The sequence below is a fragment of the Tasmannia lanceolata genome, unplaced genomic scaffold, assembly GCF_043159265.1.
Source record: "Tasmannia lanceolata isolate RefF3 unplaced genomic scaffold, GAP_Taslan_0.1 ptg000003l, whole genome shotgun sequence".
Lineage (NCBI taxonomy): Eukaryota > Viridiplantae > Streptophyta > Magnoliopsida > Canellales > Winteraceae > Tasmannia > Tasmannia lanceolata.
Window position 1 is genome coordinate 46,552,605 of NW_027518680.1, and position 144,179 is coordinate 46,696,783.

Below are 144,179 nucleotides of genomic sequence, written 5' to 3' on the forward strand. Positions count from 1 at the left end.
GTTTGTGAACAGGTTTCTCATTCTCTGAGTCCATTTGTGAATGGTCTCATGTCCTCTTTGAGCCCGTTTGTGAACGGTGCCTCTTTTCTCGAGGCCATTTGTGAATGGTCTCATCTTCTCCTTGAGCCCGTTTGCGGACGGTACCTCATTTTCCAAAAATAAAAAAAATTTATCAAATCCAAATCCTTAATTAAAAAATAAAAATAAAAATCCATTCCTACGTCAAATTCAAGTTCATAAAAAAATCCCTAAATTCTTCGAGCCCGTTTGTGAACGGTGCCTCATTTCTCGAGTCCATTTGTGAATGGTCTCGTCTTCTCTTCGAACCCGTTTGTGAACAGGTGTCTCATTCTCTGAGTCCATTTGTGAATGGTCTCATCTTCTCCTTGAGCCCGTTTGTGAACGGTGCCTCATTTTCTGAGTCCATTTGTGAATGGTCTCGTGTCCTCTTTGAGCCCGTTTGTGAACGGTGCCTCATTTCTCGAGTCCATTTGTGAATGGTCTTGTCTTCTCCTTGAGCCCGTTTGTGAACGGTGCCTCATTTCTCGAATCCATTTGTGAATGGTCTTGTCTTCTCCTTGAGCCCGTTTGTGAACGGTGCCTCATTTCTCGAATCCATTTGTGAATGGTCTCGTCTTCTCCTTGAGCCCGTTTGTGAACGGTGCCTCATTTCTCGAGTCCATTTGTGAATGGTCTCGTCTTCTCCTTGAGCCTGTTTGTGAATGGTGCCTCATTTCTCGAGTCCATTTGTGAATGGTCTTGTCTTATCCTTGAGCCCGTTTGTGAATGGTGCCTCTTTTCTCGAATCCATTTGTGAATGGTATCGTCCTCCTTGAGCCCGTTTGTGAACGGTGCCTCATTTCTCGAGTCCATTTGTGAATGGTCTTGTCTTCTCCTTGAGCCCGTTTGTGAACGGTGCCTCTTTTCTCGAATCCATTTGTGAATGGTATCTTCCTCCTTGAGCCCGTTTGTGAACGGTGCCTCTTTTCTCGAGTCCATTTGTGAATGGTTTTCTATCCTCCTTGAGGCTGTTTGTGAACGGTGCCTCATTATCCAAGTCCATTTGGGAATGCTTCTTATCCTCGTTGAACCCGCTTGTGAGCGGCGTCTCATCTCCTTCTAAAAACTGTTTGAGAGCGATCTTTGTCCTTTCCCTTCAGAATCCATTCGAAAATGATATCTCATTCTCTAATTGCCCGTTTGTGAACGGCGCCGCATCGAGTTTTTATTATTATTCAAGTTCTAGGGTTTCATCTAAGGTTTTGCATTATGTTAAGGTGCGTTGTGTCTAGAGAGTCCTTTGTCGATTAAAACTACGCAAAATGGTTCTGTCATTTTTAACTTTGGTATTCAATGACTACGTCATCTCTACCAAAGAGGGGCATCTGTAGACACCCCATTTTGTTTTGTTTTAATCAACAAATAAATTAGTGTGTTAAATCCATGTGAGAACCCCCTCTATCATTGATTTATATGTTTTAGGTCATTAATATCTTGATCTGACTTTACGGATCATCAATCGGGACAAAATAAGCTAGGGTCACTTCATAGCCCGGACCCTGATTCCATTCCGAGACCCGATTTCCGTAAATCGTTAGATCAATGGCAGATCATGACCTGGGTCTAACCATCCAAAACCACCTAACCTCTCCTCTCATCCTAACCATTCAAACCTCACCTAACCTCACCTAACCTCTCCTCCCATCATAACCATCCAAACCTCACCTAACCTCACCTAACCTCACCTAACATCACCTAACCTCACCTAACCTTACCTAACCTCACCTAACCTCACCTAACCTCCTATCCCATTCTCTTATAAATACCCTCTCATCTCACCAAAGAGAAGGAGGAAAAAAAAGAAAAGAGGAGAGAACCCCTCTCTTAGAAAATTCAAGCCCTCTCTCTAGACCAAATCCCTCTTCTCCATAAGTTTGCATGGAATATCGTCTACAAAAAGGTATGCCTTTTGGAATTTTATTTTCTTTTCTATATTTGTAGGATTGAGTGTTGTTTTGCGTATATTTTGGTTGATGTCATGTTTAATTTCGTACTAGTTTGGCCTTGGTCATGTTCTCACTTATGCTAAATATAATTAATGTGATAGGGTCATTAGAACCTATTTGTGATGGGATTTTGAAATCATTGGCTTGTTAGGGAATTTAGATTTCTTTTGGGAAAACAATTCATTAAAAATTTTGAACATTTACAAGAAAGAAAACTTGAATTTTACGTGAATTATCAAAACCCATTTAATTTGGCTTACAAAATCTCCATCTTTCAATTGATAACAACAGCCCCCACTCCAATTTGATAACAACAGCCCCCACTCAATCTCAAGAACCCAATATCCATACCCCACCTTGCCAAGTAGATAAAAACAACCCCTTTTTCAAACATCCCATTTGAATCTAATCTCAGGCCCATTCAAGCCATTTTTCATATTCACCGTCTTTTAATCACTAAAAAAAATAAGAACTATCAAAAGAAAACATGGGGGTGCCAATATCATTCCCGTCATAGTGCTAGCTGTTAGACTTTAAACAGATTTTTCGACCTCTAAACAACAGAATCGTGGGAAATGGTTAACTACAAAGTCGTAGATATTTTCGTGCCGTTTCCAACGAGTATTCGTGCTAGATCAGACGGCGAGTGGTTAAAAAGTTAAGTCCAAAATGGTTGCGGCACACCTTTAGGCATTTCCAGTTTAATGTTGCTGTCCTTTTGTTTGCAACACAAATTCGAACCTCTAAATCACAGATTTACAAACAATGGAGAACTAAAAAGTTGTAGCCCTATAAAAGATCTTTCCAACGCATGTTCGTACGTTGAATTTGGCCAAGCGGTTAAAGAGTTACGACAGTTTTAGTGGGCTGCATTTGTTAGATCTTTTAATGGTCAATGGTTTGTCGAATTTGTGCAATTGTCAAAACTTGGTTGTGTTAACGTCATTTTCCAAACCAAAATCGAAAGACATTAATCTAAAGTACATCCAACCTAAAATTAACAAAACTAAAATTCACCCATTTAAAATCCACTGATAAAAATCCGTTAAAAGCCATTAACCAAAAGACCACTAAAAATTTCAAGTGAAACTAAAACCTTCTAAATAAACAACTTTAAAAGCTACCAAACACACTAAATACCTTCAGATAATAAAAGCTTCAAGAAAACTCTAAAAGTTTCCACAAGCCCAAAAGAATTCGAGATTTCCAAGAGCCGGTGGATTCAAAATTCCTTTAGGAACCCTTAGAGCCCAATTTAGGAACACCGGTGTCGTGTCGTGTCCTAAGTTTTAGGGAGTCTTAGGTTTTAGGGAGTCCTAGAGTTAGGAGTCCAGCCTCATCATGGACGTTTGCTATGTATAGCAACCGTGCCATAGGTCTAGTTACACTAGTCACCCAATCTTTCCCTAGGACAAGCCTAGTAAACTAGGATGTAGGCAAACCTGCATTAGTCTAAGGGACCATTTGCATTTAGATGAGAATCATATAGCATCTTAGATGAAATCTTAAGATAATAAAATCCTCAACTTGAATTAAATAACTTCTCCTAAAACTGTTGAAACAGTCAATCCCGTCTAGGTCGGTGTCCTAGTTGAGTTAGGCATAAGTAGCTTAGCTTAGGTGCACCGAACTACGTCGACTCTGATCCCAGTGAGGCTTGGGTACGTAGGCAGCTTGGATGTCTGATGGCATACCACCCGCGAGTCGGCACCACAACAAATTGTGGTGTTTTGTATATTAATTTTCTTGTAAATACTTAATCAAATCACTTAGGACTTTCCATGAAATTAGAATTCTAGGAGAACTTTCACTTAGATTGAATCCAGACAAATTAATAAATCAAGATACACATTTAGGATTCTCATTGAAATTAGATCATAGGATGCATGTCACTTAGTTCGCACATTAACATAGAGTTGAATGAGCCATTTAAAATAAATTTAAAAGAGTTAGCTTTTGGAATCGAAGACCGATTATCGGGCAGGAATGGTGCATGTGGCGGATAACTCCCCATACCTTCCATTCTCGTAACCAGGTAGCGAGTCTAGATTTCTGGTTAATTTCGGGTCCTAGATCCCACATCTAGGTGGCGACTCTGTCAGTCTCTTTCGTGTGGAATTCGGATTGCCTTAGTGATCCCAAGTTCACATGAAAGACGAATTCAAATCAATAATTAAATGCACACGCCAATCGCGTGGGTACGGGAGACCAAGAGAGAGAGCGCGGCGGCTCGCGCCCCACACCCCTCTCGCGGGATCAGGGTACCACAGTATGTAATTTATAGTTTTGGTTTATTTTCTCCCTAAGAGATTCAAATCTCTTAAGAATAAAGATAATAGTGTAATCATAGTGATTAAATCAATCCTTGTGTTCTTCGATTAAAGAATCATTGATTAAGGTGGAGGAGAATTGATTTTCCCTCAAAGGTCTTCGTGCTCTTTCATGTTAGATCCCTTTATCGATGAAAGAACTCGATAAATAACTTGTTATAGTATGTAAAAAAAAACAGTGGAAAATCGCGTTTCAGAGAAAATTGGGGTCCGCGCATGGGGCGGACGTCCGTCTGAACCTATTCGGGATAACTGAGAGTTTCCCTGACTTCCGAAAAATTCCCAGACGTCCGACATCACAATTCTTCCCCCGGCAGCTTAAACTTCGGAAATTCATAATTTATTCGTTTCTTGTCCGTTTTCAATGCTCTTGTACTCTATGGATATGCCGAAAATGATGAAATTTTTAGAAATACTAAAAGAACCCTAGGACTGTTTATTTTGAGGGCACGGATCTGCCCCAAGGGACTTAGATATTAGTCCAAAGTATTAATTACGGGTTAATATGGACCGTAGGGGATACTACACAGTGATCGAAGAGTTACTTCGAGGGAGACAATTCAAACAAGTACCACAAGTGAGTAGACTTGTTATACCACATTTATTCTATATAACGAATATGATTTCTTATGCAAAGTTATACATGTTTATGATTGTTATTGATTGTGTTGGTGTACACGAGGGTCAATAGTCATGGTATGGTACTAACTCCTGGTGCGGATTTACCATATGCACTTATGTCTGCCGGTTAGACTTGATAGTCATGGTGTGCTATTGACTCCTGGTGCGGATCTACCATACACACGTATGTGCCAGTCTTGACTTGATAGTTGTAGTTCTTGCATTAGGACATGATGTTGTCCAAGTAAGGATGCAACGGTTAATGTCCGTTGGACAGGTGTTTTGCATGATTACTAGTGTATGGTACAGTTTCTAGGCCGTCGAAGTAATGGTCACGGATCAAGCCGCAGTATCACTTGTCAAGGTATTACGAGGGTGAAATCCCATACGCGATCGTTGGGATTCGGCTTCCTACCAGTTAGTAGGCAGGTTCTGTTGGCTACATAGTCTAGTAGTAGTAGTCTCACTACACTAGGCATCAGGCGAAGCTGCAGTTACAGTTAAAGTTACAGTTACAGTTATGCATAGTTATGCCAGTTATATAGTTTGCTAGCTAGATTGATATGCCAGTTACAGTTTTACATATATTGCCAATTATTTTATTTGTTTAATTGGTATTATGTTATTAAGAGTAGATATGTTTATTTCACTCGGCATTAGCTCATTCCACGCATTCTATGTTACAGGTGATGGACAGTAGGGTGCATGATTCACGAGTTTGGGAGTGAGCAAGGGCAATAGTTTAGGATTTATTATTTTAATATTTCATACAGTAGCATTAGTTGCAATAAACATTGAGATATTTAATTTGGTTTTTCTGATGTAGTCCATTGGACAAGATATTTAATTTCCGCACAGATAACTCTGATGATGAATTAATAAATTAGTTTTGCGTAGTAGCTCTGTTTATTGCATAGTTCCAGTGTGAATGCCTTACATATTCATTGTTTGATGGATATGTGGCACTGTTATGTGCCTAGACCAGAAACTCGGTTTGGGGCATGACACAATGGTTCCCACCTTGGCAAACTTCTATGTTTTGATGATTCCAAACACAAGTTGATTTGTGTTGTATTTCTAATGTGTTTGATGTTGAAGTGCATGTGTTGGAGATTCAAGTAATCAAACACAAAAGTCAAGGGCATTGCATGGATCGTGGCATGAACCAAATGGAGAAGATCATTTGAAGCCAAAGGAAGATGAAGGCTTGGAGGATTTCATGAAGACCTTGTGAATCCAAAAGAATGGAAGAGATGATCCATTGTGACAATGAAGACTTGAAGAGATGAAGACATTGAAGAAATCAAGTGTTTGTCAAGTCTTAGAATGTAAAAGCCCAATCCTTAGCAAGTACCTATGAGAGGACCAAGGAGCACTTAACAAGATTTAAACATACTCTATTAGGGTCCTAAAATATGATAAATATCTTGGGACAAGCCTTAGAGAACACACCCAAAAGATAGACATCATTGGCACTTGATTAGTAGTTCATTTAGTGACCACATACCTTAATTTGAAAATAACTGGTTCTAAACATTTTCAAATATTTTTAAAAATATTTTTAACAGAACGATCTCATTGTTTCCATTCAAATATAGTATAAGAACGTCAAAATCCAATAAGAAACGAGGGAGATATAAATTTTACAAAACTGGGCTGAAAAAATATTTTTTGCTGAAATTCCAGCAGGCCTTCTGCGGGCTTCCGGCCCACCGCTGTCGACCGCCGCGTGTGCATTGGAAATAGCCGTTGGGGCTCAACGGCTGGTTCTAAAACTTGTCCAGAATTACAATTTTGCCCCTGTAAGGACTAGTTTTGACCCTAGGCTATATATATGTGTTTCCTAACCCTTCAAACTAGTTTTTCACACACCAAAACTTTGTTGGAACATATCTAAGTGTGAGGAAACCTCCTTGAGCTTCTTGTAAGCTATTTGTAAAGATTGAGCATAGGACTTAACTTTGTACATCGTTGAAGAGAGAAAATTTGTGTGAGCTTGAGTGCTTCATCCACCCTTGAAGAGGGTTTTATATTTTCATTTTCTTTGATCATACATTTTATTCGGCAAGTACGAAGGGATGCGTAGCCCTCCCAAGAGCAAGTGTAAGAGACGCGGAGCTTTCTCTGGTTCATGGCTAGTCTTGCGAGGCGGAGCCGAACTAAGCTGTAATTGGGTTGATTCCCCGCCATTAAGAAAATCCATAGTGAAGCCATCAACGGATTGTGTTGGTGGAGTGGAGTAGGTCCGGGGTTGGGACCGAACCACTTAAAAATCTCGGTGCACTCTCATTTTACCCTTGCTCTTTATTTTGTGTGCATGTATGCTTAATTGCTTTTACCATTTAATTTAGCTACCGCATTTGTTTGTTTGGCAAATTTTTTCATTTACCCAATTCACCCCCCTCTTGGGCTGCCACCCAGGGTTTTCAAAATCTCAACCTCGTACCTTACTTGTGCAGAAAACTGTAAATTGCAGAAAGTAAAGAGCAAGTCGGAGGAATTTATGCCACAAGGTATCGGCCGTATAAGAACGACTCTTGTGACGTCTCAACCTCGTACCTTACCTGTGCAGAAAACTATAAAGTGCTGGAATTAGTAAAAGGCATATAGAGAGGCTTGACACCACGAATGATGAAACCCACCCTATAAGTTTCGTAAATACACAACAGAAAGTAAATATGGTTAACCTGATTGATATTGTAAGTTGCTTGCAGCAGAGCCTGATTTCGTAACTTACTCACGACACAGATTAACTTAAATTAGATGACATAAGGGCAGATAAAGAAGCTTGACATCATGGATGATAAAACCCACCGTATCCGTTTTGTAAATGAAAATTGTAAATAGCTGAAAGTAGTAAAGGGGCAGGTAGAGGGGCTTGACATCACGGATGATGAAATTGGGCAGCGTAAAATAAATAAATTATATCTTACCAGTGAGAATTGGGCAACGTAACTACGCTTGTTTGAGAGTGGCCTTCGAGGCTGCGGAGAAATCGGTGGCGTAACGGCGCTGTATTGCCGAATCGCCTTTGAGTTTGTCGAGATTTCGGCAGAACAACGGCGCTACTATTGAAAAGTAGCGCGTGGTTCTACGAAATTCGGCAGAACAACGGCGCAAAAAGAGGATGTCGCTCCGAACCTTCGGAATTTCAGCGGAGTACCGACATCCAGTGAGAGCTACCTAGTGTTTCTCTACTTTCACTCTTCTAAAAAGCAAGGTAACTAGGGTTTTTCTAAATTTCGGTAGGGGTTTGGGGCTTCAGTAATACTCCAAGCAGGGTTGTATGCCTCACCTTGGAAATACACCCAAGCAAGGTTGTAGAACCAATCACACAGGGGGGAGAGAAAACCAAAAGAGGAGAGAGAGAGAGAGAGAGAGAGGAATGAAAGGGGGAGAGGAGAAGGAATGTGAAAACCGTTACCCCTCCCCTCTATTTATAGAGTTTGGGAGGGAGATAATTTGAGATATTTTGAGGGGTGATGTCATGGATGACATCATCGAGGGTATTTTGGTCATTTTTGCCATGGTGAGTCACCCTGATGATGTCATCGGTGACATCATGGATGATGTCATGGATAACATCATCAAGGGTATTTTGGTAATTTTGCAGGAGTTTTAATCCTTTTGTGCTTTTTCGAAAAATGTGATTTTTTGTCTTTTCTCAGAAAACTTCGGCGGTCCATAACTTCCCCGTTTGGACTCCAAATCACGTGCGGTTAGATCCGTTGAATTCCTTGTTACAAGGAGATTCCAATGAGTCTAATATTGCAACATTTTTAGATAACGTGCTTTTGCGTAAAAAACCGTATGTTTCTTGACTTTATCGATTGAAATGCTGAGCGACAACGGGTTTACTGGTTCTTGCCGAAAAAGGTGGGTGCTGTGTAAAACAGGCTTTTCGGTTGCCAAAAAAAGGTGGGTGTTGTGTAAAACAGGCATTTTTGGAAATCCTACAAATACACTAAAGATAGATTGAGAGAAACACAACTGGTGCTCTGGGACTCGTCATAAGGTTCTTCCTCGCGACACCTATCACTAATACAGCCTTGACAAAATTGGGTGTCTACAGCAAATTGCCTCTAAGATACAATGAAACTGTAAGCCCAATGGTTCTCACCTAGGCAATCTTCTATGTTTTGATGATTCCAAACACAAGTTGAAATGTGTTGTATTTCTAACGTGTTTGATGTTTAAGTGCATGTACTGAAGATTCAAACATTTCAAACACTTAGATCAAGGAAAACGGCATGGATCGAGGCTTGTACATCCTTGAACACCATTTGAAGCCAAAGGATGATGAAGGCTTGGAGCATTCAAGGAGAGATCTTGAAGAGCCAAAGAAATGGAGGTGATCCATGCAAGAGTTCAAGACTTGAAGATGTACTTCAAAAGTAGAAGATTTGAAGGCTTAAGTCTTGTGTTAGATTGTACATCTAATCCCTATTAGGTACCCCACCTTGAGGCATAATGAAGTCACCTGACCCTAATTGGAATAACAATCCCATCTATGTGTAATTTGGAAGCCCTTGAAGCCCAAAAATTATCAGCATAAAAAATCATGAAAATCTGCTGATTTAGGCTTCTCGGAACTCCGAGAATATTCCCTCGGAGCTCCGAGATTTGGTCCAGTAGCATTCTTCCAAATTCTGTTTGTATTCCCGGAACTCCGAGAAAAATTCTCGGAACTTCGAGAATTTCTCGGAACTCCAAGAAAATCTCTCGGAACTCCGAGACCACTATGTCGGGAACAAATTTACGACCGTTGGAAAAATTCACAGAATTACAACTATGCCCCTGTAACGGTCATATTTGGGTTTTCTCTATATATATGTGTTCTCTATGCCTTAGAACATATCTCTCTCATTCCTAAACATGTTCTAAACATATTATAGAGTGGTAATTACCCTTGTGCCTCAATTTGGGATATCTAAAGGGATTAGACCTAGGCTTGAATTTGTACATCATTTCAAGAGTGGATTTTGTGTGAGCTTGAGAGCTATCTACCCTAGAAGAGGGAAGTTGTATTTTTCTATTTTTCCTTCATTGTATTTGGGCGAGTGTTCGGAGAAGCAGAGCCCTCTCTCCGTGGTGAGGATTGTTTCCAAGGTTAAAGCGATTGTAATCGGCACCGATCTTCGCCGTGGTTAAGAAGATCAAATAGTGAAGCCATCAACGGGTTTGGTTGGTGGAGTGGAGTAGGCCTTGTGTGTTTGAGGACCGAACCACTTTAAATCTCGGGTGCACTCCTTCTTGTCTCTTGCTTTATATTTGCATTGCACTTAGAATTTAACTCACTTGCTTAAATTGTTTTATCTCTTAATCCTTCATTGGAGAGTTTAAATTTTTTAGGTTAAAATTTCAAAAGGTAAATATTATTTGTATCAACCTAATCTCCTTTTAGGTTGCCAATTGGGCCCACCCTTGGAATTTCACTACCTTGTAGGAAGATCCTACAAATGTTTGATGACGCTTTACACAAGCGGAATCAAACCCAAAAAGCCTTTTAAAGAACTTAAAGCTTTAGATAAATCACTAAAACTGTTTCTGCGGAAAACAGTCTTTAGTGCACTGTTTTATGAAAAAATTATCTTGAAAACAAGAGATTAAGAGATTGCTAGAGAGATAAAAATACAGCAATAACTATTTTTCTGTATTTGAAAAGACATATTTATGCACTTTTTATAGAGTACTTGATGTCTTTTCATTGAGAGAAAAATTCCTTCATGACATCCCTTGGATTGATTTGAATAATGGCTATTCAATCGCAACTCTTTATGATTTAAGTGTTTTGGATCATCTACAAAGTGTCACTTGTATTTGAAAATCATCCATGACGGTTGGGAAGTAAAAGACATGGAAAAAGTTTGAAAACGGAAGTGAAAAGCCTTGTCAATTTTCGCCCAACGGATAGATTTTCGAACAACTGCGGTCGACCGGCCATACCTTTCTGAAAATTGTTTATGTTTCCAGTAACCAATCCGCGGTCATGGTCGACCGGCCCTGTTTGAAAATTGTTTTTCTATTTTAAAAATAACTTATGAAAATTCTTTTAATTTCTAATATTATTTTGAAAATCTCTAACAATTACATCAAAAGACATGTGGATTTTCTATCTGGCTTCATTGCATGTGTGAGATGAATCCGTTCTTACCCCCTGCACTTCAATTTAAAAGTTGATGGGTGCAACACTAGTAATGCACCTTGAAGCAAATCCTGCCCATTTTCTCATCAGTTTTCACCATCCCCACTCCCCTGTTTTTTTCCAAACACATTCAAGACCAAAATTCACGTCATTAGTAAAAAAATCTGAAATGGACATCTGTCAAATGCGGTAGGACTGTATCACAAATTAAAATCATGATCATTGATTGATTTAGATTTTTTTTGTCGGAAATAGATACAACCGTCATCTTAGCCACACACACACACCAACAACTACAATGCTCCGATAATTATTTTTTTTCTATCTTGCATCCACAAGGTAAGCACCAGATCAACGGCTCTGATCACGACCCGTGTGGAAAGTTTTCACTAATGGCAAATTAATGGATATTTTGGGTCCTTGTCTGCAAAGGAGTAAGTTTCTTAATTTCATCAGTCCAGAGAGAAAGGCAAGTTGATAGGTAGGCATGACCATCAGTCATAGGCATAATATGCCAGAGCCAAGTAGATATAGGACAAAAGGATTTTTTATAAGAAAGCACCCCCTATACCCTCTAAATTATAAGAAAAGTCCCCTTAAATTTTTTTGAAATTATAATTAAGCCACTCTTTTTTACGTAATATTTAAAACACCTTTATCTTTAATAAATAACCTGTATTTTCACTAGCAAAATGGCCCCAGCAACACTTTTTGCATATTGACTGCATTACTAATTAGTGTCCATATAGGGGCCATGCATGCAAGAAAAAGTACAGTGGCCCCTACTTTGGATTATCTAAATTATTCTTCTTTTTTTTTTTTGTCTTGGATGTAGTTAGGTTCATCAGGCACAAGTGGGGCCTAATAAGTATGAGTGTAAGGGTGTTTTCTTTTTAGCATTTTACATGTTTATTATTTCATTAAAAATAGTGATTTTTCTAATAATAAAATTTATACTCGAACTAATATGTATATTAGAATAATGATTCGAGGGGTCTAATTCAAATCTTTAAAGTGTTTTTCATTTAAGAAAGTATTTTTATTTTCAAATATTAGAAAAATACATAATAAATATCTAAAAATCATTTTCTCATTTTTATAACTTTTTATTGTTTAATGTTTTATGTTTAGCATTCTTATTATGAAAATATGGTAATTAAAGAAGAGCTCAAAACATAGCCAAGAAGGTTGGCTTTTTAAAAACGCTCCCTGGCAGTTGACACAGGTTTGTCTTTCGATAGGTTTCTTCTTAATTACATAAAAAGCAGGTGTTCAGTTAAAATTCCAAAGTTTACATATTCTCCCCCATTTCTTCCCCTGGAACAGGCCCTTGTAGTGTAAAAGAGTACCCATAAATACACTAAAGAGGACCCAAAAAAATAATAATACACTAAAGAGGGGCTGTCCCAGGGAAGAAAAGGCGGAAAATATATCAGTTCCACATAAAATGATCTGTGTATAAAAACTCCAAAACGTCTAACAACATACAGATACACATAGATTTGGTGTAGTGTATTATATTTACATCTACCATAGATTTGGTGTAGTGTACTATATTTATACCTACCATTCCTTATAGAGAATGACAGAAGAAGAAAAGTGAGTTATATAGCCCAGATAAACAAGAGGGAGAAGAATAGTAGAGGCTTCATCTCTCTCTCTCTCTCTCTCTCTCTCTCTCGTCTGTGTCTCTCTTCCTCTTTCTTTTCTCTGATGGGTTGTGAAATTATGAGGGGTTTGGTGGTGGTAATATCAGTTTATATGGTGGTGGTGATATCAAATAGCAATGGATGGAGATGTGAAGCTCAAGTTCATCATGTGGTGGGGGAGGACAGGGGGTGGGACCCATCTTCCAATGTCGGAGAATGGTCGGCCGGCAAGATTTTCAGGGTTGGAGATAAGCTTTGTGAGTTCTTTTTCTTCTTCTTCTTCCATCCACTTTCTTTTTTTTTTGGCTTTTGCTTTTGCTTTTATTTTCTGGGATAAAGATAAAGTTGCACATATCAAGACAACTTGGTGAGACAAATAGGTGAGAATATAAACTCCCATTTGTTTTGGAATATGATACCCACACTCCCCTCATTGATAATGGCACTCTTTACCTAGAATCGTTCCAATCGAACAGTCCAAGATCAAACAACTTGAATGTGCACCATGATGATTTAACCCACGAAATTTAGGGAGTGCCCATTAGGACTGTCAATCGGGATGGGCAAGCTCGAAGCCCGCCCGTTAAAAGCCCGCCCATAATTAAAATGAGAACAAGCCAAACCAAGCTTGGTCAAAAGTTGAAGCCCGAACTCTAATTTGAGCTGAGCTTGATCAAGGGTTGTCCAGCCCGTTATAGGCCCAGGCCCGATAATATATTTACTATATAATTTTTTAAGATTTTTAATGCCCTTAAAAATCAGTAGATATTAATTAAATAGATTACTTAAACATTAATATCCTATAGGCTATAGTTCGACATTAAATAGGTTTTTTTTTTCTTTATTTTGCCCCTCTTTAGCCCACTTAATATGATGATCCAAACCGTTGAAGTATACAAATTAGGCCCCCTTCAGCCCACTCCATATGAACGGTTTGGATCATCATATCCTATAAGCTATAGTTCGACCTCAGATTTATTAAATGAATAAGACAAAATCTGGCAAAAAATCAATCGGTGTAGCTTTTCTCACATGCCAAAGCCAACAAGTTTAATGGCTTTCTATGAAATTGGCTTTTCAATGCTTGCCTTAGCCTTTTCTCGTGCAGAAAATAAGAGGTGATGGGCAAGCCTGAACTCGGCCCGAAGCCCGTTGTAGAGTTTGGGCTGAATTTGGGCAAGGAAATTTTCTAATTTAGTCAGGCCCGAACTCAGCCCGAAGCCCGTTGTATAGACATGGGCTGAGCTTGAGCACCTCAGGCTCGCCCAAGCTCGGCCCGACTGACAGTCCTAGTGCCAATAAGTTTCTTATATGCTTCGCATAATAATGACTCTCATAGCCTCATTCCTCTTTGGAGATTTGCTAGGGACCATTGCAGAAGGCATTTCGAGGCTGGGCTGTTGCATGTGAGAGCAGGGCTTAGATTTTGTATTATACATTTAATTCATCTGAGGTGGATGTGCAAGAGTCCAGCCGCGAAATGCCTTCTGCGATGGTCCCTAGCAAAGGCCTCCTCTTTTTTTCTTATTTTTAATCCGGTGAGCTAGTGTGGAGCCCAAATAAATACAGTGGGACCCACATAAATTGATGATCTACACCATTTTTTTTTGGTACTCACGTGATCTGATTTGATAGGATAGGCTGCCTGCAGAAATAGTTGACTTTAATAGATAGGATTTTTTTATTTTTTTTATGGGTAAGCTAGGGTTAGGCAGAACCCCGACCAGATATATTAATAGAAGGAAAAGATATACATGAGAAACGAAAAGCAACCCTTCCAGAACTTGGAAAGGAGAACAAACAACAAAGGAAGCACATACACGCTCCAAAAGAAGACCAAAACAGACAAACAACAAAACAAAACCAAACCAAACAGCAACAAAAAAAGATAACTCTCTGAAAGAGGAGCTGAATCCTTTCAACCAACCACCAATACATAGTCATATGCTCCTTCCAAAGGGCAGCTTGTGAGGGATCCCACACGTAGGAGGAGATAGGAAAGCTAGAAGGGCCGGTTTGCTTTTTTTCCTATGAACCCTTTGGCACGAGTCATGATCCGGGTTCTGGGCATTTCCTTCCTGAACAACTTGATGACTACACTCCCCAATGGTGTGGGGATCAGAGACCATATGATCTAGAGCAGCAAATCGGTTAGCATGGATTGGGACAATAGGACTAGAGGTTTTGGGTTTTTTGCTTTTTCCAACCAAATTTATATTTTTCTTATGACCATGGACAGATTTAGAATTGCTATATCCATCAACTTGAACTTTTGGGACATCCTTTGCTATTTGCTTGGGTTTCCAAACTTGTTTTAGAGGCAAATTAGAAGTTCTCGGAGATTCTGAAAAATAATTGCATTTGTCGGTTCCATGACTAAAATCTCTACAATTTTTACGGGCCGAAGGCTTCCAATCATATTCCACCGGTTGGATGTGTATCCCCATAGGAGTTTCTATCTTGATGGAATCCAAGAGGATTTTGTCCACATACACCATGGGGTCATAGGATATGCCCTCACAATGGGGTCATAGGATGATCCTAACCTTTGTTGTAGATATTTTTAAGGGGGAAATGATCTATAGGTGGGTGGCCCAAATCGCTTTTATGGTGGTTCCCATCCTCACGTGAGACTCACATTGATTAAGGAAGTGATATATTCGCCCCAATTATTTTACTTGGGACAGCGCCCCTCTAATGTATTTATGAGGGTTCCCATCCTCACGTGAGACTCACATTGATTAGGTAAGTATTATATTCACCCTTTTTTTATTACTTGGGACAGCCCCATCTAGCGTATTTATAATTGTTTTTTACACTAGATAGGTGAATATACCATTTCCCTTAATTTAAATTTCATGTAATAGGGCACGGTTTATTGGATGGCTAAAATAAATCTGATTTTTGATACGCATGAATATAATAGGCACGTTTGGCTACCATGAATTGCTTTTTCCTGGAAAATTAGTTTAGCCAACACCGATGGAGGCTGGGAGAGGGAAAGATACGAGAGGATGTGAGTAAGGAGGGGTAAGAAAAAGCTTGAAAACAAGGAAACAAAAAACTCTAAGCAAAATGTGATCTACTTTTTCGTGGTTTTTTAGTCACTTCTCACCCTCTCTACTCATTTGCACCCTCTTAAGTCTCTCCCACCACACGAACTACCCCTCTCTCACCACTTTGGAGAAACCAATTTATTAGGGGTGGACATGGTTCGGTTCGGTTCGGTTTTGGGGTATACCCAGAACCGAACCATATATAATCGGTTCCCTGAAATTGGAACCGAACCAGAACCATATAAGTTTGGAACCGAACCGAACCAGAACCATATATAATCGGTTCGGTTCGGTTCGGTTCTGGGTTTACCCGATCTTCATCAAATCAACGGAATTTCTTCACAATAGTTGTTTGAATGTTTGGTTTTCTTTTCTTGAGATAGAATAATTTTTTGTTTCCAGCTTGTCATCATCATTATGGGAAAAGCAGAGCACAAAAGTCTCTAATGAAATGATGAATATGACTTTGTGGGGGCGTTATACAAACTACTCTCATAATATTTTACTATTTTTAAAAGCCTTTCACTTTCTTCTTACACTTACAAAAACTTTCAAGTTAATATTAAAAACAAAAAGGATTCCCACATCTTCTTTCCTGCCATTAAAATATTAAGGCTTGTTTGGTGAGATTAAAAATATTTGGGCAAGTGCTGAGATTAAAAAACTTGTTTTCCAGTCTGACTAAGGGTTTTAAGGTGGGTCGGTTCTTGGTTCGGTTCTCGGTTCCGGGATCCAAACCCAGAACCGAACCGAATTTCCATCGGTTCCAGGTTATTAGAACCGGAACCGAACCATATAACTATGGAACCGAACCGAACCGAACCATATGTGCCGGTTCGGTTCGGTTCCTCGGTTCGAACCGGAACCATGTCCACCCCTACAATTTATCATGAGAAATAATTCATGGTTGCCAAACATGGCCGATATTTTCACTGCATTTCAACCCTCTATTTTTTTTTCTTTTTTTCTTGATAATGGCCGCCCGTGAAGTCCCATGCAGGGGTACGTCAAACATACCGCCCTTGATATTTGATCCAACAGCAGCCCGCTTACACAGATACGAAAAAAAGGCACTGCATCTAGATGACATGAAAAGAGATAGCAGGTGCTATTTTTATCTCAGTAAACTAAACAAATCTCTCAGAAGGTATTGAAAAACATAATCCTTTTGACAATCTATGCATGTTATCCCTCAATCTCTTTAGCATTTCCTTTCCTCTGGTTGATACTCAGTTATGATCTCAGAAGGTTTCCTCTTCTTTGTTATTTCTGAATTTTGATGAAAAGATCGTTACATTTTGGACAGTAAAAACAAGAACAGATTTGCAAAGTAACTGTGAAATATTTTGATCAATCTGTAAGCTCAGAATTCTAACAATCGGCTCTCAATTTGCTTATATTTTTATCATAAGCTGTAATCAAAAAAATTCTTGTCATCCAAACAGGGCTATGAGCATCACATTTCCTCCACTTGATGCTCAATTATGATATGAGAAGAGACTGTTTCCTCCTGCTTTAATTCTACTGAATTTCAGTGAAAAGATCATTAGTAAAAACAGGAACTTAACTGTGACATTTTGATCAATCTGTAATCTCTGAAATCTAACAATCAGCTCTCAATTTGCTAATATTTTTATCATAATCTGCGGTATTGGTGACGCAGGGTTCACATATTCGGCCGCCCTGGAGAGCATCGTAGAGTTAAAGAGCAGAGAAGAGTTCGAGTCTTGTGACATTAGCAACCCACTAAGAATGTACACAGACGGGTTAGACAGGGTTTTCCTGGACGTGGTGAGTACTCGATATTTTGCGAGTGCCAAGGTCGAAAACTGTAAGAATGGCCTGAAACTATATGTCAATGTGCTGCCACAGGGAGCCGATGATAGGGCAAGCATGGCAAAACTGGAGAACCCTGTTGTTGTTCAGGCCGTGGCCACCGGGCCCAGTATGCCCTCTGGCTCCGCACGTCTTCAAGGAGTTTCATCTATGATATGGCTTGGGTTGGCTCTACTATGCGTGGTTGGATTCTGAAGGGTTTGAGGAGGGCTGTAGGATAATTTGCCTTTCAGACTTTTTGTTTGTGTTTTCAGTTCTCTCTATCCTATGCTGAGATTTGGGTTGTTTTATGTACAACTCATTTGAATTTTTCAACTCTAAGTATGATTTTGTTTGTTTAAGCAACGTTGGATGATGCAGGACTCGGATCTATTCCCCCAAGGTTTAAGATATGACTAGGGAGTAGGGTGCAACTTGGGTCGGCCTCAACCCCAACCCTACGGGTTTAATCCGGATTTCACTCGGGTTGGGTTGGTGTTTCCTCGGGTTGGGTTGGGATGGGTTATGGTTTGGAAAAGCCAACCCAATTTAATTTCAGGTTGGGTTAGGGTTGAGGCCTTGGCAACCCGACCTTAGTCCTCTAATTTAATCTTGATTTTCTTTGGGTTATTGTATTTTTCTATTTGGCCCTATGTTAACCCGAACCCAACCCAATGACTCAACCAGACCTAATTTTGGGTTAAATGCGTTGGGATAGGGTTGAGAGATTTAAAGGCAGGTTGGGTTGGGGTTGACCATCCTCAACCCGAGGCTCGAGTAGGGTTGGGTTGTGGTTGAGGGAACGCTATCTATCTCGGGTTGGGTTAGGGTTTACCTCAACCCAATCCAACCCGAGTTGCACCCCTACTAGGGAGAGTCAACACAGCAACTCAGGCGAATCAAGATATTTGTAAAATAATATTCAATAAATAAGAAAAAAGTAAAACATGTTTAAATTATTTATAAGCATGATAAAGTTTAGCGAATTTAATGTTATCTACAAGAATAAATTGCTTGAGTTCTGACTTTCAAATTAAAGGGAAAACAACTGTAGCAGTCCTTTAAAGACCATGGTTTAAATTTTTGGTTTCGATAACCGTTTCGGACCCCACTGAAAACTGAAATTTCAGAGCGAAATCCAAAATTTCAGTCAGAAATTTGGTAATTTGGTTCGAAATTCAGGACCGAAATTCCGAAATTTCGGCCAAAATTTTGAAACACTTTTTTTTTTAAATAAATAATGCCTTTTAATCGAAATTTCGGACCGAAATTACCGACAACCACTTAAATGGGAAAACATAGTGAAGAGCATGATCTGATCTGAATAAAAAGAAAAAAGAAAAGCATCACATCATGGGAAGAAATGACGGAAAGAAAAAACAAAATATCATACAAATAAAAGAAGAAGAATACCAAAATACAAAAGAATAAGAACACAAAAAATAGGAAAACGCATAGTAGGCAAGAAGGAAAAAAGTAGAGAAAAGAAAAGAATGGTCTACACGCTTGCTGGTTTATCTTCCTGGAGTTGGCCAGAGAAGAGCGACCCTTTGCAGAGAAGATTTGGGTAGTTTAATGTATCAACTCAATTGAATTAGTCAACTTTAAGCCTGATTATGTTTGTTTAAGCAAGGTTGGAAAACTTGGAACCCAGACTCGACTCCGCCAAAGTCAACCCAGGGACTTGGGTGAGTCAAGATAATTCTAAAAACAATTTAATCAATATGAAAAACTAAAAAAGTTATAATTAACTCATTGAAAATTATTTATAAATATACAAATAAGAAAATGATGAGTGAATTTAATATGTGCACAGGCATAACTTTAAAGTTCTAACTTCTAAATTATAAAATTTGTAACTGAGAATTTCAAAAAAAATTGTCACTACCAACAACCCCTTTAAAAACTCAGCTTGGATGCACACACTTGCTGAGAGAGAGAGAGAGAGAGAGAGAGAGAGAGAGAGAGAGAGGGGCGGGGGGTCGGGTCGGGTTGAGCTTTTGCTAGAAAATGAATTGGAATAAACCTGAAACTGACCCGATTTTATGTTAATAGCTCAACCCAAATTCCCAATAATTGACTGCACCGCTACGAAAAAAAAGAACGAAAATGAACGAGAGAACGAGCTAAAAAAAGCGAGCCACACATCGAGAGAGAGGAAGGAGCTAAAATTGAGTCGTATATGCATAAGTGGAAGAGAAAGAAGAATATGACAAAAAAATAAAAAACAAAGCACCACGTGGTGAAAGAGTTTATGGAAGAAAAGGGGGCCAAAAAAGAGAAAAGAAACACCCAAGTATCACATGAAAAAAAACACAGAGAGGAGAAAAGGGACACAAGACTAGGAATAAAGATTTTAGGAAATAAGAAGAAAACAAAAGCTTCGGGCAGAGAGAGAATACAGAGGAATGATAGACCCAAGGGCACCCTTGCATAAAGGGCCGGAAAAGGGCCCGTGATTGGATCCACATCATTTTCGGTAACATTTAAAATCGGTTGACAACGTAAAATCAGTTACCACTTAATGACGTAAATCCAATCAAGGGCCCTTCTCCGGATCTTTATACAAGGGGGCCCTTGGCTCTATCAATCCTCAATAATAAAAGAAAATAAAAGAGATTGGTCACAGACATCACCACCACAAATATCCTCAATCAAGTGTTTAAAACAAAATATGAAACCAATCTTGACTCTTGAATGTCAGCAACTCAGCAAGCTACGAGTCGCTAAGAGCTCAAACAAACTTCTTCCAGTCAGACTACTTTTATATAAAACAGACTACTTTTATATAAAACAGTCTTCTCGTATTTTGACTCTGTTTTATGTAAGAACTGAGTTGATTCACCATATCGTGGTCTGATTTTGTGTGTTTGTGGTACGGAGTAGGCCTATAAGCCATATATGATTCCTCATTGCATAAACTTCAAAAATCGAGCAAAATAAACAAGGTCATTCAGAAAATCAATTCAGCAGCCAGGACTGAGTGTAGACGAACAATTCATTTTCTAGAAAGTAGCTAAGTGCAAGGATTGACATGAGATACTAAAATCATAACAGATTCCCATCCATCTATGATATATAACATAAACGAGTAGTCCAAGCCAACACTCCTTGGGTCACTTGACTTTCTCTACAGTAAGATCATAACTCCAATCCATCAACAAAGTAAAACACAAGTGACCCAAGCTGACATACATGAGGTCGCTTGATTATACCTTCAGTATAATTTAATTGAGACAATCACTTCACTTACAATACAATAACTTTAAAAAGCCTCAACATGCTGCAACAGCCATAACAGAATCATAACAAGGTATAACTTTGTTCTTAGTTTTGGTTCCATAACAAAGTATGGTGTAAAAGTACAGTGCATGAGACAGTCAAGATAGATATTGGTCTTTGTTTGGTTCATAGGTGACACAAAAGATTGAACAATAATCGCAGATGTGTACACGGTTTCTCAAGCATCAAGATGCTTCGAGGGATTTTCGGATTTCAATGACATGATTATGTAATTTTAGCCCAAGAAACGGGTAGAGTACAAGAAAGCTTACATATGAGGTCAACTTATTTGTCTCTCAGCACGATGTAACTGGGTCCATTTGTTTTCTGTATTTTAGATATTCTCTTCAGAATATCGGCGAAAGCCGTCTTATCCTGCAACATTGAATCTTCAGAGTTAAAACCAAGAACACCTTTGGGAAAAGACTTTTAGCATGCATATTAAAAATAGAGCTGCCAGGAAGACAAACCCTGGTCAGGGATGTTCCCAACAACCCTCCTATTGAACCACATGTACAAACAAATAAAAATAATAATTTTTTCCATGAAAGAAATATCCCTGTTAAAAGACAAGCATGCCCTTATTTTCTTACATATGGCAATAATAGGAATGATTAGGATAACTGTGACCTGAGTATGTCTTGATATCATTTTCCTAGTAAAAAAGGGCATCTTTTCAAAAAAAAACAAAAAACAAACTACCATATATGAATTCTCAAAATCAAAGAAAAGCATAGTTGTTGTTGGAGAAGAACCAAAATGAGAGAATAGAATGAGTTAGGGTCTCTCCCCTTCACTCAAGTATATATATAAGATGGGAAAGAGGAAAAGAATACTATGCCCTTATGGCATACATACATAGAAACACACATAGATATCCAACACCCCCCCTCAAGCTGGAATGTATATATTACACATTCCTAGCTTGTTACAAATATCAATAAATTTAGCTTTGCTCAATGGTTTGGTGAAGGTGTCCGCTAGTTGGTCGGCCGATCGAGTGAAAATAGTGCGTAAGACGCCTTGCTGGATCCTGTGTCTAATGAAGTGGCAGTCCACCTCAATATGCTTGGTGCGCTTATGAAACGCAGGATTGTTCGCAATATAGCTAGCCGCCTTGTTGTCACAATACAACTCTACAGGAGAAGATGGAGGAAACCCAATCTCAGATAGTAGAGCACGTAGCCAAATGAGCTCACTACAAGTGTGAGACATAGCCCTGTATTCTGCTTCAGCACTTGACTTAGATACAATATTTTGTTTCTTGCTACGCCATGACACAATGTTTCCCCCAACAAAGGTGCAATATCCAGTAGTGGATCGTCTGTCAGTCGGAGAGCCAGCCCAAACAGCATCACAAAAGGCCTCTATCTTCTTGTGACTATGTTTCTTCAAAAGTAGCCCTTCCCTGGAGCACTTTTCAAGTAACGAAAGATATGCACTACAGCTGCCCAGTGAGAGGTACGAGGGTCACTCATGAATTGGCTGACGACTCCTACAGCATAGGAAATATCAGGACAAGTGACAGTAAGATATATGAGCTTTCCAACAAGTCTCCTATATCTGTCAGGATCCTCTAATAAGTCTCCCTCTTCTGGAATGAGCTTTTTATTTGGTTCCATGGGAGTACTAGCAGGTTTGATCCCCAAGGATCTGGTCTCATCCAGAAGGTCCAACACATATTTTCGCTGAGATAGGGAAACATTTGTACCAGAGTACAATACCACAATCCCTAAGAAGTATTTAAGGCGACCAAGATCCTTCGTAGAGAACTGCTTCTGAAGAAAACTCTTCAATAGTTGAATGCCACAAGAGTCACTCCCTGTAATGATAATGTCATCTACATAGACTATGAGAATGACATATCCAGCATCAGATTTGAGGTTAAAGATAGAGTGGTCCACCTCACATTGCTTCATACCATATCCTATGAGAGAATCACTAACTTGCCAAACCAAGCACGAAGGGATTGTTTGAAGCCATAAAGGGACTTGTGAAGATGGCAGACAGAGGTGGTCAACTCCCCCTGAGCAACATACCCTGGAGGTTGCTCCATATACACCTCCTCAACCAAAGTCCCATGGACAAAAGCATTTTTGACATCAAGTTGGTGAAGAGGCCACCCATAGTTGACTGCCAATGAGATAAGGACATGCACAGAGGGTATTTTCGCAACAGGGGAAAACGTGTCAGTGTAATCAATCCCATAAGTCTGAGTGTATCCTTTAGCAACCAAGCGCACTTTGAGGCGCTCAACTGTGCCGTCAGGAAGATATTTGATGGCATAGATCCATCGGCATCCAACTGGGTGAACTCCAGGAGGAGGGGGAACAAGAGCCCAAGCCTGATTCGCCTGAAGGACGCTCATCTTATCGTCCATAGCAGCCCGCCAGCCAGGGTGTGCCAGTGCTTCCTGCAAAGACTTAGGCAAGGAGACAGAAGACAACGAAGCTACAAAGCCACGAAATGAATGTGAGAAACAGTCATAAGAGACAAAAGACGATAGAGGGTGAGTAGTAGTACGTGAGTGTGTACGAGATGCAATGGGAGAATCTAGTGAAGGGCCAGAAGGCGGCAATACCTGTGAAGTAGGTGCTGTGATCTCTAGTTGGGACGAGATTGGCGCAGGCAGAGCTGGAGACAGCTGAGGACGGGATCTGCACTGGTAGATCCTAACGGGGCCGGGAACCTGCGGAGGAGGAGGTGGAGAAAGATGGACAGCAGGTGGGAGGCGGCAATGGAGGAGGTAGAAGAAGAAGGAGAAAGAGAGAGGGGGCAACCAGGGGGCGCGCAGGGGGGCAAGAGGAAGAAGAAGGGGCAGTAGTGGGGTGCGGGGGGGGCAACCAGGGGGGCAACCAGGGGGCGCGCAGTGGGATGCAGGGGGGCAACCAGGGGGGGCGAGACGAGGAAGGAGAAGGAAAAGAAGAAGAAGAAGAAGAAGAAGAAGAAAAAAAAGATAGAAGAGGGAAGAAGAATGAGAAATGAGTTTAGATCATAGGGTTGGGTGGAGAGAGTGGAGAAGAAGAAGAAGGAGAAAAATCTCCAATTTGGTCCTTAGGGCACAAAAACCCTAAGGCTTTGATACCATGTTGGAGAAGAACCATAATGAGAGAATAGAATGAGTTAGGGTCTCTCCCCTTCACTCGAGTATATATATAAGATGGAAAAGAGGAAAAGACTACCATGCCCTCATGGCATACATACATAGAAACACACATAAATATCCAACAGTTGTTAATATCAAATAGAGCTCATATGAAGAAACTAGGTTGGACCACTCTGGCACCAGAAATATCTCAAACGCAGTCCATCTGGCTGCCCCTAGGTTTCTAAAGGATTCTGATATCATGCTTAGAAGACTAGAAGACTCATCTTTACAAGACTTCTGTTTAGATTCTTCATTCATTGGTATTTTTTCTCCATCTTTCACAAAAGAATGGGTTTTTATTTCCCATATGAATTGCATCCTAATTATATCTCCATGGTCTCCCGAGCAATATGCCGCACGCAACTATTGGAATTACATCAAATAAGACTCCCTCTTTATAGTTGGGTTCACTTGAAAACTAAACGAAGCAACGAGTAGTAACAAAAGCCTCCCCTCCCTTCACAAACTATAGTATCTTGTACGGTTGATGGTGTTTTTGGAATTTACCCACCATCGCCCTTGAAACCATGATTCCAGTGGATCCTTAATCTATGATAAAAGGCTACTAATATTGGCGCTACCATGTTTTGATAATTACACAAACTCATCTTGTATTTCATTATTTAAACAGTTGTCAAAGGCCATTACATTTCCCAAAAAGCTCTCAGCAGCCAATTAAAAAAGAAAAGACAAGCTGAATTTGTGCAATTATCAAAACATGGTAGTGCCAATATCAGTAGCCTGATAAAGTATGGAACTTTCCTCCTGAGGTACACCTTGTTCAAAAGATATTAGATTCAGGTCTTATGCTCGAACAAATAAATTCTCATCAAAATTTTGTCCTTGGTCTTAATCATCAATCTTAAACTCAACCTTACATCCCAAAGCCCCGTATTGATGAGAGTTGGTGTGACGTCAGTGTGTTCTGCATCATTCAAGTCCCCATCAACATCATCTTTATCCTCCAATTTCCCTCAAAGTGGTGAATCAAAAACTGACGTGAGCCAATCAAGCATTTGCAACACCCTTAGAATTTGTTCCAACTAATCAATCCTTTTATAATGAGAAATTGCCTAATGGGGTGACGTCACGAATCCCCGAACGATATCCAAGATCGAACTAACTCTAATGCCAATTTGATGCAAGTAAACTACTATGAATCCATCAAAGGTATAAAGTTCGACAGAAGAAATACTACAGTGGATTACAGTGCGAATTTGATGCTGAAGATATACTGCTTGGGCTGGGAAATCACTTTGAGCAGATATCTCTGAAACTCCTTCCGGCGAGAAATCTTCCAACGAGAAATCTTAGTACATTCAATCTTTCTTTCTTTTTTGAATTGTAAATTCTTACATTCAATCTTCTGGAAAGAAACCTCTTCTTCCGGCAAGATTTCCTTCTCTTTTTCTTCTTTGTAAGCCATCCAGAAACCTTATTTGGTAAGAAACCCTATTTGGCGAGATTTCCTTCCCTTCTTCGTAAGCCATCTGATGCTTCTGTTTTGCTGTCATTTTTGAACCCCAGCCCTAAATTCCCCCCTCAAAACCCTAAACACCCCAAAAGCCTTTTCTTCACAAAATCCTCTCCACCGTGATAAGAGACCATAAACAGCCCAAACATCTTTTCTTCTCAAAACCCCTTTTATTCTCTCTCTCTCTCTCTCTCAAACCTTTTTCCTAATATATATATATATATATATATATATATATATATATATATATATGAGGAAATGGTTTCTGCGCTCGAGCACAGAGAAACTTATCTGCGCTCGAGCACAGAAACAGGGTGGGGCCACATTTTGGTTGGGATCCAAAGCATTCATTTGATGGGCCCTTTCATGGGTAGGGTGTCCACCAAAAATCAGCTCCATTGGATCACCTTAGGGTGTCCATTTGTGGGGCCAAAAATGGACAGATTTGTGTGTGTGTCCACAAATCTGTCCATTTTTGGCCCCACAAATGGACACCCATTGGTGATCCAATGGAGCTGATTTTTGGTAGGCCCCCCATCCATGATGGGGCCTTCTAAATGAATGCTTTGGATCACCCCCCCCCCCCCCCCCCCCCGCTAATGGCCCCACCCCCCTGTTTCTATGCTCGAGCGCAGATAAGCTTATCTGCGCTCGAGCGCAGAAACCCTTCTCTCTCTCTCTCTCTCTCTCTCTCTCTCTCTCTCTCTCTCTCTGGGAAGGAAGTGGCAGATTGAACAAATGTAAATCTGCTTAAACCGGTCTTATTGGAAGGATTAAGAGCACTGACTGGAGGATGGAGGAAATATGGGCTTGGGCTCAATGGTTTTCGAAGCTCCCTCATTTGCCAGAAACATTCAAGCTTTAGTCACAATGAAATTTTGTTTGGAGTTGGCGGAGAATTCGGGGAAGATCTGAATCTCACGGCTGTATAAGCCAGTCATCGTTGTGAAGCCTACCCATTTGAGCATGGTGGAAAACATGTCATGGAAAATGATACTCTGGAACCCGTGGTGCTGGATAATCCGCCTGGTGAGATTGCTCTGTAAGACCCTAAAAAGAATTCGGTTTCATGGAAAAAGAATACTCCATCACCGTTGGATGAGTTGGAATTCCAATCGGGCGGTCCATCCTTATCTAAGTATTCCCAGTGGGTAAGGGAGAAAGTAAGAAAAGAAAAAGCCCCTGCAGTCGATTACATGGACAGGATGCGTGAGGATGATTGGACCGTTCATTCAAAATTTTCAATTCCGCGGGATCAGGTGGAATCTTCAAAACGGTACGCTGGAAGAAAAGTGGTATAACATGTGGCCATATGGAAGATGATGCGTCCGAACCAACTTATGTCTGTTGTTTAAATAGACGGCAACTTTCTCTCTCCTGATCGTATTAAAAGATTGCGTAAATTGAAGTTCTCTACTTACAGCCGTCGGTTACAAAATGTAGATAATGCAAAGAGTGTTAATCGAAGACGGTTTGGGCGCTAAACTCCTTAAGCAGGCGGATTTGATCTCAACGGACAAGATTAATCCGGATAAAAATCCGGATTACAAGCTAATCCATGAGGTCCTCTGGCATAGAGCGGTTAACGATGCCATCTATGTAAAAGGTCGTAAATCTTTTGCTAGTGCTATACGGAAAGATCCCTCTATATCTCCACCATCTTATACCAGGAAGGAGGGAGGAGGTAATCCAGGAATTTCTCTCTTAAATGGAAGAAGACATGTACAAATCCAATGGCTATTGATGGAGATGATGGGCAGACAGTAAATAAGATTCACGATGGAATACGATTTATGGAAGGGGGAATCAAACCGAAATACCAAAGGAAATCACTCATATCCGTCTTTTGTACATTTCTCATTATATATAAATACATCAGTGAGGGGGAGACTCCCTAACTCACAATTTCTTTCTCTCATTCTCTTCCTCAACATGGTATTAGAGCCCTTGGGTTTTGATTCCCTAGGGACCTCCATAGCAGCCCCTCACCCTCCCTTTTTTTTCTCCCTACTCCTCTAATCCTAACCCTAACCCTAACCCTAACCAAACATCCCCGCCCCCCACCCTCTTCCTTTCCCTTCCCTTCTCCTCCTCTTCCTCCCACTGCCCCTCTTCCCTTTCCCCTAACTCCTCCACTCTCTGCTACAGTAACCTGCCTCCCCTCCCCGCTACAATAACCCGCTACAGTACCGCTAAAGTACCCTAAAAAAACCATTTCTATACCCTAGAAATTTGCTCCCGCGGCCTCACTTTCTCTGTCTTTCTTCTCCTAATGGCTTAAATCTCATTTACCTACTTTCGTCTTCTTTTTGCGGCTCCGATCTTATATCCCTAGATCTGTGTGTCTTCATCATGTCAGCAAGGGTTTCTTTCATGCCCTATTTATCATTTGTCTCTCTTCGGAGCCGCGATCTCCATTATTGATTTCTCTGCTCTCCGCCTCGGCATCGTTTCTTCTCGTCAGTTGATTATCTCTTTGATTATTTACTCATGGATAGCCCCGTTATTGAGGATCCCTCTCTCGGACGGCCCCTGTGGGTACTGTTCCTACGGCTCGCTCATCCTCCTCCTCTTGTAACCCTCTGTCTTCTTCAATGGATGGTTCTTTTCCTCCCATGACCACAGTCAGGCTTGATGGTTCCAATTACCTGAATTGGAAAGTGGGTGTGGAGACCTATATCATTGCTAAGGGAAAGATTTCTATTCTTCGTCGTGACACCCCTCCTTTTAGTGATCCCACTTCTGATAAGTGGAAGCAGGATGATGCCCTTATCCGTACTCTCCTCTGGCAGAGTATGTCCCCTGAGATTTCCGGGACCATGATACACCTTCCCACTGCTCGCGAGATTTGGGATCATACTGCTACTACCTTCTCCGGGAAAGGCAACCTCTCTCGAATATGTTCCACATATTCTCAGTGGATGAACCTTCGCCGCAGAGACACTCCTCTCTCGACCTACTACAGTCAGTTTGTTTCCCATTGCCAGCAGTTAGATGTTCTTAACTTCTTATGCCACTTACCACTGATTTGACTACGATCGCGCAGCAGCGTGATCAAATATGTGTCGTTCAATTTCTCGAGACTTTGGGTCCTGAGTACATGCATCTCCGTCAGCAGATATTTGGATCTGGCACGATGCCCACTCTTCAGGAGGTTTACTTGCGTGCCCAGTAGTGTACTCTTCTTGGTGACTATGTGTCAGCTCCTTCGGTTGATATTACTGCCACTGCTGGCGTAGGTGATCGTGCTACTCGGGGTAGAGGCACCTTTGGTCGTGGCCGTGACTCTGGCCGTGGTGGTCGTGGTGGCCGACTGCGTCCATATTGCTTGCATTGTCGTCGTGAGGGACAGTATATGGAGACTTGCTATGTTTTGCACCCTGAGCTTCATCCTTCCTCTGAGGCTCATTTTGGCCGCTCCGCACACCTCGCTGCACCAGATTCTTCTGAGCCCTCTTCTGCTTCTGTTCCGTCCAGCACTAGGCCTCAGGCTGATGGTGTTTTTATGTCTCGTGCTGACTATTATGAGTTACAACGTCAGGTCTACCAGCCATCCTCTGACTGCGACTTTTGCTCAGCCAGGTAGCTCCCCTGCATCTCTTCTTACTAGCTCCAACTTCTGGATCATTGATTTTGGAGCCTCCAATCATATGACAGGTACTTCTTCCACACTTTGTTCCTTTCGTCCACTTTACATAGCTCCAGCGACGCATATCAGTGGCACTGCTGCCTTGGACATCCCAGCCTTGATCATTAACAACGGACCTCTATAGTTTCTTCTTCTGTTAGCCCCTTTACGTGCGAGGCCTGTGAAATTGAGAAACATCAGAGGGTGTCCTTCCCGTCTAGGCCTGTTAGTCCGGCCTCGCACCTTTTTTATTTACTGCATTCCGATGTATGGGGTCCCGTGGGGACTACCTCTATTTTTTGACATCGTTATTTTGTCAGTTTTATTGATGATCATTCACGTATGTGTCGGCTTTATTTACTGAAAGATCGCTCATAAGTATTCTCTGTTTTTCGTTCTTTTCATTCAGAAATTACTAACCAATTTAATTGCACTCTCAAATGCCTTCATACTGATTATGCAAGGGAATATTTCTCAAAGTCCAATGGTTTTGAGGAATTTCTTTCCACTCATGGTATACTATATCAATCTTCTTGTGCTCACACATCTCAACAGAATGGTGTCGTTGAACGGAAAATGCGATCATTATTGGATGGAACTCGCACTCTTCTCTTCCAATTTAATTGCACCCTTTAGGTATATAAGAATCTGAATTACTGCATTCCAGTGTGAGGTGTGTGGGGAGCTCATGTACTGACTAACCGCCCCTACAGCATAAGATATATCTGGAAGAGTGACTGTAAGGTATATGAGCTTACCCCTATACCTGCCAGGGTCTGCCAACGGATCTCCTTCCTCTGGAATTAGCTTTACATTGGGATCCATAGGTGCAGATATAGATTTTACTCCAAGGTTTCTTGTTTCTTCCAGTAAGTCCAACACATACTTCCTCTGTGATAGAGATATCCCATGAGAGGAATATGCCACATCTATCCCAAGAAAGTATCTGAGGTGGCCCAAGTCCTTTTTAGCAAATTCTTTTTGTAAGAAAGTCTTCAACCTCTGTATTCCCCCTGAGTTGCTACCTGTAATGATGACGTCGTCAACATACACAATCAACAGAATGCACCCTGCAAAAGACTGATGACTGAACACTGAATGGTCTACTACACACTGTCTAAGTCCAAAGCGCATAACGGCCTCACTGAATCTCCCAAACCATGCTCGTGGAGATTGTTTCAAGCCATAAAGTGATTTCTTAAGGCGGCAAACAGAGGAGGACATCTCTCCCTGAGCAGCATACCCTGGAGGCTGCTCCATATAAACTTCCTCATTGAGGTCGCCATGTAAGAAAGCATTCTTGGCATCTAACTGATGTAGTGTCCAACCATTATTAACTGCCATGGAGAATATAACTCGCACTGAAGGAATCTTCGCAACTGGGGAGAACGTCTCATGGTAGTCAACCCCAAAGGTTTGAGTATAACCCTTAACAACCAGACGGGCCTTCAACCTTTCAACTGTCCCATCAGGTAAATACTTGATGGAGAACACCCAACGACAGCCTACCGGTCGAACACCAGGAGGAAGAGGAACAAGATCCCACATCTGGTTTGAATGGAGTGCACCCATTTCTAGATTCATAACAGCGCGCCAGCCTGGATGTTAGAGAGCCTCCTTTAATGATTGTGGTAACACAACAGAAGACAAGGACGACACAAAGGCTTGGAAAGTAATAGTCAGACGATCATAAGAAACGAAGTGAGAAATAGGATGTGCTGTAGAATGAGAACGAGTGCGAGATGCAATAGGAGAGTCGGAAGTAATGACAGAAGAGGGTAAAGAAGATACCTGAGTAGGCAAGTCAGGGACCTCGACAGATGAAGGCGATGGTTCGAGTGAAGGAGGTGGAGGTTCATCTTTTTGCAGACGCCGCCGATAGTGTTTGGTAACAGGTGATGGAGCCACTTGTATGGAAGACGATGGTGGCGGAACATCCAGAATAGGAGGCTGGGAGTGTATTTGAACCAAGTCAGGAAGTAAAGGAAGAGATAATGGTGCCTCAGGTTCCAAGGGGCTGGAAATAGGGGCAAATGAAGGACTAAAGAATGCCTCAGACTCAAATAAAGTAACATCAGCTGACACAAACCATCGAAGTAGTCGAGGACTATAACAACGGTAGCCTTTTTTAGTTCTAGAGTAACCAAGAAAGACACGTCGTTCTGACCTAGAATCGAGTTTGTCCAGACCAGGACCTAGATGATGGACGAAGCAGACACACCCACAGACCCGAGGGGTGAGAGGGAACGGATCCTGCTGAGGGTATAATACCTGAAAGGGAGAGGATCCACGAAGGACAGAAGATGGAAGGCGATTCGCAAGGAAACATGAGTTAAGACCGCCTCCCTTCAAAATGACTTAGGAACTCAAATATGAAACATGATAGTGCGAGTAACTTCAAGTAAATACCGTAATTTCCTTTCAACTACACCATTCTGCTGTGACGTGGAGGCACAGGAGGATTGGTGAAGAATCCCATTAGATGAAAGATAATCCTGAAACCCATTCGTGACCGAGAAAAATTCCCGAGCATTATCAGTACGAAGACATTTAATATTGCAATTAAACTGATTCTTTATTTCAACATTGAAATTTTGAAAAGCAGTGAAGACCTGAGAGCGATCTTTCAAAAAATACACTCATGTCAGACGCGAATAGTCATCAATAAAAACTATAAAATACCTAAATCCATTATTTGGCACGACCCTAGAGGGTCCCCATACATCTGAATGAACTAAAAGAAAAGGACTATCAACTCGACTAACGACTCAGGAAGGAAAGGACACCCGGCGGTGCTTTCCCAGTTCACAAGACTCGCACTGGAACGAAGAGACAGAAGCAGGAACAAAGGAAGTCTACTGAAGCCGCTTAAGAGAAGGGTGAACAAGCCGGCAGTGCCACTAATAGGCGTCAACAGAGCTATGCAAAACAATAGGAGAAGGGCTGCAGTCAAGGCGATAAAGTCCATCCACCTCGCGTCCCGATCCAATCATCTTCCCAGTCGAAAGATCCTGAAACAGGCAATAAGAGGGATAAAATGACATGGAGCACTGAAGATTTTTCGTTAATTTACTGACAGAAAGTAAACTAAACAGAGATTTAGGGACACACAGAGAGGGGGGGCTGGAGAGGGGGAACGAGGGGAGGGGGGGCTGGAGAGGGGGGACTAGAGGGGAGAGTGCTGGAGGGGTACGACGAGGGGGGGAGGTTGGAGGAGGAGGGCCGTTAGGGGGGTTGGGTTAGGGTTAGGGAGAGAGATAGAGGTGAGGGAGAGAGATTAGGGTTAGGGTTAGGGTTTGGGGATGGAGAAGATGGAGGCTGAAGGTAATCCCTAGGGATCAAAAACCCTAGGGCTTTGATACCATGTTAAGAGAAAGATTAAGAGAAGGGAAAAGTGAGTTAGAGAGAATGACTCTCCCTCACTAAAGTATTTATATAAGTAGAGGATGTACAATGACGATAATACCCTAATGCAATATACTTATTCTAACAAAGTAAATAAGGGAGTATCCCCCCCCCCCCCCATTCAGATCTATTAAAAATAGTTTCAAGACCCAAATCTAAAAGCATAAAAAGTCGAACTTTCTAGTTCTAGTACAAAATTCGAAAAAAATGGGTAGGGACAAAATCTTAACTTCCACAACTTCCAAACAATGGGGTATTTTTCTAATTTTAAAAATTCTTGAATTCAATAATGTCCAAACATTATTAGATCCCAAAAGTCTGGTAAAAAAATCTCATAATTTATCTCTAAAAAAATTTCATCTTGCCAGGCAGTAGTCAACACACTAAAGATTTTCCTTTAAGTAAATGTTGGATCTTTTACATATTTTGTTCATTTAATTGTTTCTTATATTTTTCTAACCATTTCTGTTTTTTTGGATTTTTTTCATATTTTTAACTATTAAAAATTATTTCCTTCGTCGTAGCGAAATGAAAAGTTTCGAACGAAACGCCGAATGAAACGGACGAAACACCGAAACGTTACGTTTCGGTCGCCAAAACAAAATGAAATTTATAACTTAGGTGTGCACTTTTGGTTAGTCGGCCATAAGGAAGCATATCCAGACAGTGGACTTTCTTAAGAAAATGAAGATGATCATTATTGACCATTGCGCACTTTGTTTTGAATCGGGAGAAACTGCGGATCATCTAGTCATTCATTGTAAAGTGGTTAGGAAGATTTGGTGTAAAGTGGCCAGAAGATTCGGTATTATGTGGGTCTTTCCTTCTAATCTCAAGCATCCTTTGCTAGAATGGGCACGAGCGCCTTGGAAAGGCAAAGGTAGAGTCCTATGGAAGGCATGTTTTCTTGCAATTATATGCGTTATTTGGAAGGAAAGAAATACATGGGTTTTTAAAGGGACGGCCAAAACTACGCAACATCTTTATATGAAGGTGATAGCCTTGATGATTTCTTGGGTTAAAGCTCTTCCTAGTTTTCAATTCATTTTATCATACTTGGGAAAGGTAGAGGGAAGTTTGTAATAGTACGAACATCAAACAAAAAGATTGTTCAAAGTTGGAATCCCCCCTGCCCTGGTTATGTGAAATTAAACTTTGATGGCTCTAGTTTGGGGAATCCAGCCGGCTGGCGTAGGGGGTGTCCTAAGAAATGATAAAGGTGAGGTTGTGTGGGCTTATGCAGGCCCCCAGGTATAGCGGACGCTACGAAAGCAGAGGTCAAAGCAATGCACCAAGGCATAAGACTCTTGCATAGGGATGGCCTTAATAAAGTTTTCGTGGAAGGGGACTCATTGAATGTTATTCGTTGGCTCAGTGAGACCAAAAAACACCCTCAGAGATTTGATCGTCTTTTCGACGAGATGCTTGATTGGAAGAGAGACCATGTAGTTGTGTTTCATCATGTGCGTCTATCAGCAAACGAGATGGTGGATGGCTTGGCGAGACTTGGTGTTTCTAAGGAGTCTTTAGCTCTCTTTGACTCACATCCCCCTTAAGTTGTTTTTTTATTCTATGTGTTTTCCTATTTTTCTTATCCCTTGTATTGACCTTCTCGGTCCTCTTTGCTTTTAATGAAATCGGACTATCATTTTCACAAAAAAAAGGTGGGGGGAGAAAGGGCTTGCTTTAAGCTAAGCTAATGATTGGTGGGTTAAAAAGTTTCAAAACGAAGATAGCTTTTTGGAATATCAGGGGATTGGGTACTAATAGTAAGAAAATGATGTTAAAGATTTAAATCAAAGTAGGGGACTGGATTTAGTTGTCATTATTGAATCTAAGGTGACGGGGGAGAGTCTCCCATTACTGACGTATGGGGTAGACAAAACAGGCAATGGGCTTCAAAAGATGTGAGGGGGTCAGCCGGAGGGATAATTGTAATATGGAAGTAGAATTACCTCATCACGGAGAAATTGCTGTCAAAGAGTATTCTATTTCTATTCTTTTTCTTTCCAGAACCTGGAATTGTCGTTGGAAACTGACGATGGTGTATGGGCCAGTTAGAGCAAGAGAGCAAAATGCTCTTTGGGCTGAACTAAAGGAGATAAGGGAGAAATAGAACGGACCTGGGATCTTGGGTGGAGACATCAAAACTATCAGATTTCCTCATGAGAAGAGCAGAGCTAGTAGGATAACTACAAGTATGAGAAATCTGTCCAATCTTATTCAAGATTGTGAACTAAATGATATGCCTCTGGAGGGTGCAAAATTTACATGGTCAAATAATCAGGATAACTTGGTTCTAAGCAGATTCGATTGGATTCTTATGTCTAAGGACTGGGAGGAAACATTTCCTCTCATTTGTCAGAGAGTTCTTCCGTGCTCTATTTCTGATCACAGCCCGATTCTCTTAAAATTGAAGGATTTTATAGTGGAATGAGACCCTTCAAATTTGATCTCGCTCTATGTGAAACTCAGGGCTTCGAGGGAAAGATCAAAAAATGGTGGAATGAAAGTCACGAGGTTGGATGGAATAGTTTTACTTTCTGCAAGAAATTAATAACGATTACGAAGAAAATCAAGGAATGGCAAAAGAGGGAGAAAGAAAGGAAGAAATCTAGAAAAGAAGAGTTATTGTTGGCACCAAGTCACTTGGATAGGAAGGAAGAATTGGCACCCCTTGTGGAGGAAGATAGATTGGAAAGATTGGAATTGAAAGCAGAATATGAAGAGATATTAAGGACAGAGGAAATTAGTTGGCGGTAAAAGTCTAGAGCCATATGACTTAAAGAAGGTGATAAAAACTCCAAATGTGTCTCGATCTAGAGCCAGGGAAAACCGTGAAGGTCGCCGGTGGCAGTGAAAGGCCGTGGAGTGCCAGACTTGGAGCCGTGGATGGCTAGAGGGGAGGAATGGCCGGAGCTAGGCTCAAGAAGGCCGGATTTAATGGTGAAATGACCAGATCTAGTTAGGGATGATGGAGAAAGTGGGTGGGGGAGTCGTTGGAGGCTGTGGAAGGGGCCGATGTAAGAAAAAGGGTGTTCTGATTCAGGGGAAAAGGAGGAGGTTGGATATGGAGGTGAGGGAGGTTGTGGATAGCGGCAATGAACCTTGTAGGGTTAAGGTTTGAAGGAGGAGGTGGGGAGTTTTAGGGTTGTTAGGGTCAGGATTGATTGAGGAAGGAGGTGGGGAGTATTATAGTCTTTAGGGTTAGGGCTTGGAGTATACTTTTGGATGGGATGATTTTTGGGTTATTGGAAGTAGGTTTTGGAGCGGATGGTGGAAGGATTTGATATACTTTTAATGGGGAGCCGTCGGTGTTGGGTGGTGGTTTGAGGTGGAGGCCACCGGAGATTGGATGATGATGTTGGGTGGTTGGCTATCATGCACGGTTAGGGGCGCACAATAGCTCTGGGCCTTCGAGCGGGATATTTGAAAATCGAATTTGCAGCGGATTGTAGTGGAGAAATCGGTGTGACGTGGCAGGTCACGATCTTGACTTGGGGGGTCCCACAAATATGGCACTTTTTGTTGGATTCAATTCATTTGAAGCTATTGGGTAATGTAAGGGGTAATGGGTTTTTCTTTTGGGCCAAGGAGAATGCTCCTGGGCAATTCATACTATGTAAATCTAGTGGGACTACCGGTCCCATTGTAATTTTGCTGGTATGAATATATTTGTCAATTTTTAAAAAAAAAACTCCAAATTCTTTCATAGAATGGCTAATGCTAAAAGGAAGATTAATGCAATCAATTGCATCATGGATAGTGAGACTTTGGTAGAAGACAAGGATTGTATCAAAGAACTTATGATCCGCTTATTTTCCTAACCATATTCAAAAGAATATGAATGGGGGCCAAAGCTTGAAGGGCTTAATTTCAACAATGATTTCTACCGAACAAATGGAGGCTTTGGAAAGGAGCACTTCAGAAGAAGTTGAAAGTGCATAACAATCCATGAAGAAAGATAAGGCACCGGGACCCGATGGTTTCCCTATGGCATTCTACTAAAGGTATTGGGGTATCATTAAGAACGATGTGATGGCTTTCTTCCATAAATTCCATGAAAGAGGTAAGATAAACAAAGAGGCTAATATTACGTTCATCACTATCATTACCAAGAAAGATGGTGCCATTGAGCTTAAAGATTTCAGACCTACTAGCCTAGTACATAGCTTGTATAAACTATTAGCTAAAGTACTGGCATGAAGATTCAAAGGAATTATGGCAAACATCATTTCTAAATTCCAAGGGGCTTTTGTTAATGATCGGCAAATTATGGATGGGATACTCATTGCTACTGAAGTTCTAGACACATTGAAGCAGGAAGGGGGTAAAGGTATCACAGTCAAAATTGATCTGGAGAAAGCATATGATCATGTGGATTGGAAGGTTCTAGAGTTCACCCAAGAAAAGATGGGTTTGGCTCTAAATGGAGAAGATGGGTGTCAATGTGTATCTCATCATCGCCATTTTCTATTCTCTTTAATGGCTCTCCTATTGGATCCTTTGGAAGTTCCCGGGGTTTGAGGCAGCGTGATCCTTTATCTCCATATTTATTCATCATGGTTGTGGAAGCTATAAGCCTACTCGTATCTAAAGCAGAGAACAGGAGGTCTCCATGTGTCTCTCACCTTCAATTTGCTGATGATACTTTAATCTTCATTGAGGAAGGTGGACCAGACCTTACGAATCCTAAGAGGGTTTTTAGGTGGTTTGAGACTACATCTGGCCTAAAGATAAATTTCTCCAAAAGTGCAATTGCCGGTATAAATTTTGAACCACAAACGGTGAAGAAACATTTGAGTTGTAGGGAGGAAACTCTACCTATAACCTATCTTGGTCTCCCTTTAGGCTATGGTATCCCCAATGCCATCCAATGGGATCCAGTTGTGAAAAGAATTGAGAGAAAGTTGGCTACTTGGAAGAATAAAAACCTCTTGGTTGGCAGAAGAATCACCCTAATCAAGGCAGCTTTATCACATGTCGGTATATTTTATGTGTCTCTATAAAGTATCGGTTAAAGTGGCAATGAGAATTGAAAAGTTGCAAAGGAAGCAAAATGAGCAGAAGACTAACACATCTAATGAATTGGAAGATACGCAAATTGAAGACGCTTAGGGGTTTTGGGAATGGAAAAAGCCATCTTCGAAATGAAGCCCTGCTTAGCAAATGGTTATGGAGATTTGGTATTGAAAAGGAGGCATTCCGGCACAACAACATTGGTGATAAATATGGGCGAGGGTGGGGGGGATTGGGATGTTAGGAATCTAGTTATAGGCAACGGTTCAGGTGAAGTCCATTTGTAAGTGTCCAATTTGACCCTCTTGTTAGATTTGGTGTGGGGGTGGGGGATGAAGTACGTTTTTTGGTGGATCTTTGGGCTGGAGAATCCTGCTTGTGCCATGCATTCCCGAATATATTTCCTCTAGGAAATAATATTGAGTCTAGAATTAGTGATTATTTGGTGAGGAGTGAGATTATTGGGAAAGGTTTTGGGGATATTAGACTTAGAAGAAATCCCAAAGATGAGGAAATTGATAGTTTCGCTTCCTTGCTCTCCTAAATTCTTGTTATTGCTCCCCCTTTGAGTCTAAACGTAGAGTGTGGACCCCCGACACCTAAGGTGCTTTCTCTGTTAAATCTTTTTTCTACAGGTTGAATGATGGACTTACGGAAACCTCAAGCCGAGCAAGAATATGGAAATCCTTGGCACCCGCAAGGGTTGTGGATTTTGCATGGACTGTTGTTCATAGAAGCACAAACACATGTGATCACATCAAGAAAAGAAAATTCTAAGTAGCAAGTTGCTGTGTGTTAGAGGTATCCTATCTTCCATGGTAGAGAAGAGAAGATGAAGGGAGAGAGAAGAGATAATCTCCTCCCACACGATTAATAATATTTATATAAGAGAGAATAGGGTCGACCCCAACTAGTTTGGGACAAAGGCTTAGTTGAGTTGAGTACATAAGAGAGAATAGGGTTACATATGAATTGACCAGAATGACTCCACACTTGGTGGAGTCCAATACACCCTCTCAACACTCCCCCTCAAGCTGGAGTGTAGATATCATACATCCCCAGCTTGTTACACAAGTCACTCAATCTCGTTCTACTTAAGGGTTTCGTAAACATATCTGCTACCTGATCATTGGATCTAGTAAACACCCTGCGAATCTCCCCTTTTTTTAATTCTATGATGAATAAAGAGGCAGTCCACCTCTATGTGTTTAGTCCTCTCATGGAAGACTGGATTCTATGCTATATGAATGGCAGACTTGTTATCACAGTGGAGTGAAGCAGGAGATGAGCAGGGAAGCCCAATCTCTGACATAAACGACCTCAACCAGATCAACTCACACCCTGCATAGGCCATTGCCCTATACTCTGCCTCTGCACTTCATCTAGATGCAGCACAATGTTTCTTACTCTTCCAAGACACTAAATTGCCTCCAACAAAGGTACAGTAGCCAGTAGTCGATCTCTTATCTGCAGGACATCATGCCCGGTCTGCATCTGAATATCCCTCGATCCTCATATGCTTGTTTTTCCTGAAGATCAATCCTTTACTAGGAGCTTTCTTTGGGTATCTTACAATCTGAGTGACTGCTGACTAGTATGATGTCTGTGGTGTACTCATGAACTGGCTACACCAACGGCATAGGATATGTCGGGAAGCGTGGCAGTGAGATAGATCAACTTCCCAACTAAACGTCTGTATCTACCCGGGTCCTCCAGAAGTTCCCCTTCATCAAGAGAAAGCTTAACGTTGGGATCCATAGGCGTCTCAGCCAGCTTAGCACCCGGTAGACCTGTCTCCTCCAGTATATCCACGCATATTTTCTTTGTGACAGAGACAGCCCTTCACATGTGTAGGCTACCTATATCCCTAAGAAGTATCTGAGGCGACCAAGGTCCTTGGTGTTGAACTCTTTCTGAAGGACATCCTTCAGCCTCTGTATACCTGCACTATCACTCCCAGTAATAATGATGTCATCAAAGTAGACAACCAGAAGACCCGACCATCCTTAGACTGAGAGCTAAATACGGAATGGCCCGAGTCATGCCAAACCTCACAACTGCTTCATGGAATCTCCCAAACCAGGCACGGGGAGATTGCTTAAGGCCATACAACGCCATGTTCAACTTTCAGACAGCATTCTTCATCTCCCCCTGACCAACATACCCAGGAGGTTGCTCCATATAAACCTCCTCCTGCACATCACAATGCAGGAATGCATTTTTTGACATTTAACTGATAGAGTGTCCATGACATATTAACAGCAAGGGAGATAAGAACACTGACTGGCGGGATTTTTGAAACAAGAGAGAACGTGTATGTGTAATCAATTCCATAGGTTTGTATGTATATTTTTGCTACCAATCTCGCCTTCAGTCTCTCCACTGTATCATCTAGTAAATATTTCACTGTGAACACCGACTTACAACCCACTACCTGAGCCCCATGAGGAAGGGAAACCAACTGCCATGTATGATTAGTCTGCAAAGCCCTCATCTCAAGATCCATAGCTGCTCTCCAACCAGGATGTGTTAAAGCCTCTGCTACTGAACAAGGTATAGAGACAAGGGAAACAGATGACAAAAAGGAACTAAAAGTAGACTACATGCGAGCATAAGAAACCACGTTAGAAATAGAGTGCAGTGTAGAACGAGAACGCGTACGAGATGACACAAGAGCATCATCAGGCATAGTCAATGGAACAATTACCTCGAGAGCAGCAGGTGGATCAATAGGCTGTGGAGCCAGTGGTTCACATGATGGGCCGTCTGCACATGTGGGTAATGCAGCCTGTCGAGGACGATAGGAATAAGTTTTCAGCTCGGGCAATGAAGAGGATACAGGAGGAACAAGAGTAGGTAGCGGAAGTGGAAGTACAAATAAGGATGATGTAGAAGACGTCGTAAAGTAGGGTGTGTCCTCGAAAAAAGTGACATCGGCAGTGGCATAAACACGATGAAGTTGTGGACTATAGTACCTATAGCCTTTCTGAGTACAAGAATAGCCAATGAAGACACACTTGATGGCATGTGGAGCAAGCTTATCGAGGCTAGGTGCTAGGTTATGAACGAAATATGTACAACCAAACACTCTAGTAAGCAAAGGAAAGGGATTCCCTGACGGATGTAAAATGGAAAATGGTGACCTATTTTGGAGAACAGAGGGTACACGGTTCGCCAGAAAACATGAAGTAAGAATAGCGTCAGCCCAGTATGTCTTTAGAACATGCGTCTGGAATAAGAGAGTGCGCATCATATCAACCAAATATCTAAGCTTTCTCTCGGCAACACCATTTTGCTAAGAAGTATGGGCACAGGATGACTGATGTAAAATCCCATGACTGGAGAGAAACTGCTGAAATCCACTAGAAGCAAAAAAATATTCACGTGCATTATCTATTTGCAAACATTTTATGGAACAAGAATACTGTGTAGAAATCTCAGCATAAAAGGAACAAAACACATTAAAAACTTCTGAACGATCTTCTATTACATATAACCAAGTCAATCGTGAATAATCGCCCACAAATACAATAAAGTAACGATGTCTAAATAACGAAGAAGTTCTGCAAAGATCCCAAATATCAGAATGAACAAGCTCAAACGGACTAGACACATAACTGACTGACCTAGATGGAAAGGAAACACGACGGTGTTTTCCATACTGACAAGACTCACACTGAAAAGAACTAATAGGGCTAGACACAATGAAGGAATGCTGAAGGCGATCCGCTGGAGGATGACCAGGGCGACAGTGCCACATGAATGAATCAACAGAAGCACGCAAGGCCGAGAATGAAGGTGCACTGTCAAAGTAGTAGAGGCCTCTTGCATCATGTCCTGAACCAATCCTCCTCCCAGTCGCAAGATCCTGAAAGACACAATAGGATGGAAAAAATGTTACAGAACATCGTAGATGGCGAGTAATTTGACTAACTGAAAGTAAACTGCAAGGAAAACTGGGAAGACATAGTATAGAGGAAAGAGAGAAATAGGGTCCAAGTGATGTGTCCCCTGTACCAGAAATAGGACACATCATTCCATTTGCCAGGGTGATAGTAAGTACTAGCAAAATGAGGTGCAAAGAAACTAAGAAGGCTGTTGTGACCCATCACTTGATGAGGCGCCAAAAGCAATAAGCCAAGAGCCGGAACGACTGAGAGAGCAGGATGGGGCGCTACCTTCCTTAGTAACAGTGGCAATAACTGGTTGTCCCTGATCCTGTGAGCCTAAAAGGGCCTCATATGCAATGCGTGAAATAACGGGCATGTCCGAAGGAGTAGGCTGCGAATGGAAGTCATTAGAGATAGGAGTCACTCCAGAAACATGATGAGCAGCACGTGAGGGTCGCAGCTCTGGATGTAAATCATAGCAAAAGTCTACAGTATGACCCTCATAGCCACAATGTGTACAATATCGTGATCCACGGCCGCCAAATCCACGGCCTCCCGCTTAATCTCTACCACCACGTCCACGACGGCCACGACCACAGCCACCACGTGTACCATGACCTGAACCAGTATGCACTGCAAGAGCGAAATGCTCGATTGAGGAATCATAAGGAACATCTATCCTCATAGCACGCTGACCACAAGAGAATGTCTCTATGAGGGACGGTAAAGATTCCTGCCCTATAATCTGCTGGTGAATCCGTAAAAAATCACCTCCCAATCCATCGAGGAACTGAACAACCCTCAAGTCACTTTTCTGCTTGGCCAACATGGCAGGGTATGTAGAGCAGGGCTGGAATGTGTCAAGTTGCTCACAAAGGTGAACAAACTCAGAATAGTAATCAAATATAGCACGATCACCACGCTCCAGACGTCGTCGAGTCGAGTAAGTGTCACATATTCGCGTCAGATTAATTTCACCTGAATACAGAGTTTTAGCATGATCCCAGATTTCTTTGGTCGTGTCAAAGAACATCATGTGTTTGGCAATCTGTGGCCCCATGCTATGAAAGAGGAGTCTGAATGTGTGCATCCTCCTGGTGCCACTTAACATGATTGTTACTTTCTGATGACGGAGGAGCCGACGTAAGATAAGTAGTCTTCCCTTGCGTCTTCCCTTGCGCTCTTAGGTAAATCTGAACAAACCGAGACCATGCAGAATTGTTCTTGCCATTCAGCTAGACAGAAGTCATCAGAACTACATGAAGGGTCGTAGAAGATCCAAATGTCACAATAGAAGAGGTAGGGGTCGTCATACCGAATCTCCACAAATACTCTGAATACCACGAGGAGGATAAAAACACCAGTCACCACAAACCACACAATCAGTAATGAGGGAGGCATTAACGATCCTCAGCAAAAGGCAAACAACCAAGAACTACTGATTAGTAGCCCCCTCCAACACCACCAACATACAACCAACAAACAAACACCACGAAAACTGAATCACCACACTAACCAAACAACCATCAAATCATATGAAAACCATCAACAAAACCACAAAATCCAACAAGGGGTGGAAAACCATCAGCCAGCACCACATCCACTACGAATGTGAGTCAACAACCACCAAATCGAAGCAGTACAGACACTGACAACTGCTGTCCGGCACATCAGCAAATGATTCCGAGCAAAAATTTCACACAAAGGCACCACTAAGAAGTGAGAAGTGCCAAACATCATCCCGGAACCCACAACAGAATAAAATATCAGAAAAGATGGGTATTTAGCACATCAATAGGGAAGATTAGGGACTGATGAGAATGGAGACGAGTAAAAAGTAAGGAAAGAAAGTATGTATGGAGGAAACAACAATGAAAATAGGGTGATGTAGAGTGCGGCTAGGGTTAGCGCAGGGTACGGCTTGGCTAGTGGGTGGAAAACCCAAAAAAATGAGAATTGGAGGATGCGGCTAGGTTTTCTTGTAGAAAACCCAAAAAACAAGGTGAGAGGGTGTGTTGCGACTAGGGGTTTGGGGAGAAAAACCCAAAAAGAATTGAGAATGGTAGGGGCTGCTAGGGTTAGGGTTTGTGAGATGGAACAAAGAAGAAAAAAGATGAAAAGGATTAAGGTTTTAATCTACCTTTGTTCTTGATGAGGAATCTTCTAACTAGTCGCTCTGATACCATGTTAGAGGTATCCTATCTTCCATGGTAGTGAAGAGATGATAAGAGAAGAGAAGATGTGAAGTGAGAGAGAAGAGATAATCTCCTCCCACACGATTAATAATATTTATATAAGAGAGAATAGGGTTACATATGAAATGACCAGAATGACCCCACACTTGGTGGGGTCCAATACGCCCACTCTCTACCTTGTAGAAGGGAGGAGGAATCTCTGGATCACCTATTATTGCATTGTCCCTTTTCCTATAGACTTAGGATGGACGCGATAAAACCTTTTGGTGTGGCATGGGTATTTCACAAGAGCATCAAGGTCTTAATCCATTGGGTTGGCAGACCTTTTGGCAAAACGGGGCAAATCTATGTGGAAAGTAATTCCTTATGTTCTAATATGGAATATTTGGAACAAGCGAAATAACCAAATATTTGAAGGGAAGGAGAAGAGTCGGCATCACATTGCTCTTGATGTCAAACTTACCCTTACTGCATGGACGAGAGGAAAGGTGGCACTCTTGTATAGTGTTGGGGAAATTCTTAGGAACCGGCATGCGGTGTTATGGGCAAAGAAAAGTAAGGAGAAGATCTCTCATGTAAGCCCATGGGTTTCCATGGGTTAATCATTCACCTTAGATGCTAGCAAACCAAATTGATTAGCATTTATGGACTGATGTGTTGCTTTGAGGTATTATGTTGTATACAGGAATTTCATGTCATAATCGCCATTACACAACTTTTCACAACACATGGCTTGTGGATCAAGGAGCAAAGGAACCAAAAGCTTGCACCTACAGTGAAGACATCCTCATTTGAAGATGTTCAAATCAAAAAGCTCATCATGAAGATTTCACAAGTTCCCAACAAGTGTCAAGAAGGAGCTTGGAGTTGAGCATGCCATGGTGACACCTCATGTACCGCAACATGCATTGAAGATTGAAGGACAAGTCACAAGAGCCAAACAAGGTCAAGAAGTTCACTCACAAGCAGAAGAAGTCAAAGAAAGTGCAAAAGAGCGAATACATTCCAAGAAAACTCAACGGTATCATTTTAGAATGTATTTAGAGTCCTCTTGATTTTATGTTTAAATGCACTTTCAAAAGGTTTTCAAATGGTTTTCATACTTAACTTTTTACATCTTTGAAAACCATACACACACCCTAAAATGTGTTTGAAAACTTAGGACTTAAGCTCAAGACCATGGCCTAAAAGCCCCTGATTTTTAAAGTTAAAAATGGAACTTCACACAGGGCCGGTCGACCGGGCTTTTCCGGGCGACCACGAGATGGAACCTGAAAGTCCAGAACATCTCGAAATTTATCGGGTCAGTCGACCGAGACAATCCGGTCGACCGCGGATTGATTTTTTGGAAATCCAGAAAACATCCAGATTGGGCTTGGCAGACGACCGCAATGGCTCGGTCGACCGCGGATAGGTTTTTGAGCCGAATTTTTAAGCTAACAGGTTAGCCTCGCCGGACAACCGTCATGGGGCCGGTCGACCGCGACGGTAAGAAATTTGAAAATATAAAAGGGGGCCCGATAAGGGAGGGCGACCGCGGTGGCTCGGTCAACCGCGACAGTCGGGCAAACTAGCAGTTGGGGCATTTTCTGCTTGACTTTTTCAAGCAAGTTATTTACAGTTTTACCCCAAACGGTCATATTTTCAAATACACTATATATACATCATTAAAACCTATCTTTACAAGCTTTTGAAAATTTTGAGAAAGATCAAATCCCATTTCTCTTTAAGCTTCAACATTTTATTTCAAAAGCTAAAAACCTCTTTGATCTTCCATTTCTACATCTTATCAAGAGGCACTCCATAGGGCTTTACGTTTGTATTTTCTTGGAGTGATTGTGAGCTTATAAAGTTGTAATCCGCCTATTAAGAGGCATCAAAGTTTTTATTTTTTATCTTTGTTCTTCATAAGGGTCTTCTCTTCGGCCCGGTAAGAATTGTGAAGATGAGGGTCTTCTCGGGCGTTAACAAAGGTGAAGACGAGGGCTTTCACTTCGGCCCGTTAAGAATTGAGAAGGCATGGTGAGGGTCTCTGATTCGGCCCGTTAAGAAAGGAGAATCATGTAAGAGGGTGTGTCCCGTAAGAGGGTGTGTCCCCTCTCAAGGCTTCGTGCAGAAAGGGTTTGTTGCCTTTGGAGATGGAGGAGTCGGGTGTACGGCTTCATCATTTTTACTGAAGATCCCAAGGAGGAAAACTTGGAAGAGTGGAGTAGGTCTTGTGATAGACTGAACCACTATAAATCTTGTGCCTTGTCGATGCTTTCTTTCTCTCCCTCTCTCTTGCACGTGTGGTGATTGGTAATTTCTAACCCTAACTTGTTTATGCTTTTAATGAAATAAGGGTTAGTAAATGCACTTGATTTAAATGTATAAACCCTAATTGCATTATAATATATATTTGAACAAGGGTTAGTAAATGTGCATGATTAGAATGTCTAAACCGTAGCTTTGATCAATATGCTTAAAATTTTGATGGTAGCTCTTGGAGGCTTGATTTGTGACGCTAATGGTGTAATTTTTATGTTTTTCGCGGTCCGACTGGTTTTTGTGATGCTAATAAAGCCGAGCCTTACTCTTTCGTCTTAGATGGTTCGCGAAGCACAATTTGGGCCCGCTCATTATTGAAGGTGATACATCAAATTTGTTAAGAGTAAGGGACCATGGAAGCTTGAAAATACAATTTCTAAGAGCTGGGACTTGGTGGACCCTCAAATTCAACATATGAGAAGATCCAAAGCATGGGGGGGCCACATTTTTTGGGGGATCCAAAGCATTCATTTGGAAGGCCCTTCCATGGATAGGGTGTGTACCAAAAATCAGTGTCTGTCCATTTTCCCCTCCAACTTTGATTGGGTTAGGATGATCCTATAGGGCTGATTTTTGGTACACACCCTATCCATGGAAGGGCCTTCCAAATGAATGCTTTGGATCCCCCAAACAATGAACCAATAGGGCTGATTTTTATACCCATGCACAGATAGCTTATCTATGCAGCTGCACATACTTTATTTTCTCATATATATATATATATATAACTTGTCAGAGAATCGAACAATCACCGAAGCAATCTAATAGATCTTCACAAATATTGCTGGAGAGGGACAAAACAGCGCCAGATTTGATAAAAAAAACTAATCAAAGCAAAACCCAAAAACCAAAAAGGAAATTTCAAAACTAATTATAACCCTCCTAGGAAGTACAAAACAACTTCATATCATTTTGTTATAATTTTAATATCTTTATTTTGTTGTGATTTTAATATCTTTTATGAATGAATAAGAGTTTTTTCTCTTCTTTCTTTGGATGTGATGCTCAGCTTAAGGCTTAAAAACAATTCATCAACCTATCTGCAATTACATATATCCAAAGAGTTCTTATGCTAGGCATTGGCATCTCTTGTATTTGGTCCGTGATAACAAGAGAGTATCTAAATTGATGTCAGTTATCACTTTGATTTTCCAAACGTGAGAAGTCAAAACTAAATCTTGATCCATGCACCATAAGAATCAATTGAGTTATTTAATAAGAAATGCTACGAAAAGATTAATTTGAGCTTCTGTTACACAATGAATATCAGAATATGAATACAGATTTACTAATCATGTGCTTTCAGGGAGTTCACAAGTCACTAATGTGGTTTAGATTCTTCGTTCTGTCTTTCGCTATTATATTTTTCATTTGTATCTACACCAAGAAGTTATCAATGGACATTTAGTCTTTGGTAAAGAAAGTAACAGCCACATATGCTATCAAAAAGCAATGAACATAACCAGGTTTTGTGTATCTTTACATTGAGTCGCACAATTTCACAGATATTACAACAAAATTATTTCAACAAAAGAATCCGTCCACACAGATATTAACTCCATCTATTCATAGTAATAAGACAGTATTCATAAGTGGCAAAGGTGAAATACAGATTTAAAAGGGCGATTACTGATTACTACTTCCCCAAAGTGATATCAGTGTCCTTATTATGTTGCTTTAAAATAAGAACAGGAAACTATAACTTATATTATTAGCAGCCTTATTAGAGATGGAGCAAATAGATAAAAGCATACCTCAGGTGCTTTTAGCCTCGCCTTAAATTTTGCAACCAGGTCTTGCGTTGTCACAGGAGCCATTTGCGACAGCACAGCCCTAATCTCATCTTCCGTGACAGGTGCTGCAGACGAAGTTGACCCAGGTCTTGATGTACCTTTTGAAGGTACACTTTTGGAAGCGTTAGCAGTCTCATCTTTAACAGATGAAGTCCTTGAGTCCTGATCCCAAAGTGTATGGTGTGTATTCCAGCAGAAATAAAAACATTAGCACTGAATGTGGCTTTGCATGATAAGCCAAACCAAAAAGAATCATCTATGGACATTGTTAAACTACCAATTACTCCAAAAGCTTCAACTGTTGGAGTTGGCATTATTTAATCTTTTATACTTTAACACTCCCCCTCACGTGTGACCTCTCTTTTTAGGGTTGACCTACACGTGGCACATGTGGCCCCTCTTTTTGGTTGGCCATTAGATGTGGATTTTTAATATCAAGGAGTTTTGAGAGTTGGCGTTATTTAATCTTTTATACTTTCACACTCCTGCCCCTCAGGTTGGCCCACACGTGCCACATGTGGTCCAACTTTTTGGTTGACCATTAGATGTGGAATTTTAATATCAAGGAGTTTTGAAGTCAAGACCATTGCTCAGATACCATGGTAAACTACCAATCACCCCAAAAGCTTTAGCTGTTGGAGTTGGCGTTATTTAATCTTTTATACTTTAATAGACATGAAATTACAAAGGAAAAATTGAATCCTAAGTATTTATCCAAGAAAAAAGTAATCACGATGTCCAAGAGTCAACGACGTACATTATCAGTTTTCACCTTTTTAGCAGGTGCACTGTTAGCAGTTTTTACATCATCAACACCATGCTTTCTCTTAGTTTTCGCCGTCTTGGATTGAGATGGAGTTCCCCGAGAAGAACCGGGAGGTACTGTTTTAGAGGGACTGCTGTCAGTAGGTTCATCTTTCAGTGCATCGTTTCGTTTTGGAGCCAGTACAGGTGACAGTCCAACATCATCATCCATCTGCACAAACCAAACAAAGAGCAATGTAAGACAGAGGAACATATATATATTAGGAAATGGTTTGTGTCGCTCAGATAAGCTATCTGAGCATGGATTTTAAAACAAGGGTGCGCCCACATTTTGGGGGTGATCCTAAGCATTCATTTGGAAGGCCCCATCATGGATGGGGTGTGTACCAAAAATAAGCTCCATTGGATCATCTTAGGGTGTCCATTTGTGGAGGGAAAAATGGACAGATACTGTTTGTCCACAAATCTGCCCATTTCTTCCCTCCACAAATGGAAGGGTTAGGATGATCCAATGGAGCTGATTTTTGGTACACAACCCATCCATGATGGGGCCTTCCAAATGAATGCTTAGGATCACCCCTCACCCCCAAAATGTGGGCCCACCCTTGTTTTAAAAATCCATGTTCAGATAAGCTATTTGAGCAGCTGCTCACAAACCATATATTGAGCTTGAGCTCAGATACCATTTATATATATATATATATATATATATATATATATATATATATATATATATATATATATATATATATATATATATATATATATATTTGAGAATAGAGTTCCTAAGGTGTCACCTCATATAGCTTATATGAGGTGGCGCTTAAAAACATAAGGGGCCCACTTTGTTTGGATGATCCAAAGCATTCATTTGTTACGCCCTCACATAGATAGGGTGTGCCCAAAAAATCAACTTCATAGGATCATCCTAACCCTTCCATATGTGGAGGTTGAAATGGATGGGTATAAACCTCCATAAATCTGCCCATTTTTAACCTCCATAAATGAAGGGGTTAGGATGATCCTATGGACCTGATTTTTTGTAGGCACCATATCCATCTAAGAGCCTTTCAAATGAGTGGTTTGGATCACCCCAAAAATGTGGGCCCTTTATGTTTTGTGAGCGCCACCTCATATAAGCTATATGAGGTGACACCTTAGGAACTCTATTCTCTCTCTCTCTCTCTCTCTCTCTCTCTATGTGTATATATATATATATATATATATATATATATATATATATATATATATATCAGAAATTCACATGAAACTAAGCAATATAGATGATTTCCAGATTCTGTCTTAAATTAGCGTGGAAATTTTCCAACCATGGTTTTAAATTTAGGCCAAAATCGGAAATTTTAGCAGAAATATTTCGGTTTTGGCCAAGGCCGAAACGAAATTCACAAAGAATCGGAATTTTACAAGATTTCACCCAAAATTTTAAAAAATTGCACCGAAATTTTAGATTCTAAAATTTTGGTGGAAATTTTATGAAAACCGAAATATTATCTTTTTTTTACACAATTTCGGCCGAAATTCCGGCCGATGGTTGTGACTGAAAATGACATTTAAATCCTTGTTTCCAACTGGGAATGCATAGGGCTGCAACTCGGGTCGGGCGGGTCGGGTTTTGGAGAACCCAACCCTATCCGAGAAATATCTCGGGTCGGGTCGGGTTTTTTCACGTTGACGCAATTTTTTAAGGAAAATTCTTGTTTGGCAAGACAACTCAACTCATAGAAGCAGAAATTACACTTGAATCAAACAATGATGTAATTACACTCACATTACACTTGAATCAAACAATGTTGTAATCAAACAATGTTGTAATTACAATTAAACAACGCTGAATCAAACACTTGAATCAACTCAACTCATAGAAGCAGAAATTACACTCACATACAATAACAGTGGGTGCGTAGGTTTTCACTTTTAACTTTTAACTAACAATAGAAAAAAATGTACATACTTATGTAACTCGGGTCAGGTCGGGTCGGGCCCCTTCAAACTCGGCTCGACCCGAGATTCATGCGGGCTTTTGAATGCTCAACCCGGCTCGACCCGAAATCCATGAAACCTGAACCCAACCCAGGCTATTTTCGGGTCGGGTCGATGCGGGTCGGGTAAAACCCGGCTCGAGTTGCAGCCCTAGGAATGCATATAACTAAGCTGATAACTTGGACACTTAAAATTCCAAAATCTGCGGTAGTTGAGAAGTGACCATTCTGATCCAAGGTGGGATATGTGCATGCTTTATTGTATGTGTCGACATTTTAACATTCCCTGAATATAGACATTAATCATTGCAAAGCAAGAAACATTAATAACACATATTATAGTTTCTATAGTGCAAGGTAAAAACAATGCACATAAAGACATGTGTGTATAGGCTTCAAGGGACGTTCCATGGTTGCTCTTAATAAAAGATGGTAAACAATTGTAGATAGGCGGCAAAAGAAATTACATCGTCATCGTCATCATCCTCTTCAGCATCCGATTCATTTAGGCCAGCAGCTCGGCCAAGCAGCTTTTTCAACTCTTTGCCAGATGTACTCAGCCCTCCCCCCTCCTCTTCGTTACCTTCTTCCTCGTCCTCTTCATCCTGCAAGCATGAGAAAACTGCGTGACTCCACACATAACGCCCAGCAATTGTATTGGTACGAGTTAAAGGTGCCCCAACTATTCAATACTAAGCTATGTCACAAATATCTAGGATATTTTCAAAATATCGCGCTTTTATCGCGACATTTTGATAAAACAACAAAATCCCGAAATAATCCTGATATTTTAAAAATATAGCAACATTTTTCATTTTTATTATAAAATATCGCAATAATATCATGATATTATCCCGATATTTTATGGTATTTTTATTATATTTTTCTTAAATTTTATATTTTTATATTTTTTTATATAATTTTATTTTTATCGTCTTTCCCGATATAAACCCAAAAATAATAAAAAATAATTAATATATCCCGAGATTTTCCCTTACCGAGAAATTCCCAAGAACAATATCTGTGACAGAGATACTAAGATACAAGCAATCTTCATGATCATGTAAGAAAATCAGGAATTTCTGTGTGAACCCAAGACAGAAAGAGAAGCAAAAGTAAAATGCATATATCATCTTTAGTATGAAATAGAAAAGCATGAGAAAAATTAGTGCAAAATTCTTGCTTAATTCTACTGAATGAGGGAAAATATGAATATTTCCACCGTAACTGTACAGTGAATTCCAAACCCTAATTGGCGAAAATAAAGGATACTATTTCCCAAAAATAAGATAGGTGAAACCAGCACAGTAACAGCCCCATTTGGCATGTTCCTTGCTCATGTAATTGCTGTCAATGTATAGAATTGCATGCTGAGCTTGAATCCTCATGACCACAATATTCTTTTCTTGACCTAAGCCGATCATGCAAAAGAATGCATCATTCACCACTGGCAAGAAAACATAATCGACATGATTTGTTTGGTAAAGCTAATAAATGCACCTATTAGCATCTTATTTACTATTAGCATCTTATTTACTATTAGCATCTTATTTATTTTTGCATTACCCTAACGAAGTTGTGATACCTATTAATATTTTTTCTCTCGATCCTTTTTTCAATATGAATAAAAAAGATAAAATTACAAAAGGGGCAATATTTATTCTTTTTTCTCATAGCATTCCAACAATTTTCTTCCATTGCTTATGTTACACTACAGGTATCAGCAACCCATAATCTCTGTTGAACTAAGATCCTAGCTTTACAACCACATCTTAAATCCTAATGAAAACAACCACTAGTGGACCACAAATAAATAGACAGGTTCTTCCAAGCAATGTACAATACCAAAAAGCACACAGCACTAATATCAAGGGAACAATTTTGCACTTCAGAGACATCTCCCGAGCGCAACACAAAAATAATGACAGTAAATTGGAAAACAAATTCGTAGCTAGTGACCCTAACATAGGAATCTAAACAAAACTAAGACCAAGGTAGCATGTATCTAAACGGACAATAAAGAAGCATTTTTATTTCCTAATTCTTTTTTTTTTAAAGACAAAAGGAAAGCATTATCTATGTGGTAGCATTATCTATGTGGTCAAAAAATGCTTAAAAAAAAAAAAAAAGAAGTCACTTTTACTTATTGGGCCCCACTTAGGGCATGTACTGAATTGCTAGCATTTCCCAAAGTTAAATCTTAAAATTTTATAATTTGCAAATGTTTCTATACGTTTCCATGATTTTACAAGATTTCCGCCAAAACTTCCAACCTAAACAGATATTTAAAACCCTGTTATGGCGGAACATGAATGTTAGGGCCCAAATCCTAAATGTCTGCAGGTTAACAAAAAATGATTGGAATACGAAATCTTAAATTCATGTAGATGTCTTAAAAATAAACTCAATAGATATTCACAAATCGGTATCTCTGAAAGTAGCATGTTACAAAGTTTTATCTAATCAACCTGCTTGATTTCTGGAGGAGCTGGTATCTCTGGGCCCAAATCTTCCCGTTCCTCGGGGTCATTACCGACAGCTTCATCGTCATCAGTGAAAATTTCTTCATGCTCCCAGTCATCACCTAGGAAGGCCAGCACGACAAGAAATCAGAAACTGGGTGCTTGGCTAAAGACGAAACCATAAAATTCATCATATATCCACAAGTAGTGTCTTTCCTATTCCAAAAAGAGAGAGAGAGAGAGAGAGAGAGAGAGAGAGAGCTACCACTAGAATAGTAATTCCTTGACGTTGAACCGTCAATAAAATAGATAGCAAGTAGAAGTGGTGATCCAAATATAGCCAGCAACATGAGTTCAAAGACACAGTACACCCTTGAAATCCATGCAAAAGGCAAACTTAGGGGATAAAAACAAAGTTTGAAAGTTACTAAGGAGCCTTTACAACAAGATGTCTGCTAGCAAGCCAAGGAGCTGGTAGTAACCAAGTCACACAAAAGTAGGCTCACGAGAGACCAGACCACACAAATCAACAACCAACTTGAGGATGAGAAAAAGAAAATTGATGCTAAGCATTAATGCAAGAAATTCTGTTAATGGGACTTACAATTTGACAAACAGAAACTTTGGAGCATATTGCATAAAAAATACACCATCTGAGAGTTTAAATGTGATTATCAAAGCTTAGTGAGTCCCGTTATTAGTTAAATTTTGAAACAGAACCTAATCTCCCACGAGTGATAGCCATCCTACAGGTGTTTTTCATATTCTTAACATGGTATGATTATGATCCGAGTGAAGCCTGTTCATAGTTTACTTTTGTAATTTTCAAGCTATGATCAAGTTAAAAATAAGGCATTCAGTCTAGGAGTGGAAGAGAAGGTTAACAAGAAAGAAAGCTCAATATAAAGATTGGTTGAACCTTAAGAAAATAGGCAGATGTGCACAAAAAATTGAGGAAGTCAAAAGGCTAGAAAGTGTTCATGTAAATAATATTGAAGAATATGTCATATGCTTTTATATTTGATAACGGTTGTGTTCATAGAAACTTATAAATCTCCACTGATACAACAAGAACTGCATACGAAAAGAAAATTATTGAATTAGAAGTGATCAGGGTTGAGCAGCTCTTGATAAGAGGAAGAGGAACAAAGGAGAGAGAGCAATACTTTGAGTTGAAAATCCATGTTACTAGGACATAAAGTAAGTTACTCAAATGAGAATGACAGGGATCAGCCTTCAATTAAAACAGAAAAGTGGCTAAATCTGATAGTCGAGCCCTTTAGGAGTGACTTAGGGATTTCTTTTAATTGTAGGAGTATGGTTGTCATTTATTTTTGTAAGGGAATATGTTTAATATTGGGTCTTTTTATTTTTATTGTAATTGGATGAGCTTTTAGCAATTCCAGTAATTAGTGTCCTAATTCCATACGAATAGAATAGTGTTTTAATTTGTAGGTGTTTTAGTTGTTGTTTCAAGTAGGAAGTTTGTTTTCTTCTCGTAAGTTATATGGGTTTGGCCCGTAAACACAAGAATGAATTGATGAATAATATTTTCGAGAGCAGTCTTTTTATTTTTACTGTAATTGATGAGCTTTTAGCAATTCGAGTAATTAGTGTCCTAAGTCCATACGAATAGAATAGTGTTTTAATTTGTAGGTGTTAGTTGTTGTTTCAAGTAGGAAGTTTGTTTTCTTCTCGTAAGTTATATGGGTTTGGCCCGTAAACACAAGAATGAATTGATGAATAATATTTTCAAGAGCTTTTGAAGCCCTTCTATTTTCCACGTGGATTCATGGTATACCCCCTCTACGTAGATTCTAGAAATCAAAGGTGGATTGCTTTGAAATATGGAGCATATCCTCTAGGTAGAACTTAGAGATCAAGGTTGGATTCCTTTGATAATGTTGTGGTCTTTTCTAGGTGGATTCCTAGATACTATTGGTGGATTCCTTTGCTAACCTTTATCCCTCAACCCTTATAATTCATTTGAAATTCCCTTTTTCCATCTGAATTTCGGTTTTCCTTTTCCCTTTTCTTTTGCCATTATCGTTGGTTATTCTCAAATCTTGATTTCTTGATATTTAATCATGGCGTCTTTATTTCAAATCTTGATTCTTGATTATTGTTTCTTAATTCTGGAATCTGGAATACATCATATAATTGTGTTTCTTAAATCTAAAACCATTTTCTTGAATCTAAAATATGAGATTGACACCCCAGAACTTAATTCGTCCCCTTTGACTTTTCCTGCATCAGTGAATCAAAAATAATATTTACAAGAGGACACCATTCAATTCTGATACGAAGAAAGGACTTCACATAAATGCATGTAAATTGTAAAGAAAAGTATTTGAACAAACCCCAAATGTTACAACAAGAAAAGATTAAATAGGCATATAAAGGTACATAAATGACAGGCATATTCACCCTTTTCAACGTCGTCATCATCCAAATCATGATCGCCTCCCCTTGGACCTTCTTCATCATCATCACCTTCTTTCTTCGCGAGTCCCAACCTATTTTTCCTTGACAACTCCTCTTCCTCATCTTCCTCCCCCCTATCCGAGAGAGCCGTGTCTTCATCATCATCATCATTTCCTCTCCTATGGGAACCTCCACCACCCCCACTATTTCCCTCAGTCCTTTCAACCTCACCAAAAGCTGCAGCTCCATTATTTGCAGCCTTCATCATCCATCTTTCATACCCATCTGCAGTCTTCTTCCTATTCCTCATCTTCTCCTCAGCTTCCTCTAATGTAAGTTGTTTATATTGAGCCACTTTATTAAAGTTGTACCTGTGAATCAAACAACCATGCCCACATATAGTTATAAGAAATAGATTTTTATCTATGATTTGTGGACACAGACATGAGTGTCGCGTGTCAACACTAAGACGGAGTGTCGGACACGACAAAACCCCAAAATTTAGAAACGGGGACACGGCTAAAACAGAAAGTATATATAATCATAATTTGTCGGTTCGGATTTGTGTGTCGAGTTTCGACAAGGATATGAGTTGTCTGATATGACAACTAAAAATCTAGAAATGGTGACAGGTGCATACGCATAAAGTTATTGATTATTACACAAATACATGTCCACACACCCATGTTAACTCTAACACTCCTAACAATACATTTAAAAATGTCCGAAAGGAGTGTGGACATGCATGTCGTGTCAGACACAGCAGGACACGTGTGTCAACATTAAACTCAAAATGTCGGCTAAACCATAGATTTTTATTGGTTCCTCAACTACAATAACAATGAGGAGTTTCAAATTCAAGTACTGTCATGTCATAGTGACTGAAACATAAATTAGTAGAGGATTCTACCAAAATTCAAGAACGTAACAAAACGGAAATGCAGTTTTGGCAACCACTATCTTTGAAGAAACTACTTATCAGAGCAGGTGCCAGGAAAGATAGTACAGCAGCATCAGAAGAAAAAAGAACTGCTATAAAATATTATGTTGTATAAATTTGAAAATTAAATTCTAGTTCTGAATATACCAGGAACCTGCAGGGATAGCAGAGAACTGATCCTTCCCCTGCATCACTAGCAGAAAATAGTTAGCAGATTGTGCACCCTCGACCTGACCTTGATACTGATATTGGCCTGTCTCATCCTCCAAAAGCCATGGTTTATTTTTGTACTTTTCCTACATGATGCACATTGAAGATAAGTCAAATAAGTCCTAAAGGGTTTTTTAAAGGGTAGACAGAGAGGTAAATATAGTAAGAAAAGCAGAAGTAAGAATCAAATCTGACAAATCATGCAGAACAACTGTTGGCACTTGCATGTGGAGGGTTGATAATTTCACAGGCACATCAATAAGTCCCATGAGAGATATTTATTTGATTGTTTTCCTTGCTAACTACTCTCAACCACACAGTTAAACAAATGCAATTTGCAGGGAATGATTTCCAACAAAATGTGGATAAGCATCCGCAAACCCTGTCAAATCAATAATGGTCAATCCCTAGAAATTTTCCACCAAAAATAACATTAGGAATTCTAAAAAAACATTAGAAATAGTTACTAACATTTTTTTAAAGGTAATCGTTACTGACGTTGATACCAACAGATAAAAAAATTTGTTTTAGAGTTAGCACAAATCTTCAAAGTTCTACAAAATCTGACATTAGTGGAAAAGGAAACTGCATAACAATGTTACCATAATGAGCCAGCTTTCAAGCCAAAGATCACATCTTTACATTCATTCCCTTCATCATACATGCATTAGCTGACTAGCTTGACCTTACACTGGGCAACCTATCACTACAAGGCGTCAGCAACCTTAGTCACCCAACTCATGTTTTTGCCTCCACTAAGGCCTCATGGACCCTATGTGGCCCCACAGAGGAATGCTCATCATCATCCGTCAAGGATTGAACCTGATTGTCGGTCATCAAATACCTCTTACAAAAGTTCTCAGCATGATTAAACAATCATAGGCTTATAGGAATTACGTTTTCAGAAGTTATTCCAAGGAAAAGTATGCTGAAAGTGAGAATCATTCCTCCCCAAAGACCAAGGTTGATGACAGATTTTACATTTTTACTACAACTCAATGCGTCGCATTCACGGATTCTTATAATAAACCTATGTGATGATTTCTCTGCCACGAATGACACGTAAATCATATAAAAATAGAAGAAAAAAATCTATTTGATTGCATCGGAACATTTCAATGTTTTACTTTCTTTTTTTTGATAATTATCATTTCTACCTATTTCAATGACTTGTGGTGAGAGATATCCTAAGACACCCAACTAGGTCGTGGTTTTTCAGCCATGAATGGCATCAAGTAAATCACATAGAAAAAAATAAATAAGTAAACAAATTAAAACTCTATACGTAGTTGTTTTAGACAATTCTACCTGTTTTGATAACTCATGATGACAGGTTATACCCTTATAGCTCACCTCAGATCGGGCCAAGATTGAGGGAAAATATATGGGCAAACAAATTCTCGTTCCACATCTTATCCAGATTAAAGGGAGAAATATTTTCAGTGTTTTGATTAAGCTTCAAATGTTTTACAACTTACAAATGAAGAACATTGTGGAAGATGCAATGGAGATGCAAAGAGGAGAATAAGAGAAATTTCGACTTATGGATTTCCAATCAAATAAAACAAGTTCCATCAAGTGATTAGATTTCAGCCAGTCTCTACAAAATCCGATGGCTTGTCTTACATGTGTGTGTTATCTTGTGATGGGTTGTTTATACCATGGTTTTAAATTTCGTCCTAAATCTGAAATTTTAGATTTCAGTCGGGACCGAAACAAAATTTGGTGAAATCCCAAATTTCGCGAAATTCCAAATTTCGGTAAATTAGTTTTTTTTAATAAAAAATAATAATATTGTTCTGAAATTTCGGCCGAACTGTTTTTTAATTACAGGATTTCGGCCGAAATTTCGGTTTCGGTGAGGGTCGAAACGCATACTGAAACCGAAATTTAAAACCATGGTTTATACACAAAAACAGAGATGGAGAACCATCCCAAAAGCTCTCCCATGACCTATATTTTAGGTCACTTGGTTTTAAATCAATGGTGCAAATCAATTCACCTATAAACCACATATCTGCCACACTCATGAGCGCGATGTTGGTGATAAGACAATCTTATCGTTTGTTAACCGCATGATAAGCCATACACATCAAGACAATTCATTAGCTGATGTGGCATGACTCATCCTATGGTGGGAACCATCCCTAGCTCCCTAAATGTGCATTTTATCATTTATGTAGACATTAACCAAAGAGGTTCCGATATCATGAGTGTGTCCTTATTACTTCTTAAGGTATTATAAAAGAGGGTGCCAATATCATGTCATGGTGCCTTAATCAATCTTGAGGATACGACCATGTCAGTGTGCCAATATCACCTATTGGCCTCATTATCGAGGAAGTGCCATTATAATTAATGGTCTGAACCCATCGGACACTTATGACATAAGGTGGTGCGACTTAAGTGACAAGGAATGGGCAACAACCAGTGCGACTTAAGTGACAAAGGATGGGCCACAAGCAACTTTCAATGCTTTCATAGAAATCCTAGTTGAGTTAGGAGTAGTGTGGTTCTAGTAGGATTATTAAAGATTTCTTGTAATGGTAGGATTATATGTTTAAATTTACGAAGTTGAATTCTGCCTTGCGACTTTACCAGATCCAAGAACAAACCTCTAAAGGCTCATTTTCCAAACTGATCTACCTGGGGATATTGCCTTTCAACCCCGCCAATAACTCAGACCCCTTTCCTCTCAGTTTAGACCACTACATGGTTAAAAAATAATTAAGAACATCTAATCCTATTATTTACAGACCCAGAAATTTACCCAAGAACCTTCCTAAATTAAGCCCGACCTTATTTACAGACATGCTGCTAAACGCTAATAGTCCACCTTCTCAAATTTTTTAACCTTTAAGCATTGCAACCGGTCCTCTACTTCACCGCTATAACTATCGACTACCTTATCTCCCTCCTAAAGCCCCTGCCAACACACCCAATTCCTGTTGCATGTAATCAAAACCCCATCTTCAATACCATAACAGTCCACAACTGTGAACTGTTTATCATTTAAACCCTCACCATGAGTCCTTTCTACACCCAAACCGTATTCTATAACCTAAACCGTATTCTATAACCTATTACCTTTGCCCAGAATTTACCTCCCTTGTTTCAGATCGATTACACTCGCAATATAGAACCATCAGTCCTTTCTACACCCAAACCGTATTCAATAGCCTATTACCTTTGCCCAGAATTTACCTCCCTTGTTTCAGATCGATTACACTCCCAATATAGACTGGTACGTTTGTAACAATCCACCATGTCGTTTATTACACTTACCTATATCAGATTTCAGTTTATTTCGACAGTCCTTTCTTTGAGACTTCTAATTTATTGAAAAATAATCTTTTACCATCGATGGTTCTGCATCACCATGTATCATGTCCCCAATGTATTTTATTTAAGCATCCATAAAATAAGATTTATTACATGAAATTCGCACGATCGCACAATAAAAACAAAATGCATGTCGGTGTGTTACAAAAACATGAGAAATTCATCCTATAATAGATGCTATCAATGGCCAAAATTTATCCATCCCATCCAGCCATCCGTTCGAGTTGCAAACATGATCCAATATCTCCCAACTTTGAAATCCTGTCTACTAAAGTTATCCGTTCCAACGGCTTTATCCAGCGGGTCATTTTTTATTTTTTTTTGCTAGCAGATAACCCCCTGTAATCTCATTCTTTTCCTATACATCATATACATAATAATATTGATGTTTGCATTGACTCAAAGAGTAGTGAAATAAATAGTCAACAGGGAGGAGACAAGCATTGCATTTGCCTGGAACTTACCTGAAGAGTGACACATCACCAAACATGCAATTATTAGCCAGGGGAGCCTCCTAGGATGTCAATGCTGTATTGGCAACCAAAAAAGAGGGTTTTGCTGATGTGGCACCCTAGCCAAGCAAAACCCCTAAGCCATCCCGGCATTTGTGCAACCAAACACACCCTTAGAAACAATCTCAATAGTCTTTATGGTAGCAATTGTAGCTTCATTGTCCCAATAACTACGAATAAGATCGTTTGATATTTCTCCTAGCTTCAGATCCTCTAGCAAGCGCATAATACATACAGCTTGAGAAGCCGCTACATCAAAAGCTATAAATCGCATTTTATGGATGTTGGAATAAAACGCATCGCATGTGCATTGGGAAAATGAGAGAGGATGAGTCATGACATAGCAGCTAATGAGTTAGCTTGATGGGTCTCATATGTGGTTGACACATGATAAGATTGTCTAATCACCAACATCCCACTTAGAAAGTGGGTAGTTATGTGGTTGAAAGGGAGAAGGTTTTCAATTTTGGTTTCATTTTTTTATTTCGGCTACCATAGAAACGAAAATGTTTCGGTTTCAGGTGGAAATCTTGTAAAATCACGTAAACATATGGAAACATATGCGAATGATATAATTTAAAGATAAAACTTCAAGAAATACTAGAATAAGCACAAATACACGCATAGAAACCATCGCATAAGCAAAGCAACCATCCATAATGGTTTAAAAGTATCGAACACCTAGTGACATGAAATGTTGCGCATGCCAGATAATTTAATACATACCAAATTTCATGTGTAATTCATATAAATATTTATACATGATACATACACCACATTTCGCACGCAATTGATATAAATATAATTATATAATGCATACTAATATTGTATACCACTATTACACATACAATTTTGGTTTATGCATTTCAGTTGTTCCAGTTTCGGTGGGGATAGAAACAGAAACATTTTGGTCATTTCATGTCGGTTTCGGCGGAAATTTAAACCCATGGAGAGAGAGGTGGTCTATATAGATAAAAATACACCTGGCAAAAAGTGACCCGGACCAGCGGGTCCACCCGGCCCGCCCGTAAATTACGGGTTCGGGTCACCAATCATTGACCCGTGTGAAATTGACCTGCGGGTCCACCCGGCCCGTCAAAACTGGGCCGGGCAGGGTGGACCCGCAGGTGCCCGTAGAGAAGTGCAAAAGGTTTTATTTTGGCACCTTTTTTTACTTTTGTTTCCGTAATTGTCATTATTTTTTTATTTTTCTTTGTAGTTTTTTCAATAATTGTCATATCTTAGTACATACTTTCGGTTTTTTTTACTTAATTTTTCTACTTTGCTACAATTTTTCCGTAATTTCTCATTTAAAACTTAGTACCCATGATTATTATTTATTGCTAGCCAACTTTTCACAAATCGTACTTCTGCCAATCTTTGCAGTTTGCACCACATCGACAATAAGACAAATCTCTCAAACAGTGAACATAAATGGTCGGCGAAGGTGGCTAGCAAATCCCTGTGCAAACAAAAAAAATCTTAAAAAATATGTCAAAAATCCGGGTGACCCGCGGGTCCACCCGGCCCATACAGGCCGGGTGCGGGTCCAAGCTCAGTGACCCGTAAATTTTCCGGGTCATTTTGACCCGGACCCGTACAGGCCAGGTCACACCCGGTCCAGCCCGTCTGTTTGCCAGGTCTAGATAAAAACCAAGTGACCTACAATATATGTCATGGTAAAAGCTTTTGGAACGGATCCCCATCTATCTTAATGTTATAAACAACCCACTACGAGAGAAATGCTACATCTAAGACAAACCATTGAATTTTGTAGAGATTGGATAAAACTAGGGTTGCAACTTGGGTTGGGTTTTACCCGACTCTGCATCGACCCAACCCAAAAAAAAAACATTGGTCGGGTTAAAAAACCGGAGGGCAATTGGGTCGGATCGGGTTTGAAATTGAAAACCCAGACCTATTCTCGGGTCGGTGCGGGTTTCAAGAGGAAAAACCCAACCTGATCTCTATTTCCTGTTTATATTATCCATTGAATATAGAGGAATGCTATCCGTTTAAACGTACTCAGGTCTTTATTGGTTATTAACAGGTTGCTACGCTGGCACTTTAGAAAAAAGGCTTTTCTTTCCTCTTTAACGCTGCTTTAATTGTGGCTAAAAAGGTGTAAAATGCATTGCTTCTTCAATTAAGAGCTTTGACATGTGCTTGGTTTAAGGCTTACCGAAAATGAAAAATGTTGTTATCTTGTTACGCAGGAGAAAAGAAAAGGAACAGAGAGGAAGAAGAGGAAGGAGATTGGAAAGAAATCTTTGTTCAATTGCAAAGGGAAGTTGGAGTTTTTGCGATATAATTTGCTTGTTATGCTGGAGCCCGGAGGTTTTGCGATGATCAGAGAGGAGAAGATGAAGGAGGGATTTTGGTGTTCTGTTGAAACTGAGGGCAGAAGTTGTGAGTGTGATCACAATCTTTACTACATGTTTCGTTTTTTGACCCACATGATGGGTATAAATCTTGGCTGGTTTGATTTTTCTTGTAGGGTTTTTGAGTCAACCCTCCTGGGAAGGAGGTCGGTTGTGAAAGAAATTACAGATTCTCCAAAAAATATCCTTGATTTCAAGTTTCTGAGTGCTCTACCAAAATATTTGGAAATACTCGGCTAAATTTTGTCAAGCTTGGTGCAGTGAAAGTATCATTTTTCTTTCTTTCGGACAACAGAGTTGCTCCTTCAACTCTCAACTTGACTCCGACAGTTTTTTTATTATTTGATCCACATTTTAAGCAATGGAGAATAATTATGGCTTATAGTGAAAGTTGAGGGTTTTATGAATTTGGTAAAACTTATTCTTACAAGTTTATGTCATAAAAGCTTCTTTTTTCTTTGAAGGAAGTTTGGGTGAAGGAGTGTTTTGGCTGGGCTGAAGGAAGGATTTCATCGAAGCTAAATTTCAGAAGGAACTTTTTTTGAAAGGGAAGCTTACTAATTTACTGGCGGCGTTGGCAGCATGCTATATAAAGAAATCAGAAGAGGACAAAAGGGTTTGGAAATGGAGCTCCCCTGGGTCATTTAGTGTCAAAGTCTTTCTATTTATATCTAGTGGAGTATCCCCCCCCCAAAAAAAAAAAACCCCACCCTTGGATGGACGGCGTTTATGGACAAGATTCGTATTGTGGATCATTTGTGCAATTGGCACATGCTAATTGTGGATCATTGTGCCCACTGCATCAAATCAGGAGAGAAGGTAGACAACTTGTTTATTCATTGCAAGATGGCTAGAGAAGTATGGTGTAAGATTTAGAACAGGTTTGGTTTGCAATGGGCCTTCCCAGCCTCTCTATTGGACCTTTTGGAGGAATGTTCATGTGTTCCTTGGAGATAAAAGGTAAAATTTTGTGGAGGGTGATTTTGCTAGCCTCACTTTGGGTTCTTTGGAAAGAAAAGGAATGCCCATGTATTTAAAGGTCTAATCAAGTCCCCTCATTTTGTTGATATCAACGTGATTGCTCTAACCATTGAGCGGGTCAAATCCCTTCCAAGTGTCATGTTCGTATCAGCATATGAATTGGGGCACGGGTGGAGAGAGATGTACTACAGTAGTGAGATCAGACCTTCCCCATCACCTGTATATGAACCTAAAAATCCAGGGAAATCCCAACCCTGAAAAGGTTGGGGGTTTACCAAGGGATGAGCAGGGAGTTACGAGGTGGGCTTTTCTCAGGGCCATAGGCTCCACAGACTCTAAAGAAGTGGAGGTGAGAAAGATCCTGCAGGGTACAAGACTATTAGAGAGGTCTACGATAGATAGTTTTATTGTGGTGGGAGATTCCTTGAAATGTCATCAGGTGGTTAGAGCGGAGTCATTCCTATCCCTGGAGGTTTGCACATTGGCTCGACGAAAATGAAGAGCGAGTGGAGGGTGCCTCAATATGTTTTGGTCGTTGCTTGTTCGTCGTCGATTAAACAACTCTGACAAATCAAGATCGTTCGAGGTCTAGCACCTCTCACCCAAAAAAGGTGTTCTCACAAGTCAAGAAAAATGATTTTTATCGACATTTTCTAATTATTTTTTCAGTATATTTTTCAAAACACAGTCAACCATCCTTTCCCACTAGCAATTGAGACTCGTTGGTGCGTCACAATTAAAAAGTGCCTCTCTTTTTTTGTGGTTTGCAAGGGCCTACACTGCTTAGTGAATAGTGTACCTGCACACCACCTGTTTTCCGGTATCCTTCTGTCAGTTTGCAGAATTCCAGACTGCCAATTCGAGGGCAATGAAAAGTGTCAGGTTTGTATTGTTGCTGGCATCACTTCAGAAGATGCAATTTTGGAAAGTTTTTTGCGCATGGATCAAGTATTTGTAAAAAAAAAGTTCATAGCGTGTTTCATCAACTCCATCAACGCACAACAAACCTCTGTATGTACGATCTCCACACTCGATCTGTATATCAATTATTTGTTTCTAGTCAGTCATCTAAACCTTTGCTGTTTAATTTGAGTTAAATCCATAGCAACCAAGGCAGTTGATTTTGAGCATAACAAAACCGAAAGATTAGATGGGTTCAATTTTAAAATTTGAAAACGTAGACTCAGAATAAATCTTAGCCAAGATAGGGTTGACTATGTTTTGATTGATCCTCCATTAGAACCGCTTCCCAAGGTTTTAAATTTCAGTTTCAGACACCACGGAAACAGAAACATTTTGATTTCGGCTGGTAATTTCAGTGGAAATCCTACAAAATCACTGAAACATATAAAGACATATGCAAATGATAGAATTTTAAGATGGAACTTTAGGAAATGCTACAATAAACACAAATACACACTTAGAACTCCCCGTCACTTATGTATTTATATAAAGGAGAGAACATACAAAAGACCACTATGCCCTTAGGCATGTACACAACATACCAAGGTTGCCAGCTTCCTTGCAACATACACACATACATCTAACACTCCTCCCCCCCCCAAAGATGGAATGTAGATATTATACATTCCAAGCTTGTTGCAAATGTCATTTAGTCTTGCTTTACTCAAGCGCTTAGTGAGCATGTCAGCTAGCTGGTCCACGGATCGAGTGAAGGAAACATGAATCTCGACTCTATATTCTCTGGTGAATGAAATGACAATAAAACTCTATGTGCTTGGTTCTCTCATGGAATACAGGATTGGTAGTTATATGGATTGTAGCCTTATCGTCACAATAAAGCTGAGCTAGAGAAGATGGAGGAAAACCAATCTCTGATATGAGAGACTGCAACCAAATTCTCCACTCGTATGAGACATGGCTCTGTACTCTACTTCGGCACTAGACTTGGAAACGATGTCCTGTTTCTTACTCCTCCACAACACTAAATTGCCGCCAACAAAGGTACAGTATCTAGTGGTGGATCTCCGATTTGCTGGAGATCCTGCCCAGTCTGCATCACAAAATCCTTCCAACCTGATATACCCATGCTTCTTGAATAAGATGCCTTTCCCTGGCACTCCTTTCAAGTAGCGAAGAATCTGAACCACGGTTGCCCAGTGTGAAGTACGTGGTGAGCTCATATGTTGGCTGACGATGACAACAGCAAATGATATGACTGGGCGAGTGACTGTAAAATATATGAGTTTACGAACCAACCTTCTGTATCTGCCTGGGTCATCTAATAAATCTCCTTCTAGAAGAATTTCACATTTGAGTCCATGGGAACAGAAGCAGGTTTCACCCCAAGACAACCTGTCTCCTCAAGAAGATCCAACACATATTTCCTTTGTGAGAGGTAGATGCCTCTAGTGGGATATGCAACCTCGATGCCAAGAAAGTACCTAAGACGGCCGAGATCTTTAGTGGAAAACTCTTTCTACAAGGTCTTCAATTTCTGTATCCCCACTGAATCATTACCTGTAATGATAATGTCATCAACATACACTATCAATAGAACACAACCAGCAGCAGCCTGATGACTGAAGACAGAGTGATCAACTGGACATTGCTTCATGCCAAAGCGCATGACAACATCACTAAATCTTCCAAACCATGCTCTAGGGGACTACTTCAGACCGTATATAGATCGCTTCAACAGACATACTAAGGAAGACATCTCCTCCTGAGCAACATATCCAGGAGGTTGCTCCATATAAACCTCCTCAGTAAGTTCATGAAGAAATGCATTCTTGACATCGAGCCGGTGTAGGTGCCACCCACAGTTAACTGCAAGAGAGATGAGAACCCGAACAGAGGGAATCTTGACGGCAAAAGAAAATGTTTCGGTATAATCAACGCCAAAGGTTTGAGTATAACCTTTAGCAACTAGGCACGCCTTAAAGCGCTCAACAGTCCCGCCAGGTAAATGTTTTGACGGCACAGACCCATCTGCAACCTACGGGTCAAGCTCCAGGAAGAAGGGGAACCAAATCACATGCCTGATTGGCCTGAAGAGCCTCTATCTCAAGATCCATAGCCGCACGCCAACCAAGATGATCAATAGCCACTAGTAATGACTGCAGCAAAGAGACTGAAGACAAAGAAGACACAAAACTCTGAAACATAGGAGTGAGAGAGTTGTATGAAACAACAGATGAAATAGGATGAGCAGTACTATGAGAGCGAGTATGAGACGCAATGGGAGAATCTGTAGCAATACGAGGAGGGGAGGATAGATCCCTGAGAGGTGGTCGTCATGACCTCTGACTGAGAGTGAGGGGCTGTCGATTTTGGCCGGCGCTGATATGTCTCCATGAGAGCCGGAGGAGGAGCCTCATGTACTTGTACTAAAGAAGATGGCACACAAATAGGAACAACCTCAGGAACCTGTAAAGTAGAAAGTGAAGAGGAAGAGACTCTAGAATCTGGAAGGACAGGAACAGGAAGAGGAATAGCCGGCTCAAGAACAGTGGGAGGACCCTCCTGAGGTGTCATGAAGTAAGAGTCGAATTCATCAGCAGAAACAAAAGACCGGACTGTAACATCTATAACCCTTATGAGTTCGAGAATAACCAAGAAAGATACATCACTCGGCCCGAGGATCCAATTTATCTAGACCAGGGCCAAGGTTGTGGACAAAGCACACACAGCCAAAGGGAGTGAGAGGAAACGGGTCATGTTGGGGGTGTAACACAGCAAAGGGGGAAGTACCACCAAGAACAGAAGAAGGTAGCCAATTGGCGAGGAAGCATACAGTGAAGATGGCATCAATGTTCTGAAAATCGGAATCGTATCGTAAATCGTAAGAGGGGTCGAATCGTATCGAATCGTAAATCGTAAGATTTTTCAGATTTATATATAAAAATAATAAATAAATAATAAAAAATAGGAAAAATTATAAATAAGAATAAAAAGAGTAATTATCAATTTTCCATTCAAAACCATTAAAATAAATAACATGAAATGCTTGATAACCACTTAACCGATTGTCATGATTAAAATTAATTAACCATTCATTACCAAAATGGCAAAATCCATTCATTCTCTCTATAACGATCTCAAAAAGATAAAAAAAACTTAAAGTCTCACATATGAACCACAAAACAAAACATGAAACATATCATGATTGTATAAAATATAGATCGTGGATGTCGTCGATCCCATTCACATCCTCATCATTATCTTCGTCATCGGCATCGGTAGTTCTTCGCTCAATATTAACACCCACATCTCCATCATCTGTGTCGGAAGCAGAACCAAATTCTTCTTCATCTTGCAATTGGCGCTTGTCCTTCCTTTTGTTGAGGTTTCTAACGCCTGTTACATTTACAAGAATGAATATCAATAAATCATGTCTTTAACTCTTTATTACTAAGAAAAGAAATTACAAATAACTTACGTCTTTTCTTTTGTTGAGGCGCATGGCTGGAGCCGGCGCCCGTCTCATCTCCTGTAGCTTCTTCTACAAAACATTCACCCATATCCAACCAAGTCGTGTCTTCTGGAAGCACAGGTCCATCCTTTTCCGTTATCCACTCACCATCCGAGTCCATGTCAGATAACGAAATAGGATCAAATCCTTTGTTGCCCTTCCTCTTTGAATTGCGAACTCGAAGTAGAAGATTGTATTTGACAAAAACAAGTGCATTCATCCTCTTTTGTTCGAGTCGGTTTCTTCTTTTTGAATGTATCTAAAATAAAAAAAGTTAATAATAAAAATTAAAGGGATACAAATAAAAAAATACGAATAAAAAAAGTAGACTTACTAGCATTTACCTGCTCAAATGTGCTCCAGTTGCGCTCGCAACCGCTAGCACTACATGTTAGGCTTTCAATTCGAATTGTAAATTTTTGCAACTCGGGACATTCATCTCCAAAGGCGTCCCACCATAAACCTATTTTCCCAAAAAATAATTATGATAATTTCTAAATACATAAGATAAGAATTCAATTAAAAATTTTTAGTTAAAGAATTTACCTGGTAACTGTTCTTTCCTCATTAACTTTGCCATTTCCCGTCCAAAGAGACCCTCTGCTTTCATGAACTTATCAATTTGGTTACCAATTAACACCCTCTCTTTTGAACTTGGAACCATTCTTTCTAAGCAATCCAATAGCCCCACCTTAATTTCAATGTCCACGTCATTTGAAGTCTCATACTGAAACCGCGAATTTAAAAAATAACCCGCTGCGTGCAAGGGCCTATGAAGTTACCTGTCCCAACGATCATCAATGATCTCATATTTCTTCTTTATGTTGCCCAAATTCTTTAAAATGGCTTCTTTAGCTCGGTCCATAGCCTCATAAATGTACCCCATGGTAGGCCTCTCATCTGAATCTACTAAGCGTAGGACTTTCACCAATGGGGATGTGCATTTCAAACAATAATACACACTGGGCCAAAATGTGGAATCGCCTAACACAATTCCGCATATCTTGCTCCCATCGGCTTTTTTGGAATATGGGCTTTTTTGCCAATCATCCGAGGCAGACATCTGCATCAAGCCCGCCTTTCTCTCTCTTAGACTCTTCAATGTCAGGAAGCACGTTGCAAAACGTGTCACAGCTGGCCTTGTCAATTCCCCTTTCGTATGCTTACGCATTAGATGCAAAACCCAACTATGATTGTAAATGTATAATGTGATCATCCTGGCCTTTGCGATGGTCTCTGCATGGGTTGGTAATTTTTCAATGTCTTCAAGCATCAAATCTATGCAATGAGCGGCACAAGGAGACCAAAATAATTTTTTTCTCTTCTCCATTAACAACTCCCCTGCTCTCACATATGCAGCCGCACTATCCGTGATAACTTGGACTACATTTTCCTCTCCCACTTCTTCCACAACCGAATCAAGCAGAGCAAACAAGTTATCTGCATTTTTTGAGATATCAGAGGTATCTACTGATCTCAAAAAAACTGTCCCCTTTGGACTATTAACCAAGAAATTAGTAATTGATCTATTCACCCCATCTGTCCAACCATCTGACATAAGCGTGCAACCTGTCTTCTTCCATTCTTTCTTATATTCATCCATCATAAACTCTATGTTCTCTACTTCTCTTTTAAGGAATGTATTCCTCATCTCATAGTAGCTTGGAACTTTTAATCCATGTCCAAAATGGGTTATGGATTCAACCATGGCGTCAAAAAACGGGCATTTAACAAGGTTGAAAGACAATGCATTCAAGTAAAAGAATCTTGCTATGTTTTGGCAAACTTTATCCCTGTCCCCCTTTTTCCAAATTTGATTGATAGTTGCTTGCTTGCCGATTTTTTTGTCCCCCCTCACCACAAAATCATCCATTTTCCTCTTCCCTCTAGCAACACATGCTCTATTTCCTCTCTATCTTGATAATAGAAGTCCGGCCGCCCCACATCATACTTTGCATCATCTCTTTTCTCCTTCTCTTCTTCATTTTCCTTCAATAGTAACTTAAATTTATCAACAACGTCATCCGGATTTTGTGTACAAGCAGCTACATTCTGTTTTGTACATCAAATGATGCTTCATTCTAAATACACCTCCAGAATAATTACATCGTAATCTTGTCTTGTTATTGGGAACGGCCGTCGTACAATGCTCCCATGTCACATCGACTTCTCTAGCCTTAACCATCTTTCTTTATACTACACTTCAAACTTCTCAAAGAAATACAAACTTGTAAATCCAATGCCTGAAATAAAAATAGATGACAAAAGGAAAAATAGCCTTATAGTCCCACATTAAACCAATCCAACAGGCAACAGCAACACATTAAAGCAATCAAATAGCCCCATTGGAATCCAATACTGAAGATTTTGAACTCAAAATTAAGGGCTCTGACACTCTGTTTGTTTTGGATTTTAAGAACTGATTGGAGTCCTATCGGTTCTCAAAATCCAAAACAAACAGAACCTAATCAGTTTTGGACTCTAAATCAGTTCTCAAAATCCAAAAGAAACAAATTTGACCAACAAAATACAATCAAATTTAAGCTTCTGTTTCTGTTGGATTTTGTGAAAAGATTGTGAGTCCATAACATGTTATTTGACCCAAATTTAAACATTAATTTGGCTCTAATAATCAGTTTAGGACTCGAAATCAGTTATCAACATCCAAAACAAACAGAGCCTAAGGCCCTGTTTCGATTACAATAAACTTTTTAGAACCGACTTTCAAACAATCCAAACAGGGCCTAAAATCCCATAACAGTTTAAGAACTGATTGTAAGATCAGATTGTGATTCCATAACAGTTTATTGGCCCAAAACTAAACATAAATTTGGGTCTGATAACACAAAATCGGTTCTCAAAATTCAAAACAAACATCGCCCCAAAAATAGTTACAAAAAATGATAATTTTGATCTTTTGATCTCAAAATTAATGGTATGTTTGTTTTGGATTTTGAAAACAGATTGAGAGTCCATAACAGATTATTTGGCCCAAAATTAAACGTAAATTTGGGTCTGATAATCAGTTTTGGACTCCAAATTAGTTCTCAAAATCCAAAAAAAAAAAAAAACAGAACCCATTCCATTTATAAAAGAAACAGAGCGTCAGCCAGCCCTCTTCGTTTTTGGATTTTAAGAGCTGATTGGAGTCCAATCGGTTCTCCAAATCCAAAAAAGGTGCAAAAATGAAAAAGAAAAGAAGGGGAAGGGAGGACCGTACGGAGGAAGAGGAGAAAAAAAAATGAGGAGCAGAAGAAGAGGAGAAAAAAAAATGAGGAGCATAAATGAAAAAGAAAAGAAGAGAAAAAGCAGAGAAAGAGGAGAAAAAAAAAATTAAAAAACGTACCTGGTCTTCTTCTTCTTCTTCTTCTTCTTCTTCTTCTCCTTCTTCTTCTTCGGTGGAGGAGGACCGTACGGAGGAGGAGGACCGTACAGTGGTGGAGGAGGACCGGACGGTGGAGGATGGGTAGTCGACGGTAGAGGCTGGGTTTCTGCAAACCCTCGTCGAGAAGAAGAGAAGAAGAAAGACGGAGAAAAAAAACACGGTTTTGGGTTTTTAATATGCGCTGTGGCTGTGGGGCCCACTTTTTTCCCAAAAAATACGTGTTTAATTTGAATCGCACGATTCACGATCGAATCGTACGATTCAAGATCGAATCGTACAATCGAATCTAAAAATGATTCACTGTTGCGATTTAAATCGTTTTGCATACGATTCGATTTGAATCGTAAATCGTACGATTTTGATAACCTTGGATGGCATCACCCCAATGGATTTTAGGAACTCGCATTTGAATGAGAAGAGTGCGAGCTCCATCAAGTAAAGATCTCAACTTCCGCTCTACTACACCATTTTATTGGGAGGAGTGAGCATAGGAGGATTCGTGGATTATGCCGAGAGTGGAGAGAAAATCGTGACAGCCATTAGATGTGGAAAAGTACTCGAGCGTTGTCAGTCTGCAAACATTTAATGGTGCAAGCAAATTGATTTGTAACCTCAGCATGAAAAGTGCGAAAAGTAGAGAAAACCTCGAAGCGATCTTTAAGTAAATAAAGCCAAGTAATACAAGAAAAGTCATTAATAAAGACAATAAAATATCTATATCCAGAAAGAGAGGTAGTCCTCGCGGGATCCGTACATCTGAGTGCACTACATCAAAAGGATGCGAGACCCGTCTAACAGGCCTAGGAAGGAACGACACACGATGGTGTTTTCCAAGTTCACAGGCCTCGCACTGAAAAGGCTGAAGAGGAGTAGAAACAATAGATGTCCGACGTAGACGCTCGAAACAAGGATGACCAAGACGGCAGTGCAACTGATAGGCGTCAATGGAGCTGTGCAAAATGGCACTGGATGGGCCACAGTCCAAATGATAAAGCCTATCCACCTCACGACCCAAGCCAATCGTTCTCCCAGTCGAGAAATCCTTAAAGAAACAATAAGAGGGATAGAATGAGACAGAGCAGTGAAGATGTTTAGTAAGCTAACTAACAGAAAGTAAGCTAAATGGGGACCTAGGAACACATAGGACTGAGGATAAAGTAAGGCCAGGGTGGGGAGAGGCACTCCTAATACCAAAGATGGGAGTAGTACTCCCATCAGCAAGAGTAATAGATTGAGAGGACAGGGGACGAAATGAACCAAGGGATTAAGAGGTACCTGTCATATGGTTCGAGGCTCCGGAATCAATGATCCAGGAGCGGGAGCTAGTGAGTAGAGAGGCTGGGCAAAACCAGCACTCGGAGTGTGACTGGACAACCTAAGGTAGGGGTGTAAACGAGCCGAGCCGAGCTTGGCCCAACTCGGCTCGGCTCGGCTCGGCCAGGCTCGCAAGCCTTACCGAGCTCGGATTATATTAAGGGCAATGATATATTCAGCAGTGTTTAAAAACTCGTTGACTCGGCTAGGAACTCGGCCGAGTCAATGCGGAATAGTGGTGACCACGTCATGGATTTACAGACTCGGGCGAGTCCACGCCATCTCGGCCGAGTTCATACCGAGTCAAACAAGAATCCATCCTTTTACTGGATGTGATCGACTTTGGCAATCATTTTTGCCCATCATCCATAACTCCTCAGACCTTTAATCTTTCCATATACTGCTTGTTATTCAAAAGAAAAAAAGATCTCTGTAAAAAAATCATACCTATAAATTTGGGGGTCAATGTTGATTCTCATTCAATCTGTGCAAAAGCTCGACAACCTTTGTTTCTCGTCAAACCATTTTTGCTCGTAGGTTTCTGATTATCTGAAAGATTGGTGCTAATTTCTCATCTATGTTGTTGCTACTTGGTTTATGTTCTACTGGCAATGGGTTGCTTTTAGTTTCTCAAGGTACGAAGAAGACGATGACCTAAGACCAAAAAGTTATACCTTTATTTGTTTAAAAAACAATTGCAATAATGGTTAAAAGGTGTTTGAAATCTTAGCCGTTGGATCAGCATATGCAAAACCCAAAATTTCAGAAATGAAATTTAGAATGTATAGATATGATATGTTATATTCACCCCTTTATTACATGAGAAAGCCCCATGTATTATAAAAGAGTAGTAAGAAATGCAGTAGAGGAGGCTGTCCTCAGTAAAAATAAGGGTAGAATATATCATTTCTATTGTCCTTTATTATCTGAATAAATGAGACTGGCAGACACAGCTAGAGAAATAGTTAGAGTGATAAAGCTAGCTATATGACAGCTAATATGTTGTCCTGTCTTAAAGCTGGCATCTCACCTCTCTCCCTCTCACCTGTCAAATTTGACACTTTTCCCATTTGTTAATACTGCACTGCCCTATATATATTTAATATATTCAATCCTTAACGAGCCTTAACGAGCCGAGCCGAGCTGAGCCTGGCCTAGCTCGGGCTCGGCTCGTTAAGCTTAACGAGCCTGGCCAACCGGCTCGGCTCGTTAAGGATTCAAGCCGAGCTTTTATCGAGCCAAGCTCGAGCGAGCTTCCGAGCCCGAGCCAAAATTGACACCCTTAACCTGAGGCACTGGAACTCGTCATAGTCTGCGCGAGAAAGATAGAAACAATCAGCAGGGGCGGCAGAGCTGTCCTTGGAAAAAGATGCCGAGGGATCAGAAATGCCAGGACCAGATAGATGCGCTACTCGACTAGAACGGGGCTCAGGCGGCGGACGAAGCTCAGGATGCAGAGCATAACAGGTGTCTAGATGATGTCCCTCCTTCCGACAATGAGAACAATAGGGGCGGGGACGGCCACCGAAACTGCGGCCCTTACCAGAATCACGGCCAGCACCATGACCGCCATGGCCAAAATCACGTCCACAACCACGTCCAGAGGTGCCACTGCCACGGGTAGCACGATCGCCCGTACTATAGACTGTTGCTGCAGATCCATCAACATGGGCAGTAGGCAAAGCATCACCAACAATGCACTGTTGAGCCCGTAAATATACCTCTTGTAGGGAGGGCATAGACCCAGAACCAAAAATCTAATGTCGAAGATGAAGGAACTCACGGCCCAATGTCTTAAGGAAGTGAACCACACGAAGATGGTCCCGTTGTTGTGCGGCAATAGCCAAGTCAGTCATGAGGGGCATGAGGACATCCAATTGCTGACAATGAGAGACAAACTAGCTGTAGTACGTAGAGTGAGGAGTGTCACCACGTCGGAGATGCATCCACTGGGAATAGGTGACACAAAAGTGAGCGAGGTTGCCACTTCAGAATAGAGAACTGCGGTATGATCCCCAATCCGCTTGGCGGTGGGAAGGTGTATCATGGTGCCAGCAATCTGAGTAGTCATACTCTGCCACAAGAGTGTGAATAAGAGCATCGTCCTGCTCCCATTTCTCATAGGTGGGATCAGTGGAAGAGGGAGGATCACAACGAATGAGATATACCCGTCCCCTAGTGAAATACAGGTGTGACAATCCAAGAGTGGGGTGAATTGGTCATTTAGAAATTTTAGGCTTAATTAGGGGAAGATTAAAAATTAATCCATCTGATTAAGCACTAATTAATCTAACCTTTTGTTCAAATAGGTATAACAATAAAAGCTAAGGTTTAGACATTATAATCATGCACATTTGCTAACCCTTGTTCAAATAGGCATTATAATACAATTAGGGTTTAAACATTTCAATCAAGTGCATTTACTAACCCTTATTCAATTAAAAGCACAAATACAAGTTAGGGTCAGAAATTACCAATCACCACACGTGCAAGAGAGAGAGAAAACATCCACAAGGCACAAGATTTATAATGGGTCGGTCTATCACAAGACCTACTCCACTCTTCCAAGTTTTTCTCCTTGGGATCTTCACTAAAAATGATGAAGCCGTACACCCGACTCCTCCATCTCCAAAGGGAACAAACCCTTTATGCACGAAGCCTTGAGAGGGGACACACCCTCTTACATGATTCACCTTTATTAACGGGCCGAATCAGAGACCCTCGCCATGTCTTCTCAATTCTTAACGGGCCGAAGTGAAAGCCCTCGTCTTCACCTTTGTTAACGGGCCGAAAAGAAGACCCTCATCTTCACAATTCTTACCGGGCCGAAGAGAAGACCCTCATGAAGAACAAAGATAAAAATAAAAAACTCTCAATGCCTCTTAATAGGCGGATTACAACTTTAATAGCTCATAATCACTCCAAGAAAATACAAATGTAAAGCCCTATGGAGTGCCTCTTGATAAGATGTAGAAATGAAGCATCAAAGAGGTTTTTAGCTTTTGATTAAAAACTTGAAGCTCAAAGAGAAAATGGGATTTAATCTTTCTCAAATGTTCAAAAGCTTCTAGAGATAGGTTTTAATGATGTATATATAGTGTATTTGAAAATATGACTGTTTGGGGTAAAACTGTAAATAACTGGCTAGAAAAAGTCAACCAGAAAACGCCACAACAACTAGTTTGCTCGACCGTCGCGGTTGACCGAGCCATCTCCGTCGCCCTCCCCTATCGGGCGCCCTTTTATATTTTCAAATTTCTTACCGTCGCGGTCCACCGGCCCCATGGCGGTCGCCCGACGAGGTCAACCTGTTTGCTCAAAATTTAAGCTCAAAAACCTATCCCGGTCGACCGACCCACGGCGGTCGCCCATCCAAACCCATGACGGATTGTTCTGTTTCAAATAGAACATATTCCGCGGTCGCCCGGACTGTCCCGGTCGACCGGCCCGATGAATTTCAAGATGTTTTGGAATTCCAGGTACGATCCCATGGTCGCCTGGCCTAGCCCGGTCGACCGGCCCTGTGTAAAATTTCATTTTTAACTTTAAAGTCCGGGGGCTTTTGAGCCATGCTCTTTGGGCTTTAAGTCCAAGGTTTTCAAACACATTTTAGGGTGTGCATATGGTTTTCAAAGATGTGAAAAGTTAAGTATGAAAAGCATTTGAAAACCTTTTGAAAGTGCATTTAAACATAAAATCAAGAGGACTCCAAATACAATCTAAAAGATGTAAATCTTGAGTCTTCTTGGAATGTATAGTCTCCTTTGCACTTTCTTGGACTTCTTCTGCTTGAGTGAACATCTTGAACTTGTCCTAGCTCTTGTGACTCTCTCCAATCTCCAATGCATGTTGAATGATTCATGAGGTGTCACCATGGCATGTTCAACTCCAAGCTCCTTCTTGACACTTGCTTAGGAACTTGTGGGATCTTCATGTTGAGCTTCTTGACTTGATCATCTCCAAATGGTGATGACTCCAATGTATGTGCAAGCTCTTTGTTCCTTTGTCTCTTGATCCTAATGTCATGTGTTGTGAAGAGTCGTGTAATGGCGATTATGACATGAAATTCCTTTATACAACACAACACCTCAAAGCAATACATCAGTCCATAAATGCTAATCAATTTAGTTTGCTATCATCAAAACAAGAAGGTAAATGATTAACCCATGGGAATCCTTGGGCTTACACCTAGCAATGAGGTAAGTCTCCACTGCGACTTTCCAATTCAGGTAATTGGACCCGTCCAGTTTCACTGTTGTCATCGGTGGGATTGATCCATCCACCGATGAAGACTGACTAGGTGAAGAAGAAACCATATGAGTGATAGGGATAGGGGCCGCAGAAGCCTGCCCTAAAGAAGGATCGTCAATATCTGGTGTATCCATGGAGAGAGAGAGAGAGAGAGTAATAAGCTCAACCACAACAACGACGAGGAGGTACTAGACGAGCCGAAGTAGAAAAGCGCGACTCCGAAGAAAATCAGGGGGATAATGAGACATGTGAAGGCCGCAAAGGCATAAAAAGAGTGGGAGCCGCGGAAGAAGAAGATCTGGTAGAGAGAGAGAGAGAGAGAGAGAGAGAGAGAGGGCCAAGGAGTAGAGAAGGGGGTGAAGAGGATTCAAGGCATTAGGGTATGGAGGGTTTTTTTTTTTGTTGAATTTGATGAAGTAAAGAAAGAGAGAAAGAGGAAATTGTGGGGGTGGAGGGGGTTCTCGGAAGTGGCAGGGGGGTGGGGAATTGCTGAAAAAGGGCAGTGACGGGGTTTAGATGGCGTGGGAGTTGTCGGGGGGGTCGGGTGAGGAGTGTCAGGAAAAACACATGAGGGTAAGGTCGTTGCCATGAATGGCAAGGGGTGCGTAGGTGTGCCGGAATGGCGGGGGGTAGAGGGGCCGAAAATGGCAGGGGAGTTGTCGGGGGGGTGGCAGGGGGTGGTAGGGGTTGCCGGAAGTGGCGAGAGTTGGCGGGCAGGCAGGGGGGCCTCGCCAAAAATGGCAAGGAGGCGGTAGGGATTGTCGGAAATGGCAAGGAGGCTGTAGGGGTTGCCGGAAATGGTTGGGAGGGGTGGTAGGGATGGCGGGAGTTGTCGGGGTGGCAAGAGATGGGTTAGGGCTGCCGGCGCGTAGGAGAGAAGAGGAGAGGAGAGTGGTGGTCATGGGGTAGGGCTAGGTTAGGGTTAGGTCTAAGGGAAATGTGGTGTTGGAGAGAAGTTCTATGGGTGGTCTCTATGCTCCATTTGGTTGCTAGGGATGGCTCGGAAAGTAGCGGAATATCAAGTCAAAGGGAGTCAAACAGGATGAGACAAGCATTTTAATTTGTCTAGAATTACCTTGGAGAATAGTGAACCAGTGTTTGGTTGCACGGCATATCCTCAGAAAGTAGGAGAAAAAGTAGGGGTGTCAATACCAATATAGGGATAGAGGGAAGAGAGAGCATCATTCCCTAGAAAATTCAACTAAATTTTTTTAGTCTTTGAAGGATTTGTTTTTAGAGGGGACAAGGAATCCACATCATCACACAAGTAATTATTACATGAGTGAAATCAAAGGGAGTCCAATGCTATTTTGGCAACCAAACATGGAATGGGATGCCAAATCCAAACCAAATTCCGATGGCTGCCGAGCTTTTATGCAACCAAACGAAGCATAGGGGATCAAAACCCTAGGGCTCTGATACCATGTTGAGATAGGAAATGAGAAAAGAAGAGTGAGTTAGGGTGTGCTCCCCTCACTTATCTATTTATATAAAGGAGAGAACATACAAAATACCACTATGCCCTTAGGCATGTATACAACATAGACACATATACATCTAACAGAAACCATAACATAAGCAAGACAGTGATCCATAATGGTTTAATAACATAGAAAAGTGACATAAAGAATTTATAGATGATGACAACATTGCTAGGTTAAGCATGTTGACTTTTATTAATCTTACCCAGAAATCACCTGTGAAGAATATAAAACTGCTAAACAAACGTGAAGCTATATTAAAGGCTTACAGAGGGATGCTCGAGTCCTACGTGCAGCTACTTAAAAGACTGTCTGTTCGGTTCTGAGAGAAGCACTAATCTCTTGTGATTAGTTGGAAGTCATTATCTCGTTGCAAAAAGGTTTTGAATTGAAGTTGGAATTCTAAACAGCGGAGTGCAATATTTGATGTTAAAAGGATTCCAAAACTCAATGCTTCCTGACATTACTTTTGTGTTGGATGATATACATGCTTTGAAGCATCGGCTCAAGGACTCTTTCACCTTACTGTTTGCACACTTAATATTTGTGTAAAGTCCTGTGAGGACTCTTTCGACAAACTTCAGATATAAAAGCACACGAAACATGTTTCCCGGAAGCCCGTGCATCCACAACCATTACAAGGCGGGATTCTGTTACTTAGTGACCTACTTGTAGTGGCTATTGAAGTTTCTTTGTGGTGCCCCAGAAATGGCAGGGAGGCGGTAGGGGTTGCCGGAAATGGCAGGGAGGCGTGGTAGGGATGGCGGGAGTTGTCGGGGTGGCAGGAGAAGGGTTAGGGCTGGTGCGTGGGAGAGAAGAGGAGAGGAGAGTGGTGGTCATGGGGTAGGGCTAGGTTAGGGTTAGGTCTTAGGGAAATGTGGTGTTGGAGAGAAGTTCTATGGGTGGTCCCTAGGGGATCAAAACCCTAGGGCTTTGATACCATGTTGAGATAGAAAATGAGAGAAGAAGAGTGAGTTAGGGTGTGCTCCCCCTCATTATATATTTATATAAAGGAGAGACCATACAAAATACCACTATGCCCTTAGGCATGTACACAACACACACACATACATCTAACAGAAACCATAACATAAGCAAGACAGTGATCCATAATGGTTTAATAACATCGAAAACCTAGTGACATGAAGAATTTATAGATGATGACAAGATTGCTAGGTTACGCATGTTGACTTTTATTAATCTTACCCAGAAATCACCTGTGAAGAATATAAAACTGCTAAACAAACGTACGAAGATATATTAAAGGCTTCCAGAGGGAAGCTCGAGTCCTACGTGCAGCTACTTAAAAGTAACAGCTTACTGTCTGTTCGGTTCTGGGAGAAGCACTAATCCGTTGTGATTAGTTGGAAGTCATTATCTCATTGCACAAGGTTTTGAATTGAAGTTGGAATTCTCAAGAGCAGAGTGGAATATTTGATGTTAAAAGGATTCCAAACCTCTATGCTTCCTGACATTACTTTAGTGTTGGATGATATACATGCTTTGAAGCATTGGCTCAGGGGCTCTTTCACCTTACTGTTTACACACAATATTTGTGTAAAGTCTTGTGAGTACACTTTCGACAATCTTCAGATATACAAGCACAAGAAACGTGTTTCCCTGAAGCCTGTGCATCCACAACCATTACAAGGCGGGATTCTGTTACTTAGTGACCTACTTGTAGCGGCAGTTTCTGTGGTGAGTTCACTGTAGCTAGTTCAAAGGAATAGAATTAGTCCCATTTATGACCAACCAAACCATTCTCAAACCAGCCTCCTGCAACTCCTACTCAACAAGGAATTTTTTTCCAAGCCTCGCAACTCAGTGCATCAGGTGATTAACTCAAGTGGTTGAGGGAGATATGTGATTTATAATAGGTGCATTGATCTGCACGATTATATTAAGACTAAGTTACCTAAAATAAGTCACAAGAGCTTTTTGAAGGGATCTCTAACCATGTTCTTGTCTATAAAATATAAACAACCAAACACGAGAGAAAAGGCTACATGTAAGACAAACCGTGGAATTTCACAAATACAGGATAAAATCCCATTACTTGAGGGAACTTGATTGGTTTGATTCGAAATGCAAAAGCCCAAATCTCTATCAAATTCTTCTCTGTGCATCTAAATTGCATATTCCACAAAGATCTTCAACAAAGACAAAGATAAGGCTCGAATGAAACTAACTTTAGGTGAATATCGAAATATTAGGTTCAAACTAACAAATGGAGGAATTTCTTAATTTCATAGAAACAGAAAAGAAACATTCATCAATCAACTATATAAAGGGAAAAAAAATACCCGCAAAGCATCGGTAATTTGCCGCCCTTGAAGCCCTTCCTTATGAAGACTCCACTTATTCTCGGCATTTCTTTTCTTCGAAAAAATCGGCAAACCGGTGACAAATCTAGCAATATAGTAATTCTTTTCACTGCTTACACTCGACCGAACATTATACTCCTACACCAAATAACAGAGAAAAATGGTGAATTATAAATTATTAAATAATACCAACTCTAACAGCTTAAGCTTTTGGAGTAATTGGTTGTTTCACCAAAAATGCAGCAAGAATAAGGAAATGCCTAAAATGTTACAAATTGATAAGTTGTTTCACAAATTGATAAAATGTCCTTACCATTTCAAAAAATAATAATAATAAGGAAATGCCAAAAATTCAGTTCTAAAATGTCACAAATTGATAAATTATGTAATGGAACTATCATGGTTTGATAATTCCACTAAATCATCTTGTCTTTTATTGTCTAAACTCTAAACCATAGTTACCATGGTGGGAAATGAATTCGGGAACTGAAACGTGAAACAGAAACAGGAAACACAAGGAAAAAATAGAGGGGAAACGAGAAAAAGATGGAAAATCATACGAGAAACGTCTTATGAAATGCCTCAGAAACATTTTAGAAATGATGGAGAACCGCAAATGAAAACACATGAAACATAAGGAAAATATGAAATATATGGTTTTTTAAATTTGAAATTTATTAATTTCAAATTTATAATTGAATGTTTCTTATTTTTACTTTTTATTACAATATATGCTATTTTTTCTTTTTAATATCTATTTCACAATTTTTTGGTATGTTATTTCGAAAACAATTTTCGTAAGTTTCGGAGATGTTACCCACGCGTTTCACATACATTTTCTATGAGTTTTTCCATATGTTACTCAAGGTTTCACACATGTTTCACGTAAGTTTCTGATATGTTTCCCATGTGTTTCTGAAACGTTTCCCCACTTTTTCTATCATGTTTCGGAAACGTTTCCGAAATTCAATTTAGGGGAAAAGAGCTTCCCAACCCAAGAAGTTTCTGGCTACTATGATTTAAACAGCCTTTAAAAGTTATTAGAGCCCCCAAAAAGCTCTAAAAAGCCAATTGAATAAGATAAGACAAGATGAGTTAGTGCAATTATCAAAACATGCTAGTGCCAATATCAGCGTCCTAAATTAAAGTGAAATAAACTAAAAATTGGAAAGACCCAATTAGGACGAGGACGAACCCTAATCAATCGAGTGATGGGAACACCACAATCGTAGCATTTTGTGCGGTTTTCCGCCATGGTCTTCCCGCACGTTACGCAGAGGGTCATGTGCTTGCAATTGCTTCCATAGAGATCCGACGTGGATCCACACCCCCCACACGTAGGGCTTAGAATCAAATCGATAGACATTGGGAATTTCCTGAGTTGAAACCTAGAGACGAGAGAGAATAATCAAGCGAATGGAAAGTTCAGAGAAGAAAGGAAATAGAAAAATCAAATCAAGAAAAGAATGGCCTATTGAAATCGGATTGGGCTTGAAGAATAAACTTTAATAGCAGGAACAGATCGATGGAAGGAAAAAATGTCAAACGCGGGAGAGAGAGGAAAGAAGGAGAGAAGCCTTTGAACAAGGGTTTGAAAGGCTTTGCGATGGTGTGGTACTTAAATAGTGGGGCTCACGTTATTTGGGAGTCTTAACAAGGAAAGGCCGCCTTTTCTTTCCTGTGTCACCCCCCTTGTGTATTTATGACTATGAGTCAGATTCCGCCTACTTTATTTATTTTAAGAGGGTGGTCCGGGGCAGAAAATTGGGTGAATATATCATTCCCTGAATTAAACAATGGGAAAAAAAAACAATAGGGTGCCTCACATTGTTTGGTGGTCTACACTCTACACAAGGGAGATGATATATTCCCCCTTTTTTATTTGGGACAGCCCGCTCTAGCGTAAAAGAGTAGTATGGAATCTATAGATACGCTTAAAGGGGTTGTCCTAAGTTGAAAAAAATGGGGTGAATATATCCCACTGTTTAGTGGGAAGTGATATATTTGCTCCCTTTTGTTACCGGGCTACGCCTTCTAGTGTATTTATGGCCTCTTTTTACACTGTAAGAGGGTGGAAGGGGAAGAAAAAGGTGTGAATATATCATTTTCCCTACGCAATTTAGAAGTTGGGCCTCAACGTAGGTCATGCCGCAAAATTCGTATATAGAGGATCATCCTGGCTCTTCAATTTGTGGAAGCTTAAAATGAATGATAAGTATAGAAACCTTTACGGGCCGTTTGGATATGTGGATTTTAGAATCTAGGATTTAGTTTGAAAGCGGTGTAAAATTCTGAATTTTACAATCCATTATCCTAGTTTTAAGTAAGAAATCCACGTTTTAAAAATCTCTCCCCATCCTGAGATTTTTAAAACCTGGAAATACAGACGATCTTCTACTATCTCGCTCAATGAAAACAGGAGTGAGAAGTAAGAAAATGATGAATGGTATCATTCTTCTCTTGTCTCCCATCCAGGATTTTGAGGAAATCCAAGATTTAAAAATATTGATATCCAAACGGCCCCTTATAGATAGGAGGGTTAGGAATTTGGGGTCCTTCTATGGAGAAGAATTTTGGGGCAAGCCCTATCTACGTGGAGACCAACTTTTTAATGGTTAAAATCAGCTAGCAATGTGGGCCCCTATTATTATTTTTCTTGCTCGCACGTGCATGTATGCAAGTTAAGCATATAATAACTCGTGTAGTTATGGAAAGGAAGAAATCTAATTATATAAATCAAATGAGGAAAAATAGTTATTTTGATTCTATTAAAAGAATGTTTACCATCTAAATTTCAAAAGTTATTGAAATTACCTATTAGAATAACTTTTCAAATTATTGACGACGGACGCCACGCCCGAGGTCTTTCATTTCAATTAAAATTTTCAATTGGACTGAGGACGACCAAGGCTTGTTATTTTCCACTCCCTTCTTCCTCTTCCCTCTTCGTCATACTTTTCTACTTCATCTTCCATCTCCTTCATTTTCATATTTTATGAATAACGTTTCTTCTCACAGAGTTGAGCTTTCTACGAGGCCTTTGGATTGATTAGAAGCATTTTCGTTCAAGGGCCACCTAAGGATGCTCAACTACTTGAATAGAGATGTTATTTCTCTCAGCTCTCCCCTTTATTTTCTTCTTCTTCCTCGTTCATCTTCTTTGTTCCCCCCTTTCCTAATTAACTATTCTTCTCACAAATTTGAGGATCCCTATGATGTTTTTTGGCTAATTAAGAGTACTTTCTTTCAAATTCCTCCCGGGGATCCTGAACTCCTTGAAAAGAGTTGTTATTTATCCTCTCGTGAAAAAAGCCCGCTATTTAGGGGTTGGGGATGTAGCTCAATGGTTGAGGCTTTGTATCTCAGCCTTGAGGTCAAGGTTCGATCTTTAGCCTGGTTACCAAAAAAAAGTCGTTATTTCTTTATCTTCCCGTTTTTCTTCTTTAATTTTGCATTTCTTATTCTGTCAACGATCCACTTTCTCCAAGGCAGACAACATAAAGGAAGAGGAAGAGAAAGAGAAAGAAGGGGACTTTCTTATCGAGTACTGAGATAGGATAACAAGAGGAATGAGAAGCTTGTGAAAATATGAAGCCGCTAAATAGATAATTTGACTGCTCTTAAATGGTAATTTACCATTTTAAAAATACTTAACAAGCATTAAAAATTACCATGAAATACTTAGCGAGTAATAACAATTCATGCAAGTAAAAATAAATTTCATCGGTCTTAACTTCATTTTTATTGGGGTAAACACTTTATTGGTTTTAACTATAGTTTTACCACTCCTTACAAACCCTATATACTTATTACTAATTTGAACCATGTAACCCGGTTTAAAATCTAATTATGTTGATCTTAACATTAAGTTTATTGGTCTAAAGTCTTTACGGTAGTAAATATTTTTAGTGTGGTAAAATATCTTAAACCTGCCTGAAGCTGTTGTTAAAAACAATAAGATAGATATTGTTTACCACGACTTAAGATTTTTTTTTTACATGGCAATTTCACCCTCTCGTAGAATCCATTCCCAGTTTTCACCTTCTCCGATACCAATATTCCCTTCGACAACACTCTTCGATTGTTTTGTTGGGATCGAGTTAGAACTCACCCTTCAAAGCTAGCCATTAAGGCGAGGGTGCCCAATCACTTATAAGCCCATCGACATCCTATCACTTTTCCGATGTGGAATCTTTGCTTTGCATGGAACCCCAGCATTCTCCCCCTCCATGCAAAAGCAATGTGGACAATCTCGCCCCTTCACGTGGGATCAACATGGGAACACTATGAGATCTTCCCCGACGGATTTTTTTCATCCTCAGAGGCATATATTGCGGTTACTAAGATCTTGCCTGAGGGACTTTTCCATCCTCGGAGGCACACCGGGGTTACCACGTTTCAGCTCCGATACCACTTGTTGGGGAAATCTCGCCTCTCCACGTAGTAGATGTCTAGCCTAGTACATAACATGGCATATACAACACTACCCACAGTTGTTGCATAGGGCAGTGCAGTCATCTTTTGCTTTTCCTCAGAAATCTTGGGAGACATCTTCTTTGAAAGCTTAATTCCATGCCGAAATGATAACAACCCCTTCTTAGAATCCACCAAGCTAAAACGATCCAATATCTTATGGATATAGCTCTCCTATGATAGAGCCAGTTTCCTATACCTCTGGTCCCTAAACACTTTTAGGCCCATAATATAGGACACTTCTTCGAAGTCCTTCGTAGCAAAATGACTAGACCTCAATATTTTCATTCCTGAAAACATTGCTACGTCAATCCCAATGAGTATAATGTCATCCACATATAGTACTAAAAACTTGATGGCACTCCCACTAACCTTCTTGTAAACGCAATCGTCATCCATATTTTGAGAGAAGCCGAACTCTTTGATTGCCTCGTCAAACCAAAGGTTCCAACTCCGAGACGCTTGCTTTAGTTCGTAAATGGACCTAAGCAACTCGCACACCTTCTGACTCCCATCTCCAATAATGACAAAACCCTCAGTCTAGACCATATAAATATCTTCCTGTATGTTTCCATTCAAGATGGCAGTTTTGATGCCCATCTGTCAGATTTTGTAATCGTAGTGCGTGGCTATTGCCAACAAAATCCTGATGAATTATGTATAGCTACAGGCGAAAAGGTTTCCTCATAATCCATTTCAGCCTTCCGACTATAACCTTTGGCACAAGCCTAACCTTGAAGGTGTCAACCTTCCCATTTGGGCCCTTCTTCATCTTATAGATACATTAGCATCCGATGGGCTTAACACCGTCCAGTAGATCCATTAGAGTCCAGATTGTTAGAGTTAGTGCCCTAAAAGCCAGTACATTTCGTATATGTTGTCAGATAATATTAATAAAGGTTTAATTTCATGACACCTAATGGGTAATATATGATTGAATATGTATGATGTGCTTGTTGTACTTCACATATTCGTCCTTAGGTAGCAAAGTAGGAATACCATGCTCAAGGATTCACAGATCCTAGGAAGCAGGGAGATATGGTATCCCAGTTCTTTGCAGACCTTAAAGGTTCCTAGTTGGGGTCTAGACTGGACATCTTCTCATATACACAACCGGCACCAGTCTTGCCTACATGCACGTGTTATGGAGTGACTTATCTCCGTCAATTGGGCAGTGGACCCTAAGCAAGAAGAGTAGGTACGACGATAGAAGCGCGCACTAAACGAGATCAAACAGAATAACTTGTGGCAGGACTTTGTAAGGCCTTTCTACTAGACATGATCGTTTACATGTCCATAAACCTGAGGGGTCATATTGGTCTGTGGGCCCGACCTAGATTCTTAGTCTATCTAGCCATGGTCCTTCTATGGGTCATCAGAGGGTAGTACTGAAGTCTTGGACAAACCCACAAGACTAATAGGGATACCCGACATGGAATTGTCAGCCCCTATTTAAGGGGATATCATCTGCAATTTCGGTCAGAGCAGTAGGCCTATTAAATAGCTTGGCCAAGAAGATTTGATAAATAGTTTATCAAATGTTTTATTAAAACTTGTTTTTGAAATAATTTTACAAATGCATTTGCGGGCCCTAACTGCTGGACTAGAAGGTATACCACGAGTGGGTCCAGGGGTAGTAGTTGTCCACGCCCCGTAGGACCCAACTTAGTAGATGAGGAATAGAGAAAGGACTTGAACGTATTAGATGTGATTATGGGCATGGTTTTAAATTTCGAGCGAAATCTGAAATTTCGAATTTCGGTGGAGACCGACACCGAAATTGATAAAAACCGAAACAGTCATTTATTTCGGCCGAAATTTCAGATTTTCGGTCGAAATTTTAGTTTTTCCAAAATTTGCCCCAAAAAATCTATTTTTTTAATATTAATTTAATATTTCACCGAAATTTCGGTAATTTCGCTTGAAATTTAATATTGAATAAAATATTAGTTTTGGGTTTTGTACCAGATTTCGGTTGAAAATTTGAAATTTCAAGGTCTGAAATCGGTATTGAGACCAAAATTTTAAACCTTGATTAGGGGTACGACGATTTGGCGGTCATCTTCGGGGTTACGTCTCGATGGAGGCCACTGATCCAATGCGATTGTAGTTATTGACATTCGAGCAAAATCCTAGTGGGGCCCATGATTGGGTTCGCAGGATCGACCATTAGATCCCTGCAACGATCCAAATCATAACTTGGATGAGCCATTTATATCTTTTGGATAATGGTCCCGCATTTACTAGATTGTACGGACGGACTAGATTTGTCGCATTTTATGCGAAGGAAAAGATTTACGTAGTTCCTTTGGTGAATACATATCGTAGGATGCATTTGGAATACCCAAAGAGTTAATTGTTCACTTAAGGGTATTTTGAGAATTATAGAATATTATGGATGGAGCTTTTATCCCATTGGATGGGAAGAAATAATTTTATTTAATTAGAAAAATTAAATAACAAGTGTATCTTTAGCTTATAAACTCGTTTTACTTAAACAGTCATAACGTTTTGACGTTTTGGCCAAAATAAGTGTGTAAGTACTCATTTCGAAAAACTTTTAAAAGGCTACAACTTTGCAGTTTATGACTTTTTCAAACTCGTCCATCTAATAGTCCAAAAATGAAGTTAAAATTTGGCCAGCAACTTTGTAGCAGGAACACACCTGCATCAGGATCGGCCTCACATGTAAAATGGCCAGCCCAAGCAAACCACGTTTTCCAAGGTTGGGAACACGTCCAATGATAGTAGGAAACCTCCATAGCGTCCCACTTTGTGTTGGTTTCTAATATTCAAAGTGTACTTAACTAGTTTTCCCAATTTGAATCAAATTGTGGGAGAAACTTTAGGAATTTATTAAAGTAGGAAACCGACTCTATATAAACAATCATAGAAATTTTTTGGGGGTTGAAAAACTATGAAAAATGCGTGCTTCCTTCTTGGAGAAACATCCGAGACTATCTCTCTTCTCCTCTCAAGTTTTCTCTCTTTATGTTCTAGTTTTTCAATTCTAGTTCAAATTGTTTTAAAAAATGCTAAAGCTCCATCAAGAAATCCAAATTTCCAACCAAAGATATTGATATACACACACACACAATTTGAAGGAATCCATCGGTTCAACTTGCGGGTCCACGGCGTTCGGAGCGATCATGGTCGTTCGATGAGTAGATCACGTAGAGGCTGATATTACAGTCTGTCATAAAGATATTTTCATGTCTTATATTTTTATTTGAATCACCATCAGATCATCTAGACCCTAGGTTCCTGGGTTAACGGGCGAAATCGACGAGAAAATTTTTGTTCTATGTGATTTCTACTTCTGCTGCACATAGCGACTTCGCCTGGGGGTGAAAGCCCTTTTAACACAGATCTCATTCAAATACAACAAGTGCATCTCTGATTTTTATTGTATTTAGCCATTTGTTTGCATTGATGTCCAACATCGCCTCTTTATAATTAAGGGATTTGTCTCATCGTCAGAGACCATATTATAAATCTTGCAAAGATAGAGAATTTGTTAGAAAGGGTTTACACCCCAGGAAAGATCTCTATGCGCAGCGGAACTAGAAATCGCATAGAATTAAAATATTTCATCGATCTTGCTTGTTAACTTAAGAACCTAGTGTCACGCCCTCGACCGAGAAGCATGGAAACAAGGATGCAATAGCGATCGCGTGCCCTTGGTAGACCCATAAACACGCAATGTCTCGACACGCAAATATAAATTCCATTGCAATAATTTAATAAAGTTACCCACAACTAATATAATTAAAGGTCATCAAGAACTTAAAATAATGTCTTACATAATTCTCATATGAAATAAATAAATTCCTCTCAGCACTCAAAGTAAATCTAAACAAACTACGAGTGTCAAATTCTTTATTTCTCGAAATGGACTCCTACATGTAATCGCGATTCCGCAGCGATGCATGACCTCTTGATCATCTGAAAAGAACAGTTATTAAAGAGTAAGCTAACAACTCTGCAAGCAATTATAACCCTTGTTTAGTCATGACACGCATATTATAATAAAACTATTTGACACCAAAATCAATGAAGAATCAATTTCATAATGTAATATCAAATATGCAAGCTTTTCAATAATCAATGGATAAGACGGTTCAATTAATTTCAAAAGTCATGCAAGTTTCAATACCCAAAATAAATAGTTAAGGCACTTCCCTCAATTTTAAAAACAATGCACATTTATAAGAGGAAAACAAATGGAATCTACAGTCATTGGAACTACGACCACACTCTATCCGTGTGACAAGGCCAGTTCAATTGGTCACTACTTTGTGGCAAGCACGGTTCAGTAGCAGTACCATATGGTCACTAAACATGATCATGCATCAGCGTATTAACCCCCACTGACAGGATTAGTTCGTAGTCCGACTAAGAACCCATAAACCATAATATTGGAAATCAAGCGGTATTCAATGTGTAATACACTTTCAGTTTGAAAATCAGTAACTTTCAGTACTTTAAAAAAAAAGTATTCAGTAACGCTTGCATGCTTGACTCGTAGCGATTAAAACATGGTTTTCCATTAATTTGGAATAAAACACATAAAATCCAATTATAGTACAACAAAGCTAATTGAGAAAATATTATAAAGCAACTTTTATGTGAACAATAATTTCAAAGGAATAAGCAATCCAAAATAAATACTTACATACAATTCATTTGAAACGCATGGGAATTACGGGAGAAAACCAACTAAACAAGAGCTGTAACCACTTACTGACAATCTTTCAATCCATTTTCTTGGTGCCTTCACAAAAGCCTGTACCACTCTTTAAAGAGAAGTTTAATCCCAATTCTTCTGAGATCGGAACCCAAAATCCTTAACTTTGACTTACCGGCAATAAATCATCCTTAAGCTCTTCTCTTTCCTCCTCCTCCTCCTCCTCCTCCTCCTCTCTCTCTCTTCCCCCCCTCTCTCTCTCTCTCTCTTCCCCCCTCTCTCTCTTATCTTGTGAAAGCTAGAGTTTGTAGAGTATTTATAGAGATAAGTCATATTTCATCCTTTACTTTCGTATTTACATTGGAAACATATTTCTTTATGGATCCTATTGAATTAACCTAAAAAATTAATTATTTCTGTTAATCAACGAAACCCAAATGTGTGTAACTCAACTAATTGGATCCCAAAATTCTTCACATGAACCATCAATATCCTATTTAAATAACCTAACATTTAAATCATTTTTGTTAAAAAAACCATACATGTAGCAACTCGACTAATTGCAACCTAAAATTCTCCACATGAATCATTTCATATCTTATTAGAAGTAGGACTTAAATAACTGTAGAAAATTTAATAGAAAACTAATTCTATGAGAAATTGATTTATTTTTAACAAACTTTCTCTTAAATTTAAGGTCGGTTTCACCCAAACAAGCATTTATATAAATATTTAAATGAATTTAGCCCTTTGATAATTACACTCATTTTAAAGAAATATTCATAGACTCAAATTTTGATAAATACACCCGGTTCCTAAGAAATTATCATGAGGTCAATATTGGTAATGGAACCCCATTTTAAAGAATTAACTATAAGAACGATATTGGTAATGACACCCCATTTAAATTATAACACGTCTCTGTGTGTGCACGGGTTCTGGTATTACGTCCTCCCCCCTAAAAGATTTCCTCCTCGAAATTTACATACATGTGAGCTGAAAAAGTTGGGGGTTCTTTTCTTTTATCTCCTCCTCGACCTCCCATGGGCCTCTCTTTTAGTATGACTACTCCACTGCACTTTGACATAAGGAATGATTCGACGCCTCAAAACTTGATTCTTTCTATCAACGATATGAATTGGTCGCTCTTCATACATCAAATCCTATTTGAACTATAAAGGAGCTAGCTCAATCACATGATTGGGGTCTGAAACGTATTTCCTCAAATAGACACATGAAATACATTATGGACTCCAAACAAAACGGGTGGCAAAGTAACTCAGTAGGCCACATCTCCAACTCGATCCAAGGTCTCAAATGGGCCAACATACTTAGGATCCAGCTTCCCACGTACACCAAACCTCTTAACTCCTTTGGTAGGCAACACTCTAAAAAACATGTGGTCACCAGCCTCAAACTCTAACTTCCGCCTTCTATTATCTGCATAGCTCTTTTGTTTGCTTTGGGCTGTACGAAGTCTTTCTATGATCAATTGGACTTTATCAACTGTCTGTTGTACAATCTCATGGCCTAAAATCTTTCTCTCTCTCACATCATTCCAACAAATAGGGGACCCGCACTTCCTCCTCTATAATGCCTCAGAAGGTGCCATTCGAATGCTTGCCTGGTAGCTGTTGTTTTATGCAAATTCTACCAATGGCAAGTGGTCTTCCCATGAACCACTAAGGTCAAAAGAACACACTCTCAACATGTCTTCCAATATTTGAATAGTTCTTTCTGACTGACCATTCGTTTGAGGATGAAAAGCAGTGCTAAAACTCAACTTAGTTCACAAGGCCTTATGTAAGCCCCCCCCAAAATCGCGATACAAATCTTGGGTCTCGATTCGACACTATGGTAACTAGAACTCCATGAAGTCTCACGATCTTCTCAATATACACCTTGGCCAACTTTTCCAATGTAAACCAGATCTTGATTGTTATGAAATGTGCCGACTTGGTCAACCCATCTATGATGACCTATATCGTATACTTTCCACTAGGAGATCAGGGTAGAGCCGATACAAAATCCATAGTGATGTGCTCCCACTTCCATTCTGGAATAGGAAGAGGTTGCAACTGCCCTGCCGGTCTCTAATGCTCAAACTTCAACTATTGACACACTAAGCACTTGGTAATTTCACTTTTCATGTTGTTTTACCAAAAGGACCCTTTCAAATCACGGTACATTTTAGTATCTCCAAGATGTATTGAATATCTAGAACTGTGTTCCTCCCCCATAATATCTTTCTTTAGCTCCAACTATTCGACACACATAGTCTACTCCCATACCTTAAGGAACCATCTTCTTGAATTTGAAACTTTGGCTTTGAGCTTGCCTCTACATATGCTCTAATCTTCTACAACTGAGGATACTTGTCCTCGGCGGTTCTAATCTTTTCAATTAATGTGGGTTGAACTCTAAGTGTTGCCAAAAGTGCTCCTGGCTCATGTAGACACACCTCCATCCTCAACCTCGCCAGGTCTTCCATTATATGTCGTTGAGTGGTGATCGAGGTTGCTAAATTACCAGGTTTGAAACCCAAGGATACCTTCTTCAACCTCCTCTATCTTCGCAAACTTTGGAAGCTACTACTTCAACTTCCGGAGCAGCTTACGTTTGAGAAACGACGAGCACCTAGCGGGAAGTAGATCAAACAATGATTGGCAACGACAATCAATCAAATTGGTATGCTTATATTCCTTTTTTATTTCAATGTATCACCATGGATTCATCTAGTAACTAAGATCTTAGGTTCAATGTATCACCATGGATTCATCTAGTAACTAGGATCTTAGGTCGGACAGTGGGAATGGAAAGTTTTTTATTGTAGTGCAATCTTGCTTTAGCCGCGCGTACTGATTTCCAACTCCATCTATCACCTTTAGCTGTTCAAAAGGATGCCCGACAATCCTCAGTCTAGAGAAACACTGTGACACCCCATTTTGATCGAACCCTAAATGAGCCTGTGTGAATACAATTTCCTCAAATTACTAAATTAGTGTCCCAAAATTCACCCTAAGGTAGATAAGGATCCAAAGTAGGTCCCTGCAAAATTTCACAAAAATCCGCCAAAAATACCTAATAGGACGAACTGAGTTTATAACATAGTGCCAAGAGGGGTATGAATTATCCGAAAAGGGGGATGTCCAGAGAAGAAAGGAAGTAAAAGTATTGCCAGAAAGGGGTGTGAGCTATCCAAAAAGGAGTTGTCTCGAGAAGAGAGAAATGGACGGATAAATCGTTTTTTATTTTTACCCTTCATTTCTGTCAAGACCACCCTAGTTGTAAAAAGTAAAGCAAAATATAATTAAAGAAGGCTGTCCTATAAACTTCAGGGGGCAAAAATGTAAGCCCAAGGGTTTTCATGGGTTCAAATATTCACCTTACCTTATTCTTTTGATTCTAGCAAACTAAATTGATTAGCCGAATCAAGTTCAAGATGTTCACTCAAGCCGAAGAAGTCCAAGGAAGTGCAAAGGAGCGAATACATTCCAAGAAGACTCAACGATATCATTTAAGAATGTATTTAGAGTCATCTTAATATTTTGGAAATTGCACTTTCAAAGGTTTTCAAATGATTTTCATACTTAACTTTTTACATCTTTGGAAACCATTAACACACCCAAAAATGTGTTTAAAAATCTAGGACTAAAGCCCAAAGACCATGGCCCAAAGCCCCTGTTTTTTATATGTTAAAAGGGATTTTCAAACAGGGCCGGTTGACCGGGGCTTCCCGGGCAATCGCGGAAGCAATGCTGGAAATCCTGCACATGTTATCCAATAGTGGGCCGGTCAACCAGGGATGAGCCGCGCGACCGCGAAAATAGTTCTGTTGAAACAGACCATTCCGTCATGGGTTTGGGGCGGACGACCGCCTAGGTCCGGTCGACCGCGGAAAGGCTTTGTGCTTAAATTTTTAAGAAACAGGTAGCCCTCGCCGGTCGACAGCGAAGATAGAAAATTTGAAAATAAAAAAGGTGCCCGATAGGGGCGGGCGACCACTGTGGCTCGGTCGATCTCACTGGTCTGGTAAAAGAGCCGTTGGGGCTTTCGCAGGTTGACTTTTTCAACCCTGTTTATTACAGTTTTACTCCCAAACGGTCCTATTTTCAAAAGGGCTATATATACTTCATAAAAATCTATCTAAACAAGCTTTTGAACATTTTGAAAAGATCAAATCTTATCTTTTTGAGCTTTAACCTTTTTATCAAGAGCTAACCTCTTTGAACTTGATTTTTACATTCTATCAAGAGGATCTCCATTAGGTTTCTTACATTTTTTTTTATCTTTGGAGAGTTTGTAAGCTATCAAAGTTTTAATCCGCTTATCAAGAGGCAAAGAGAGTTTTCTTTTTATTTGTTCTTTATTTTTTAGGGTCTTCAGTTCAGCTCGGTAAGAAAGGTTAATCTAGAAGAGGGGTTTTCACTTCGGCCTTAAGGAGAAGCTTGATTGTAGAGGGTCTTCGATTTGGCCCATTAAGAAATGAGAATCCGGAGCGAAGAGGGAGTGTCCCCTCGCAAGGCTTTGTGTAGAAAAGGTTTGTTCCCTTTGGAGTTGGAGAAGGAGTTGGGTTTGTACGGCTTAGAGGTTTGCCATTGAAGAACCTCATTTTTAGTAGAGCACCCATGGAGGAAAAGTTAGAAGAGTGGAGTAGGTCTTGTGATAGACCGAACCACTATAAAAATTATGTGTCTCTTGTGGTGTGACTTCTTCCTTCTCTCTCCTTTGCACTCATGGTGATTGGTAAACTCTAACCCTAACTTGTTTCTACATTTTAAATTAAACAAGGGTTAGTAAATGCATGCTAAAGTAAGATCTAAACCCTAGCTTTCATTATCATATTTATTTGAACAAGGGTTAGGGCATTAACTAGTGATTAATTGGTAAAGTAATTTTAGTAATCCATCTAATTAAGCCTAAAATTTTTAATTAGCCAATTCACCCCCTCTTGGGTTACCACTTTTATCATTTCAAGAGATATTAATTGAAATGTGGTATCAATCTTCCATCTTTTGTTCATGTATATGGAGCTTTATAATATTTTATCTATAATATACATGTTCCGTAGTTGCCATAGATGAGTCTTGGACCTCAATTTTCTATTCTTATATCCATGTGCTTATTAGACTGTATTCTCTTCAACTTCACATCTTTTGTCTACTAATCATCCATTCATATTCAAATTGTGATTTTCATTTGAATGGAGCAAATCTTAAATGGTTAAAGGTGTTAGCCCCAAAATCAATTGTCATATGTGCCTTACACTACTACATTTAGTATTCTTGCACATAGTCAGGAGGAGCTCTTGCATTCTAGGGGTAAGCGACTTGCAAACTCAAAAGTTATTTTATAGTTCTGAGCATATCCATGCTCAGGAAGAGACTTGTTGGCATTTCGTCAAGAAAACCCTTACATGAATGTAGCCCAAGAGCTCAATTAATCACTTTCTTAACCATAGTGCCTTGTCATGCCCTATCACATAGGTTTCAACTAGGACCAATGACAAATAAATAGGGGGAGAGCTAAATAGTCATATAGTCATGTCTATATAGATCATTGTGATGTGTTCATAAGATCTATTGCCCCATTACTTGTGCTTTATAGTAAAATCTTTTAGAACAGAACAAAATAAAAACTGGCTTATCATGCATTATACTTTATTTTCTATTTTGATAAGCATCATATGAGCATGAATGTCATATCATATACCAAATACATAGCTTATATAAGCTATTATTCACCTTGACACCTCACTTGCACTCTCACAGTTATATATTCCTTCCTTTTAACTGTTGCCAAAAGGGGGAGAATTTTAGGAATTGATTAGGTAGTCCATATTCTATATGCATCTCTTGCTTTGCATTGTTATATTAAGCTTGTGCATATAGTGAGGGGGAGCATGGCTTCATTGTTTATAGTATTTAATGCTTATTAATTTATTTGTTTAATATCTCCTGCCTCCCTAATCAATTTGTTTGCCATCATAAAAAATGGGGAGAATGTAAGCCCAAGGGTTTCCATGGATTCAAACATTCACCTTACCTTATTTTTTTATGCTAGCAAACTAAATTGATTAGCACTTATGGACTGATGTGTTGCTTTGAGGTGTTGTGTTATATACAGAAATTTCATGTTATAATCGCCATTACACAATTCATCTCAACACATGGCTGGTGAATCGGCACACATGATGCTCAAGAGCTTGTACTCACAGTGAAGACATCACCATTTGTAGATGATCAAGTCAAGAAGCTCGAGATGAAGATCCCACAAGTTCCCCTAGCAAGTGTTAAGAAGGAGCTTGTAGTTGAACATGCCATGGTGACACCTCATGCACCTTTCAACATGTATTGAAGATTGGAGGAGAAGTCACAAGAGCCGAATCAAGTTCAAGATGTTCACGCAAGCCGAAGAAGTCTAAGGAAGTGCAAAGGAGCGAATACATTCAAGAAGACTCAACGGTATCATTTTAGAATGTATTTAAAGTCCTCTTGCTATTTTATGAATTGCACTTTCAAACTTTTTCAAATGGTTTTCATACTTAACTTTTTACATATTTGGAAACCATTAACACACCCAAAAATGTGTTTGAAAACTCAGGACTAAAGTCTAAAGACCATGGCCTAAAGCCCCTGATTTTTATATGTTAAAAAGGATTTTCAAACAAGGGCCAGTCGATCGGAGCTTCCCGGGCGACCGCGGATGCAGTGCTAGAAATCCAGCACTTGCTATCCAATAGCAGGCCGGTCGACTGGGGATAAGCCGGGCGACCGCAGAAATAGTTCTGTTGAAACAGACCATTCCGTCATGAGTTTGGGGCGGACGACTGCCAAGGGCCGGTCAACCGCGGAAAGGTTTTGCGCTTAAATTTTTAAGAAACAGGTAGCCCTCGTCAGGCGACCGCCATGGGGTCGGTTGACCGCGAAGATATAAAATTTGAAAAAAAAGAGGTGCCCGATAGGGGCGGGCGACCGCTGTGGCTCGGTCAACCGCGTCGGTCTGACAAAAGAGCCGTTGGGGCTTTCGCAGGTTGACTTTTTCAACCCTGTTTATTACAGTTTTACCCCCAAATGGTCCTATTTTCAAAAGGGCTATATATACTTCATAAAAACCTATCTAAACAAGCTTTTAAATATTTTGAAAATATCAAATTCCATCTTTTTGAGCTTTAACCTTTTTCTCAAGAGCTAAACCTCTTTGAACTTGATTTTTACATTCTATCAAGAGGATCTCCATTAGGCTTCTTACATTTTCTATCTTTGGAGAGTTTGTGAGCAATCAAAGTTGTAATCTGCCTATCAAGAGGCAAAGAGAGTTTTCTTTTTATTTGTTCTTCATACTTTAGGGTGTTCGATTCGGCCCGGTAAGAAAGGTGAATCTAGAAGAGGGGTTTTCACTTCGGCCTTAAGGGGAAGCTTGATTGTAGATGGTCTTCGATTCGGCCCATTAAGAAAGGAGAATCCGGAGCGAAGAGGGAGTGTCCCCTCACAAGGCTTTGTGCAGAAAGGGTTTATTCCCTTTGGAGTTGGAGAAGGAGTTGGGTTTGTACGGCTTAGAGGTTTGCCACTGAAGAACCTCATTTTTAGTGGAGCACTCAAGGAGGAAAACTTGGAAGAGTGGAGTAGGGCTTGTGGTAGACCGAACCACTATAAAAATTGTGTGTTCTTGTGGTGTGGCTTCTTCCTTCTCCCTTCTTTGCACTCATGGTGATTGGTAAACTCTAACCCTAACTTGTTTCTACGTTTTAAATTAAATAAGGGTTAGTAAATGCATGCTAAAGTAAGATCTAAACCTTAGCTTTCATTATCATGTTTATTTGAACAAGGGTTAGGACATTAACTAGTGATTAATTGGTAAAGTAATTGTAATAATCCATCTAATTAAGCCTAAAATTTTTAATAGCCAATTCACCCCCCCTTTTGGGTGTTCACACTTGAATTTTAAAAAATTATGCTAAAACACTATAAATAGGGGTAAGGCTTCTCTCATAAGCTAAGGTTTTCCATTTGAAGAGAGAGAGAGAGAGGGAGAAATAGAGAGAGAAACCCTAATTTTTCCTCTTTTCTTCTCCGGCGAGCTTGCCGGATCTTCGGCCAATCTTCTGCCGGATCCTTTTCGTAGCTATTTTGTTTTTCTAGTCTTCCTTCCTCCTTTGTACATACTTTAAATCTCAAATCTCTTTTGTTTAACCTTGAAACCCTAACCTTAGCTTCCATCACTTTTACCTTGTGAAGATCTATTACCTAGAGCTCAAACTCTAGCTTATATCATTGCTTTCTTTGATCTCATTCATAACAGTTCTAATTATCTTGGCATCCTTTCAAACCTCGTTGTAGTTGCTTAGATCCTCTTGTAATTGCATAGATCTATGTGTTTTTAGCATTGATTTGATCACTCTTGCTCTAATTCCGGTAAAATATTCTCCACCAGAAGCTTATCTTTCCGATCATTAAAGAACATTAAAACGAACTAGTAGAAGAAATAGTAACAGAGGTTTCATCCTTTGCAACAACTTTCTATTCTTCTTCCAGTTTTTAGGGGAAATTTCGTGTAACTCGAGCTCAATTCCAATCAGATATAAAAATTGGAGGAAGAGATCGAGATCTTCTCATCAGAAGAAAGAAAGCAAGGAGATTGGAGTCTCCGAAACTTCATTTCATTCGCAGTGATTTGGCAACCTTGCTAGAATTTATCATCATACTTTTAAGAAGAAGAAGCAAAAAATCAGAACAATTTGAAGAAATTTTGCAATTTTGATTTGATCCTCATCAATCATTTAGCTAATTTCATTTCAGATCCGTCATCCTCCATTTTAGTCCTCACTGGAATCCGACATTGATCCGCCATCTTTGGATTTCTCTTGTTCGAAAAAAAGGTAGTAGTAGAAAAGCTCCTAGAATTAAAAAAAAAGTCAAAGAGAGGGCAGAAGTCAAAGAGTAAGATAAAGGAAGGTACCTCTCATTATCCTCATCCTTGTTTTGAATTTATTTGGTTTTCTTGAATGATCTGTTGCAAAATTTGTCTTATGTTGTTTTCTCTGTGGATGTGATCTATGTTTGTTTTGTTAACTTCTTTATGGTTATGGATGTGTGAGGTTGAGTTACAGTCACTTACTCTTATGGATTTTCACATTACACACATATTTCTTTGGGGTTTAAGATCGAATTGTTTGCAAATTCTCATGGTCTTTTAATTTTCCATAGAAGTGATGACTATGTTGCCATGTTCAGTTAATTTAGTGCATCATCTCTTGATCCAATGGTTACTCACCTGCATCGTTTTATTCCAAAATTGCTTGATCCACTCTTCATCTATGTAGTTGAATGGCCATTGGTAATTGTTAGAAAATCATTATAGTTTGGGTAGTTTTTTTTTTAGTGTGATAACATTGCAACAAAGCATTAAGAAATTAATATTCTTCTTCTTTAGGTCCCAGCCCAAGTCAATCAAAATTGTCTCGGAATAGTTACAGAAATCAGGCATTAATCAATCCTGTTGCTCCGACTGCTTAAAGTGTGTTTTTCTTCATTCCCTCTGCGTTGCTCAAAGCCACTGAAGTTTCTTCCACCAACAATTTATTTTCATTTTGTAAGTCTATAATATTTTCATATTGTAAGTCTAGGATATTTTTCTACATCTCCCCCAGTATCTGGCTCAAAGTTGTTGAATTTTTTTAGGACAATTTATCCTCGTTGTCTAAATCAGCCGCTTCCTTCTTTAGATTTTCTAGTTCCTCTCTTGCTGCTTCAAGTTCCAACATCATTCTCTCCTTCTCAGCTACTTTCTCACCCATCACTGAAATACCACCATCTTTAAAAACTTTTATTGTAGCCATGGCTACTTTTGAGTCGTAAATGGCTTGCTCCATATTACTTAAAGCCTCCAAAATTTTACATCTTAATGAATCTTATTCTTGACTTTCAGCTACTAATTTCTTTTTAAGATCAGCCACTTCCGTCTTTGCACCTGCCAGTTGAGGACCCCGATCCGAGAGAGGCAAGGGACGAGCCCCCAGAAAGTCTCTGGATGATCCACGTGAATGGAGAGCTCTACCAAGGAACTCTCGAAAGAAGTGCCTCTCACATCATAAGTGGCGATATAAAGGTGAGATACCTCTCGATTCGGGGACTAGCCCAGATTCGAGACGTACCTCAAACAAAGAAGAGTCGCCATCCAAAGAAGTGGGTCCTGGATCCCATACTATGCTCTGTTGCAACGGATAACCAGAGATATAAAATAAGGTTCGTGCCTGGTTACAAATTTGGAAGGTCCGAAGAGCACCTCATCGGCCCAAGTGCAAACACCTGGTCTCTTATGTCATTTACTTATTGATTTTGTAGAGTTTTGGGCGAAAGTCATGTGAAATGGGAACACATATCTCCAAGAAGACGTCTACCTAATCATGCATGTCTCGGAGATGAAAAGTAAGCACACATAAAAAGAATGAAATAAGTGTTACCTAAGAATAGCTAGGTTATGAGTGTCATACCTAATTGGTGTCTAAATTCTGGTGTGCAAGCACATGCATGCTACAGCTAAAGGTATAGAGTCTGTACATGAAAGTAAGAAAACATAGCAAAACACATAACACAATTCAATTTTATACACGACTCGTCAAGACGAATCCTAAAACTCTAATGCAATACTTGACTCGGACCAGAATGGTCATCCACCCTGGCTGCTCTACGTATCTCGGCCTCGGGAAGAATAAGAATCAACGTAGTTCGATGATCTATTCTAAACTACGATGCCTAACCATCTAGAACCGCTATCCTAGACTCGATCCACTAACTCGACTGATTTTTAAAGCTTTTTGTACGATTATTTAAGTTCAAGTAAATTGTAATTTTTAGGACTCTCTATATGCCCTAACTAATGTAAGTTGATTAGCCTTAAGCTAATGCAGGTGAGCCCTACATCCTATATGTAACTAGGCTGTACATCCTAAAGAAAACCATGGGCTGACTATATGCTTCTTAGTCTAGCCATCAGTTCGACTAAAGGTCTAACCGATCAACTCGAGGCCTCCAAACTCTAGGGATACTCATACGACAATACACAGCAAATCAACGCAAACAAGACAGACTCCTAATTCTAAAACACCCCAAACAGCTAGGACAGACTCCTGACTCTAGGGGAAGATCTTTTTGAAAAGGTTTTGAAGATTTTTGTAATTTTTGAAAGGTTTGGCTGGACTTGGGATGTGGATTCCAAGCTGCACTACGTACCTCGTGGAAGAGGATCAAGCCAACGTAGTTCGGAGCAGATTTCCTAACCACTCTCCTAATGACTCAAGATTTTTGGAATATTTTGAAGATTTTCTGGTTTTTCAAGTGTTTTTGTACAAGAGAACAGAATCCTATCATCATAAGGGTAGGATAGACTCCGGATATCCTGCAAAGGTTGGACAGCATCCTATGCTTTGCGGGGAGGACTGGATGGAATCACATCTCTACAAGGGTTGGACAACATCCTATACCTTGCAAGAGTGGATAAAAATCACATGACTTGATGAGAGGATGGACAGAATCCTAACCCCTATGATGATAGGACTGACTCCTGAAACTGAAGAACTGACTCTCTAGCTAAGGGCAGACTCCTATGCTAATGGAAAAGACTTTCTGACTAAGGACAGACTCCTATATTAATGACTATGAGAAACGCTCTAATGAGACATGACATGTCTCCTAAAATAAGAGGATAACTAAGGCCAATAAGACAAAGTCTGTCTCCAAAGAGTTTGAATTTTCCTACATGAGACATACCCTGTCTCCTCAAAGGGGTGGGCTCAAGATGACTCTTTCATTGTCCGTGCAATGAATAAGGGAACCTATGGCGTAAGGGTATCTAAAAGACTAGGCTAGTATTCTAAATAAAAGAGGAGAGCGCTACTTCGACCGAACAAGTCCCCTAAGGATGGGCTTGGGCTATCACCTTCATCGCCCTTCAAGATCTTTACTGTCATATATATATTTTACTGAACAAAAATATCAAATAATCCAATGAAGAAAACAATTTACAACTAATGAAGCATTCAGAACATGAATATCATTGCTTGAGAATAATAATGTTTTCCTATCCGTCTAGAAGGAAGTATTAATCACATTATATTAAATATAGTTTACAAAGACTATATTGAACCCAGAAAATAAAAGAAAATAGCAAATCTAATTCTTTTGATCATTTAACAATACAAATGTTGTTACTTTACTTCCTGCTTAAAACTTAGCTAACTATTGCTTTACAATTAATACTTTATATTATGATATCGATACATAATATGCTGTACGCAGACATGTCACATGACAGGTATATTTTTTTATTTGTGAGAATAAAAACAAAAAAACAGAATTAAAATAAATAAATAATATTTACAGCATATGCTCCTAAATTTTACCAATAACAAATCAAGGGGTAAATAAAGTTTGTGCACTGTTCAAGTAGATCACACTGATGCATGGGTGTGACCGTGCGAGTAAAAGTGGCAGACCTCACCTGATCATAACCTGGGAGATAAAGTGATGTGCCTTACATCAAGCAAGGGCATTAAAACAATGCTAACCACACGTCCAACACAACATTAATAGCAAGTCCACTATGTTTTTCAAATTTTGGTTCGGACATGGTCCAACAGTTAAAACATGAAATCTTTCATATCAACCAACTGTCCACTCGAACATATCCAGCATCTGTCTTTCTCATCCTATACTTCTAGCCATCCGATAAAATCTCCACTTGTCACCAAAACCAACCTGTACATTCCATCTTATGAACTGTCCAGACTCTTTAAAACCTGTAAATAATCCATCTATAACCTGTTATTCACATCATAGCCTATGTTAATTGACTCATAGTCACCCTATACCTTGTCCTTCTACCCAAAAATCCATGTGCATGGTCAATTTACCCTGAAATTCTACTAATCACCTCCCATACTAGTCATAAACCTAAACCAATCCTTAAACCTCTATTACTACTAATTTACAACCCCTTTACAACTTAATATACACATCACCAGTTCATAAAACACAAGCAGCACATTGGATTCTACCATACAAGTAAAATTCCTTTACTCAAGATTTAGAATTTCTCTTTCTCCTCTTTTACAACCACAAATTCAGTTTAATGAAGAAATGGACAACAGACCATGGTGATAATGCTGTTATGCTTCAATCCTACATTATTATTTCATTTGAATGTTCTAATAGGAGTAATAAAAAAAATGACATGAATCATAAAATGCTTCCATTTCAGGCATAATGATAATGAACTATAACAGTTTTTAGCTCAAGCACAACGACAATGACCTACAATAGTTGTCAGTTCAGGTACAAATAAGATGGACAACCATAATTTTGGGTTTAAGCATGATGAAGAGGAACTGTTATTGTTTTCATTTTAGCACAATATAAAAGAACTGCTATGGTTTACATTTCAGCACAATGTTCAGAAGTTCCTAGTAAAATGCATTGTAATGATATGCCTTTCAAAAAATAATAACTATATTTAAAGAACTAACCCAAATTCCTTAAGAAATTTTAGAGGGACAACCCTCTCTTCTCCCCTTTGCTTAGAATCCAAAGTAAGCTAAGTAGACCGTAAACTCATTCTAAGGGATATACTTTAAAATGTAATAAAGAGAATCCAAGGCATTGTGAGTGCCCAAGACATTGAACAAGCAGTATAGTGAGTGCCCTGTGATGTACAAAATCTCAAAATCTATGTAATTTATACACACTTACAAAAATAAATGAAAGTAACAAGCAGTAAGATGGCATCAAAACTATCATCAATACGAGAAGAAATCGAATCATTCAAGATCAGCACAATCATTGAATCAGTTCTACAGCTATAACATACGAGAAAAATAAAATGAAGTTACCTTTTCTTCTTCTTTATGTTTTGCAAAGCTCTAAACTGAAGATTTTCCTTTTAATTCTAACCTTTGAAACAGAGGAAATGGCGATTCAGAGCTTGTTTTGTACAAACCTAAGCTTGCTTTGCACAGATCGGAACTCGTTCATGTGAATCAAAGCTCGTTTTACACAGATCAAACAAATGCTCTAAAAAATGGCCTGAGCTCGAATTCATCGGAGAAAACAGCCGACCGGAAGAAGTGACCGGAGAAGACAAGATCTCATTAGAAAATGAGGAATAAAAGGTCAGGGTTTCAAGTTTAGGTTAAAAAATCTAGAATTTGAGGTTCTGAGAATGATCTTAATGATGATTAGAGAAGAAGACAGAGGTTGTGAAGGTCAGCAAGAGGGAGAAATATGAAAGTATGGCCGGCCGGACCTCGGATTCGCCGGAGAAGACGATGAAGGACAGGTTAGGGTTTGAAATATGAGGAAAAACAAGAAAATAAGCAGATCAAGTGGTTAGCAGAGAAAGAAACACTGTTTAGAAGAAATCTTTGACCGACCGAAGCTCGTTCGGAGCATGATCGGAGAAGAAGGAAAGCAAAACGATTTAGGGTTTCAACTCAGATATGATTTCTCTCTCTTAAACTCTCATTTTTCTCTCTCTATCTCTCTAAAAATTTAAGAAAAACTTAATCCCTTCAAATGAGGGTTAAAATGGTTATTTATAGAGGATTTAGGCAGTTTATAATGGCACAACAAGTGGATTAGGCGCGCGAAAATTTGATAAGGCGCGCCCGCAATTTTTGTCCCATTCGAACCTGATTCAACCCTCTCCAGGATAATTCACCTCCCTTCTACATTCACACCACAGCACCATCTCAGCTCGTTTGCTAGGCAAACGTGCTCGGATTTCGACGAAATTTCGCAGGGACGTTGGTGAGACCCTAACCTAGCTCAGGGTGCATGAAATTCCAAGGGTGGTCCCGAATTGGCAACTAATGAGGAGTGAAAATTATTAGGTTGCTAGCAAGTTTTAGCCTTTTGAAAACTCAAACCTAATTTAGAAGATTAAGAGATCAACAATGAAATTCAAGCACACAAGTTAAATCTAAAGGTGCAATGCAAATAAAGAGCAAGAGTTAAAGAGAGAGTGCACCCTAGATTTAAAGTGGTTCGGTCCTCAAAACGCGAGGCCTACTCCACTCCACCAACCAAACACGTTGATGGCTTCACTATGTGATCTTCTTAACTTAGGCGAAGACCGGTGCCGATTTACAATTCCGATTACCTTTAACATTGGTAGCAATCTTCACCACAGAGAGTGGGCTACGCTTCTCCGAACACTCGCCTGAATACAATCTTGATAAAGAAAGAAAGAACTAAAAACAATCCCTCACAAGGGTTTACAAATTGTAGAAGATATACAAATTGAGCCTATGATCCAAATCCTAATCTTAGAGGATGAGAGGCATAAATAAGCTTTGATTCACTCTTGGGATGTTCAAGTAGAGTTTAAGAGTGTTAGGATTCATAGTTTGAAAGTTTGGAATGCCCATATTTATAGAAAAACCCAAATATGACTGTTCAGGGGCATTGTGGTAATTCCTGCAAAAATTCCCAACGGCTATAATTCTGGCCGTTATAGCCGAGAATATTTCTCGGAGTTCCGAGAAAAAATCTCAGAGTTCCGAGAATACAAACAAAGATTAAAAAAAAGCTACTGGACCATTTCTCGGAGCTCTGAGGAATGTCTCGGAGTTCCGAGCTCGGAGCTCCGAGAATTCTCTCGGAGTTCCGAGCTCGGAGCTCCGAGAATTCTCTCGGAGTTCCGAGAATTCTCTCGGAGTTCCGAGAAGCCTATGACAAGCAGATTTTTAATTCTTGTTTTTGGGCTTCCAACTTTACACAAAGTTGGGATTGTTATGAGGATTCCAAAGTGTTGGAACACCACAAGGACAATCTCTTATACATTTAGGGTGTGTGAGATTAACTAATTTATGCCTCTAAAATCTAATTTAAGATTGGATCTTTTACAATCTAAAATGACTTCGATCTTCAATGCGATTCTTCAAGTCTTGATTCGTCTTGGACTCCGATGACTTTGGCCTTCATGATGTGGTCCAATGAGATCTTCTTGGCCTCAATCAAAGCAATATTGTCTTAGCACAATTAAGATCTACAACTTAAACAATCAAACACATTAGTGATCTTAAATCACTTGTGTATTGGAATCATCAAAATAAGATGGGAATGCCAAGGTGGAAACCATTGGGCTTATAATCTCCCCCTTTTTGATGATGACAAGCACAAGAGATTTTCCAATAAAAGCATACATATTTTCCTTACACTAGAATTCTCTCCCCCTTTGGCATCAATAAAAAAGATTGGGGTAAAAGAGAAACAAAGGGATGAAATATACAATTTAAGCTCCCCCTTTTTCAAGGAAAGAGACAAACATAGAACTCCCCCTATTTGGAAAACAAATTCAATACAAGAGGGTCTATTTAACCATAAAAAGATATTCAATATTAAGCATAAGCCCCTAATCTAAGCACATGTGAAGAGGATCATATGGGGGCTTTGGGAACCCAAGATTTCTTGGTTCCCCCACAATCCCTAATCTTAGATGCACATTGGGATTGGTAATGACCATTTATTCCATAATAATGGCATCTAACATGAGGGTTAGATAAGCTAGTCCTATCATAAAATGCATGATTAGGTCTATGACTAGCTTTCTTTAAGATTATGTCAATTATTTTGTCACCATTTAAGAATCCATGGAGACATAATCTTAACCTTTCATTTTCATTATGAAGATGGGTTATTTGATTTAAAAAATCATTAAATTCATCTTCATAAGATTTGGAAGAGCTTGCCACATCTTGAAATTGTGCTAATTGGCAAGTTTTCTCATCCAAACAACCCTTAAGGGTTTTAATCTCAAGTTTAAAATTTTCAATTTGTGCTTGAGATTTAGATATGGAAGAAGATGATTCATTTTTCAAAAAATCAAGTTCATTTTCTAATTTTGAAATAGATTTTTTAAGAACTTTGTTTTTTGAAATTTGAGAATGCAAGGTGTTACACAATTCATCATAAGATATTTTTTCACTATCGCTACTTGATGAATTACAAGATGAGTTAGAGTTTACCTCATCTTCATGGGTGAATGCCATGAAGCAAAGAACATCTTTTTTATCTTCTTCCCCTTCACTTGAGCTTTTGCCCGACGTGCTTAACGCATCCCAACCGGCGGCAAGAGCCTTATGCTTCTTCCAATCCTTCTTTCCCTTGTATTTTGAGGAAGATGACTTGAGAAGCTGAAAATCCGATATAGGGGGTCCCAAGTTATAATAGAAATGGCAACTATGAGGAGGGAGAATACGGTTGTTTAAGAAAACTAGAATTTCCCAATTTGAAAAACTTAAACCGATTAAGAGATCAAAAACAATATTTTAAGCATACAAGTTAAATCTAATGGTGCAATGCAAATGAAGGAGCAAAGAGATAGAAAGAGTGCACCCGAGATTTAAAGTGGTTCGGTCCTCAAACCCGAGGCCTACTCCACTCCACCAACCAAACCCGTTGATGGCTTCACTATTTGATCTTCTTAACCTTGGCGAAGATCGGTGCCAATTACAATTGCTTTAACCTTGGTGGCAATCCTCACCACGGAGAAAAAAGGGCTCCGCTTCTCCGAATACTCGCCCGAATACAAATCTTGAAAGATGAAAGAAAGAACTAAAAAATCCCTTCACAAGGGTTACAAAAGATGTACAATTGAGAGCCTATGATCCAAATCCTAAAGATGGTGATGAGAGGCACAATTGAGGTTTGATTCACTCTTGGATATTCAAATGAAGTTTAAGAGTGTTAGGATTGATAGTTTGTATGTTTAGAACACCCATATTTATAGGAAAAACAAAATATGACCGTTCAGTGGCATTACGGTAATTCCAGCAAAATTCCAAACGGCTCTTTTTCAGACCGTTGGAGTGTTCTCGGAGTTCCGAGAAAAAATCTCGGAGTTCCGAGAAGCCACACAGAAATTGGAAAAAGTCTACTGGACCATTTCTCGGAGTTCCGAGAATAATTCTCGGAGTTCCGAGAATTCTCGGAGTTCCGAGAAAACCTCTCGGAGTTCCGAGAAGCCTATGCAGAGCAGATTTTCAATTCTGTTTTTGGGCTTCCAGTTCTCAACCAAGATGGGATTGCTATGAGGGTTCCAAGGTGTTGGAACTCCACAAATACAATCACTTGTCTATTTAGGGTGTGTGAGATTACCTTAATTATGCCTCTAAAAACCTAATCTAGGTTTGGATCAATTACATTAAGAAATGGTCTTCAATATTAATTTCTTCATGTCTTCAAGTCTTCATGACTTCTTGCTTGATGACTTTGGCCTTCCAATTAGTGGTCCAATGTGGGCTTCTTGGCCTTCAATCCAAGCATCCTTGATCTTACTTTATCAAGATCTACAACTTAGACAAACAAACACATTAGTGATAAATGATCACTTGTGTATTGGAATCATCAAAACAAGATGGGAATGCCAAGGTAAAAACCATTGGGCTTACAATCTCCCCCTTTTTGATGATGACAAGCACAAGAGATTTACAAATCAAAGCATATACTCTTTTCACATTTTTCTTACACTAGAGACTTTACTCTAGATTCTTCTCCCCCTTTGTCATCAACAAAAAGAAGGGGTAAGAAAAACAAGGGTTTAAAATTTACAATTTTAAAGCTCCCCCTTTTTCAAAGAAAAATTCAATTTTAACTCCCCCTAGTTAAAATAATTTTACAATACAAGAGGGGTTATCAAACAAAACATACAAATGAAATATATTCAATTTTAAGTTCAAAAAACCCCTAATCTACACAATATGAATATCATCATATGGGGGTTTTGGGAACCCAAGATTTCTTGGTCCCACATCTAGCCCTACTCTTGGATGCACATTGGAATTGGTAATGACCATTCATTCCACAAAAATGGCATCTAACAAGAGGGTTAGATACACTAGTCCTATCATGATAAGCATGTTGAGGTCTAAGACTAGTTTTACTTAGGATTATGTCAATAATTTTATTTCCATTTAGAAATCCATGTAAACATAATCTAAGTCTCTCATTTTCATTATGAAGATGGGATGTTTGAACTAAAAGCTCATTTCTTTCATCTTCATAAGAATTGGAGGAGCTTGCCATATTTTGAAATTTTAAAAGTTGGCAAGTTTTCTCATCCAAACTACCCTTAAGGTTATTAATCTCAAGTTTATGATTTTCAAGTGTAACTTGTTCTTGAGATATGGAAGAAGATAAATCAGTTTTCAAAAATTCAAGTTCTTTTTCTAACTTTAAAATGGATTTTTTAAGAACTTTGTTTTTGGAAATTTGGGTATGCAAGGTTTCACATAATTCATCATAAGGTATGCTATCACTTTTACTACTAGATGAAGAATATGAGGGGTTAGAGTTTACCTCAACTTCATGGGTGATTGTCATGAAGCAAAGATCATCTTTTTTATTTTCTTCCCCTTCACTTGAGCTTTTGCCCGATGTACTTAACGCATCCCAACCGGCGGCAAGAGCCTTATGCTTCTTCCAATCCTTCTTACCCTTGTACTTAGAGGAAGTTGATTTTAGAAGTGGACAATCCGGTCTTTTGTGTCCAATCTTCTTGCAATTGAAGCATCTTAAGGCTCTTTCAACATCACTTTCCTCTTTCTTCTTCTTATCTTTCTTATGCTTCTTTCTCCACAAGCTCTTGAATCTTCGTAAGGCTTCTTCTTCGTCACTATCCGCTTCACTTGATGAGTCTTCCTTGGAAGCCTTGAGTGCTAGGGATCTAAATTCCCTCTCCTTCTCCTTTGGCTTCTTTTCCTCTTGTCGGCTAGTAAGGAGCATCTCATGGGTGATGAGAGATCCTACAAGCTCCTCTATGGTTAGAGTCTTGAGATTTTTTGACTCCTGAATCGCGGTCACCTTTGGATCCCAATGGGGAGGAAGAGACCTAAGTAACTTACTCACAAGCTCATCGTTAGGATAAGATTTACCAAGATTAGCTAGTTCGTTAGAAATAATAGAAAAACGAGTATACATTTCCGAAATACTCTCGTTTGGACTCATTCTAAACATTTCATACTTGCTCTTTAACAAGTTTATTTTGGAATCCTTGACTTGTGATGTTCCCTCATGGGTAGTTGCAAGGGTATCCCAAATAGTCTTGGCGGAATCAAAAAGAGCAACTCTATTAAACTCCTCGGTAGCTAAGGCACAAAACAAGGAATTTATTGCTTTGTAGTTCAAATTTGCTTGCCTTTTTTTTACCACATTCCATTCTTCAAAAGGTATGGAAGGTACATTGTATCCATTTTCAACAATGTACCAAAGTTCCACATCTATCGAAAGAAGATAGATGCGCATCCTTGTTTTCCAATGTCCATAGTTTGACCCATTGAAGAAAGGAGGTCTAGTTGTGGAATGGCCTTCCGGAAGTCCGGTTCCAATTTGGTGTGCCATTTCACAATTAGAAGTTGCCAAATAAAATCTTTCCCTAGTTAGATTTTGAAATAACTTTCACAAAAAATTTTTAAAATCTTTTAAGAGCCAAGGCTCTGATACCAAGTGAAAATCCGATATAGGGGGTCCCAAGTTATAATAGAAATGGCAACTATGAGGAGGGAGAATACGGTTGTTTAAGAAAACTAGAATTTCCCAATTTGAAAAACTTAAACCGATTAAGAGATCAAAAACAATATTTTAAGCATAAAAGTTAAATCTAATGGTGCAATGCAAATGAAGGAGCAAAGAGATAGAAAGAGTACACCCGAGATTTAAAGTGGTTCGGTCCACAAACCCGAGGCCTACTCCACTCCATCAACCAAACCCGTTGATGGCTTCACTATTTGATCTTCTTAACCTTGGCGAAGATCGGTGCCAATTACAATTGCTTTAACCTTGGTGGCAATCCTCACCACGGAGAAAAAAGGGCTCCGCTTCTCCGAATACTCGCCCGAATACAAATCTTGAAAGATGAAAGAAAGAACTAAAAAATCCCTTCACAAGGGTTACAAAAGATGTACAATTGAGAGCCTATGATCCAAATCCTAAAGATGGTGATGAGAGGCACAATTGAGGTTTGATTCACTCTTGGATATTCAAATGAAGTTTAAGAGTGTTAGGATTGATAGTTTGTATGTTTAGAACACCCATATTTATAGGAAAAACAAAATATGACCGTTCAGTGGCATTACGGTAATTCCAGCAAAATTCCAAACGGCTCTTTTTCAGACCGTTGGAGTGTTCTCGGAGTTCCGAGAATAATTCTCGGAGTTCCGAGAATAATTCTCGGAGTTCCGAGAATTCTCGGAGTTCCGAGAAAAAATCTCGGAGTTCCGAGAAGCCACACAGAAATTGGAAAAAGTCTACTGGACCATTTCTCGGAGTTCCGAGAATAATTCTCGGAGTTCCGAGAATTCTCGGAGTTCCGAGAAGCCTATGCAGAGCAGATTTTCAATTCTGTTTTTGGGCTTCCAGTTCTCAACCAAGATGGGATTGCTATGAGGGTTCCAAGGTGTTGGAACTCCACAAATACAATCACTTGTCTATTTAGGGTGTGTGAGATTACCTTAATTATGCCTCTAAAAACCTAATCTAGGTTTGGATCAATTACATTAAGAAATGGTCTTCAAAATTAATTTCTTCATGTCTTCAAGTCTTCATGACTTCTTGCTTGATGACTTTGGCCTTCCAATTAGTGGTCCAATGTGGGCTTCTTGGCATTCAATCCAAGCATCTTTGATCTTACTTTATCAAGATCTACAACTTAGACAAACAAACACATTAGTGATAAATGATCACTTGTGTATTGGAATCATCAAAACAAGATGGGAATGCCAAGGTAAAAACCATTGGGCTTACAGAAGCGGACACTCCGGTCTTTTGTGCCCCGTCTTCTTGCAATTGTAGCATCTTATAACTCCCTCAACATCGCTTTCTTCTTTCTTCTTCTTTTTATCCTTTTTATGTTTCTTTCTCCATAAGCTTTTAAATTTTCTTAAAGCTTCTTCTTCATCACTATCCGCCTCACTTGAGGATGATGAGTCCGCTTTTACCTTGGAGACCTTTAGAGCTAGAGATCGGCTTTCTTTTTCCTTCTCTTTTGGCTTCTTCTCCTCTTGTCGGCTAGTGAGGAGCATCTCATGGGTGATAAGTGATCGTACAAGCTTTTCCACGGTTAGCGCCTTGAGATCCTTTGATTCTTGTATCGCGGTGACCTTTGGATCCCAATGTGGAGGAAGTGACCTAAGCAACTTACTCACAAGCTCATCAGTAGGATAAGATTTACCAAGATTAGCTAGTTCATTAGAAATTTTAGAAAATCGGGTATACATTTCGGAAATGCTTTCATTTTGACCCATTCTAAACATTTCATATCTGCTCTTTAACAAGTTTATTTTGGAATCTTTAACTTGTGATGTTCCCTCATGGGTAACGGCAAGTGTATCCCAAATAATCTTGGCGGATCAAAAAGAGCAACTCGATTGAACTCTTCCGTAGATAAGGTGCAAAACAAAGAATTTGTAGCTTTGTAATTTAAATTTGCATGCCTTTTCTCTACCGTATTCCATTCTTCAAATGGTGTGGAAGGCAAAATGTATCAATTTTCAACAATATGCCAAAGTTCCACATCTATCGAAAGAAGATAGATGCGCATCCTTGTCTTCCAATGTCCATAGTTGGACCCATCAAAGAAACCGTCTAGTTGTGAATGGCCCTCCGGAAGTCCGGTTCCATTTTTGTTTGCCATTTCACAAATAGAAAGTTGCCAAAGATCTTATGATATTTCCCTTGTTGAAATTTAAGAAAAAATTTACCAAAGATTTTAAGATAAGTAAATCTTTTAAGAGCCAAGGCTCTGATACCAAGTGAAATTCCAAGGGTGGTCCCGAATTGGCAACTAATGAGGAGTGAAAATTATTAGGTTGCTAGCAAGTTTTAGCCTTTTGAAAACTCAAACCTAATTTAGAAGATTAAGAGATCAACAATGAAATTCAAGCACACAAGTTAAATCTACAGGTGCAATGCAAATAAAGAGCAAGAGTTAAAGAGAGAGTGCACCCGATATTTAAAGTGGTTTCGTCCTCAAAACACGAGGCCTACTCCACTCCACCAACCAAACACGTTGATGGCTTCGCTATGTGATCTTCTTAACTTAGGCGAAGACCGGTGCCGATTTACAATTCCGATTATCTTTAACCTTGGTGGCAATCTTCACCACGGAGAGTGGGCTACGCTTCTCCGAACACTCACCCGAATACAATCTTGATAAAGAAAGAAAGAACTAAAAACAATCCCTCACAAGGGTTTACAAATTGTAGAAGATGTACAAATTGAGCCTATGATCCAAATCCTAATCTTAGAGGATGAGAGGCATAAATAAGCTTTGATTCACTCTTGGGATGTTCAAGTAGAGTTTATGAGTGTTAGGATTCATAGTTTGAAAGTTTGGAATGCCCATATTTATAGAAAAACCCAAATATGACCGTTCAGGGGCATTGTGGTAATTCCTACGAAAATTCCCAACGGCTATAATTCTGGCCGTTATAGTGTTCTCGGAGTTCCGAGAAAAAATCTCGGAGTTCCGAAAATACAAACAGAGATTAAAAAAAAGCTACTAGACCATTTCTCAGAGCTCCGAGGAATGTCTCGGAGTTCCGAGCTCGGAGCTTCGAAAATTCTCTCGGAGTTCCGAGAAGCCTATGACAAGCAGATTTTTAATTCTTGTTTTTGGGCTTCCAACTTTACACAAAGTTGGGATTGTTATGAGGATTCCAAAGTGTTGGAACACCACAAGGACAATCTCTTATACATTTAGGGTGTGTGAGATTAACTAATTTATGCCTCTAAAATCTAATTTAAGATTGGATCTTTTACAATCTAAAATGACTTCGATCTTCAATGCGATTCTTCAAGTCTTGATTCGTCTTGGACTCCGATGACTTTGGCCTTCATGATGTGGTCCAATGAGATCTTCTTGGTCTCAATCCAAGCAATATTGTCTTAGCACAATTAAGATCTACAACTTAAACAATCAAACACATTAGTGATCTTAAATCACTTGTGTATTGGAATCATCAAAATAAGATGGGAATGCCAAGGTGGAAACCATTGGGCTTACAATGCAATTTGGGGTCCTACCTCACTAATTTGATAGGTTTTTACACAAACATGGAAAGTTTAAGGTACAGTCAAAATGGGGTGTCTACAGATGCCCCTCTTTTGCAGAGCGTGCTTGTCGTGCGAATGTCAAAGTTGAACAGACAACACATTTGGCCGACCCGAAAAAGAAACAAATCAAATTTTGATTTTTAGTTTTGAAAACGATATTCACTAGGATAAATTGGTGAAATAGCCTTTCACCAGACTCTGACTCTGCAAGCATTGGCGAGATAGTCTCTCTCCAACTCTTAACGCAACACACATTGGCGAGATAGCCTCTCTTGCAAAACTTTAAAGGATTTATTTGGTTGTGAATGATCTTGGAATTTGAAGAGAAAATGGATTTGGATGCCGTGTAGAAACGGACTTGAATGGGGAAAAACGGACTTAGATGCCATGTGAAAATGGACTTTGACTGTTGTGTGAAAACGGACTTGAATGCCGTGTGAAAACAGACTTTGAATGCCGTGTGAAAACAAACTTTGAATGCCATGTGAAAACGGACTTGAATGTCGTGTGAAAACGGATTTTGAATACCGTGTGAAAACGGACTTGAATGCCGTGTGAAAACAGACTTAAATGCCGTATGAAAATGGACTTTGAATGCCGTGTGAAAACGGACTTAAATGCCGTGTGAAAACAGACTTTGAATGCCGTGTGAAAACGGACTTAGATGCCGTGTGAAAACGGACTTGAATGCCGTACGAAAACGGACTTGAATGCTGTGTGAAAACGGACTTAGAATGCCTTGAATGCCATGTGAAAACGAACTTGAATGCCGTGTGAAAACGGATTTAGAATGGCGAAGTGAGAACGGATGCTGTAGAAACAAATGCTGAATGATTAAAGAAGTCAGATTGGATTCGAAATTAGAAGATGAATTCCAATTGTCTCAACGAGAAATCGATTGATCATCTCTTGCTGAGAGAAATAAAGAATTCGCATTCTCTGCTGAGAACAAAACTTTATTGAGTTGAAAAGATTTTGGGTATTATCCTCCTTCCATTTTCAAGATAAAACTGTATTGTGAAGATTCTTTTAAAAATTGTTTTGAAGAAAACTAATTTTAGAAAACATTGACTTAGCTGAAAAGAAATTGAGAAGCCGGATTCAAAGAATGTGCTCTAACTTCTCTTATCCCTATTTGCTGAGAATAGCTATCTCAATTACCATTGCTTGCTTGATATCTTTTATGACCTGAATACCCAGGTCATAAAAGATGCCCCTAGTATGATTTTATTTTCATGACAGATTCATAAGAGAGCAAAACACAGGAAAATTGTCAAAAGGTTTTCATTTCATTGAATACTTAAGGTTACATAACTTTTCTCATATACAACAGACTGAATCTGATTGACATCTTTCTTTCATTTCTGCCAACTGCTAGTGCTTTAAATGGGTCTGAGAAGCTGACATTCTTCTGAACTCTTGTTCGACTTTGTATCACCTTTGAGGAGATACAACTGTATAATTTTTCTCTTACCACCCCAGCTTTGAGAGGGATACTAACCACACAGGACTCCCCGCACAGGACTCTGGAATTTGACTTTGACTCGATAGAGAAAAGACGTTGACAATGATATCAAGAACCTCGATGATGACATGACTTAAACTCTATGAGAGACTGAATTTGCTTCTTAGCCTGATAAGTGTTTTAAAATGGTATAGTCTACCACTCTTAGATTCTTTTGAAAACCGTATTTAAAGGTGTTTCATTCCTCTTTCTGGTATTTCCGTCATGGTTATTATCCCTTTGGATTGCTTAGTCTTAACTCTCTAACTTAGAGAGTGTCAGAAGAATCTCTACTGGCGCTTACTCAGACTTTGGAGTATTGCCGCCAAAGAAAATGAAAGTCTTGCTGGCTTTCAGAGTCTATGCCCTTTATGAAGTCACTGCCATGACCAAATCGCTTTTTTCAGGTTTTTGATTCGGCGGACCGCATGCCTTATATTTTGCCTGGACGGTCAGCCCTTGCAGATTTTCCATCCAGCAGGCTCAACACCCTAATTTTTGCCTAAACCGCCCTTTCGGGTTTTCAGCTTAGTGGGTAAATGACCCTAACTTTTGCCTAGACTGCCCTTGCGGGTTTTCAGTCTAGCGGGTCTAAGACTCCATCATTTTTTTCTTTTCTTTCTGTTTCTCTACAAACCTGGGCCTAAATACACCAGAAAGACTTTTAGGTAAGCTTGGGTTCAAATAGGTTAACCTTTGGTAAATTTTCATGTATTTGACCGAATCTGGCCCTCCAGATTGCCTACGTATCCCCAAAGAAATGAGAATCAGGTCCGTATAGTTTGCCCTTTTGGGTTGCAAGGATTGTTTGTTTTGTTCTTTCTTTCTTTTTGAAGATTTGAAAGATTTGGAATAACGTGACCGAACCCGAATTAATCAGGTTATCTACGTACCCCTGTAGAAAGGGATCAGGTCATGACGTATTTCAGGTTAAATATCTTTTATGACGCAAGTCATAAAAGATGCCCCTGGTTTGAGTTTATCAAAGAAAGAAGATTTTTTTTTTAGGCCCAAAGGGTTTGCAAATGGTTTTTTGACTTTGAGGTTGTTGGCTTTAAGCTCTGATCGTCCAAGGATAGCCTCCTGGTGTATCTAAGCATAGTACTTCTTTAGTTGGTCCAGGTTTGTAGGTTTTGTTAATTTTTCTCCATTTTCATTGAGGAGCCTTACGGCTTTTCCAGGCAGGACATCATCAACAATGTAAGGACCAGACCAGTTTGGCCTAAATTTTCCTCTGGAATCAAATACCGGTGCCCTGTATGATTTCAGGACAAGATCTCCTGGTTTTAGATCTCTGACTCGGACCTCAAGTACTGCGATGCATGCTTCATATTCAGCCATGTTATTGGTGCATTCGAACTGTAACTTGATGGAGATAGTGATATACTCTTTCTTTGGAGATACCAAAACTGCCCCTATTCCTTGACCATGATTATTGACAGCTCCGTCAAAGTACATAAGCCACTTGGTACTCGAAATCTCCTCTTCAATGGTCATAATCTCTTCATCAGGAAAGTCTGCCTTTAGAAAAGCATTCTCCTCAACAGGAGCATCAGCCAGCTGTTCAGCGATAACCCGCCCCTTAATTGATTTCTGAGTGAAATAAGTGATGTCAAAACTCAGACAACAATAACAACCATTTGGCTGTTCTCCTAGTAAGAGCGGGTTTTTCAAACAAATACTTCAACGGATCCATCCGTGAGAGCAAAAGTACCTTGTTCGACAGAAGATAATGTCAAGCCTTTGAGTCGCCCAAACCAATGCTAAACAAGTCTTTTCCAAGACAATGTACTTGATTTCGTACTCTAGCATTTTCTTGCTAATGTAGTAAATGGGCTTTTCTTTCTTAGACCCTGCATCTTGCTGAGCAAGCATACAACCCATTGCTGTATCCGTGATGGATAAGTACATCAGTAATGGTTGGCCTGGAATAACTGGTGATAAGACAGGAGGCAAAGATAAACACTGCTTGACCTTTTCAAATGCTTCCTGACATTATTCATTCCACTTCTTGGAAGAATTCTTCTTCAATAACTTGAAGATAGGTTCACACATCATAGTTAAATGAGATATGAATCTCCTCAAGTACTGCACTTTGCCAAGGAATCCATGAATCTGCTTTTCTGTCTTTGGTGGTTTCATTTCTTGGATGGCCTTAATCTTCTGAGGATCCACCTCGATTCCTCTCTCGCTGACCATGAATCCAAGCAACTTTCCTGATGTAACCCCAAGCACACATTTATTTGGGTTAAAAATAGTTGATGCTTTCTGATTCGTTCAAAGAACTTTCTTAAGGCAATTGTATGCTCTGATCGTGTCTTTCCTTTGACAATCATATCATCTACATAGACTTCGACTTCTTTATGAATCATGTCATGAAGAAGAGTAGTCACAGCCCTCTGATAGGTGGCACCAGCATTCTTGAGTCCAAACGGCATAACTCTGTAACAATATGTGCCCCACTGAGTTATGAACGATGTCTTCATCATATCCTCGGGCGCCATTTTAATTTGGTTGTACCCTGAGAATCCATCCATGAAAGATAAGAGTGCATGTCCAGCTGTATTGTGAACCAAGAGATCAATGTTCGGAAGCGGAAAATCATCTTTCAGACTTGCCTTGTTCAAATCTCTGAAATCGACACACATCCAGACTTTCCCATCCTTCTTGGGCACCGGTACAATATTTACAAGCCATTTGGGGTATTCAACTACTTCGATGAATTTCACTTCCAGTAGCTTTTTAACCTCATCATGAACTTTCAACTCCCATTCTGTTTTAAGTTTTCAGAGTTTTTGCTTCTTCGGCTTGATGCCAGGGATTAGAGGTAATTTGTGTTGGACAATGTCCTCACTCAATCCTGGCATGTCATCGTAAGACCAAGCAAAAACCTCCTTAAACTCTTTTAGCAAGGTGATTAATTCTTCGCGCTCCTCAGGAGATAAAATTTTGCCAATCCGTATTTCCCGAATTAAGGCTTCATCACCTATATTTACGGTTTCAATTTCCTCTTCAAGTGGTTTTGCTCGGCGACTCTCTTCTTGTTGAATCATATGTTTGATTTCAAGGGGAGTGTCGTCGGCTTCGTCATTAGAGGGGGAGTCTTGATTATCATTATTAGTTACTTGATCAGGTTTAGAAGCAAAATCAGTAGAAGAGACAAGTACAGGAATATACACAAAAGAGTCTTTTATTTCATCATAATCAATGATTAGATCAGATGATTCGCCCACATCAGGCGTTACAGACTCTGAAACAGAATGAAAAAATAAGTCGACTTCAGTATCGACACAACCAGAAATATGTACAGACAAAGAATCAATGAAGATGTCCTCAAATTCGGACTCGTTGCCACCAAGAATAGACTCGTCACCCACTCCAGAAGTAGACCTGACCTTTGCAGTACCTGCATAAAAAAAAGTTAGAAATAACAGACTCTAGGACGGACTCAGAAACTGACACAAATTTTGAAACGACTGACTCTTTTGAAGGGACTGGACTATACTGAAGGACTACTTGGGGTATAACATGGGAGGTCCAGTTATCCAGAGGTCCTTCGGCTGAGGTGATGCAGTTCTGTGGGTTCACAAAAGGTGTATCTCCTCCAATCATCGCAATGACTGGTGCCTCAACCTGAAATAGGGAGTCTAGGAGCTCTGATTCAAGGTTCTCAACCCAGTCTGAGTCTGGTTCCTCTGTCACTACTGTCGCTGCAATCTGTTCACTATAAAAATCTACTGGCAGCTCATCTGTGAAGAAGATCTCAAGACCCGGCAGCTTTGTCCCATTCTCATCATACCAATGCTTAGGAAAACCGTAATAAGGGCAATCAACTCCCTCTTTTTGAAATCTGCCATTCATGACCATACTGTATGGTCCCATCGGAAATTCTAAACCCTTGCGGCGGCATTCGGCCCACTTCAGCATGTAAGCTCTCATTTCTTGCATCTCCTTGTGAGTTGGCTTGTATCCCAACCCAAACAATCTGTCAGATGCTTTTAACTCTGGCCGCTCAGTCGGACCCTGCAGATTTCTTCCCAGACCTGCTCCCGGAACATAACCATATCGGCGCATCATCTTAACCACCTGAGTATTGGTGCTAGAGAGAAACATAATTTCTTCACTCATAGCTTCTTCCATAGTGATAGGCGAAACTTCTACTGAAAATCCTGTCAAACTAACATCTCTCATGTTTTTAGTAACAAGCTCCTGAGATATTTGTCCGACTTCCGGTTCGGGATCTCCCCTGACTGTGATCACCCGGTTGTTTCGAATGAATTTCAGTTTTTGGTGAAGCGTGGAAGGAATAACTCCAACCTTGTGCAGCCAAGGTCTCATGTCTACACCAGTTCTACATTTACACATTCGTTTTCAAACCCCAAATTGGATTTCTCAGCTTCTAAGCATGGACTGAAACCAGATGATGAGCCATTATTTTTTTCCCCACCCTCATTAGCATTAATTCCTAGTTACTCCAGTTGACTATAACAATCATAGAGGGATTTGTACCTCTAAACAAAAAATCATCCACAAGAGCGACCAATTTTATCTCCTCGTCTGAAACCCCCTCATTTTATCCATACATTAAGCCCAATAACATCTTAACCTCCATCTAAATGACAAGGATGGATGAAAACAACGTCATGAATCTGTGTTTCTTCATTTCTGCCATCTCCACTTAGATCCGAACACTCAATGAAGCAGTAAGCTTGCCGTGAATGTTTTATAATTTGATTTCATTTGATTAATAGTTAACATGTTTTCATCATGCTCTTAGAAATGATAAAATGAGGTCTAATGCAGTACAAATAATATTTATCATTTTTGTTAGTTCAATAACTCTAATTAGTTTCGAAAATTAAAAATAATTGTGCTTTAGGACAGATGTGTTAGTTGATAGATTCCTCTTTGATTTGAAAGTCATAATAGTTTTCTTACGAGTAAACATTTAAGAGAACGAATCACGAGCTGTAAGGAGTTAACTAAGTTAAAGTTGTTTAATTGAAGTTTTATCATTTCTTTAACTCTTTGATAAAAAATTCATCATCAATTGAATTATATTTAATATAAGAAGTTGTCCTTTTAGCAAGGGCAATGATATAGACACATGGAGCCCACCCCTTTAGAAGATTATTTTAGTCTCATTAGCAAGTCACCCCTAGGGGACTTGACTAGTCTCATCATTAGAAAACTCTTCTTCTAATTAAAGACTAACCTAGTCTTTCTTAGTTATCCTATTTATCATTGCAGGGGCAATGATAAGGTTACTTGGAGCCCTTCAATAGGAGACATGCTTTGTCTCATTAGCACCAGTTATCTCCTCTTCTTCTAGGAGATTTGCTTAGTCTAGTTAGCACTCCCCTTAGAGTTTATAACATAGGAGTTTGTCCTTTAGCTTAGGAGTCTGTTTTATAGCTTAGGTGTTTGGCCTATAGTCTAGGAGTCTATCCTATAGCATAGGAGTCTGTCCTTTACCTTAGACATTTATTCCCTTTCCAAGAGACTAGCTCACTCTTCTTAGATTCTTACCATTCTTGGGATCATTTCATTCATAGTGGGACTCTAGTTCATTTGTTTAGGGATTCCCTTTAGCTTCGGGGATTCTGTCCTTAGTGTTGACACTCCGCCAGGCTGTGGATCACAGAGTGTGGTCTTATAGGTTCCCTTTAGCTGAAAAAGCGAAAACACATTGAAAATTGCAAAAACATCAAAATTCTAAAAAACACAAAAAAAACTTAAAAGACACTAAAAATGTATTTTGAAAAGCTGTTTCCGAACTACATTGGCCTGATCCCTTTTCACAGGGTAAGTAGGCGGCTTGGGTCCTCCCAATTTCAGTCAAACATTTTCAACAAACATTTTCAATCCTTTTTCAACAAAAAATCTTCAAATATTTGAAATCTTTCAATTATATCTTTCAAATTATTTTAATCAGAACATTTTCACTTTGTTTTCAAAGCTAATAAGACGGTTTTCGAAAACCTAAGGAAAAAATAGTTTTCAACCAATAACAAAGAAGAAAAGGTTGTTGTCGACGACACTATGAAGTCAAAATTTCTATGAGAGTTAATTTCATTTGACACAGGCTGCAGGTAAGGACGATTGCCCTCTCGAGTGTATAAGCCCATTTTCTCTCACAAACCCTTTTTCATTGATTCATTGATTCTTTATTTGTGTGTTGGCATGATCAGTATTGCTTTGCCTTGATCACATGTTTATTCATGCTTTGTTATATCATTATCAGTTTCTTTATTGCTTTGTTCATATGCTTAGCTGTAGCATTATTTTTAGTTCTATATTGCTTTGATCATATGTTTAATAGTAGTATTACCTGTCTTTATTGCTTTGATCACATGCTTAGAAGTAGCATTACCTGACTTTACATGCATATTCACATGCTTGGCTATAACATTATTTCTTTCTTTATTCTCTTAATTACTTGCTTATTCACAGGCTTTATTATAGCATGTATCTGCTTATCTTATCTTGATTATCTGCTTATTTTACTTCATGATTATCTGCTTATCAGCTCTTTATTTGTTCATTACTTGCTTATCTACTTGCTATAGCATGCATGTGATTGTTTACTGCTTACTTAGATTTGATGAGTTAGGATTAGTGGAGACAGGTATCAGGGTCATCTGATATTGGATTGGTACTAGTCTTCTCCACCTCCACATGAGTGATGTGAGGACATTTGATTCATATTCTGTATCTATTTGGACTGTATATTACGAGCGGGAGACGGTGGACTCTAGTGTTCATTCCAAAGTCAGGTGACACTGTTATCAACCTTCCTTAGGCCATGGATGATTTTTTCTTTTCTTTTACGGATGAGATTGCCCATCCTCGTGGCATGCATGCATTATGCAGGTCGTCTTCTCGGGGATGTGGGTGCCCATTACATGTTTTCGCCCAAAATTCGTCAAAAATAATAAAAATGGCATAAGAGACCGAATTTTCTCTGGTGAGCGGGATGCTTAACACCCTCCCCACTCGTAACTAGGCACGGACCCTTTTTTTCTGGTTATCCGTTGCACGGAGTACTTTATGGGTTCCAGGACTAATCTTGGATGGCGACTCTTCTTTTGAGTTTCTCATCAGATCCTTGGATTTGTGTGAGGATGTTATATTGAGGTACGACTTGGTTCTGAGCCTACTCTGAATCAAGTGGTATCGCATACGCCATAGAATCATGCTGCGAGGGCACTATTTGAGAGAGCCGCTGCGGAGCTCTCTAACTCATTTGGAGATTGAGAGGCTGTGGAGTCTCATCCAACAGCCTGCCTCGAGATCGGGTCCCACCGGCTGGCGACTCTGCTGGGGAACTCCTAATTTTGCTTAACTTTGAAAAATGCTGTTTTAATTAATTTTGAAGAAATTTGGGCGAAAATTGTAAAATGGGAACCCTTATCATTAGAATCCAGGGGCACCAAATAGGCGCGTAATAAAATAAGGGTATACACTCATTTGCATCCTTGCATATTATTATCTATTTTGTGATTATTTTCTATTATGGATGTGATGGATGGTTTATTTTATCCCCCTTTCGAGTTACATCCAGCCAGGACAATCTATTTAGGGCTACGGCCCATTCGTGACACCGCTTGGGATATAACTCAACTCTTAGCAGCCCTCGGGCTAACAGAGCATAGCTCGTACATCACCTAGATATTCGTGATGTACAATTGGGCTATGGACCGACTAAGGAACCTATGGCCTCACCTGACCTCTATATATTACATCATTTTGTTTGCATATAGGACAGATATGTGTAACACACATGTAAGCTTAGGATAGAGCCTTGTCCTATTATTAGAATAGCGTAGTTCACCATGTGTGGCTACAAATGCGGTCCTAGCACACGAACAAGTCTTGAGTCAAGACTTTCTTGACTCCGCTAGATTAGAACTAGGGATGGTGCCCCTGGTTAGGGTATATATGTATATGTATATACATATATATATATATATATATATATATTATTATTATTAGATATGAGACCTATCTCTTAGTTAGGATTCCTTATCTAATTCGATCAATCAATCTATTCATCGTTCAGTTCATGATCAGATCGATGGCCTTTAATCATCATTATCATAGTCATGATCTATCTATCGATCTTTTGATCACAAATCCGACCCATCGCTAAATGTCATCATTTATGGTCAGTTCTGCATTTCATTACATCTCTCTGGTGATCAGATTCTGCTTATCGGTTACGAGCTTATCTTGCCACCATTATTTGAGTGTGAGTATCCTTGCTGAGAGCCCTATATTATTGTGGTTCTGTTTGCTTACCCCTTATGTTGACCTGTGGGGATCTCTTTGTAAGGCTGTCATGTTGCCGGATTTTATCTGAAACATCTTGAGTGTGATCACTATCCTTTTAGCTTTGTTGACAAACCATGCATTTACCTTATCACTACGCTTCTTACGAATGTTATGCTGCTGGTTTTGTACCTAAGGGAATGATGTGTTTGTAACATCTTTTGTTTCAACTTGTGTATAGCATTGCCATGTGATTGCCTCTCACTAAAATCAGTGCTTGTCAATTCCATGACAGGAGTCTGACCTAATTGGCCTCACCCATCTACTGCATCAGTTTCCCTTCACCCTACCCAAACAAAATGGCTGAATCTATGGACTTCCTAACAAAAATGAGAGAAATGATGAGGAACCTATCTAAATATATGCCGAGCATGACGGAGGATATAATCCAAAGAACCCAAGATAATGAGAAATCCGTGACCTATGAGGACTCTAAAGTCCAAAATCACCCTCATGTGACCCATGTTCCTGTCACGATCATGGTAGCTGAAATTAGGTTAGGCAACCCAAGAAGGGGGTGAATTGGAATTAATTAAAATTTTAAGGGTATTAATTGTGATTAACCTCAAATTCGAATTACAACTAACCCTTATTAATATGGATACAAAATAAATACAAAGGGAAAGAAAATACCAATCACCAAAAGAGGAGATAGATGAAGAGAGAATGCACACGACGATTTAGAGTGGTTCAACCTTAGTGCATACAAAGGTCTACGTCCACTTGCCAAGACCTCCTTGGCTATTCCACTATAAGATCCTCCTTTTTTACCGGGCCAGATCAAGAAACCCTCTTATAACAATTCACCTCTATTATTGGGCCGAATCGAAGACTCTCTTACAATGACTTGATTCTCCTTTCTTAATGGGCCGAATAAGAGACCCTCTTACAAAGCTTGTCGAAGAAGAAGAACAATGATAACAACTCTCTTAGCTTCTTGTAGGCTTGATTACAACATGTATGCTCACAAAAACTCTTCAAAGAATGATTACAATGTAGGCCTATGGAGATCATCTTCAAATACATTTCACAAGTTCAAGCTCTTTGAAGAATCAAATGGGTTTTGAAAGTTTAAGCTTAAAAAGGATTTTCAATCTCTCCAAAAGTCTTAGAATCCATGCGAAAACATCATATTTATGGCCCACAATGATTGCTCAATGTTTAGGGGTAGTTTAGGCAGGAAAAGAGAAAAAATGGGTCAAAAAGCAACTAGCCGTTATGCCCCAATGGCTAGTTTTTCGTCTAGCCGCGGTAGCCCGCGGGGGTGCCCGGTCGATCTCGGTAGGGCGGTAGCCCGCCGCTGGTCTGCTGGAATTCCTGGAAAAAAATAGTTTATTAGCCGCTTCTTGTAAAATTCATATCTCCCTCGTTTATTATCGGATTTTGATGTTCTTATACTCTACGAACATGAAAACAATGAGACCTATCTGTTAAAAATATTTTTAAAAATATTTGAAAATATTTTGAACTATTTAAATCAGTTTTAAGCTGCTATTTTCACAATTCAAGTGCTAATGTCATTCCTTTTCATTTGTAAACTTTGGTTAGTACTTGGGCTTTCGTTCATGGGCTATGGAATTTTATTTTAATAACATTTAGAACCTTCGAAAATGATTTTACATGAAATAAAAATAAATTTCAAGGTTGGTTTTGAAAGAGGATTGAAAAACACTTTGAAATGCAAAACCGCTTGAAAAAGATCTCCAATACAATCTATAAAGTTAACTACTTAGCACCTTGATCGTATTGGCTTCAAAGGTCTTCCTTGGGCTTTTGGCTTGGAAGTGAATACTTGAGAATGCTTTGGTACATATGACTTCTCTTCTTGAATGAATCTTCACTTTTGAGGCATGAGAAGGTCACTAACACTTTGTTCAACTTCAAGGTCTTCTTGGCATATGCTAGGCATGCTTGTGGGATCCTTAACTTGAGCTCTATGCTTGGACATCTTCCAAAGATGGTTCCTCCAATATGTGCAAGCTCACTTAGTTCCTTTGTGCATGTTGATCCTCAAGCCATGTGTTGTATTGTCTTGTGTAATGATGATATGACATGTGAAGTTCCTGTTTAAGGCACAATACTCCAAGGTAACACATTAGTTCATAAAGACTTCCACAAAGACTAATCAATTTAGGTTTGCTAGCATCAAAACAACAAGAAAAAGGTGATTAGTTAAACCCATGGGAACCCTTGGGCTAACAATCTCCCCCTTTTTGATGATGACAAAGCAAATTGATTAGGAGGAAAGAGATGCTAAAATAGATAGACAAATAATATCAATGAGATATAAAATAAAGTGTAACACTCCCCCTCACTATATGCAGAAGAGAAAATCATTAATATAAAGCATGTAGTGCATATAAACATGGACTTCCTAATCAATTCCAAAATTCTCCCCATTTTGGCAGTAGCAAAAATGGAGGTTTCAACAGTGAAAGCTCAAACTAATATGCCAAGATGTGCTTTGAGCACCCCCCTACCTACTTATCATGAATATAAGATGCTCCAAGTGAAACATGCATGATAAGGGTGAAGTGATATAAGAAACTAAAGTAATCACCTTTTTTTTTTGCAAGGCAAGTAAAGATATGCAATGTAAGCATGATCAAAAGGTGTTTAGTAGTATGAATATTCTAAACACAACCCTATGAAGCCTATGAACATACAAGATCTGATAGTTAAGTACTCCCCCTAAATTCTTGTTATGCATACACAATAGATCACTAGAAAATATGGCATAACTAGCAAAATGATTGAGATGATATAACATTTATGGTTATATTATGAAACTATCATGAATATAGGATAATCAATCTTAAGACACCTGATAGGGATAGGGACAAGCAAAACATAGAGATATGAATGGCATTTGCAAGATAGTTCTATGTTTGGTCCTATGTAGAGCTATGCAAGATGGGCACAGGAAAAGGGTAACAACAAATTAACCTTGTGGCCCATGAAATATGAATGATATAAAATTTTGAGCTCTCCTAATGCTTATCATAAAAGATTTAGCAAGAAGCATTGAGTACAGTGCAAGACAAGCAATTTTTTTTTATATACAAGATTTGCATTATAAGCACAACTAATGGGGAAATGGACAATGTGAGTACATCACTATGGTCCATATAAACATGAAAGTAAGACAATTTGGCTCTCTCCCTAAGTATTTGCCATTGGCCTTGGGGAAAACCTATGAGGCAAGGCATGACAAGGCAAACTGGCTATAGATGTGACAGTGAGAGCATAACCAATGGAACTAATCATGGTAAGTGATGTACTTAGATTCAAAAGTACATGATAAGAGTGAAGATTCATAGGATATAAGATAGATTAAGTAAGATAAGATCCTATGAATAAGAGTCCTAGAGAGTTTTCAAGGTAGAATTCTAGAGCAAGATACTTATCATTGGTAGTGATGATAAACATATGAGCACATCAAAGATAAGTTGAACTTCTAAGAAAGATATAACATTGAGGCTCAAGGTAAAGGCTTTTGTCGATACCAAATATGAGAGATGTTCTCAGAATAAGGACACAAGACAAGCCCAACAATACAAATGAAGCTATGTAGCTTCAAATGTGAGTAATTATCATATGTGAAGAGGTATACACTTGATGAAACATATGATAGGTCCAAGATAGGACATATATAACTTTAAAGCTCCCCCTTTGTTATTGACTCATATATGATATGAATCCAAAGGGATGTCCTAAATATAGTCTCCAAGGGTCTTTATGTGAATAGTTGAAGGTGAACCCTTGGGCTACAATTGCATGTTTGCTACGGATCAAAATACTAAATGAAATCAAGAGATTACTTTAGCAAAACATTCTCCCCCTGAATATGTCCATATAGTATATATAACAAGGCAAGACACATAAGACTGATCATGGTTTAGATGCTGGCAAGAAGCCAAAGAAATTAGATGTCTTACTTAAAGTGATGGTACCGTTCCTTCAAAAGAAGGCATGAGCACCAATTGAATAACTTTTAACTTTAAGGTTTAACATCTTTACCATGCAGCTAATACCGATCAAGGGGTGGTACAATATACATAGAGAACTATACAAATAGACAATTATACACACACCAAAGATAGCTAACGATGATAAGTATTTAAGAGTCTATCCTAGGATAAACAACTCTATCCTATTGTGAAGACAACTAGTTCTTTTAAGTTATCCTACAAAAGCAAACTAGTTTTCAACTTTTAGGGAATATTTGTTTTCATTTTCATTTTATTATCCCTTATTAAGATGTTCCATGTGTTTTTGATAGATTTATTTGAATGATTACGCATGAAAACACATTTCATGTCAATTTTCCCTTAAAGCCAAATTATACACATATTTCAATTTTATGCACAATTTTGGCATTTTTGCAATCTCATGATTTTGATGATGTTCTTAACTTGCAAGAAACTCATGAGATCCTAGTTTGAGTGTTATTAGATTTCTCATAGTACCAACTCTCAAACTCTTATGGTAATCTATCTTAAGAATATTTAAATATTGATATCAATAGATCACATATATAGGCATAATGTGTGTGTGTGTGTGTGTGTATATATATATATATATATATATATATATATAGATCCCATGCCTTTTATTAAGTAGATTTTGATAATCATATCATTTAATGACTCCACTTTAGTTTGAAGTTTACATATCTAGAATGTTTCAAGTTCAATTATCTTGTAAACTCATTAATGTCATATGGATAATGTAGATGTACACATATCAAACACACTCAATAGTGACAGTGTATTTTAATGTGCACACTTAGAGATTTTAACTAGATTTTTATTTTTCTAGTGCATATGAGCTTATTGTGAAGGGATTAAGATAAACAAAGTATATTAGCACTTCACTTATTCTAATAAAATTTCACTTGTTTGAGAGTTTTAAGTTAATTTTAGAGTTCTTTTCAACAAGTGATATACACGTCAAAGATGAATAACCATTGTAAGGCTCATAGACATGATCAGTTCAATGAGAAATCAAGATAACTCATATATATTTCTCACATTGAACCAAGTTTAATAATCCCTTACAAGATATAGGATTTTGAGTTAAAGGGGATTGCATCAAAAGCCAAAGATATTCAAGAGTGTCTCAATGATAAATATTTTTGGCTAATGAATCAACTATGAATTTCTCATGACTTTAACAATAGTTTTGGAAATTCACTAAGTTTTGTGTTTTGACCCAACCTTGTTTATTTAGTGAAGTCTAAGGATTGATTTTCAATGATTTTGCTTAGACATAATATTTTGAAATGAATCTTCTTATTTTCTTTCTATTTTCAATTTCTTCTATGTTTGCTAGAGAGATGATTAACAATTCTAAAGTACAGAAGTCTAGCAATATCAAGATATTACTAAGGAACCTAGCTTGAACCAACCTAAGCTATTCCTATGGGTCAATAAGTGTACTAAGTGCTTGAATGAGTTTCAAGTGAGGTACCAAAGACTTACACCTCAGTACATGGTCATACCAAACCAAGAGTATTTAATTTATTGTGCACAATAATATGAGCCTTTAGAGATCAACACAGTATATCATGTTATCAATAGTATGAACACTTAAATATAAATACATATAGATAAACCAAGATAAGTATATGTGTATCGATAATACCTTTTCAAAAGGATGTCATCTTTAAGCACTAACTAACTAGATGCATATCAAGCATATGATATCTAGCATACAAATAATTCAACATGATAAAACAATTAAGCACAAGTATACGCAAGATACAGGAAGTGAAGTATCAAGAGAACCTTTTTCAATAGATTTGACAATTGTAAGCACAAATAACTAGATGCAAAGAGAGTCAATCTATAGGATTATAGCATCTAGTATGCATGATTACAAAGATACAACTTTTAAGCACAAGTGTAAACTGTTAGATGGTCGTAACCCTCGGGCAAAATCCTTACGCACAGCGAAAAAAGAAATCGCGTAGAATAAAAATTTTCTGAAGATTTTGCCCTCTATCTAGGATTCCTAGGGACTAGATGATCTTACGATGATAAAAGAAATACAAAGATAATGTCAAATACCTTATTTGTGATCGCGGAATTGATTGTCTGCTTGATCTACTCCTCGAATCACCGCATGCAATCTAATCGCCGTAAACGCCGCAAGTTGATCCGATGGGATCCTTTCGCACAAGGGAATGGGAACAACGATTGTTCTCTTTGATTTACTGATCTAAATAGTTGTTAAGAGATGGAATCAATTGTCTTTTGTTGGAGCTTTATTGAATATCAAACCACCTTGATGCAGTAATTTGCGAACTGGGGGATGAGAGAGAAAAACAATGAACGAACTTTCTTGGGAACCTTTTTCTAAAAAAATTCCAGCAGCTTCTATGCCTCCAAGATTCGTCCACTAGCTCTTTATAAAGTGAAAAAATTAATACTAAAAACCCCAGCTTGGTTTCCAAAGTCAAACATGCATAATTAGTAAGCTTTTTAACTTTTGCATGTACCATGCAGGATGTGATGATTACGTTTTTGGAAACACCTTACACAACGTATGAATTACTTCCCATGCATATATAAACTATCTAACTTTACATACACCATGAAAAAGTAACCATTCTATTTTGGAATAACATTTACATATATGTTTATATTAACTTTTCATGCAAATATATGTTTATATTAATATACATTCCTTTATCATCATTCATTCCATACAAACTAACAGATCCCATAAGTCGTTTGTAGTAAATGAAATACCCAAAAAGGGCTGAACGTATATAGATGGGACCCACGCAATTTCACCACAGCATTATATTTACAGACAAAGTCCATTCTCATATTTTATTCAATAAAGCTCCATTATTTATTTATTTAATTCCCTTTATAACCTTAGTTAACTTTTAACTAGGCCAAGTATTTAAATTAAATACTTTAGTATATACACATCAGTTATGTGTATATCTTTCCCTTTCATTCAAATGTCACGAACCAAGTTTGCGCGTGCAATCTTTATAAATGCGGGACCCGTATCCAATAGATACATATGGGTCAAATGAGTAGCGAGTGGGATCGTTGCAGGGGCTCAACGGCAGATCCTGCACAACTGAATAAGCGGGCCCCACTGTGATCTTGCTCCGAAGTCAACGCTATGATCGCATTGAGTCAGTGGCCTCCATCTAGACGTAACTCTGAAGATAACCGTTAAACCATCTTACCCCAAACCACATCTAAATGTGCAAGTCCCTTCTCCAATCCTCATCCACTGAGTTGGGTCCTACGGAGGGTGGACTATGTTTACCCCCTGGGCCCACTCTTGGTATACCTTTTAGTCACGCAGTTATGACCTGCAAATGCATTTGTAAAACCTTTGATAAACCTTTTATCAAATCCACCTGGCCAGGTAATATCATAGTTCTACTGCTCTTGACAAAAACTGTAGATGATCCCCAATAATTTGGGCGGAGAATCCCATGTCGGGTATCCTTATTAATCTCGAAGGTTTGTCAAACATTCCAGTACTACCCTTAAGTAATCTCTAGTGGAACCACTGTTAGATAGACCATGAAAGAAATACGTGCCCACAGACTAATATGCTCCCTCAGGTCAAAGGACATGTAAAGGGTCCTGTCTGATAGAATAGCCTTACTATCTCCTGTCCACAGGCTAATCTATTGTGATCCTGTTCAGTGGTGATCCCATCGTCGCACCCACTCTTCTAGCTTAGGGTCAACTACCCGAGTGACTGCGATAAGCCACTCCATGACACGTGCATGTAGGCTAGATTGGTGTTAGTTGTATACATGAGAAGATGTCCAATCTTGTCCCCAACTATGATCCTTTAAGGTCTGCAAAGAATCGAAATTCCATACCTCCTTGCTTCCTGAGATCTGTGAATCTCTTAGCATGGGATTCCTACTTTGCTACCTAAGGACAAATATGTGTCAATATCACAAGCACATCTCACATATTTAAATAATAATACCAAATATTGTCATGAAATATAAAAACTTTATTAATATTCAGTCAAATTACACTAGTTTTTAGGGCACTAACTCTAATATAAACTAGATACAGGATGATCAATCAAGATTTATAAATTGTATCTAGTAGTCAATTTTCAAAGGATTTGACAATATAAGCACAAACTCCTAAATCTAATCATGATTAAGATTTAAGTGAGGGGTTTTGGAACCCAAACCATCTTGGGTCTAACCAAGTTTTTATGATGTAATAAATCTTTTTTAACCCACACAAACTCAGAACTCTTTATAAGTCTAAGCTTACATCTAGATTTGTAATGTCCAAATCTACCACAATAATCACAAGATGCAAATGAATAGGTAGATGAGGAGCAAGATATACTACAAGAGTGTTCACAAACATATTTGGCTTTGTCTTCTTGTAGTGTATGATTATCCAAAGTCAAAATTTCATTTCTATTTTTCATCTCTTCAAGTTCTTCTTTTAAAACACTTATTTCATGAGATGAACTTGCTTTTAATTCTTCTTCTTTTGGTTTAAAGTTTTCTATTTATCTTTCCAATATTTTGTTATTTTCAATTAGTTTATTTTCTTCATTTAATAAATTTTGATAATCTTTTTTCGATTCTTCTAATTCTTTAGATATTGAGTTAAGTGACTTTTTAAGTTTTTAGTTTTTAGAAACTTCAATAAGTAAAGCATCTTTTACTTTTTCACGTGTCAATAAGTTCTTCAATAGTGGGAATTTCATCATCACTATCCAAATCACTATTTTCTTCGTTACTTTTATCTAGTCCCATAAGACATACATTTTCCTTATAAATATTTTCAATTGAATTCCATATATCTTTAGTATTTTTACGAGAAGATATTTTACCAAAAATATTTGAGGGCAAGGCACAACCAATAGCAATCATAGCTTTAGCATTTAACCAAAATAACCTTTTATCATATTCACTTACTCTTTTGGATTTAGAAGATAACACAAATCTATTTTCAATTATTTTTAGAAGGCCCCCATCTAGATTCTTAAGATAGGACTTCATACAGATCGACCAAGATCCATAATCGGTTCCATTAAAGTATGAAAGTCTAGAATTCATTGGATTGCCAAATAGATCTGTTCTCTTGTAGGTTTTCAATAAAAAGCCTATGTAAGAGCCTTATCTCTGATACCAAATGAAATTAGGTTAGGCAACCCAAGAGGGGGGTGAATTGGAATTAATTAAAAATTTAAGGATATTGAATGTGATTAACCTTAAATTCGAATTACAACTAACTCTTGTTAATATGGATTCAAAATAAATACAAAGGAAAAGAAAATACCAATCACCAAAAGAGGAGATAGATGAAGAGAGAATGCACACGACGATTTAGAGTGGTTCAACCTTAGTGCATACTAAGGTCTACGTCCACTTGCCCAGACCTCCTTGGCTATTCCACTATAAGTAGACCTGACGGTCTGGGTCAAACAGGCTGGGTCAAAATGACCCTTAAAATTTTACGGGTCACTAAGCGTGGACCCACACCAGGCCCGTACGGGCCAAGTCGACCCGCAGGTCACCCGTATTTTTCCAAAGAATATTTGTTTGTTTTATTTTTTAATTCTTAAAATGGGAGTGCAGATACCAATTCCACAAAAAAGTGCCATGTGTCACAATTATATTGGTACCTTATATACCTTCTTATCTTCTTTTCCTTCCTACCCCGTGAAAAAGTGACACGTGTCAGTTACATCATACCAAGAAACCCGATTTGACATTTCAGAATGGTAAAAGGTGCTTGGGGGAGGTAAAAGGTCCTCTGCCACATGCTATAAATCTATAATATAGGTGGTTTACTGGCCAATGGGAAGAGATTTTCATTATAACTTTTGGGGAAGGTAAAAAACGTTTGGTAATGTTTGGGAATGCTCAAAACAGCTGGCACCTATATCTATAACTTTACAATAAAAACAATTTCCATTTTTTACAGGCACCCGTGGGTCAACCCGGCCCAGCCCAGTTTTTACGGGCCGGGTGGACTCGTGGGTCATTATAAAACGGGTCATGATTTAATGACCCTGACCCGGAAATTACGGGCGGGCCAGGTCGACCCGGGGGTCCGGGTCACTTTTTGCCAGGTCTAACTATAAGATCCTCCTTTCTTAGTGGGCCAGATCAAGAAACCCTCTTAGAACGATTCACCTCTATTATCGGGCCGAATTGAAGACCCTCTTACAATGACTTGATTCTCTTTTCTTAAGGGGCCGAATCGGAGACCCTCTTCCAAAACTTGTCGAAGAAGAAGAACAATGATAACAACTCTCTTAGCCTCTTATAGGCTTGATTACAACATGTATGCTCACAAAAACTCTCCAAAGAATGATTACAATGAAGGCCTATGGAGATCCTCTTCAAATAGATTTCATAAGTTCAAGCTCTTTGAAGAATCAAATGGGTTTTGAAAGTTTAAGCTCAATAAGGATTTTCAATCTCTCCAAAAGTCTCAGAATCCATGAGAAAACATCATATTTATGGCCCACAATGATTGCTCAATGTTTAGGGGTAGTTTAGGCAAGAAAAGATAAAAAACAGGTCAAAAAGCAACTAGCCATTATGTCTCAATGGCTAGTTTTCCGTCTAACCGCGGTAGCCCGCGGGGGTGCCCGGTTGACCTCGGTAGGGTGGTAGCCCGCCGTTGGTCTGCTGGAATTCTAGCAAAAAATAGTTTTTCAGCCGCTTCTTGTAAAATTCATATCTCCCTCGTTTCTTATTGGATTTTGATATTCTTATACTCTACGGAGATGAAACAAATGAGAGATATCTGTTAAAAATATTTTTAAAAATATTTGAAAATCTTTCGAACCATTTAAATCAGTTTTAAGCTGCTATTTTCATAATTCAAGTGCTAATGTCATTCATTTTCATTTGTAAACTTTGGTTAGTACTTGGGCTTTCGTTCATGGGCTATGGACTTTTGTTTTAATAACATTTAGAACCTTCGAAAATGATTTTACATGAAATAAAAATAAATTTCAAGGTTGGTGTTGAAAGAGGATTGAAAAGCACTTTGAAATGCAAAATCACTTGAAAAAGATCTCCAATACAATCTATAAAGTTAAATTACTTAGCACCTTGATCGTATTGGCTTCAAAGGTCTTCCTTGGGCTTTTGGCTTGGAAGTGAACACTTGAGAATGCTTTGGTACATGTGACTTTTCTTCTTAAAGGAATCTTCACTTTTGAGGCATGAGAAGGTCGCCAACACTTTGTTCAACTTCAAGCTCCTCGTGGCATATGCTAGGCATGCTTGTGGGATCCTCAACTTGAGCTCTATGCTTGGACATCTTCCAAAGATGGTTCCTCCAATGTGTGCAAGCTCACTTAGTTCCTTTGTGCATGTTGATCCTCAAGCCATGTGTTGTGTTGTATTGTGTAATGGCGATATGACATGTGAAGTTCCTGTTTAAGGCACAATACTCCAAGGCAACACATTAGTCCATAAAGACTAATCAATTTAGGTTTGCTATCATCATAATAACAAGAAAAAGGTGATTAGTTGAACCCGTGGAAACCTTTGGCTAACAGTAGCACTAATTGATGATTTCAAAAATAAGCAACATGCTGAAGAGAAGTCCCTCCCATCTCTCACTACAGTAGGAAAGGGGGAAGAACTCACTAAATAGGCTGAGAAATTGACCCTTGATCACCAGAACGTGAAGAATCGCAACCCAAAGAACGACTACAAACTAGTTGTTGATTTTAAAAAGATCAACAGTATTGAGTCATCCCATCGAGCATCTCAAGTTGTCATGTATAAGTCTGATCAAGAAGATGAGAAATCAATATGGAAACCTAAAAATAAGTTCTCTCAATTACCGAGACCCGCACCAGCCATTCTCTGAAAACTTGTTAAGGATGGGCAGTTGAAACTCATGGCTCCGAAGCCACCCCCCAAGGTTCTTCTAAGATTCTATAACAAGGTTGAATTTTGTGATTATCACTAAGGTCTTGGTCATATCACTAATCGTTGTCACACTCTCAGATTTGCAATCCTAGACCTTAAAGATAGAGGCCGTCCCATTCTATCTGAGTTCAATGTCACTCAGAATCCTTTACCTAGACATATTGTAATTTCTCCAACCGCTACTAAAGCCAATTCAACAGTTGAACCTTTTGAAGATCCCACTATCATCATCCGTCCTACCTTGGAATTAGGGGATACTTCAGTTGCAAATTTAGAAATGACAGAGCTTGAAATGTCAAGAGGTAGTTATAGCCAGAAAAAATGTCACCAAAGCCAGTTATCGAAGATCAGCTTAAGCCAGATCAATAGGACCTACTCCAGGGTTGAACTCATCAGTCATCGTTATCATGGAGGAAGGTGTGCTACTTGTGAACTTGAAGTGCCAGTTTCTTGCCTCTGAAGGAGTGTCCTGTTCTTAAAGTCAGTTCATTGTTAAGTGTATCCCAATTTGTAAGCCCAATGGTTCCCACCTTGGCATTACCTTCTTGTTTTGATGATCCCAAACACAAGTTGATTTGTATTGTTTATCTAATGTGTTTGATGTTTTAAAGTGCATGTATTGAAAATCAAGAAATCAAACACCAAAGTCAAGGAAGCATGGATCGTGGCTTGAACCAAATGGAGACATCTCATTGGAAGCCAAAGGATTTTGAAGGCTTGGAGAATTCAAGGAATCATCTTGAAGAGCCAAAGAATCAAAGAGAAGATCCATGGAAGTGACCAAGACATGAAGAGCTTCAAAGTTGAAGATTTGCATGTGAATGTCTAGAGTTAGATTGTAAGTCTAATCCCACTTAGACATCCCTTTTAGAGGCACAAGTAATTGAGTTTCAAAGGCCTTAAAAACGATTTGAAATTAACTTGAAAATGTATTTGAAATGAACTTGAAAATGTATTTGAAATGAACTTAAAAATATATTTGAAATGAACTTGAAAATGTTTCTGAAAATATATTTGAAAGCATAGGAAAAAACCCAAAGACCTTGGCGCAAAAGCCCCTGAAGTTTTAAAGTTAAAATCAATTTTTTACCAGGGCCGGTCGACCGGGGTTTGCTGGGCGACCGCGGAAGCAAGTCTGGAAATCCAGACTTGGCTTTCAATAGTAGGCCGGTCGACCGGGGTGTTTCGGTCGACCGCGGATGTGTTTCTGGAAATCCTGAAACAATCCAGTAAGGTTGGGCTGGTAGACCGCCAATGGCCGGACGACCGCGGATAGAAATTTGGACAAAAATAAATATGTCCAGGTTGCTCTCTCCAGACGACCGCCATTGCTCGGTCGACCGCTGTGGTTTGAAATTTGAAATTAAAAGGATGAACCCAATAAGGGCGGGCGACCGCCACAGCCCGGTCGATTGCCGAGGCCTGGCAATGTAGTCGTTGGAGCCTGTGGGGCTTGACTTTTTCAACCCCGTTTTTTACCCTTTTGCCCTCAAACGGTCATATTTTCAAATGAGCTATATATACCTCATTTAAGACCTCTTATTAGAGAACTCTTGCATTCCCAAACATGTTTTAATCTTGTGAAGAGTGATTAAACACCCTTGTGCCTCATTTGGGATATATTTAAAGGGATTAGATCTAGAGCTTATCTTTGTACATCTTGTGAGCAAGTTTTATTTGTAAAAGCTTGAGAGCTTCATCCACCCTTGGAGAGTGTTTGTATTTTCATTTTCTTTTTACATTCATTTGTATATTCGGCGAGTGCGAAGGGACGCTTAGTCATCCCAAGAGCGAGTGTTGGAGATGCGGAGCTTTCTCCTGTTCGTGGCGAGTCTTGCGAGGCGTAGCCGAACCAAGTTATAATTGGGTTGATTCCTCGCCATTAAAGGAATCCATAGTGAAGCCATCAACGTCTTTGTTGGTGGAGTGGAGTAGGTCTGAGGTTGGGACCCAACCACTTAAAAATCTCGGTGCACTATATCTTTTACCCTTGCTCTTTATTTTGTGGTGTGCATTTTGATTTTTACTTCTTGTGTGCTTAATTGCTTTTGCCATTTACTTTAGTTTCTGCATTTGTGTGTTTGGAAAGAATTTTTATTTACCCAATTCACCCCCCTCTTGGGTTGCATCACCCCTGGGATTTCACAATTCTTCTAGTCAAAGTTGGTAAGTTTAGTTGAGCCAATGTCAATTATGAGTATGTTGTGTTTGTCGGTCTTCTCATTGAATCAATGTCCAGTTCCTTGTCAAATCTAATGTAAAGCCCATTGAGGCGTGTCTAAAAGTCATCAATGTACTTGAAATTTTTGATGAAATAAATATTTCATTCTAGTGTTATTAGTATTCTTATGATTCACTTTTAGATCTAATGGCTAAACAAAAAAAAAAGACACCCTCATCGGATGAGGATGCAGACGAAATTTCCCTCGAGATTTGAAAGATGGTCAAACGAGAGGAAGAGCGTCTAGCATAGCCACTCGAAGATGAAATCGAAACTATCGATAGTGGTATGAAATCCGAAATTCGGGAAAGATGGATTGGCAAAACTTTATCTCCCGAGGGGCGCAAAGAATTGATAAACATATTTAGAGGGGTTCAAGGAAGTCTTGCTTAGTCATATAAGGATAAACCGGGTGAATGCCCTCGCGCATGGTGCAAGACAAGACTCCATCAGTTTAGACATATATTCAAAAGCGAAAATTCTAGAGATATGAACATCAGACATCCAGTGGACTTGATGAGAATATTATGAGAAGACTTCCAGACAACAAATTCATGTTCACAGGACTTGAGCCCTAAAAAGAACACTTGGGCCGTATATTTCTGATGAGATTTGAAGATGGAGTATTCCAAAAGTAAGGACATTCCCAATATCTGAAAGCAAAAGAGAACACGAGAGAAAGACAAGAAGAAAAAGGGAATGAGTCCCTGTGTCATCTCCTTAGATATGAAAGACTCAGACAATGGAGTTGATAGAACAAGAATAATGACGACTGAAAATCCGTTTGCTTAACCCCTTGAGCCGAAAGTTAAATCAAATATTTTCTTTCGAACACACAACAAACCAGGGGCATTTTTGCATCCGAACTACGTCGGACCTGATCCCTTTCTACAGGGTACGTAGGCAGCCTGGTTCTCCAGGTTCGGTCAACCTTTGGAATAAAAGCAAAATTATTCACTTTCAACCTTTGAAATAAGATTCAAACCATTCTTTTTCAAACCCCAAAAAAGCAAACTACACGGACCTGATCCTCCATTTTTGGGGTACGTAGGCAATCTGGCTAGAACGTATCCAGTCAAAATCGTTAGAACCAAAGAAATATCCAAACTTTTGAACCCAAGCTCACCTAGAAAGTCCTTTTGGTGAAACAAGCAAAATTCAAGGCAAACAAAAACAGAAAAGAAAAGAGAAAAACGAGAGTCTGAAGACCCATTAGGTTGAAAACCTGAAAGGGCGGCCTAGATAAAAGTGAGAGCCATTTATTTGCTAAGAGTTAGCTTATGCAAAAGACAGGGTAAGCGGTCTGCCGGATTGAAAACCCGAAAAGGCGATCCAGTCAGTGGCAAAGACTTCCCATAAAGAGTGTGTTGATGAGATGCAAGAGTTCCTTAGTTATGAACATGGTTTTAAATTTTGATCGAAATCCGAAATTTATGACCAAAATTTTGAATTTCGGTGGAGACTGACACTGAAACCACCAAAAACCGAAACAGTCATTTATTTCAGCCGAAATTTCGGTTTTTTTGAAATTTGACCCAAAAAGTCTGTTTTTTTAAAATTAATTTAATATTTCACCGAAATTTAATATTGAATAAAATATTGGTTTCGATTTTTGTACCGAAAATTTGAAATTTCAAGGTCCGAAACCGGTACCGAAACCGAAATTTTAAACCTTGGTTATAAAGGATTCCAGAGTTCGAGTTGTGCAAGCAAAAGTTAAGACAAGTGGTCTGCTGGAACAAAACCCTGGAAAAACAATAGTCATAAGTTCTTACAAGGAAAGAATTGGTGGGATGGAGAAGTAATCTCAATGCAGGACAGAATCCTGGAATCCGAGTAGTGTCAGCATGACTTGCTTTGATATCTTTCTAAAATAGGGGCATTAAAACCGAGCAATCCGAAAGGGGTAATAACCATGACGAAAATATCGATGGAGGAAATTAGTGCCTCTTGACATGGTCTTCGAGATTACTCCGAGAGCTGCTAGCCTTACCTTTAAAAAAAAATAACACATCAGATCTAAGGTGAATCAAAAGTGATTCGTGTCCTTTGAATAATGTAAATCTTCTTTGATCAAGTCCTTGGAAGTTTGTTCCTCATTCGTATTCGTTTTCTTTTAAGGTCCAAATTGTCTGGCACTGGAAAAACGGAAGTACGCCTTCCGAAGTGAAAAGAAAAACCCAGAGTAGATCCTGGTTTAGGAATTAGAGAAGGGCAAGAAACATCTTGTTTAGACCTGCCGGAGACTTTAAAACCTCAAGTGATGAGCAATAATGAAAGATAGAATTCTCAGACTCAGCCATTGTAGTGATTGATCTATCCCTCCCAACACCAAAGAAAAGAACATGTGCAACCTTAAGCCTTCACAGAAAGAAGCATCTTCTCTTCAGACACCAATGTTCTGCTTTCCTAAGACTCTTGTCATGGAAGCACAATACACTAGGAGCATCTTTTATGACTTGTGTCAATAAAAGATATCAAGCACACAAAGGCAATTAGTGCCAATGTCTCCAGCAAGTTGGGATAAGAGATATACGAATACATCTCGAGCCAAATCTCTAAACTCCTCATATGAGTCCACTTTCTAGAAGAGTCAACTTCCAAAGAAAATCAACTTCTCCAGCAGAGTCTAGAATTTGCTCCCGCAACCCTCCAACCCCACAGAATTCCATCCTCTTAACAAAAAAGGGGCAATATCCAAATCCTAGTAAGTCATCTGAGTTCGATCCTCAGCAAGGAACTCGTACTTCTAATTTTCTTGGCAAGAGACAACCAATCTCGGAAAAATCATTCAAAATCAATCAATCTTCAACAATACATGTTGGCTCCTAAGGAAAAGCAAACCAAAAATTAATTCTCAAATCAGCAAATAAGTCCCCTGTGTAAGTCTTGTTCCTCCTAGGCTCCTCGTGGTTTGCTAGTCAGGCATGCCATGGATCCTTGTTTCCTGTGTGGCTCTTCGTGATCTGTCCTTTAGGCTATATATTGGACCCACTATTCTTATGTATTCTTGGCTCTTCGTGGTTTACCATTCAGGTACACTACGGACACTTGTCTCTTGTGTGGCTCTTCGTGATCTGTCATTTAGGCTTTATCATGCACCCACTATTGTTGTTCATTTTAGGCTCTTCGTGGTTTGCCAGTCAGGCACACCATGAACCCTTGCATCCTGTGTGGTTCTTCTTGATATGTCCTTTAGGTTATATCATGGACCCACTATTCTTGATCTTTCCATTCATCTCCTTTACCTGTCATTGTTCCTTCTGTGCTTTCCGTGGCTTATTACCACGGACCCTTGATTCATGCTGGGCTCTTTGTGGTTTGTCATGAACCAAACCACCTACTTTTGGTTCCCAAATTCTGGAACCAGAACCGAACCAAGTGAACCTGGAACCGAACTGAACCATAACCAAATTTAATCGGTTCGGTTCGGTTCTGGGTTTACAAGAAGTAAACAATTGGTTTTTACAAATACAAACCTGTTAAAAATGGTTGGGTTTGCAACCAAAATTACAAATACATACTCATACTAAACACTGTGTGGATACTCTCACAATTGCAAATCCCTTCCAAAACCCAAAACCCTTTCAAAAATTTCTTTAAGAGGAAAGAAAAAGACAGAAATTGAAAGATTAACACATACCTTCTTCTTCTTCACAGCGAAAATCGATGGTGGAGACCGGAGTTGCCGGACGGACGAACGGTGGAGGTGGAGGTGGAGGTCAAGGCGGAAAGGGAGAAAGTAGTAAAGTAGAAAGGGTTTGCTTGCACTTTGCAAAGCAGATCTAGGGTTTCTTTTTCTTACTTTCTTAATTTCTTTTGAATGATATCAACAGCCCCTTGTTTTGTTAAAGAATTAACAAATTCTTAGCCTAAAAAGTGATATCAACACCCCCAATTTTGTTAATACTTAATAAAATAATAAGTTAATAGAATTAAGTTACGATTTGGTTCGGTTCTCTGTTCCAGGTCCCAAAACCCAGAACTGAACCGAAATCCATCAGTTCCCAAATCTGAGACCCAGAACTGAACCATGAAATTGCAGAACCGAACCGAAGCAGCCGATTCGGTTCTGTTCTTCGGTTTTACCCGGAACCATGTCCACTCGTACTTACTACCACAGACCCCAGAGTCTTTCCTGCTTGGTTCTTCATGGTTTGTCATCGTGGACCCTTGATCTCTGCTAGGCTCTTCGTGGCTCATCTCCACGGACTCTTGATCAAAATTTGCATTCAATTGTTGTCCCCTTTTTTTCTAGTTTGGTGAGAAGCCGGTCCGCAATTCCATCTAGTAATTTCGTTGTTAGTAATGAGAAGCCAGGTCATGATCCGTCGTTCTGCAGTGTACCGCTACCCAAGTTAGGAGTCAGGTATACCTATGTTTGGAGTGTTCTTGGTTATCGATGTTGTTGCCGAGTTACGTGTCCGGTAAAAGGCCGTTTGACCAATATCTTCTGATTGCAGAGTTGTGTGTCTAGCGTTTCACCAAATTATCCATGTGTCTTGTTGAATGTTGAAATTCTAAAACCAAAATTTGATTTCTTTCAATCTCAGGTTGGCCAAAATGTGTTGTCTCGTTTGCTTTGACATTCGTGTGACAAGCACACTCTGCCAAAGAGGGGCATCTGTAGGCACCCTATTTTGACCGAACCCTAAATGAACCTGTGTGAATAAAAATCCCTCAAATTAGTAAATTAATGTCCCAAAATTCACCCTAAGGTAGGTTAGGATCCCAAGTAGGTCCCTGCAAAATTTCACGAAAATCCATCAAAAATTACGTAATGGAGCGAGCTGAGTTTATAACATAGTGCAAAGGGGGCGGATATATCATTTTTATTTTATCCTTCATTTTTGTCAAGACCACGCTAGTTGTAAAAACTACAGCAAAATATAATTAAAGAAGGATGTCCTATAAACTTAAGGGGGCAAAAATTATGCTAAAACACTATAAATAGGGGTAAGGCTTCTCTCATAAGCTAAGGTTTTTCATTTGAAGAGAGAGAGAGAGAGAGAGAGAGAGAGAGAGAGAAATCCTAATTTTTTTCCCTTTTCATCTCCGGTCATCTACTCCGGTGAGCTCGCCGGAGCTCCAGCCAATCTTCTGCTGGATCCTTTTCCTAGCTATTTTGTTTTTCTAGTCTTCCTTCCTCCTTTGTTCGTACTTTAAATCTGAAATCTCTTTTGTTTAACCTTGAAACCCTAACCTTAGCTTCTATCATTTTTACCTTGTGAAGATCTATTACCTATAGCTCAAACTCTAGCTTAGATCCTTGCTTTCTTTGATCTCATTCATAACAGATCTAATTATCTTTGTATCCTTTCAAACCTCTTTGTAGTTGTTTAGATCCTCTTGCAATTGTTTAGATCTAAGTGTTTTTAGCATTGATTTGATCACTCTTGCTCTAATTATGGTAAAAAATTCTCCACCGGAAGCTTATCTTTCCAATCATTGAAGAACATTAAAAAGAATTAGTAAAAGAAACAGCAACAGAGGTTTCATCATTTGCAGCAGCTTTCTGTTCTTCTTCCTGTTTTTTAAGGGGAAATTTTGTGTAATTTGAGCTCAATTCCAATCAGATATGAAAATTAGAGGAAGAGATCGAGATCTTCTCATCAGAAGAAAGAAAGCAAGGAGATCGGAGTCTCCGGAACTTCATTTCAATCTTAGTGATTCTGCAACTTTGTCAGAATTTATCATCATACTTTTAAGAAGAAGAAGCAAAAAATCAGAACAATTTTAAGAAATTTTGCAATTTTGATTTGATCCTCATTAATCATTCAGTTAATTTCATTTCAGATCCGTCATCCTCCATTTTCGTCCTCGCTGGAATCCAGCATTGATCTGCCATATCTGGATTTCTCTCGTTCGAAAAAAGGTAGCAGTAGAACAGCTCCTGAAATTAAAAAAAAATGAAATAGAAGGCAGAAGTCAGAGAGTAAGATAAAGGAAGGTACCTCTCATTA

The 144,179-nt window shown here is 39.3% G+C and overlaps 2 protein-coding genes and 1 long non-coding RNA gene across 5 annotated transcripts; 1 reads left to right on the forward strand and 2 right to left on the reverse strand.

Annotated features, from left to right (window-relative positions):
* The first annotated feature begins 12,458 nt into the window (after positions 1-12,458).
* Positions 12,459-17,984, forward strand: LOC143854998 (uncharacterized). The gene is made up of 2 exons (XR_013237651.1): positions 12,459-13,008; positions 17,471-17,984. It is a non-coding gene; the product is annotated as an uncharacterized LOC143854998 (long non-coding RNA).
* Positions 17,985-20,665: 2,681 nt separating this feature from the next.
* RAP74 (transcription initiation factor IIF subunit alpha RAP74) lies at positions 20,666-82,579 on the reverse strand. 2 transcript variants are annotated; one of them, XM_077365171.1, is made up of 9 exons: positions 82,166-82,579; positions 80,950-81,108; positions 56,502-56,650; positions 55,418-55,785; positions 52,997-53,112; positions 50,996-51,133; positions 48,536-48,739; positions 47,725-47,925; positions 20,666-21,279 (listed from the first exon to the last, which is right to left on the reverse strand). In XM_077365171.1, exons 1-9 carry the CDS (start codon positions 82,334-82,336, stop codon positions 21,190-21,192), a joined length of 1,596 nt encoding a protein of 531 aa, XP_077221286.1. In that variant the 5' UTR covers positions 82,337-82,579; the 3' UTR covers positions 20,666-21,189. The 2 variants fall into 2 exon arrangements, with proteins under 2 accessions (XP_077221286.1, XP_077221279.1); XM_077365164.1 differs by having other exon boundaries at positions 48,521-48,739.
* Positions 67,782-69,991, reverse strand: LOC143862569 (uncharacterized). 2 transcript variants are annotated; one of them, XM_077373640.1, is made up of 4 exons: positions 68,762-69,991; positions 68,560-68,678; positions 68,183-68,474; positions 67,782-68,100 (listed from the first exon to the last, which is right to left on the reverse strand). In XM_077373640.1, the coding sequence occupies exons 1-4, from the start codon at positions 68,877-68,879 to the stop codon at positions 67,904-67,906; spliced, it is 726 nt and encodes a 241-aa protein (XP_077229755.1). In that variant the 5' UTR covers positions 68,880-69,991; the 3' UTR covers positions 67,782-67,903. Both variants share the same exon structure in this region; 1 of them encodes a protein (XP_077229755.1).
* Positions 82,580-144,179: the final 61,600 nt, after the last annotated feature.

Coding starts and splice junctions, on each gene's coding strand:
- LOC143862569 (XM_077373640.1), bottom strand. CDS start 68,879: ATGGTTCCAAGTTCAAAAGAGAGGGTGTTAATTGGTAACCAAATTGAT. Junction 68,475..68,559: donor ACTGGAGCACATTTGAGCAG/GTAAATGCTAGT, acceptor TTTTTATTTTAG/ATACATTCAAAAAGAAGAAA. Junction 68,101..68,182: donor GCCTCAACAAAAGAAAAGAC/GTAAGTTATTTG, acceptor TAAATGTAACAG/GCGTTAGAAACCTCAACAAA.
- RAP74 (XM_077365164.1), bottom strand. CDS start 82,336: ATGTCTATCGATTTGATTCTAAGCCCTACGTGTGGGGGGTGTGGATCC. Junction 81,109..82,165: donor CCATCACTCGATTGATTAGG/GTTCGTCCTCGT, acceptor TATTTGGTGTAG/GAGTATAATGTTCGGTCGAG. Junction 48,740..50,995: donor AGGATGATGACGATGACGAT/GTAATTTCTTTT, acceptor TGGTTTGTGCAG/ATGGATGATGATGTTGGACT.